The sequence below is a fragment of the Anolis carolinensis genome, chromosome 6 (genome assembly GCF_035594765.1).
Source record: "Anolis carolinensis isolate JA03-04 chromosome 6, rAnoCar3.1.pri, whole genome shotgun sequence".
NCBI lineage: Eukaryota > Metazoa > Chordata > Lepidosauria > Squamata > Dactyloidae > Anolis > Anolis carolinensis.
Genome location: NC_085846.1, coordinates 14,011,922 through 14,128,984, shown reverse-complemented (window position 1 = coordinate 14,128,984; position 117,063 = coordinate 14,011,922). Strand labels below are relative to the sequence as shown.

Genomic DNA, 117,063 nt, shown 5'->3' with positions numbered 1-117,063 from the left:
TCAGAGGCTGTGTGGCATGGATAAACTAGGCAAGGAAAGGAAAAAATATATATCTGTGGAGAGTCCAGGGTGTGGCAAGAGTCCTTTGTCACTGGGAAGCCAGCATTAATGTTTCAGTTAATCATTCTAATTAGCATTGGAAAGGTTTTGTCTCTTGCCTGGGGGGCATCCTTTGTTCAGTCATTAGCGTCCTTGGGTCTCCTCTGCCCTCAGAGGAATCACTGGCTTGCTGTGAGTTTTCCTGGGTGTATGGCAATGTTCTAGAAGCATTATTTACCTGACGTTTCACCTGCATCTGTGGCAGGCATCGTCAGAGGTTGTGAGGTCTGTTGGAAACTAGACAAGTGGGTTTTATATATCTGTGGAAGGTCCAGGGTGGGAGAAAGAAAGAACTCTTGTCTGTTTGAGGCAGATGTGAAGCTGAAAGGCTATTCAATGCTAACCAAGGTGGCCAATTGAAACACTCACTCTTGCCTCAAACAGACAAGAGTTCTTTCTCCCACCCTGGACATTCCACATATATATAAACCCCACTTGCCTAGTTTCCAACAGACCTCACAACCTCTGAGGATGAACATCCTGGACTCAGCGTTGACGCTTGATGCTCAGGCATTGGCAGTGGCCGGGAGGGCTTTTGCACAGTTCAAACTTGTGTGCCAGCTGCGACTGTACCTTGTGAAGTTTGACTTGGCCATGGTGGTCCACACCTTAGTTACGTCCAGACTGGATTACTGCAATGCGCTCTATGTGGGGCTGCCTTTGAAGACGGTTTGGAAACTACAAATGGTACAAGATCAGCGGCCAGATTAATAACTGGAGCTAGTTACAGAAAGCGGTCCGATTTCAAACCCTTCTGCTTAAACAGCTCCATTGGCTACCGATAAGTTTCCGGACCCAATTCAAGGCGCAGGTTATCATCTACAAAGCCCTAAACAGCTTGGGACCAGCTTACCTCCATGATCGCCTCCTCCCCTATGAACCCACACGGACTCTAAGATCTTCCAGGGAGGCCCTTCTCTCGCTCCCACCTCCGTCTCAGGTATGGTTGGTGGGGACGAGAGAGAGGGCCTTCTCGGTGGTGGCTCCTCAACTCTGGAACTCGCTCTCCAGGGAGATTAGACTGGCTCCCTCCTTGTCTATCTTCCACAGAGAGCTAAAAACATGGTTGTGCTGGTGCACTTTTGTTTGAAGAGGCCCACCTGCCATGTATCTTGTTTACAAATTCAGACGGCACTTTATCATCGCTCCCCATTTGATAGGTTTGCTGTTTTAATACGACTTTTCTTGCCCTTCCTTGCCTGTCCCTATCTTACCTATGACCTTATCTGAGCATTGCACTAGTCACCCTCTGTATATGTAGTAACTAGGGCTAGATTTTGAGTATTTGTCATACTATGTTGTTTTATATTATGTTTTTTTTGTTTTGAAGTTATGAATTATATGTTAATTTATGCTGTGATTGGATTGTTTTTATGTAAGCCGTCCCAAGTCCCTCCGGGGAGATGTAGGCAGGGTACAAGAATAAAGTTTTTGTTGTTGTTGTTGTTGTTATTATTATTATTATAAGAATACTTGTGTAACATGGCCATACAGCCTGGAAAACTCACAGCAACCCACTGTTAGGAACTGTGAAAATTGAAGTCCAAAACACCCGGAGTGCCGAAGTTTGCCCAGGCCTGCTGTAGAATGAATACAGTTTGGCACTATGTTAAACTGCTATTGAATCCACTTTATGACACACCAATCAACTTTAGCAAAGAAGACTAAAGACCTGGTCCATGATTCCATAACATTGAGCCATATGAGTTAAAAATGGTGCAATAATTCTACAATGTGGATGCCTCCTGCCATTTTCTAGCAGCATTTCTCTCCATTTAATACAGGTATTTAGGTTCTTAACCTCTGATCCTATAATCCTCAAACTAGCATTCCAGGCATTTTGTACTTCAAGTCCCAACAGCCTCAGCTGCCTTGGCCCATAATCAGGCATTCTGGAAGATTAAGTCTTGGGCTCCTTCTACACTGCCATATAGAATCCAGATTATCTGCTCTGACTGGATTATATGGCAGTGTAGACTGATCTAATCCAGTTCAAAGCAGATAATGTGGATTCTTTGCTTTGATCATTCGGATTATATCACAGTGTAGAAAGAGGACCCAAGACACCTGGAAGACCAGAATTTGGAAAACTTTTCCGGCCTCCGAACCACCACCTCCCCTGGAATCAATAGATGGGCATAAACAGGTCCTTGTGAACTGGGTGCACAAATGACCCTTCTTTTTATTTTAAGTATATATATCTGGGGAAGAGTCTATAGCTTTCATCCAATTGCCACAGAATCATAGAGTTAGAAGAGAACACAAGCGCCAGTCCAACTTCATTCTGCTACGCAGGAATACATAAAGCACTCCTGACAGATGGCCATCCAGCCTCTGTTTAAAAAATGCCAGAGAAGAAGACACTCCAAGGAGCATTGTCCAGTGTCTACTGTCTAAAAGTTCTTACCACTAGGTTTTTCTTCATATTTAGGTGGAATTTCTTTTTTTGCCATTTAAATCCATTGCTCCTTAGTCTCTAGAGCAGGAGAAAAATAAGCTTGTGCCCTCCTGAATATGACAAATATTTCAGATATTTAAACATGGCCATTATCTCCCCACTCAACCTTCTCTTTTCCAAGCGAAATATAATCCTCTCCCCGAACCACTCCTTATAGGTTTTGGCTTCTTGAATCAGGGTGCCCAGATCTGTGAATTGGAAAGGGAGGAGAAATCGAAAGCTGTGGGACTTCTAGAATAGGAGTGTATCGAAACTAAATGTGGATGTATGTTTGTACGTGCATGTGTCTGCCAAATAGTGCTACAGTATCTAAAATTGCTGTTAGATGTTACAGAAGTTCATAATTACATGACAAACTAATGTGTACTAGATAAAATTCAATAAAGATGCAAGGTGTCACAGTAGATACAACCATGTATACAAACAATGCAAAACTGATTTATTTCTAAAAAGGTATATTCTATCCAAAAATAAACTCTACCTCTTTCATATGAATATTGGTTATCCAAGTACTTTGTCTTGATGCCCAGCTTGCAGGAACAGTGTTAAACTGCACGGACTGGTAGTTACAGTCCAAACACTACCAGAAATATCATGGAACAATTTGTAAATCTTTAAATGTCAGCGATCACCTTGCTGGAGTTGTCAGATTAAATATTGAAGTGGGCTCCTGTACCTTTAGCAGTTGTGTAGAAGAGAACATTTTATCAGGAGTTGTCGTGCAATCAGGTAATAAGTGACAGCCATCAAAATGTCAACTTCTGCACAACTGTTAAAAGGTACAGAGCCACTTTCTCATTTTTACTCTGGAAATCTTCGCTCCAACAAATGCAAAATAATCCAAACCAGAAACAATAACTCGAAGTGCTGATCCCACTGTTTTGGACCATCTTCCGTTATGGGGCATAAATAGCTGGCAAAGGCTTGGCATATACATATATAGTTTATGTAATTTAGTGATTAATTGGATTTTTGTGTTCATTGTTTTGTTTTGTTTTGGTACCCTGCCTGGAACCATCATTTTTTTGGGTAAATATAAAGAGAAAGGCTTCTCAGAGGAAGATGGGGTCTGGAATAAGATAATAAGGAAGATAATAACCAAAATATACAGGAAATTATTGGACTGGGCCACAGAGACAGAAAGAGAGAAGGAATACATGATCAGATGGAAAGAAAACATCGGGAGAACTATTAGGAAAGGAATGGGAGGAAATATGGCCAAAAAACCTAAAATATACATACGCAATTGACTTAAAAGAATATTGGATAAAAAATGTCACACGGATGGGACACTACCAGGGCCGGTTTGACCTATGAGGCCCGTTAAGCCGTGGCCTCGGGCGCACGCCGCTAGGGGGCGCTGTTGATGCCTCAACAGTGCCCCGTAGCGCCGCCGCTGCAGCCGCCACGCCGCACCAAACGGCAAAGCGCGGAAGTTGCTGGATGCAGGTGCAGATCGGCTGGGCGATCTGCGCCTGCGTCCAGCAACTTGGGCCAGCTAGACCAGGGCGTGCTGGGCGGGAGGTGGGGCACCGTCAGGGCGGTGCCCTGCCTCCCGCCCAGCGTGCCCTGGCCTCGCCTCCCGCGCTACTTGCCCTGCCTCCCGCCCAGCGTGCCCTGGTCCCGCTGGGCGGGAGGTCCACTGCAGTCTGGCCAGCTGGAAAAGGCCAGACGGGCGAGGGTGAGTAGCGCGGGAAGTGGGGCCAACCCTGGCCCCGCCTCCCACGCTACTCGCCCTGACCCCGCCTCCCACGCAGCGTGCCCTGGCCCTGCCTCCCACGCAGCGTGGGAGGCGGGGCCAGGGGATGCTGGGCGGGAGGCGGGGGCAGGGCGCGGGAGGCGGAGCCTGCCGGCGCCGCGGGAGGCACATGGCCACGCCTCCCATGGCGCCGGCGGGGGGAGGGGCGCTTTTCCCCACCCCCGCTTACTATTGTAAATTTTCTCCGGCCGGCCCTGGACACTACACAAATTGGGAAAATGTTACAAAAATATGAACACAAAATGCTGAAAATGTGGCAAGAAAGAAGGGACATACTTCCACGTGTAGTGGTCATTTAAGGAAGCAAAGACCTTTTGGAAAAAAATACAGGAAAAGACCCAAAAGATACTAGAAGTAAAAATACCAATGAAACCGGAAATATTTCTATTAGGAATATACAAACAAAAATAAGAGAAAAATAAAGACAAACTTTTATTCTTGCTAACTACAGCAGCAAGAATCTGTTATGCAAGATTATGGAAAAAGAAAGAAATACCAGAGGAGGGTGATTGGCTGACAAAAATTCTGGATATAACAAATATGGACAGACTTACTTTCTTGATCTCAAAAAGCAAGGGGAACCATATGAAAGTGACAGATTGGAACCAAATTATGGAATATTTAAAACAAAACAAAAAGAAGATATTGGTATGAAGAGAAACAAAACATCCATCCCAACAGAATATGAAATAAGAGGAGGAGGAGAATTTAAGAGGAGGGAAGAAAGAATGAAAGTAAAGAAACCTCAAGGAAGATACCCGGGAGCCAAGAATACCCTATTATTTTTTCTTTATATTTTTTCTTTTTTCTCTTTTTTATTATATATATATTCTCTCTTTTCTCTCTCTTTCTCACTTATCTCTTTTTTTCTTTTTTCTTTATTTTTCTTCTTTTTCTCTTTTTCTATTTTTTCTCCATCAATTTTAATGTACGACTTTTAATGAAAAACACTCAATAAATATTATTTTTTTAAAAGAGAAGTGGATAATAAATAAAATGGGCACTGTTCCATTATCTGGGCAGAGGCCATAAGGGGTCGCTAGAGAGAGAAGGATGGTCCATTTTCTGGGGTAGAAAGTGAGTTGAAGGAGTAAAATCATTTCCACCTGTTTTTCTGTTATTCCCCCCACACATGTCCCACTTGTGGAAACAATGTTGGTTCATGATATGAGAAGGGGAGAGGAGGAAAAACCAGCAAAAATTGGGAGAAATGGTTTTCCTCCTTCAACTCACCCTCTACCCCAGGCATGGGCAAAGCGGCTGATGGGGGAAAGGAAAAGGCCTGAGGCTGTTAGGAATTGTGGGAGTTGGAATCCAAAACACCTGGAGGGCCCAAGTTTGCCCATGCCTGCTCTACCCCATAAAATGGACCACCCTTCTCTCTCTAGCACCCCCTTGTGGCCTCCAACTCGATAATGCAACAGTACCATAAAATATATCATCACCATCATCATCATCATCATCATCATCGGAGCACAGGTTGAGAATCCCTTATTTGAAATATCTTAGACAAAAAGTGTTTGGGATTTTGGATCTTTTCAGATTCTGATACATATATCTATATTTGTATAGATCTACAGTAGGCTTTCAGTTAACTGGAACACAAGCAATCAGAACTCTCAAGCAACTAGCAAAAAATAGATTATAAAAATTAAAATTAAATCAACTTTTAGTGGAACTGTTGCATTAAGTTATGTTTGTCTTTATTTGCTTTTAATTACGGCATTTGAATATTAAGATCAAGTCAATACAGAGGTCATGGTATGGCATAGTATAGTATTAGTTACGTCTATTTTAAATAGTAACTCTCAAGCAACCAGAAACAACACTTATCTGGCATCTATGAATCCCCATATGGGCCGGTTAACTGAGAGTCTACTGTACATAGAGATATCTTGGAGATGGGTCCCAAGTCTAAATAATAAATTCATGTGTTTCATAAATGACTTATTATATACATAGCCTGAAGGCATGTTTATAAAAAGTAAAGATTTTTCCCTGACATTAAGTCTAGTCGAGTCCGACTCTGCATGGAGCGCTGTTACCTTCCCGCCAAAGCAGTACCTATTGATCTACTCACATTTGAAAAATTTAGAACTGTATGGTTGGTAGAAGCTGGGGCTACCAACGGGAGCTCACCCAGTTCTGCAAATTAGCAGCAAGTTCTGCAGTTTAGCGGTTTAATCCACTGTGTCACCACGACCCTTTGTTTACACAATATTGTAAAATACCCAGTGGCGCAGTGGGTTAGACCCCTGAGCTGCTGAACTTGCTGACCGAAAGATTGGTGGTTCAAATTCGGGGAGCAGGGGGAGCTCCTACTGTCAGCCCCATCTTCTGCCAACCTAGCAATTTCAAAACATACAAATATGAGTAGATTAATAGGTACCGCTCCGGCGGGAAGGTAACAGCACTCCATGCAGTCGTGCCGGCCACATGACGTTGGAGGTGTCTACGGACAACGCCAGCTCTTCGGCTTAGAAATGGAGATGGGCACCAACTCCCAGAGTCAGACACGACTGGACTTAATGTCAGGGGAAAACCTTTACCTTTACTAAAATAGCTTTGTGCGTGCGTAAAACAAAGTTTGTCTACAACGAACCATCAAAAACCAAAGGTGTCACGCTCTCGGTGTGGGAAATTTCCAGAGTATTTTGAATTTTGCAATTCTGGATAAGGGATGCTCAACCTGATTGAACTACTAATTTAGCCATCTGAAAACATGGTGTCCACAACTGGTTTGATTTATTTTTTAACTGTTCACATCCCTGTGGCTTAGAAAAAAGAAAGAAAAAAAGAAAGGACAGAGAGAGATGTGATAGTGCAGGCTTTCATTTAATCCTGCCGCAGCCTTTCGCAGCAGCCGCAGCCAAGGCCTTGAGGCCCTTCTTAACAAAGATTCGGCTTGTAACAACCCAACTGTGCGCTCAAGGTGGTCTCCATGGCAACAAAGATAACTTGGAGGCCTGGGCAGACAAGAGAGCCCTGGAGGTAGTTCAAGGCAAAAGCCTGGCTCCATCCCTCCCACTCAGATGATGTTTGCTGAGGGAAGGAAGGAGGGAGGAAGCTCTCTGGTAGAAAAAAGGGCCATTCTTGAGGGGTGGGGACCTGCTAGGGTGGACAACAAGGCTTCAGTGAAGCAGGGCAACATATTTTACCGCGATAGCCAGGCCTCAGTCTTGAGGAAATTGACTATTCTCCATTCTATCACCAAGGGGAAGAAAAGCAGTGGGGGAAAGGACATATTAACTACCAGAGAGAAAGCCATCTTACCTATCTTCCAATCCTGGCAATATAAGACTGTATCAGGGTGCCATATTTTTACTAGGATTTGCACAGTCTCTTACACTGCTGTCTGCAATGGAGACGAGAAATGGCCTTCATAACAACAGTTGGTAGGAACAGCTGACAAAAGTAGAACTCCAAACCTTGGCCTTCCTTTTGAGACTCAAAAAAGGCAGGATTTAAGCCAGGCATGGGCAAATGTGGGCCCTCCAGGTGTTTTGGACTTCAACTCCCACAATTCCTAACAGCCGGTAGGCTGTTAGGAATTGTGGGAGTTGAAGTCCAAAACACCTGGAGGGCCCACATTTGCCCATGCCTGATTTAAGCCCTCATGATTAACAAAGTGAGGGGGAAAGACTTTGTATGTGCATTTTGATGTCATATATCCCTATTTGCCAGGGTCCTGAGTACACTAATTCAAACAGATATATATTTAACTCCAACAAAACATCTCTGCCAAAGCTGGGTTGTTGTGTGTTTTCCAGGCTGTATGGCCATGTTCCAGAAGCATTCTCTCCTGACGATTTGCCCACTTCTATGGCAGGCATCCTCAGAGGTTGTGAGGTATATATATGACCATGCTTATAGCCATACAGCCCTGAAAACACACAACAACCCTGTGAGTCCGGCCATGAAAGCCTTCGACAACACATCTTCCAAAGCTTTTTGGGTTTGGCATCTTAAGCTTTTGATGCAAGAAGTGGATACATTTTTGGATAGGCTTCAGGGGCATTTAAAAAGATGAATAAGGCTACAAGGAAGATGGTTACAAGAATGGTCACGTAGGTCCTTTTTCCAGATAGCCACACATATTCTGCAGTTTGGGAAGGTGATTATTGGTTTCTACCTACATTCTTCTGATTCTATGATCTGCTGCCACGAACATGGACAGAGAACAATTGCAACCAACCCTCTTTCTTTGCAATGCTATGAAGACATCTATATTTTTCTCCATCACGTTCAGTTGGGACTTGTATCTAAATCCACATGGCAGCTGCTCCAGGTCCAAAACCAACTTTGAGTAATGCCTCACTTTATATACCAGATTGCCACCCCATTTGCTCTAAACCGCTTCAAGTCATCAGCTGGAATTTTCTGCAATGCCATGGGTGAAACCACTTGGTTGTGGTACATCCATGTGGGGAGCCCCAGTGCAATGAATTGCAATACTTTGCTTTCGAACTGCTAACACTTTGCTTCTTAATCCTGTTAAAAGAGCCATGGTTCAGGAAAGAACTGCAAGAAATTAGCCTTTTTCACACTGCATTCATGCCTGAAATTAAGCAGCTCCGATTGTGAAGAAGCAAAGGAACACTAACCAAGAGTACAAGAATTTGACCTTGAATATAGGTCACTGAATGTTTGCTGGGCAACTGTGCATCAGGGCAGAGCTGAGCACATATCAAACCCAAGAGAAGAAAAGGAGAAGATGCCATTCAACGGATTAGATGCAGATCATATTCATTATTTATCAAATATGTACAAACTGATTTATGCAACAAATCTATTTTAGTGTTTCTCCTCAATTTTGCAGCAATTGCCCTTATCCTCCTCTAGCCATTTCTTTTTTCAAAAGTCTAAAGCATATTTCTAACAGAGACGACGCAGAATCCAATAACACATTCCTTTGCCACTCATCTTAGCAAAGCCCAGCTTCCATGTTTCCTTCTATCTGGACCTCTTATGCGCCCTTTTACTGTGAATGATGCTTTTTTTATGTGCAGGGAGACAACCTACAGATTAGCCTCTGAAAGCAGGCATTGGCAAGGCTTGTTCCTTTTTCATTTCTCTCCCAATAAATTGCTCCAGGAATGAGAATGAGAATGACAACTCTCATACACCAGCAATGGCTGTTGAAAACAGAGCAGCACTTTTCCCTATAGCCTTGGGTTCTTAATCTTAGAGAATGTCAAAGGCCCGTGAAAATAAAAAATAAAAAGTCATGGTATAGTTAGAAAAAGAGTGTAGATTGGAAACCAATTTCTCTGTTGCCATGAAATAAAGAGGAGAAAAGCACAATTATTTGCTCAGCAGACAGTTGAGATTTTGAGAATGTTTTGGCTACCACAGTACATCTTTACTACAAAAGTAAGCCAAATTAACCAACATGGCACTTATCTTCCACTGCAAAGAACCCTGGGAAACATCATTCTGTGAAAAGGTAAGGGGTACTATTCTAAAACAATGCACAGTATGTCCAGATATCCTTAAGGGAAGTTTAGACAGTTAATGCTTGTGATGCAGCTACAATGTTGGCAGATCTACCCTGTTCATCCTTTGTCACAATCTTGTCTTGCAATACAGATGGCATTCTGGATCACGCAATCGCCTCGTATCTTAGCACATTTAATTGGAAGTAATTCTGACTGATCAAGTTACTTTTCAATCTGTGTACTTAAGACTATGAGGCCAACCTCATCTCGTCTCTTGCTGCTAGTATATGCACAGTCAAGAAGGGAAAACCAGATTGATGTTCTCCTTCACCTTGCATTTCCTTCAATTTTTCACAGATGAAAATCACAAAGATGGTACATAATCCCATACATAGAGCTAGTGTGAGTACAGTGTTGGCCTAGCACTTCCAGAGACTAGGATTTGCAGCCTCACTTAGTCAATCAAATCTACTGGCTAACCTTAGCCAAGTCTGATTCTCTTAGCCTTAAACCTCCTGAAACCCTCTTGCTCTAAAACTCTTGCACCATTACTGAAGTCTGCAAAGAGCAAGAGAATAATATCTCGCAGTTTTTGATAACATTTCCTGGATGTGGTGGCATGGGAAGAGGGACAAAACACAGAAAAACAGAACATCCCAAGACTATTGTTCTTTTGCATATGTTATTTCATTGAAATGTATGAGAACTGAACATGCCCTATTCCAAAAAGGCTGATCTTAAAAGGCAAACTTAAAAAAAAAACAACTTGGAAATGGACAATTCATCTTGCAGAAATTACCAAATATCAACGTTTTGTTTGGTACAATTATGAGAGGAGCATAATTATCTCAGCACTCATTTGTCTTGAAAATCACAAGATACTTAACAGAACAAAATTCCCTGTTCCATTTCCTCCACCCTGTAGAGAGGATAATATAGGAGGCTTTTCCTCCAATCCAACAATAGCTCTGGATATCATGATATATTCATTCACAAGAGTGGGCAGCCATGATGCTCTGTCCACCAACAGAAATCTCCAGTCTTTGGCAATGCTATTGCATTGATATTCCAAGCCCTGCAATGTTCTAGAGCACTCCTGGAAGTTAGAGTCTCATCCTTATGTTCATGTCCATCTTGAGGGGGAAAAAGTCTCAGTGCGCTTGCAAAGGTCTAGGTCCTTTTAGATAAACTGCAAGGCAAAATTGCAGCTCCCCGTTTGCCTTTATTCCTGGTGCCCCAAGGCTTTGTGCATTTATGAGGGTTGTATCCCAGGTTTGTCTTTGTCCTTGATATGTTCAGTCTCAGGCAGGTGTGAAATGATTATGGGACTGTTTCCTCTCCCGCCTTCTACAGCTTCCCCCCACTGGTTCCCCTCCCCAACAAAGTCCTCTGATGCTTCATTGTTCCAGCTATTGCCAAGGTCCTCTGTCCCCCAGTCACCACTTCCAGACACCATTTCTGATTCCCAGTCTCCTGCGGTAGACCAGCTGCCGCCTCCTTCCTCGACTGAGCGCTGGTAGTAGGTCTCCCGGGCGTGTTTCCGTTTGGCATGCCGGCGGAGGGTGTTGCGTTCTGTGAAGCGCAGCCGGCAAATCTGGCACTGGTAGGGCTTCTCCCCCGTATGGACTCGCTGGTGGCGCAAGAGCTCACCTGATTCCCGGAAACCCTTGCGGCAAACTGGGCAGCTGAAGGGTCTTTCACCAGTATGGATGTGCTTGTGCCGCTGAAGATGTGAGGAGCGCTTGAAGGCCTTGCCACACTCACGACACACATACGGTTTGCTCTCTGAGTGGGTGATGCTGTGGCGCTCCAAGTCCGACTGGTATAGGAACGTCCGTAGGCAAATTGGACAAAAGTACAACTGTCGTGGTGGCGGGGCTGATGCCAGCAGCTCCGGCTCTGAAGATTGCATCTGCCCAGCCAGTTCTGCCTCCTGTCGGGAGACTGTGTGGGGCACTCCTTCAGCATCAATTAAAACCAGGGATCCCTCGTCATTGGCATCTTCTTCTCCCTGCCTACCCAGATGCTTGGAGTTAGGAGCAGAAGCCTGTGCATTGGATCTTCCCCCTCTGTTTCTGGTCAGTGCTGAATGCAGCTTTGGCCCCCATAGGGCAATGCTGTAGATCTCTGGGTGGGCAGGCCTGTCCTCTATAGCTATATGGTTCATGGGGATGTCATTGGTCAATGGGTTCTGCATATAGTGGGACCAAGGAAGTGTGGGGCAGGTTTCTATCACCTGGTCCTCAAACCCGACGCTGCCATGGTTGTCCGGTCTTGGCCAATCACTCCCGCCAGGCACCAGCACCCGGGCCTTTGCCTGCACCTCTGTTGAATGCCCATCACCTCTGTCGACATGCCACCTGTGAGATGGCTCCATTGGGCACCAGGAACAAGAGCACGTTCAGCTACAGAGACATCGCTGCAGAGATGGAGAACAGTGACAAGCTCAGAGCAGTCTACTAGGAAGTCTTCCCCACCCCAGAAATTCATCCTGTCACCTTAAACTTATAATCACTATGATCACTGACTTTGAAGCCATAAGCATGCATGACAAGTATCCCTTCTGGAAAAGTTGCTGCTTTGAATTTTAGTAGCAAAAACGCAGAAAAGCACCTTAGAGACTGAGGGAGCAAGATTTACTTGGAAGTAGATACTGCTGAATGCAAAGGGGCTGACTTTCAAATAAACATGTACAGGTCTGGGTTGTAAAGAGTGAAATAATGAAGTTCAATTCCTCAGCATTTTGTGTTTGTTAATATTTGCTTTAAAGCAAGTTCAGACCTAAAACCGAGGTGCATGTGTGTGTTTATACAGAGAGATACTGAGATGTTTGAATCTCTCTGGGTGTACAATTAGTTTGAAAATATACACTGACTTGTGGGTGTGCCTAGGCATTCATGCATAAATGGAACTCTGCTCAGTTATTCTGCAATCTTGATTAATCTTAGCAATTCAAGATTATATCTTCTGATGTTATAATCTTCTGATGTGCATGCAGGTACTCACGTATATATCTTTTTACAATACATTTAGGAGCAGAACAATGTACATAATAGTTGTACATGGGAGCACTGTAACAAATATGTGGCATGGACTACACCACAAGACAGTTTGTATCTACTTATGACAAGAGATGAAGGATTGCACTACATCAGATGCATTCAGTATTCATTCTCTGCCTTTCAGTGTGTTTTTCAACGAAGAGAGGATTATGAACAGCATTAGCAAATGTCAGTAAGAAAGCAGAGTTGATTTTTAATCCAGATTAGATAAGAGGAACTACAAGATGGATCATACATTGGGAGTGGGAGGGCACAACACTGACTCAAATAGGATTGAAGAAAAAAAATTAAGTAATTAGATTAATTACCCTAACTTGCATTCTTTACATTGAAAACAAGTCTACAATTATTTATCACATCTTTGGAATTAGCATTTTGCCATTAATAAATATTAAGGAAAATGACTAGGACATTTCAATATGTGCTCTCAACTCAATTCTCAAAAACTCTTATTTCCCAAGGTTCCTTGGAGAATGCCATCAATTCCTAGGTACATAGGATACCACCTGCAAAAATGAATTTGTTTATCAGTTGGGAATTACCTCTTGCCATTACTTAGGAGTAACTCATAACACTGGACTCTTTTGAGGTTTGGATTGCAATTTGCAGAAGTCTCAGCAAATAGTAATGGTTTATATGAATGGTAGTTTTAAACATCTGGAGGTTCCCAACCACTGGCTTAGAAATTGAGTTGCATCTCCAACACAGCAGATATTTCTAGATACCACAGCCAAGGAGAAGACTGGAGGGCTTAAAATGTGAATAGGTTCTCCTCTGGAACCATTTCCAAATAGTTCTTTGAAAATGCCAAGCTCAATATTAATATGTTTTTACTGGCTTCCCTTGATAAAGAATGGTTGTCTATATTCTGGAAGTATTTTATCCAAACTCTGACATTCCATTTCTACCATAATATGCTGAAATGCTGAACAGAACCGATCACAGATACAATAATAGTATGTATATATATTTACAATTTGGACATATTCTAGTGGATTCACATTTAAATTGTGAACGTTTTCAAAAGTCACTTTGGAAATTTCACTGTGAGAAATACTTAATGATGACAACAAGATTATCCTTCACTCTAAATCAGTGGTTCTCTACCTGTGGGTCCCCAGGTGTTTTGGCCTACAACTCCCAGAAATCCCAGCCAGTTTACCAGCTGTTAGGATTTCTGGGAGATGAAGGCCAAAACATCTGAGGACCCACAGGTCGAGAACCACTGCTCTAAATCAAGTCGATGGAAAGCAATCACATTATGCATCAAGTTGACAAATCCAGCTCTTTAGCACTTTTCTAAACAAACAAAAACTAATGAGCACAACAGCATCCACTACTGGAAATGTGTGGTGACTGTAGAAATGAATGAAAAGAGCACATATTAAAATATTGCAAACAGTTGGAATTAGGAAAAGATACCACAAAACCTCAGTTCCGGCACCATCCCATTCATTTTTCCATCTCATGATCTAATAATCCTATGTGTTTTTAAGACTGAAAAAAAGAGAGAAATAGGGGTCATCTGTGCAGGGCTTGGGGTCCAGCTAACATTAATTGGGGCAGTTCTGGCAGAACCACCAGTTCCAGGGCTTGATCCGAGCAGTGCTGAGCCAAGTCAATACATTTCCAAGAATAAAGTGGCATATTCCAGAATGATCTCGAGGGTTTTCAAGGGCTTGGTTTGGGACAGAAGAAAGAGGACAATTCTGGGCATGTGCAGAGTGCCCTCCTCTCATCTCTAGCCACTGGTCCACTGGGGTGCATCTACACTGTAGTTTGACACCACTTGAACTGCCATGGATTAGAGCTATGGAATCCTGGGCGTTGAAGTTTCACAAGGGCTTCTCTGCCAAAGAGTGCTGGTGCTCTCGTGATTCCATGGCATGAATCATGACATTTAAAGTGGTGTGAAACTGCATTCACTCCCTAGTGTAGATGCACCCCTGGCGAGACAAACAGGTTTGGTTTGTAAGAAGCAGAGATCTTAGTTTAGATTCCAAGCCTCTTTGGAAAAGGTGGAAACGCACTATTGGCGTGCCTGCATTCAAAATCTCCCTGCTGTATCAATTCTGCTTTCCAGGCAGCTTGCAGCGCTGGAGGCTGGGCATCCAGATGAGCCATGCCATTGCATCTGTCTTCCTCTCATCCATCTCAAATAGCCAACCGAAGGTCCAAAGCAGAAGCCTCCCCCTCCGCATCCCATTCCTGCTCCAGGCTGCACTGCCAGTGGAGAGAGGCGGCTGGGCTACCCACCCAATCCAGCAGAAAGGGGCAGCAGTGGCTATTACCTGTTTTGCATTGTGATCTGCGGCAGCCGAGGGGTTTTCAATGGGGCCGGCAGTAGGTTGGGTGGGTAGGTGGGGAGAGGAGAGAGGAGCCGTCCGGTGGGAAACCTCTTTCGCCGCCCGGCCGCTGCAGAACAAAAGAGCTTGGCCGGTCTCAGCTGGGAATCCCGAAGGCGCTAGGACCCAGCAGAGAGGGCCATTCCGCCAGGCAGGAGCGGCTCTCGGGTCCTAGAGCCGAGCTGCAAAAAAGGCAAACCCACCTGGGGTACCTCTTGTAGAATTAATCCAGTTTGGCACCACTTTAACTGCCATGGCTCAATACTATGAAATCATGGGGGTCATATTTAGGTGAGGTACCAGCACTATTCTATATAATACTAGTACAGTACTATACAATATAATAATATTGTGCTATATGGTAATAATGTAAGACATTGTATACATATAATATTGATACTAATATTATAATGAAATGCAATATAATACTACTAATAACACAATATAATAATATTAATTATATATTATATATTAAATGTAATATTACTAATAATATTACAGCATATTGGTATAGTACAATATAGTAATATATAATGTTAATATTGTGCTATACTAATAACATAATATATTGTTGTAAGCCGCTCTGAGTCTCCTTTGGGGTGAGAGAGGGCGGGGTATAAATGAAGTAAATAATAAATAAATATTTGGCAGAGAAAGCTAAATCTCCCATAAAACTATAACTCCCCTGATTACATTGCACTGAGCCATGAAAGTGAAAGTGGTGGCAATTTTTTACAATTTAGATGCACCCTCAAATTCAGCAGCCAAGTCAGCTGGTATGGGATAGAAGGCCCACTATTCTTTCCTTTGCCTTTGCCAACAATATTTCTTGGATTGTCCATAGAGTTGGTTCATTATAAACTTCCTTTTTGGAAACCACAAACCTCTACCTCAGTGTTTCCCAACCCGTGGGCCGCATCCCAGCAATGGGCCATGAGAGTGAAAATCCGGTCCACGAACCTCCTTCCTCTTTATTTTATTTTATTGTAATTCTGCTACTTTCCAAAGAGGTGACCATTGCATTGGATAGACCACATCAGCTCTAGATGATTAAATATGGTTTTCTGTGGACGACTATTGGATGGCATATATTCTGTATCAGAAATTAGAGCTGATGTAGTCAAGCCAATGCAATTTTCTGAATCAGCACTCTAAATAACCAAACCGAATCTAAAGTTGACCAAAAACTGACTCATAACCCTTTTGGTACTAATGTTGGAGAGTTGTCTCTGGTCAAAGTGGTCCCCGGTCAAAGTGGGTCCTAGTCAAATGGCCCTGGTCAAAAAAAGGTTGGGAACCACTGCTCTACCTGGTCGCTGCTTTTAAACTTGTAATTGTTTTTGCTTTATTCCGTTATTTTATTGTTTCTTTTACTCGCCTGAGTTTTTGAGGTGTAAACCTCCTCTTGATATGCAAAACTCTAAGGTCAGCAACATCCAAAAGTAAATGATTTCTGGCAGAGAAGGCTAAACTACAAGTCCCTTGATTCCATAACATTGGGACGTGGCAGTTAAAGTGGTGTCAAACTGAATTAATTCTGCAGTGCAGATGCACCCCTGAAGGGGCAAGGTGAAGGTGATGGACAGATTGCCCTTGGGCCTGAGTGGCACTGTTAATCTGTCTTCTTGTTGTGGAAAATCCATGCCCCTACCCTCAAAATAAAAGGTCCCAGGGATGGGATCTGTGTTTTCCAAACGTCATGTGCATACAGCTAGGTGGTAGCGCCTGCTGTCCTCCTAATAGTCACACACCAGCAGGAGCACCTAAATCCCATCATCCCCATCTTACCACACACATATCAGGGCTCAGTCATCAGATTTGATAAGGGATGCAATGTAGAAGTCCCCAGTGGCACAGTGGGTTAAACCGCTGAGCTGCTGAACTTGCTGACTGAAAGCAGTGGGTGAGCTCCCACTGTTAGCCTCAGCATCTGTCAACCTAACAGTTCAAAAACATGCAAATGTGGGTAGATCAATAGGTACCACTCCAGTGGGAAGATAATGATGCTCCATGCAGTCATGCCAGCCACATGACCTTGGAGGTGTCTACAGATAACACCAGCTCTTCAGCTTAGAAATGGAAATGAGCACCAACCCCCAGAGTCGGACATGACTAAATTTAATGTCAGGGGAAAACCTTTACTACAATATATCCCACCATTATGGCTCCTGCTTCCTTGTAGCAGTCACATTTCCTGTCTGTCTCTTTGTTTCCATTTTTTCCTGGGCACACAGACATGAATCTGCCAGAAATCAATGAACAAACTCCATAACTTTCCACCTCTATAAAAGCAAGCTTCCCCCTCCTTTCCAACTCCTCACTGCTCCCCACTCTCATGATTATATTTATAATATTTTATCTTTATTTTAACAAATCTTTCTGAAGGTAAGCCAGACGGACTCCAGTGTGACCCCCCCCCCCCAGGATTGGAACAACATTCCAAGAACTCCCTCCAACAACCTAATCTATGGGAGAATTGCCATCCCTACACATATAAATACCAACAATGGTGATTTCCCACAGACATCAGGGGTGCCCTGTCTCACAGAAGGGACATGATCGCTGAACCAACATCCAGAGACTCAAATCTTTGTTTGCTGTCTGGGAACAGGGAATGGAGAATCAAAACTCATTGTGACTGGGACTTGGGCAACCTTACTTAATTCCTTGTCGCATCCATTGTTTTAGGAATTCCATTTCAAGCACCCAAAAGAGAGCAGTCAGCAAGGATCCTCTCTGCCCCCAGAGATGCCTCCACCTGCTGATTGGCCACTTCAGGTCACTGGCAACCAACTGGGAAGGAATCCCTTGTCCTGCCAATCCACAAGTCCTGCCAATCAGCGTGGATCCTGCCAATTAATCCATCTTGCCCTTAGTCAGCCCCTATTCCTTTTTCCTTCCATTTTCTCTAGCATCATTATTTTTTTCAAGCTTTCCTGTCTTATTATGTAGCCAAAGTACTTCATCTTTACCTCTAATATCCTTCTCTCCAGTGAGCAGTAGGACTTATTTCCTGGAGTATGGACTGATTTGATTTTATTACGGTCCAAGGCACTAACCGCATTTTCCTCCAACACCACCATTCAAAAGTGTCTGTCTTCTATCTTTAGCATCTTATTGCTGTAGATAGCATCCATTCTGCAGAGTGAATAAAATCTCTGTCTGCTTGCCTTCAACTTGGTGGGAATCTTCTTCATTTGGCCGAAAATCACTTTAATTAGTGTTTCCCACCAGACTCTAGTGAGCTCAGGAAAGTCTCAGCCCTTTGGGAGACAATAGATTTTGGCTCCAGATTTAACGGTGGCATCAAATGGCATATTCATTTTTTCAGCTGATTTGACATGTGCATCGAAGATGGGTGAAGCCACAGGAGGGCAGCATTTTCTTATTCAGTTTTGGAAATTATGACTGTATGCAAAATGCTGGCTACAAATCATATGGGGATGTGTTGGGAACTTCCTTCATTTAAAAAAAATACATAATCATTCACTCATCTGTTAAGATGATAGCTTGTGTTTTAAAACATTTGATGGAATTCAGGATACCACAAGACTTGGGTTTTCTTCACATCAGTAGTTGGTGGGGTACCACATACACTGTAAAACCAACTGAATGGGTCCTAAAGCAAACCTAAACGTAGAAGGTCAAATGACTATATCGGGCACCTGTAGTTTCTGCCAGGGTTTGGTTCCAGGACCCCTTTAGATACCAAAATGTGTGGATGCTCAAATGTGTGGGTTCAAATTACAGGAAAGGAGATTCCACCTGAACATTAGGAAGAACTTCCGACCATAGGAGCTGTTCAAAAATTGAACTCTCTGCCCCCGAGTATGGTGGAAGCTCCTTCCTTGGAAACTTTTAAACAGAGGCTGGATAGCCATCTGTCAGGGATACTTTATTGTGCTTTTCCTGCATGGCAAAGGGTTGGACTAGATGGTCCATGTGGCCTCTTCCAACTCTATTATTCTATGATTATCCTTCATCCATCTTTCTGGAACTTTTTCAAGGTCTCTGGGAAGCACATCCTCTGAAATGCCAGATAATTTTAAGTTTATCCTCCTTTGCCGGTCGCTATGTTGTGCTATTTGCTTTTCAAGCTGCTTAATTTTTTTCCTCATTTAAATCAGTTTTCTTTTGAGCTTGCTCAGCAATTTTCTTTACAGTGAATTTCTTCATGAACTTGTTTCAGTTTTCTGTGGAGAGTTTTGATTTCTCCTCTTACATTTTGCTCTACCGAGGATAACAGCTCCAAAAATTCTTTTATTTTTTTTTTTGCCATTTTTCGCCTTTTGCCATTCACCTAACCTGCAAGGAATTCTTTAAGAGTTATTTAGCAAAGCACTCACACTTCATTGGAGTTGAACTTTCTTTATAACCCTAAGCAAGTGGAGCAAGCTATTTGGGGTTTTTTTTGGTCTTCTTTATAGGCTATAAATCCAAGTTTTTGCAGAGGGGTCTGTTGATATGTCTACTGTACACCCTTTGATGCATGTGCAGACCTCAAATTAGTGCTTCTTACATTTTGTTGTTTTTATGATGTCTCCAAATGTCCCAATTTAGCAGGGACTGTTCTGATCAATCCTCTCTCATCCTACTTTATCAACTGCTTTTAAAATGCCTGTGTTTCTCTCTCTACTTTCCACTTTCCCTTTTTGTCCCAGGCTTACTTCAATTGCAGAAAAGTTGATTGAGCTCAGTCAACTCTACAGGGTGAAAAGAAGACAGTGAAAACTTGGCCTTCCTTGTCAGCTCAGGCAAAAGCAAACTGCTGCAGCCTTTCCTAGAGTGTGTGTTCTTCCATTTGGGTAATGATTGCCATCTTGACCATGCTTTGAAGTTACTTAGCCATATATGTTCTGGTGAAATGTTGAAGAATATGTACTCTTATGGTTTGATTATGTATTGCAACCTAGTCAGAGGGTTTTATTCTGAAAATAGGTTTAAAATCTATTAAATACCACCAGAAATCTTACTCACTGATGATTAGATCTGAAGAAAAGCAAATGCCTAATTCTAAATAGCTCATAATTCCTCTTGAACTGTTTTCTTGCTTTCTGGCCCCACAATGTCTCCATCAGACCCTTTCCACTGTGAGGTTAACAGTGATATCAGTTTCTATTCTTTTGAAGTCTAGCTGAGAAAAGGAAACTGCTAAAAACTTAAAAATAGTTTCTTTTCCTGCAAACAAAGCAAAGCGATCACATGAGGAATTACATGAACCAATTGGCTGTCATGGCTTGATGGCCCCTAATAAACAATCAAATTACTCTATTTATGCCATAGGAAAGCAACCCAAAGGTATCTCATTTCCCTCTCTTTTTGGGCCAGAGAAAAGGCAATAGAGAGAATATGGATGGGTCAAAGCAGGGGTGTCAAACTCTTTTCTGTCAAGGGCCGCATCAGCCTTATGGCTGCCTTCAAAGGGCCAGTGAATCTGTAGATGGAGAATCCGTGGATACAGAGGTCTAATGATAATTTTTTTACATAGTGGTTGGTGCTCTTTAGTTTTTACCCAATGGGTGTCCCCAGATGTTGTGGAATGACAACTGCCATCACTTTTGATTATTCATCGTGCAAAGTGGGGAAAATTGGAATTGTAATTCAGCAGCACTTGTGGCTCTGAGGTTGAGGAAAGATTAAAGGATATTTTAAAGTCAGACATTATATTCGCACGCCTTGTATCTAAATTCAAACCCCACTGTCCTGACTAAAACTGCAGCTTTCCAGACATTACTGTATCACAACTCCCATCAGGTCTAGTTATGCCTAATAATGAGGAACACAGGAGTTGTAGTCCCTCATCTGGAGGGCCACATAACATGACATGGCGGGCAGATTTGGCCTGTGTGTCTTGAGTTTGACACAAGGGGTAAAAAGGAATTTGGGAGAGGACAGTTAAGTGCCACTATGGATGCACTTTATTCACCCCAGTCAAACAGATTTTATGCAGCATATGTTTTCAAGGACAGCAGGCTATTTGCATCAGTATCTGAAAAATGATGTCCAAATGAAACATGTTTGATTTTAGTGTGCCACTGGACTCTTTGTCAGTTAGACCATACACAGAACTGTTATGATAGAAAAAGTCCTATATGTCATCTAGTAAAGATAAAGGTTTCCCCCTGACATTAAGTCCAGTTGTGTCCGACTCTGGGGATTGGTGCTCATCTCAATTTCTAAGCTGAAGAGCCAGCGTTGTCCGTAGACACCTCCAAGGTCATGTGGCTGGCATGACTGCATGGAGCGCTGTTCCCTTCCTGCCAGAGTGGTACCTATTGATCTATTCACATTTGCATGTTTTCGAACTGCTAGGTTGGGGGAAACTGGGGTAAAAACGGGTGTTCACTCCGCTCCCTGGATTCGAACCTGTGACCTTTCGGTCCGCAAGTTCAGCAGCTCAGCATTTTAACACGCTGCACCACTGGGTGCCCCCCATATGCCATCTAGTCCAACCTATACTCAGTGCAAGATCTCTGTGTTTGGGAAGACAGCCAGAGAAGAAGACTTCATCACCTCTTTAAGCAATTGGTTCCACTGCCAAACATATGCATAAGTGGGGTAAATTTGCATTCATTCTACAGTGTATAGATGTATCCTTTGATAGGCTTGGGGATGCCACTTTGACTGCCATAGTTCATAGCTAAGGAATCGTGGGAGCTGTAGTTTTACAAAGTATTTATCTTTTTTTTTTGGCCAAAGTTTGTTCATGCCTCACCAAATTACACCTTCCAGGAATCCTTAACCATGGTAGCTAAAGTGGACTCAAACTGCATGGATTCTACAAGGTAGAGAAGCACCATAATTGCATAGCCATGGCAGCGAAAGTGGGCTCAGTTTCCCACAAAACCACGAACTCCAGATTTCTACATTGAGCTGTGGCAGTTTAAAGTGGTGTGAAACTGCATTGATTCCACACCCCTGGTCAGGATTGTAATTTTCAAGTTTTCTGATGTTCCACGTGGAAAAAAAAAACCCCGGGTCAGAAACTGCACCTCCAGTTTTCCCGCAGAAGCCACGAGAAAGGGACCCCATCCTCCCTTTCATTTCCTCCGCAGCTTTCGTTTTTTTTCGCTCCGGCCCACTTGGGATGAAATAGCTTTCGGTTTCCATTCCTCAATCTCCAGATGACGAATCGATTCTGCGGGAGGCTTTAAAAACCGAGCATATCTGTTAATCCCCGGCAGTCTTGGCAGGGCGCTCGGAGGGATTGGCGGGGAAACCACCGGATCGTCTCACCTCTTGCCGGGATTAAGATCGTGTAAGTAACGGGACGGAGATGGGAATCCTGACCGGGCAGAGTCCTCTGAGATCTAGAAGTGAGGCTTCATTATTCCTAAAATGCCTTGGGAGGGGAAACGGTGGCTTTCCGGCATCTGAAATAGAACCCAAAGTTTGAGAAAAGTTGGTTTGAAAGTAATTATAAACAGAAGGGAATGTCGTTACAATTAGTAAGCCAGGGAGTTCTGAGTTACAAGGGAATTGACAAGGGAATGAGCTCGAAGGTTGATAACTTTTGCACAAAGTGCTCTTGAAATGGTTTTAAATAATGGTTTTAAAGTGAAGATAACTGATTTTAATGTTTATGTATATTTATGGTTTATTTTATGTTCCGTCCTGAGTCCCCTTCGGGGTGAGAAGGGCGGAATATAAATGTTTTAAGTATATAAATAATAAATAAATGTTTTTAAAAGGGTGCATTTTCTACACTGTAGAAGTAATGCAGCATGACATCACTTTAAATGCTATGGAATCCTGGGAGTTGTAGTTTTAAAAGCTCTTTGGCCTCACCAAACTCCGACTCCCAGGATTCCATAGCTGTGAATCACAGCAGTTAAAGTGGTGTCAAACTGCATTAATTCTACAGTGTAGATCACTGTGTGAAGGTCATTTTCATCCAGGGCCACATCAGTCAAATGGTTGCCTTCAAAGGACCAACTATAATTTTTTTAACTTCGTGGTGGATGTTCTGTAGATTCCCCCCAGTTTGGGTTCCCTCCCATCACTTTGGATTAACTGCCATGAGGACTGGGGATAATGGGAATAGCAATCCAACAGCACCTGTGACTCAAAGGTCAGGGAAAGATTAAAAAATATTTGAAAGTCAGACAAAAGCCTTGTACCTAAATTCAAACCCCAATTTTCCAGACTAAATGGAACAAACTGCAGCCTACCAGATGCTATGGTATCACAACTCCTAGTCACAATGTATAATAATGAGGAATACAGGAGTTGTAGTCCAGCATCTGGAGGGCCACATAAAAGGACATGCCTTGCGTTTGACATATATGGTGTAGATCAGTGGTTCTCAACTTGAGGTCCCCAGATGTTTTTGGCCTACGATTCCCAGAAATCCCAGCCAGTTTAGCAGCTGTTAGGATTTCTGGGAGTTGAAGGCCAAAAACATCTGGGGACCTCAGGTTGAGAACCACGGGTGTAGATGCAGCCAAAGCTTTGTTTGATATACATGATGTAGAACTGTAGATGCATCCAAAGCGTGTTTTAAAAATGTAGCTGCAAAGTTATCTGTTGCCAAAATCCTGGGCCAAAAATTTATCTGTTGTGAAAATCCTTTGCCGATTGCACCACTGACACCTGTGTTTGGTACATTTTCTTTACAAAATATGATGTTACGTGTGATTTGTCATGTTCATACTGTGTTAAGATTAGATTCATCCATGATTGGGGATGATGAACGTTGCAGTTCAGCAGAATCAGAGCAGTGGTTCCTGTTTCCTTTTAAAACTAATGATGATGCTGAAATTGTTTTTTCTCTCTGATATTTTGCATGATTTTCAAGCATACCTGGGTTGGTATGGTGAAGGGTCTGAAGTCTGTGTGCTCTTGACCTGTAAATTGGAGGTTGTTATTTCATATAATTTGCCTTTGGTTTCTGGAGAGTGTCTCCTTTAAAACAAATGAACGACAAACCTGGAATTTGGGCACAAAACATATTAATACATGAGTACAGGAAATAAAAAAAGGAAGTGGGAGTATTAACCCTGCTTGGACTATCTCATTATGCATCCATGTAGCTTGGAGGGTAGGTTTTTATCTATACTGTAGAGTTAATGCGGGTTTGACATCACTTTAACCACCATGATTGAATGGTATGGAATCACAGGAGCTGTAGTTTCAAAGGGTCTTTTCTGTCAAAGAGTACTAGTGTCTTACCAAACTACACCTCGCAGGATTCCATACCTTTGAGCCGTGGCAGTTAAGATTGTGTGAAACTGCATCAGTTCTACAAGGAAGATGCACCTTGTGTCAGAAAGGGGCGTTGTGTTATCTTCCAGATGTTGTGTTGGACAACAACTCCTATATTCCCAACCCAACATAGCCAAATGTTGGACACTGCTGTCCAGATGTTGGACTTCAACTTCCATGACCTTCAGCTCCAATAAGTAGGAAAGAATACTGGGCATTATACTCCAGCAACATTTGGAGTGGCACTCACTTCCCACCCCTGTCGTATGTGATGAATTTGCACACGCCCCCCCCCAAGCTATTCTGTACCTGTTGGACACTGTCACGTGTGGCAGACCTCCACAACACTAGGGAAAGAATAAAGTGAAGACCACTCTCAAATCATAAACATCCCAGAGAGGACCCTCCATAGAATTGGCATACCCAGAGCAAGCCAGGCAACTCATGCTGACTCACTGTAGCTGAAAGATAAACAAACAGCTGGGAATTGGGAATTAATTTGAACACTGTCTGATGGATGCAGACCAGAGTTCTTGGGGTTGAAATGATCAGCTCATCTCTTACTCTTATTCCTGGTGTAGATTAAATGTCAGTTATGTGGATTGTCTCATTCTCTATGCCTTTAAGAAGAACCCGGCTCTCCTGAGAGCAGATCTAACTTGGGAAGCATCCACACTGTAGAAATAATGAAGTTTGACACCACTTTATAACTGCCATAGCTCAATGTTATGCAATTCTAGAAGTGATAGTTTTGCAAGGTCATTAGCCTTCTCTGCCAAAGTGTGCTGGTGCCTCACCAAAGTATATCTCCCAATATTCCATTGCATTGAGTAATGGCTATTAAAGAGATGTCAAACTGCTTTAATTTTACTTTCCGTCCCCCTCCCTTACAATTTGCAGGCTTTTTTTTTAAAAAAAAGTAAAAAGCACACACATATACACACTCCCCAAACTCCACTATTTAGCTGATGGAAATACCAAGACTGATAGAAAGCCGTTATATAGCAGAGAAGCATCAGGCAGCTGGAGGCAGATAACAGTTTTCTCTTGAGTTTTGGTATGAAAGATGACTCATTCCTTGTGGTTTATGTGTTTTGCTGACAATAAGTAGATAAGCCAGGGTTTTGTGGCTTTCCCACAAAACCTCTTTGACTAGAGGCATGGGTGAAAGAAAGAAAATGAGATGTACCTACACATGTCACTGGAAGCATTACCTGCTTTCAAACCACTTCCACTTTTCTTAAGTCTCCAGACAAAGATCTCAGTGATCTTTAAGTGGCCTAGTATACAACAAGTACATAATATATGCAAATTATATTAGTGTGCTTACATGTTGAGTCTCTTTCCCAACACTTTTTTTCCATTTTATGTAATTTTCTCTCCACTTTTGCAGGATTGAGAATGTCTCAGAGCAAGAAAAAGAGGTAAGAATGGGCATGCATGGATTTATGGTGCCATCCATATATAGGCAGTTCCTAAGTTACGAACAAGATTGGTTCTGTAGGCCTGTTCTTATGTTGAATTTGTATGTAAATCGGAACAGGTACATTTTTTAAGTAACTCCAGCCAACTTTTCCCTATGAAAACACTTTCAGGAGTGAATTTCCCTTCCGATGGGCAGATTTATCTCACTTCCTGTTGTGTCACCCTGTTCGTAAGTCGGGGACTGCCTTTATATTAATTTGTTGATGTTTCTCCTTCCAATGTTCATGCATAGAATGATAAAATGCAGCCTTGCTTGACCCCCTTTTCCAATTGGAAATCACTCTATTTCTCAACTCCTTCTTCACCATCTTCTCATTGCTGATGTTGCTTAAAACATTCAGCTGTGCTCTTGGATAGAGTTGGGAGCAGCAAGGTACAGCTACACTGTAGCATTAGTGCAATTTAATCCCACTTTAACCACTATAGCTCAATGCTATGGAATCCTATAAATTGTAGATGTACAAGGTTTTTATCTTTCTGTGCCAAAGAGTGCTGGTGCATCACCAATCTATGACTTCAGGATTTTGTAGCATTGAACCATGGTAATTAAAGTGGTGTCAAACTGCATTAATATAGTAGGTACATCCTGAGTATTCCTTGCCGCATAAAACCCTATGAAATTCGTGGAGTCATAATAAGATGGCAGGTGATTTAAAGTCATGCACACATACATACATACATACATAGGGGACAAAGTAGAGAAGAGAAGAATTGAGCTAGTATAAAATTAATTTATATTTAAAAAAAGGCTTTGTTAACAGAGGCTTTGTTAAGAGAGGGATGCCTTTAGGGCAGGAAGATGCTGCTGTGTGCAGTTCCCTGGCTCACCACATGGGGCAGCACATATAAGCCAGAAGTCTGATGGTTTCTGAATGGGAATTTAGAAGTCTCTCCTCTTTCATAGGAATAACTCTGTAACCATTAGGCTTTCTGCCTGTCTTTTCTGCAGGAAGGGCTTCCGACAGAGATCACCTCCTGTCCTTGAATACTTGCAGGGTATCCTTCGCAAATACCCAGATGGGGGTCAAATTTTAAAGGTGAGTTTTGGTTTTATAAGAGTTGGGTTCAGAGTGTTTTTATATCTGGATTTCTGAGATGGACGTAGACAATAGTTATTTGGATGAAGACAAATTTGAATGAAGATAGACTTGGGAAACCCTCTCTTTCCATGATGAACCAAATCAAGAAAACTGTATTGTCGAAGGCCTTCATGGCCGGAATCACTGGCTTGTTGTGCATTTTCCAGGCAGTACGGCCATGTTCCAGAAGCATTCACTCCTGATGTTTCGCCCACATATATGGAAGCCTGGAAAATGCACAACAACTCCGAGAAAATTGTGTCTGAAAAAGATTCTGTGGATTCTTCCCTCCCAGTGCTGCTTTTGATTCTTATTTATTCACACCATTTCTTCCCAAAGGAGCTGATCCAAAACGCTGATGATGCAGGTGCCGAAGAAGTGATCTTATTCTATGATGACCGGAGTTTTGGAACACAAAGCCTTTTTTCTGAGGGGCTGGAGAGCACCCAAGGTACGGAGCCGACTCATAGTTACAAACTGAGATGAGATTATGGAAAGTTAGAAAAATTATTGCAGTTAAACTGGATTATATGAGTCTACTTTGACCATATAATGCAGTTTCAAATTGGATTATATGATAGTGTAGATGGGGCCCAAAAGTACTTGCCATTGGTAGCTTTAGGAAGTTTGTGTGCAAAAAGTTTCTTTCCTAAGCTCTAGTTCATTAGCTGAAATGCATCTGTTTGCTTTTATGAGAAATGCAAACAAGCATGAAAAAGAGTAATATATAAACATCATGACATGCTTAAATTTTTTTCTCTTTCAGGCCCTGCACTTCTGGCTTATAACAATGGTATATTTTCGGAGGCTGACTGGAAGGGGATTGAAAGTCCAGGCATTAGTCACAAGAAGAAAGACCCCACAACGGTTGGACGCTTTGGTTTGGGCTTCAATTCAGTCTACCACATGACAGGTGAGAATCTATCTATACCTTCATTTAGGAGACAACTTTTCTTCAAAGTCAGAGGGCACACTGTGAGAAAAGGGGAGCAATATATGGGTTCACATACAAGGTAGAATAAATGCAGTTTGAAACCACTTTAACTGCAGTGGCTCAATACTATGGAATCATGGAAGTTGTGGTTTGATGAGACTCCAGCTTTTTAGTTTGAGAAGGCTAAAGACCTTATGAGATAACATCTTCCATAATTCTATAGTATTGAGCCATAGCAGTTAAAGTGGTATCAAACTGCATTAATTCTACAGTATAGATGCATCCTAAGTAAGGCTCCATCTACACTGACATATAATCCAGTTTCAGAATGCAGATTAACTGAATTTAGAAATTGGATTGCATGACAGTATAGATGGGGTATTTAAGGAATTTGGTAGGTCGTACGGGAGAGCGAGACAAAATTAATAGAATTAAGCTAGCTATACATACAATCATAGGAGCAAAAGCACAAATGGGGTACAAAATTTCCAACAGTAAGGTGAGTTCAAACAAAATGTGGGGCAAATAAGGAAAGGGCTAAAGTTCCCCTTTTGTCCATAATCTGTAGAACCATTTTGGATACAGCTAAATAGTCACAGAGCCTAATACCCAGAATATTCTAGCACTCTTTGAGCATACAGTTTCTGATGAGAATATGATGGAAAGAACTTCTAGACCTGGCTATGAGCAAACCATTGCAAGGCATACAAGAATTAATGAGGCCTGAATGCTCAGGAATTGGAAACTGCCAGAAAACTGAGAGGAAGACATATTGAGAAGGAGATAGGTGCTCTCACAGAACAGTTTTTTTTCCTGAAAAATTTCCTCTTTTTAAAAGTGGTATAGCTTTCTGTGTATCTCATATATTACCCCATATATAGAACAGCACTCACAAGCCACCAGCAAAGAAATTAAAGAAATAATACTTTAATTAAAATGGCATACTGCAATTAGAAGGCTGTTTTTATAATAAAACTGCATTACATTACATTTGTGTTATCTTAATTTGCTATTAATTAGCGTATTTCAATGCTGATATCAAGTCAATACAGAATTTATAGTATGGTATATGGGGTAGCCCGCAGTGGCGCAGCAGATTAAACTGCTCAGCTGCTGAACTTGCTGATTGAAAGGTTGGCGGTTTGATTCTGGAGAGCGGGGTGAGCTCCTGCTGTGAGCCCCAGCTTCTGCCAACCTAGCAGTTCTAAAACATGCAAATGTGAGTAGATCAATAGGTACTACTCTGACAGGAAGGTAACCACTCCATGCAGTTATGCCAGCCACATGACCTTGGAGGTGTCTATGGACAATACTGGCTCTTTGGCTTACAAATAGAAATGAGCACTACTAACCCCTGGAGTCAGACACGATTAGACGTAATCTTTGAGGAAAACCTTTACCTATATGGGGTATAGTATTATGACTATTTTAATAGTTACTCTCTGGTAGTAATAGTTTTTTTATTATTATACATTAAAATAAATAATAAAACGTAATAGTATTCACACGCGCACACAAAAAGAAAAGTAAAAGGGGGTAGAAGTTGTGTGGAGCTCTGGTTAATAAATTAGAGTTATATCATTATCTGTTATATCACCAAGGAAGAGAAAGGGAATTTGGAGGGGGGAGAGGACAACAAAAATAAGTTTGTTATTGTTATTACATCCATATATTTCACACAAGTACTATTATACACATTATCTAATTTTTTTAAAATTCCAAATGTCCTCTATAGCAAAGCAGATACAGTCTCTTGTCATCTGCTGTCAAGACTGGTTGTCATATCTTTTCATATCCAGTATTTCAATATTCTTTTCTAGTTCTTTGGATGTCGTTATTCCAATTTTAATTATTGCCATATAAGTCCATGGAATTCAATTCCCTTTTTTAACACTTCAGAAAAATTCTCTCTTTTTAACACTTCTCTTTTTTAACACTTCAGAAAAATTATATATATGTCCTTCTAAAATCTCTAAATAACAAGGCTTACAATAATCTGTTCAAATTAAAAAGTACTACTGGCTCAATTATCTAAGACCTCTAGAGTCTCTTAAATATAGAATGTGTTAACAATACATAATGCATCTATATACCATTTGTATTATTTTAATCCACAAATCCTATTGTGGTCCTCTTCCTTTGTTTTTTTTATGAATTCAATAAAGGGTTTTCATTCTTCATTTTAATAGTAACCCTCAAACAACGAGAAACTAAATCCCCATGGGTGCCGGATATTTGAGAGTCTACTCAGTACATGTGTGTGTGTGTGTGTATAAACTTCTAAAGTGAATTTCTTCTCCCTCAGATTTTCCATCTATATTGTCTGGTCAGTTTCTGCTTGTGCTGGACACGCAAACCACAGCATTGGAAGATGGAGGTGAACGTTGGGAAGTGGACGAATGGGAAGATGCACCTGACCAGTTCCAGCCATTCTGGGCATCACTGGCCTCACTTGGCAAGCCTTGCCCAACTGCTAAGGGCTACTTCCCAGGCACCCTGTTCCGCTTTCCATTACGACAGAGTCCCTCAAAGATCTCAGAAAATTTGTACAGTGCAAAACGAGTGCGGGAACTGCTTCTCGCTTTCTTGAGCGATGCTCCCATCAGCCTGCTTTTCCTCAGGAATGTCCGTAAAGTGACATTGGGTCTCATCGGGTCTGATGGCGCCATCACTGAGCTCCTAAAAGCAGAGACCACCACGAATCCACTCAATGGACCAGGCCATGTTGAGGACTTCTCCAATGCAAAATTGGACACAGCTGCCCACATCAGAAAGCTTACTTTAGGTGGCACTGTTGTTGACAAACAAGCCACCAGCGGTGAGTGGCTAGTGCTGACAGCTGGAGCTAAAAGGGATGCCTACCCAGAGCTGTGGGTTCTCGCTGACAACGTGAGTTCTAGTCCATCATTGTCATTGGCTTACTGTTTGCAAGGCAAATGCACTGGGCGCCTCAGTTGCGTTCTACCACTTCCTGCCACAGAGGAAAACCTAACAGGATTGCCGGCGCACATCAGTGGTCCTTTCCAATTGACAGACGACCGCAGGCATGTGCAGTGGTCTGAAGAAGGTTCCCAAGCACGGGGAGCCGATGGCCGTTGGAACCACTTGCTTATGGAGGAGATGTTGCCTGTCTCTTACTGCCAAATGGTGTTGCTGGCCTTGGGTCATTCCAGTGACCCCTATGGAGCATGGCCAGACCCAGACCAAAGCCAACAACTCCGCTACAAGCCTTTGATAGCTCAGATCTGCCAGAGGTTGATGGACATGAAACTGTTGGTGCGAGTTGGTGGTGGAATCCCTCACCTCCTCCATCCCCGGGAGGCCGTCCTCTTGCCAGAGAAGCTGAGAGAGACACCAGTGGGTTTGGCAGTGGAGAAGGCCCTCACTTTGGCAGGGACATTGCTGGCTGAGGCCCCTCGCCATGTCCGCCGAGCCTTGGCCTTGGGTGCTGGAAATGGGCCGGCGGCGCAGGAGGCTACCACCAAGTTTGTGAGAGAGACCCTGCTGAGGGCAAGCAACATCTGGCGTCAACTCTCCCTGTTGGAGAAGCAGCTGCTGTTGGAATATGTGGTTGGAGATGGGTGCTACCAAGAACTGAATGGTCTACCACTGCTACCAATGGCTAATGGACACTTCACTTGCTTTGGAGCGTCTGGAGAGACTGTATTTGTTGAGAACCAGAATTTCCCCAGGTGAGCAACTTTTCCATACTTGAACCTCAAGGTGATGATGGCTGGGTCTATGCTGCCAAATGATTCAGTTTTAACTGTATTATATGGTCAGTGTACTGTAGACCCATATAATGTGGTTCAAGCCACCTTATATGGGTCTACGCTGTCTCTTATTTCCAAATGCCTGTCTCTTATTGCCAGATGGTGTTGCTGCCCCAGTCTTTTCACTGATCCAGACTAGAACCAGCAACTCTGCTACAAATTGCATTATGTGGGTCTATACTGACCATAAAATGCAGTTCAAACTACATTGTTTGGCAGTGTGGATCCAGCCCCATTTAGGATTTGGAAAAATTACCTTTTTGGACTGTAGATCATAGAACTAATGGCCAGCTTACTTTTCCAAGTATTGTTTTTTTTATTCCCTCGTGTCTGGAGTGATACAACTGATTTAACTTACATTGGGACTTTATTTTATATCATGCTTATTCTTTGTTTTATTCATTTATATCCTGCCTTTCCTCCAATATTGGGACAAAATAATAATGACAATACAGATCAAAAACTTACTGAAATGTTTGTAATGTGTGCATTAAATATTTTTTAAATAATTGAACAATCTGGAAAATCAAATAATGTAAAACATATTAAAAGTCTAATAATAAAGCAACCCGTCATTAAACACCCTAGTTGCAGTCACTTCCTAAAAGGCTGTAAGTGCAGGACAATTTTTCCTTGCTAGAGGGAGGGCTGTAAGGAGGGAGCCAATCTAACCTCCCAAGGGAAGGAGTTCCAAAATCTAGGAATCTTACAGTAATGATTCTTCTACACAGTCAAATTAATGCAGCTTGACACTGACTTAACAGTCATGGCTTAACAGTATGGAATCATAGGAGTTGTAGTTTTTACAATGTCTTTAGCCGAAAGTACTGGTCCCTCACCAAACTACAACACTCATGATTCCATAGCATTGAGCCATGGCAAGTAAACTGGTGTCAAACTGCATTAATTCTACAGTGTAGAGGAACATTGGGATGCATCCTAAGATTAATACACCTTACTGAGATATGAGACTAAACACTGAACTACTATGAACTAATTAACACACCATGTGACTGTGTCCCTTCAATCTAAGCTATAATAACTTATTTAGAGAAAAATGCAAAAAAGGAAGAATACATTTAGTTTGACCATTACAGAACTAAGCTGTGTCTTAATGTGTGTTTTCAGATGTACTGTATATGCTCATGCAGGCTTTGAGGCCAAAATAATGGCTTTTGATATGACATATGAATACATTGAGGGTCGTTTTGAGAAACACTCTGGGAGCCATTTCCTACCCTGGTTTTCAAAAAGGTCAAAAGCCGTGCCATTACAGAGAGACTAGAGGAGGTTGGTGCTTCTTTTAGGTTCTCTCAGGACAGGCTAAGGCCTTCCTCTTCACCACTCTACTTAGAGAAGGAGAAACCTTCCTCCTTTTTAATAAGAATTAAAAGTAAGTATACTATTCACATTGACCTGTAGATAAGCTGATAAGCAGTAAGATAAGCAGTTTTTTAGTCTGATTTTTCAAAACTTTCTAGACTTATACAAGAACATATAGGGTAACTTGCTGCAGAATCTGTGATGTTTGGACCATTAAGAACTTCAGCAGCAGGTGCTCTCTGGGAAGCCAAATAATGAGTCATGAGAGAAATGCCTGACTAGATACTCCACATTTTAAAAATTTCCAAGTAGCAGCCATGGGGTTTGTTCAGAAAAAGTGCATGGAGGATGGAAACTTAGTCCTCTTCCGCTACAGTGTGATTCTGATGCATTGTCTTACTCTTTGAGCATAGACACTATGCAAAAGAGAAGAAACAGATGAATACAAAAATTTGTCAAACAATAATCTGGCTTGTCCTCTTAAAGAACAGCGCTTGACTACGCTGTTATTGAGAAATATTGGAAGACAACAGGTGTCAAGGACAGAACGCCACAAGATCAAAGATAACAGAGTTTATTGGATTTACAGAACTCAAAATGCCCGTAAAAGACAAGGGCTAGGCAACGCTGGCCTTAAAAAGCAAAAAGGGGCAAGAAAAACGTTCAAAAGATAAACCGGATTAAACCGGAGTTTAATCCGGACAAAATCAAAACAGCTTGCTTCAGCCTGAGAATAAACAAAACAGAAACTGGTGAACAAAGAGTTCAAAAGAATGTAACTAATTGGCAGCAGATGCTTCTCTGCTGCCAGCACTATGTTTTGAGTAACCTAGAAGTTACTCCTCCACACAGCAGGCAAGGTTCCAATACAAACACAACAGCCGAGGATTGAAGCAGTAGCGTAGTCCCAGTTCTTTCCGAAGGTCGTAAGGCAGAAGCAGACGTTTGTAGTTCACCAAGTCCAGGTAGGAGAATCCGAGCCCGTAGTCAGTTCAGTCCGTAAATCCAGAGTAGCAGATGGCGTCCGTCAAGAAGACGACGGAAGGTCAAAGCTATTGAGATTAAGCAGAGGTTGCACAAACAAAAGCCCACACAATTCCTCCCGCCGTCTGAACCCAAATTCCAAAACAACTTACGTAGTCAGCACACGAAACACACCCGTCTTCAGGAAAACGTCCCACACAGATCCCAAGCGTTCGTCCAGATTACCTTGCCCAACGCAATTTGCAATTGCTCCCAAGCCCCATTTTATGCCAGTTACAAGTCCTCATCACTATCAGCTGCCCTCCTTAACCCGGGCGTTTCCTCATCACTTTCCTCATCAGAGCTGGAACACCTCTGACTACGCCCCACAGCATCCCCAGCTGTGGATCCCGTTCCATCCCTCCAGCTTGTCCATGGGTCTAGTCCTGAAGGTCCCCAATCATCTTCCATCCCATCATTGCCAGTGGCACCCAATTCCTCCCTTACCCGAGTCCAATCCATCTCATCCTCTTCCGAGCTCACCACCTCTTCCTCCATTCTCTCTGTAAACCCCTCAAAAGAATCCTCATCAGATGGTTCTGCAAAGATATCTCGCAGCCTCTTTCTTTCTCGCTCCTCGAGAGTATCTGACTCTCGAGGAGTCTTACGCCCACGCTTCCCAGTAGCAGAGCCATGAGGCTCAATCATAACAACAGGTTTCCCCACACTTCCTGTTATGTATGAACATAATTCGTGGGTGATTGGAGTGAGAGGCAGTACATCTGAATATATACTGCATTGACAAAGGCTAGTATGTAGCATTGTTTTGTCTCCATAATATGTTTAGCCTCATTGGTGAAGCTGTTACCTTAAAGACAAATCTGTCCTATTGTATGCCTGGCATTTTGTTATCTTGCTTTGTCTTTCCTTGCTTATTTGTGGTTTCTTTTTCCTGGATTTGTAGTGTCCTGTTGCCTGGCTTGGCTCATCAGTTTATCCCACAGGATCTAAATCCAGGATTGCTGGAACACTTAAAGGCAATTGCAAAAAATGGTGAGTCAGGATTATTTTCCAATATGTGTTTTGAATGTTGGGTCAAGACCACCCTAGAACTCAGCAACTCGGGCTTTGTATTGGGGCATCAGGAATGGAAGAAGGAAAATCCTGGAGAGGAAAAACAGATAGAAACCTAGTCCACTTTTATGCTATTCAGAGTTTTTCCCATCCACATCTTATCTTCCTAACGACCTTGTGAATTTAGTTAGGTTGAAAGATAGATCCTGTGAATCAAAAGAAAGCCTTGCCTAGAATCAACAGGTGACATTCAAAATAAAGTGGCAATTTAAACTTTGGTCAAACTCTTCCAACCTGGTGCTTTCCCTTTTTGGAATTGGAACTCCTATCATTTCCATACAGCATGGCCATTGGGAGGGCACCAGATTGAGAAAGACTGCTCTAACTACTACACTGACTCTTCAGTCAGTTTGAGCAATGGCTCACTTTTGTAAAAAATTACTTTTTAAAAAAGCAATTCTTCCAAGCTTTGTTATACACATAGAGGCTACTATAGGATTACACATTTGAGGAGCAGCCTTCATTGCCATGCAAATAATTATTTGTATAAGCAAACAGTTTATTCCCACCAATATTTTTTATGAGCTCAAAGTTTAGTTGCTGATCTAAGCAAATGTTTTTGCTTTTGGTGCAGCCTTGTGAGGACAGAACAATATATTTACAGAAGTACACTATTTTCAGGATTTAACTTTTGTTGCCCTTAGAAAACCCTTCCCTGCACTCCATTTTCAAACAGGGCTATCCATTCACTGGAGGAAAGGAATGCAAGGATCTCCCATACAGTGTAGATAAGTATTTGAGATTTTGACGAAGTGGAAGATTTCACTCCCTACTTATTACACTGATCATTATACACTGACTCCAGGATGCATTTTTGGGGAAATTTCTTTGGAGCACAGGCATGTTGAATGCAGCCTGATATAATTTATGGTAGATTTTTATTATTTGTTTGTTTGTTTGTTTGTTTAATTTATATACCAGTCTTCTCCCCCAAGGGGACCCAGAGCGGTCTTACATAATGGCATGATTACTGCCACATATAATACAAAATATAGTAAAAACCAACAATTGTAAAACACACTTAAAAACCAATATCATATTCAATTAAAACAGTAAAACACTGTATGACCGTTATTAAATCCATTCTAATCCATTACACTCACATTCTCCATCTTTTGCAATAGTAACTTGAAGGATCTGCCACAAAGTCTTAAAAGACATCTGCAATACATTGTAGTAGGGATCCATTGTGGTTGCCATAATTATTGTTGAAGTTACACTTTATTCACTAACTTCTGATTTTGTGCTTTTTTTAATGACCTTCTTTGTGATTCCTTTGTCTCATGTGAATAGGTATGTTAGTAGTATTTGATTTGGTACACCAGTACAGATAGAGAGTTTGGCAGTAGGCACAATGCCTGGATAAAATTTCCTAATTTTAACCATATATCCTTCATTTTCTCTTTCTGTCTTGCATCACCAGGATTTTTCCAGAACCTGCTGTCCTTGAATCAAAACATCATTGAGCAGAAGCTCCGTGAATCTCTTCCTAAACATTGGTTCAGCAGCACATCAGCTCCTGTATCTTGGTGCCCAAAGGAGTACTCACAACCCCCTCTTGAGTGGCTTACTGCTTTCTGGAGCTTCCTGAGTCGCCACACATCCTCCCTGGCACCCTTCAGGGGATGCCCATTGATACCATTGACTCCTCTGCATGTTTCCAACAATGTCATCAAACTGGCACAACTTTTGCCTCAGTCCACCCTTCTGTTCCAGAGCCACAATGGGCATAGTTTGCCAAATGAAGTGTCTGGGATTTTGGAGACATTGGGATGTACTGTGATCAAGACCTGGGAACCGGACTGGTGCCACCACCAGTTGAGAGAATATATCCTTGAACCCACACCAAATAGTGTCCTGCAGGCTTTTGCCCATCTGGGGGTGACATATGTGACTAGCCACTTGGCATCCCTTCCTGAATGGCAGATTCAGAGCCTGAGCTCTTTTCTTTCAACAGCTGCATCACTCTCCCAAAAAGAAATTGAAGTCCTAAAGGAATTGCCCCTATTCTTCAAGATGCCCTCCCTCCTTCCACCTTCCTCACCTGGCTTGGTGCCAGCCCGGGGCTACTTGGCATTAGAAAAACACCTGGTTCCACCAGTGCCCACAGATCTGTTGACATCAGAGCCTGTGCTATTATGTCGTAGTGAAGCCGAACGCCGGCTGATCATCCAAATCCGGGGAAACCTCCTTGGTACTCCAGAGCTATGTCTGTTATGTGTCAAAGCCATGGGGAAGGGGGCATATGCCAGCCGGGCACAGGATGCCAAGAGATTCATGCTGTGGGTGCTGCACAATGGGGACTCCCTCTTCAGCCAGAGTCGAGAGCTACAGGCTTTGTGCCGTGACCTTCCTTTTCTGGATTGCGAGTCAAGAGGATTGGGTCGGCCCACTGATCTCTATGATCCCCAGAACCACACTCTGCAGGCCTTATTAAGACCTTGCAAATTCCCCGCCGGGCCTTTTCAGCAGCCAGCAGTATTACAAATACTTCGCAAGCTGGGACTGAAATCTGACCTGAGCTCTATCTCTCCAGCTGATGCATTATTGGCTGCAAAGGAGGTGAGTCAGCTCCGGGAGGAAGTAGTTGCTGATGCCAAATCACAGGCACTCATCCAGGTCTGCAATGAGACCCCTCTACTGTCGCGATTGTCTTGCCAGGAACTGAAAGAGCTGCGGTCTTTGCCTTGGGTCCCTGCCACCAACTCCTCCAAGCTTGTGGCAGCTGGACGCTTTTGGGCACCTGAATCGCTCTGCTCAGAGCAATACGTAGATCTTGTGGGGCTGGTCATGGGACTGACAAATGTCTTTTGCCCACAAGCCGCATCAAAATTGGGTCTGGATCACCCACCTGAATCAGAGAAGGTGATGGAGAATCTACTTAGCCTTACTCAAGCCTACTGCCTCACTGATACCCGAGATTTAACAGCAAAGTTGCATAGCATTTATCGGCACATGCAGCAACACCTGAGTGATTTCAAAACTCCACCTACAGTCCCTTCAGTGTGGAATGGCAGGGGCTTTTCATTGCCTGAGAAAGTAGTACTGTCCTATCCAAATGGCTTGGACCTCAAGGACTTGATACCACAAGTGCCCCCAGAATTCCAGCAGAACAGCCGGCTCTTTGTGGCATGGGGTGTCCATCAGTCTCCCACATCGGAAGATGTATGCCAGGCTCTTCACAACTTGGCAGATCAGATAAATGCCCGGCCACAAGGTGGCACGCAAGCAGAACTGCTCCTTGTGACAGCTGCATTAGATTGGCTCTGTGCTCAGGATTATCACGGAGAGGGGGAAATGCCTGTTCCTGTACGGATTCCAGGATTGGCTGGTTTTGCTCTTCGCCCTACAAGTTCAGTGCTGTACTGTGACATGGATCGGTCCAGGCTTGTCGAACTGGATGGAGACCAACCTCTTTTGGTGCATGAGCTGGTTTCTTCTGCCACAGCTGTTTTCCTGGGCATAGAGATGATGAGTAAACGGTTGTCAGGCTTAGAACTTTTTGAAGCCTGGGGTCCTTCAGAGCCAGTCACCCTCCGGATCCGTAACATCCTTCGCGAGTATAGTCAGGACGCTGATGTTTTCCAGGAGCTCCTGCAGAATGCAGAGGATGCTGGTGCCCAGACCTGCCGCTTCTTAGTGGATCTCCGTCAGCATGATGACACCACGGAGGGACTCCTGGACCCTGGTATGGCTGCCTGCCAGGGCCCAGCACTTTGGGCCCAGAATGATGCGCTGTTCAGCAAAGCAGATTTTACCAACATCATCCGACTAGGTGCTGCCACCAAGGAACGCCAGGATGATAAGATCGGCCGCTTTGGGCTGGGGTTCTGCACAGTCTACCACATCACAGACGTGCCCTCTCTACTCAGTGGCCATACCATGCTCATCTTTGACCCTAATGTCACCCACCTCCAGAAGCATATTCACAGCCCTGCTAATCCAGGCATCCGGTTGCCTTTGACCCCACATGTTGCTACAATGTTCCCTGAACAATTTCGACCCTTTGGAGGCGTCTTTGGCTGCCGACCTGGGGAGGATTACTCGGGCACACTCCTCCGCCTGCCCTTCCGCACTGAGCAGGAGGCAAAAGATTCTCAGATCTGTTCTGAGCCTTTTGGACCCAGTCGAATCAGAGCACTGCAGACTGGCTTCCAGGAAATGTACCAGTACCTACTGATCTTCCTGAAGAAAGTGCAGGAGGTGTCGCTGACCCACCTCCCCGGTGGTTCCAGTTCTCCAGAAAATGCTCAGCCTTTAGCCACAGTGAAGAGGGAAAAGCTTGATGGGATGGGAAACCTCAATATTGTGCGACTGACAGCAACATGGGGATCAGAGGGCGTTGCCAACTATTACCTGCTACACTCCTGCTCAGCTAAGGCCGAAGCCCAAGAGCTTTTTGAACAGGGAGGAAAAGAGGGACTCCATTTTTCCCCTCCCGTTGCTGCTGTGGCCTTGCCTCTCTGCCCTGCCACTGCTGCTGGACGATGGGTCCCAGGTGTGCATGGGTTTCAGGGCCGCGCCTTCTGCTTTCTCCCTCTTCCCATTGAAAGTGGCCTCCCACTGCACCTCACAGCAGCCTTTGCTGTACTTAGCAATCGCAAAGGACTCTGGGATGCCACAGAGAAGGGCAAGTGGAACAGGGCACTCTTGAGGGATTCCGTGTTGGGGGCCTGGCTTGGAGCATTGTCTCAACTTCGGGAGTTGTACAAAGAAGGATTACTGGAGGACTACAAGTACTACACTTTCTGGCCTGATGTCCACAATGCCAAGCATCCTTTCAGTGAAGCAGCCAAGGCCTTCTACCAAGCATTAATTAATGGTGTTGATGGGGAGCAGCCAGTTCTGTTTTCTGATGGAAAGAAGTGGTGCTCAGCCCGGCATGCCTGTATTCTGGCTGCAGACATCATTTGTGTGCAGCAATTGAATCCTATAGCTGCCAGGATCTTCCCTTTACTCTTGCCAGAACCTCAGATTGCAGTGTCTCTTCCAAGCTGGGTGGAGACAAATTTCAAAGCATGTACCCAAGCAGATGTCCTCTTGCCAAACACCTACAATCTGGCACGATTCCTCCGGGAGCTTGTTTTGCCCAACCTTGCTCAGCTAAAGGCACATGATCGTGATGCCCTGATTCTTCGTGCTCTGGATATGAGTGATCCCACTGTGGATAAGATTCTGACCTCCCTGCCTTGCATTCCCACCACTCCCAAGGCATTGCTGAAAAACATTAAGGGACTTGTACATCCAAGGGGGGCTGTGGCACCTCTTTACACCCCTGAAGACGGCCGTTTCCCCATGGGTGAACAGTTTGTGCAGCCACAGAGACTGTTGCGCTTGGAGCATCTTGGTATGATCAAAGATAGGATGGCTATTGAAGAACTAATAGACCGAGCCAAAACTGTGGCAGCTTTGTGGCATCATGATCAAGACGAGGCCTGCAGGCGAGTCCGTTGTATCCTGAACCTCCTTAATGAACATGTCCAGGAAAGCTGCAACAATACAATCCAGGTCATTTTTAGAGAAATCCCTTTCTTGCCAGCAGTATGTCCTGGCAACTGCAAGAAACTCTGCTGTCCCAGAGAGATTTACCACCACAAGCTGCATGCAGTGGTGGGCTTGACTGAACCTGTCCTGGACAAGGAGGCTCTTGGTAAAGGATTTAAGCTGTCAAATGAACTGAAGGAATTCTTAGGATTGAATCACCAGCCTCCAGTGGCTACAGTATTGAGGCAATTGGAGACGGTTTCACATTGCTCGAATGCCTTGCCCAGGACCATGCTAAGCACGATAGCAATGAAATGCTATGCATTTCTGGATGAAATCATCCAAGAAAACCCTTCATGCAGAATGGAGGTATCCCAGAAGGCACTAACTTTCCCCTTTGTTCTGGTGGGTGCTCGTTTTGTGTCTGTGTGTAAGGTGGCCTGCAGCATACCTTTTGATGGTGCTCCACACCTCTTCCGTCTGCCTGAGGAGTATCAACAGCAAAAGCAGCTGTGGAAGTGTGTAGGGCTGCAAGATACTTTTCAAATAGAAGATTATGCCACTGTTCTGCAAACCTTGGCCAAGAATGCAGATGGACAGCCCCTTCCCAAAGTGCATCTGGATCTTGTGAACAGGCTGATCACCATAGGGTTAATGGAAGCCTTGCCAGAGGGTCAAGAGCTGGACTCCTATCGGGCCCAGGGCATCTTTTTCCCAGATCAAGACAAAGTTCTACATCCACTGACCAAGCTGCTCTTTGATGACACACCATGGCTGCCACGTGAGAATGGGATGCTTCTCTGTCATACCATGATTCCACGAGAGATTGCTACACGGTGTGGCATCCGCACCACAAAGCGTCGCATTTTATCACGCCGGCGGATCCAGGGTCTCTCTCTCTGGGCCACAGATTTTGGAGCCAAGGAAGATCTCTGCACCCGGTTGTCCAACATCCTCCGGGACTACTCCTCCTCCCAGGATGTGCTGAAGGAGTTGCTGCAGAATGCAGATGATGCTGGCGCAAGTGTTGTCCACTTCGTTTGGGACCAGCGTCAACACCCGACTGAGCGCTCTTTTAGTGATGAATGGCATGTTCTTCAAGGCCCAGCACTTTGCATCTATAATGACAGCACCTTTGAGATGAGCGACTTGGAAGGGATCCAACGCTTAGGCTCTGGAGGCAAAGGCAGAAGGCGGGATGCTACGGGCAAATACGGGCTGGGCTTCAACACAGTTTTTCACTTGACAGATTGTCCTGCTTTTATAACGGGTGATAGTGCTCTGTGTGTTTTCGACCCTACTTTGCGCTACCTCCCTGATTCTGATGACATCTCTCCTGGTGGAAAGTACAGCCTCACTAAAGATTTCAAAGATGCCTTTTCACATATTTATAATACCTTTTTGCCTGATGTGTTTGACCTGCAACATGGCACGGTTTTCCGATTACCCCTTCGTACTCTTGCAAATGCAGTCACTTCCCCTATCTGGAAGACCCCTGTGTTTGAAGAAGACATGGAAAACATGTTGGAGGTGCTTAGAAAAGAAGCAGATTGCCTTGTGATGTTCCTGAATCATGTTCGCTCTGTGGTTTTCTCTGTGATAAGCCAGACAGGAGGAACACCAAAGGAAGTGCTGCGGGTAAAGACAGAAGGTGGTGAGCCTGAAAGGCTGGAATACCAAAAACACCTCAAGCAGGCAGCTGCAGCAGGAGGCATGGATGAAGGCAGACCCAAAAGAGTCTTCTACAAAATGAAGGTGGAAAGTAGTTTCTCCAGTGCTCCCAGCAACTGGCTGGTTGGTAGACAGATTGGTATAGAGACCACAGACATTGTAGAGGGCACATTGCTGCCACATGGTGGTGTGGCTGCTTGTCTTAATGGACAACCACCTGGCAGGGCCTTCTGCACACTTCCTCTGCCAGTGACTACAGGCCTCCCCATCCACATCAATGGGAACTTTGCAGTGGACTCATCTCGACGTGACTTGAGGAAAGATGACGGCCAAGGCAACACCTATGCAACATGGAATCGCTTGTTGCTGCGATGTCTAGTGGCTCCTTTGTATTGCCAGCTGCTTGAGGAGCTGCGCCAGGCACTGGGGAACACGCCTTTAAAGTTTCACTCTCTAACTTCATGTAGGGCATTGCTGGATTCCAAATATTTGTGGTATTTTCCATGTGTGACAGAGGATGTTTCCCCACCTTGGCAGGAGTTGGTGACTTGTGTTTATGAACTGGCACATGAGGAGCATCTTCCATTGATACCAGTGTACCAGAAGCAGATTAATTATGTGCATAAGGTAAGAACAGAAGTAGTGAATGTAGACTGGAGCACACCAGTCAGAGATCCCTATTTCTTGCAGTATGAGATAACTGATTTGCTTGAAAAGACTCTCCAGAATCTAGGCATGCAGTTAGTCCCTGCCTTCGTGTATCTGCAGAGGATCCATGATGAATTTCTCAAGGCAAAAGCTGATGTCCTAACTCTTGATCCTCCTTCCCTCTGCCACTTCCTTAAGAATCTACCTGACCTCTCTCTGCCATGCCCCCTTAAAGAAACACCCATAAAGACTACTTCCAATTGCTTGGCTCTTCTGGAATTCTGCCTCAGCAAACTTCTTCCTGAGGATATTAGCTGTGTAGAAGGCCTCCCTTTACTGGTGACAAAGGATGGTATGCTGAGGTGCTTTAGTCGGGAGGCGCCTGTGTACCAGAGTAGAATTTCTTATCTTTTCCCACATCACCAGGATCGTTTCTCTGCTCAGTTCATGACAAAGGCAAAGCAGTTAGTAAAAATGAAGTTCCTGAAGTATTTTACTCTCTCTGAATCGGTGGACTACATCCAAGAGATGCTGGCACTGGACAACTGGGCCGATGACACTCAGTGCAGTCAGTGGCTACGTAAGATGTGGAATTTCTTTGAGACAGAGATTTGTAAGTTTGGGAATGAGGACAAGCTGAACCAGGCATTTGCAGAGCTAGTTTCTCTCTTCAAAGGCTGTGCTGTGCTCCCAGTGTGTGGCTGTAGTAGACGCCTCATTCCCCTTGATGGCCTCGACACCATTGTGAATGATGACTCAAGTGAAGTTTCTAAAATCCTTTGCAAGCTGGGTTTTGCTATGCTAGACTCCTCCTTGCTGCCCCCAAAACTTACCATAAATTGCATCTGCCCACGTCTGTTGGAGATGAAGAGTCCTGCTGTTGTGCTGACTCAACTGTCTGCCCACAATAGCCTCTTTTGGGATAAGCTCAAAACATGGGAAATTGAAACACTTGTATATTTTCTGATTAGTCTGAAGAAGATAAAAGGAGACCGTACGTTGCTTGGCAAGTTGAAAGCCTTGCCTGTGTTTAAGACTCATCAAGGAAAGTATGTTTCACTGGCTTTATATGAAAATGTGTATTGCCTGGAGTCTAAGATTTTGAAGGAGTCTAAAACCTTCAAGGAGCTTTATGAAGTAGATAGAAAGACTATTTTGCTGAGTGACAATTCTCTCAACCGCTCTCTCAGTGAGTGCTTGGATATTGGTGTCATGAATGACTTGCAGCAATTTGTGCAGCAACTTCTGCCTCAGTTGCCCTATCTTCCTGAGGCCCGTGTACTACAGGCTGTGAAGTTACTCCTCCTAATCAAGAGGCTTTGTTATCAAGAGTATGAGGATAAGAAAGAAGTCATTGTATCAAAGTTTCAGTCTTTTGCCTTCATCCGGGACATGGAGAATGAACTGCGTCCTGCATCCTACTTCTATGATGAAGATGTGATACTTTTTGAGGAGCTGGGGTTGAGCTCTCGGTTTGTACCAAGTTCATTCTATGACTCTGTGGGTCTAGGCAAATATGAGATGAAACAATTCTTACGTGATGTGGGCTTGCAGAAGGTGATCTCTGAAGAGGACTTTCTTGAGTGTGCTGCCAAAGTTGAAAGAGAAGCACTGAGGAATGGTGCCACATCCAATAACCTTCCCAAAATAAGAAAAGCACTTTGGGAACACCTGCTTTCCAGGTCAAATGGAACTCTGTCAGATGCCTTCCTGGAAAAAGTATCCAAGATCCGTTTCCTGGTGTCTCGGCCCATCCCTGATGATCTGTGTTGCCTGCACCCACCATGTGTTCCTTGCAATGTCCCAGTGGCGCCCCAAAGTTCTCTCTACCCTTCACGCAGGGTAGAATTGTTTTGGACTTCAGTGGTTGCTCTGCCTTCTGCTAATTCTATTATAAAAGATAAAGATGATACTCTGAAACAACTTGGGGTGTTGTGTACCTTGCCTGTCCAATTGGTCTTAGAAAATCTGAGAAATGTATGCCAGGCATCGTGTATCACTTCTGAAACCAGAGCAACCCGTGCAAAGGTCCTAAAGAAGATGTATGAATTCTTGTCTAAAGAGGAAGAAATAGATGCTGACTTCCTAAAAGGAGTCCCTGTAGTGCTGGTGGATAATGAAGAAACAGCTGAGGCCCAAAACGTAGTGGTCTCATTAAATTGTCCCAATGACTTCAGGCCTTACCTCTACAAACTGCCTGCAAAGCTAGGTACCTATCTTGATCTACTTGAGAAATTTGGTGTTCAAAATGAGCCAAGCATCTATCATTATGCCAATGTTTTGGCTAAAATTCACGAGGAGACGACAGAACGAATCCAGCTACATCCCAATCTCACTAAAACCATGCTGAAAGCCACTCAGTTCCTCTTCCAGCTCTTAGATGAAACAAACGAGACAGCGGATTTCACAGAGCTGAAAAAACTGTATCTGCCTTGTATTGATGGGAAGCTGTACCCATCAGATACCCTTGTCTTCAGTTTCTGCACGTCTGACCAAGAACTTGAAGCACTGCAGAAGAATTTTCACTTTCTGGAGGATCTTTCCCGCTTTTTATCTTATGACAAGTATAAGCAATGGAGACTCCTGGGCCTGTTGCCTAAGGCGTTGCGCCCCGAGAACTTATCTAACATCACTCAAGAGCAGCTGGAAGAGTCCTCTTTGAAACTGTGCCACTATGGGGAACACTGTGAGTCCCGCAATTCCCTGAAAGAACTTCTCATTTCTCATGAGTTCCAGTGGGCCTTTGTTGCACTGCTGAAATGGCAGGACCCAGCAAACCCAGTAGAAATAGAGGACATACAGTATATATGGGATAAACACTTCTCACAAGAGCAACTAGAAGTGGTTTGTTATGAAAAGGTGTGCACCATCAAGGTGCACAACTCCCAGCCTCTTGAGGGAACCCAGTGTGCCAAACTGGCACATGCTATGATGCTACCAGATGACAGGTGTCAATTTTATCTTGAGCACCAGGAGAGACTGGAACGATCTAAGGTCGTACATTTTGCTGACATCCTAGCCAAAGAAGTGAATAGGCTGCTGGGAGAAAGACTCCAAAGTGAAGCTGTCACAGTCCTCATGAAGATTTTGGTTTGCCAGGAGCCACAGGAGATTGCAGAAGTGCTGAAGGACAACAAAGTGCCTCTGCATCAGCCTGCTCACCGATCTGCTTGGAACCTGCCGCCTGCCGGAGAAGAAATCCCTGAGGAATGGTATGACAGCCTGGAAATGAACATCATCCATACCTTTGTGCCAGGAGATTACGTGGGTTATCTGGACTCTTCCCAGCTGAAAGAACATTACCTTTATGCTGTGGTCCTTGAAGCCCTTGGGCTGCAGCAGAGCGGTGGTGGCCACATCCCCATGTACCATGTTGACTTGGGAGGAGGGAGAAAAGCGAACGTCAGTACCTATGACCTTTATCATTTCCGAAGGAATAAGCAAGTCAGTGATCTGAATAAATCTTTGGTCCTTGTAGAAAATTGCCCCAGTGGTGGCAGCACTGCAAGCCCAGCTGCAGATAGTATTTGGTACCAACATCCGCTGAGTGAGGTGAAGAAAGAAGTGGATGCCTGTCTAGCTGAAATTTGGTGTCTGTCGGTGGAAGAGAGGAAGAAGGCTGTCAGAAGGCTCTATCTTTGCTATCACCCAGACAAAAATGTAGGTCAGGAGGAGTTGGCCAATGAAATCTTCAAATACCTTAAGGAAAGGATCCAGGAGATGGAGAACAAGGATAAGCCCAGTGGTAGTAATTCCAATACAAGAAACTTCTGGAACTTCTCACAATGTTGGTCTGAATGGAATGAGCAAGCTCATAGGCATCATCACAGCCGCCAGGAGTTCACCAAGCAGAGATGGGGCAAAGGAGGAGGAGGAGGAGGAGGAAGAAGAGGAGGAGGAGGAGGAGGAGGAGGAGGTGGTGGTGGTGGAGGAGGAGGAGGAGGAGGAGGAGGATATTACAACTATGACTTCTGGTCATTCCATCAGAGTCGGCCAAATTGTTCAAGAAATCAATCAAGACGCCTCTGTGGGGAAGAAGCCAAGCGCTGGCTACGGCAAGCAGAGTGTGATCTGAAGGCAGCGGCTGGAGTTGCTGGGGATGGCAGCACTGAATGGCTGCTATACATGACATACCAGGCAGTGGAGAAAGCCCTGACAGCAGTTGTGTACAGCGAGGGAGGACACTTTGACAAGAGCCAGTCTCTTGCCATGTTGGCTAGTACGGTGGCATCCTGGGGTGATGAGCTGAAACTGCTCCCTGAGCAGATTGATGAGCTCCGGGATCATGGCGTGGATGACAAGACAACCCAGTATCCTAGCTATCATGATTTGCCCACCATTCCCAATGAGGCCTTCCAGGCGTGCAAAGAGAAGGATGTATTGCTCTCAGCTCGCAAAATCCTCAACACTGTGAAGAAGTGGCTTGGCCAGTAATGAGATATGAGGATCCTTGCTTTAAAAGACTCAGGCTTAGAGTGGCAGAAACTGCAGCAGTATTTCTCACAAAAACCGAGGGACCAAATCTTTTGAAACAGGTCACAATAAATAAAGGGTGGAGGGAACAAAACTTTTCTAACCTGGAATTATATTTAACTCCTTGGCCTCTCTGGGCTATTGAGGATTTGACATTTCCCCTTAAAGCTTTTCTTTTTAAATAATCTGGGAATGCCTAAATATTCAGGGTCTCACTAAGAGCCTGCTTTCCCTAAGATAGGAAAGCATATGCAGTCACTGAATCCCTTAAACTCTTGATTTTGTGTTAATTTTTTCGCATTTTGAGGAAATATTATTTCTTAGAACAAGATGCTGGCAATGGGGGGAGCAACTTTACATCAGTTAAGGTTGGACTAGATTATCATTCCTGAGTACAGACATGGAGACTAGTTACAGGTTTCTGAAGATGAAGCTACAGGCTACAAAGGGAAATGAACACTTTACTAAACGGAGGCAGTGACTCCCTGAAGACAATTATACTTCTGTCTTATTTTGTATTCATTTTGTACATAAATTTTTCAGGTTGTTGGTCCTCAGCCCCACATTTCTCAGCTGATATATTTAACCAGATCATAATGTTGCCTCTTAAGTCTGATCCAAAATCCCTCATCTTCAGGGTGATGAGAAGCAGTTAAGAGATCACAACTCTTGTGGAAGATGAAATTTCAGAAAGTGTACTTTGTGTTATCACCTGGTACAGCTGTTGGAAAGTACATATATTCGACATGTTTATTGTCATTACTAAATCCTGAAGTTCTCAATATTTTCATGAAGTCCTGCATGTTAGTCCAAACTCTTCTGATTCTGTTCCCTGTGCCTGAACTGTAGTTGTTCACTCTCCTTACTCTGTACAAGATTTTTTATGTGTAATAAAAATAAAAATACCTATCTTTCTACAAGGCTTTGAAAAATTCTGTTTGAGTATGTGCAGAGATTACAGCTGGGGTTTACTTTCAATATAGAGCTGTCACCTTTAAAGTTAATTGATATGAATAAAAAATATTTTAACTAGGAAAACCAGCAGCAAGCACTATTTTAAAGTGCACATATCCAGAGCTAGATGACCCATGATGCAATTGCTCCAAGTCCCTAATGTCTTTGGGGGTGGGCTTGCTTCTTTTCCCCCAGTCATTTCTTGACTCTGAGCAAATTGTAGATAATAAGCAGAATATGATCCAGCAGTGATGCTTCAGCAAAGAAGGCACATACGTTTTGGCTTGCATTAGCAGACACATAGTTTCCCAAAAAAGAGTAATCGTCACAGTATACTCTGTGTCAATGCATTTGGAGTACTGCATTCAGGGTCTCATTTTAAGAAGTATATCTAGAACTTGGAGTGGTTTCAAAGAAGAGCAGCAAGGCTGTTAAGAGTCATAGAACTGGAAGAGACCCCAAGGGTCATCCTGGCAGATGGCCATTCAGCCTCTGCTTAAAAACTAGGAAGGAGTTTTTAAAAAACCAAGTTTTTAAGTTTTCAAAAACTAAGAAGGAGACCACCCCAATCCGAGGTAGCATTTTCCACTGCTATGGAGTCATGTTTTATAGGATTTTTAGCGTTCCCGGCCAAAGTGTTGGCGCTTCACCAAACTACAAATCCCACAATCCCTTTGCATTGAACCATGCAGTTAAAGTCGTGTCAAGCTGCATTATTTCTACAGGGTTAATGGAGTTTGACGTCACTTTATCTGCCATGGCTTAAGGCTATGGAATCAAGGAAGCTGACATTTTACAAGGTATTTAGCCTTCTCTGACAAACTACAAATCCCAGCATTTCACAGCATTGAGTCATGGCAGTTAAAGTAGTGTCAAACTGCAATCGTTCTGCGATGTAGACACACCCATATTCCAACAGTTGGAATTAGAAACTTTCAGGAGCCCCAGGTCTGAGCAATTCTGTTGTTGGACCAAAAAGGCTTTGTGTGTAGTATAATGGGAATTGGTTTTGCTTTAAGGATGATGGCTTTGAAAAGGGTTGAAATACAGCAATATAGAACAAAGACACCTGTCATTCCAAAACCCAACTTTTAGCTATAACCATTCTTTCCCATCACAGTCATTGCCTGCTGATGGAGAGTAAGGCTGTCAAGTTTATATGAGAAGTTGGAAAGCTTGTCCCATACAGGGCTATTTGATTGTAAAAGATGCTCCTTATTTATGAGCATTAAGCAGGATATCAAAAGTCTTGTATTTAGGGGTATAGAACAAAACACACAGGTCTTGAATAATACAAAAGGTTGCAGGTCCCATGCAGTTCACACACGCACATATATATATACACACACGAATATCTTACGTATTGTTGATATCTCTGTCATCTCATACAACTACCGTATTATCCGTCTATAAAAAGATATAAGATACAGTCCCTGTCACTATATTGTTCTAGCATGGGCATGGGCAAACTTCAGCTGCCCAGGTGTTTTGGACTTTAACTCCCACAATTCCTAACAGCCTACTGGCTGTTAGGAATTGTGGGAGTTAAAGTCCAAAACACTTGGAGGGCCAAAGTCTGCACAATGTGCCATTGCAACATCTGGTGGAATTCTGTGGATAGAGCTCCATGGATGAGAGCTGTGAACACCCTTCCCTCATCCCAGCATCCTTGTGATGTTGCCACAGCAATTAGAATGGAACACAGCTGTAAAGATGTAGATAGGACTAAGAGTATCTCATGCTGAGTTCAGCACTTAATTTTCCTTTGCCTTTCTTCTCTTTTGTCTTTCCTTCCTCCATTTCTTTTCCTTTTCCACGTTCCTCTCCTTTCACCTTTCCCTTCCTCCTTCCCTCTTACCTTTGTATGCCTTTCTTTTTCCCTTTCCTTTCCCCTTCCTTCTCCTTTTCCCCTTCCTTTAGTCTCCTTTCCCATTTCCTTTATTCTTTCCTTTCCTATTCCTTTTGCTTATCCTTTCCCTCCTCCTTTCCTTTCCTTTTTCTTTTCCCTTCTCCATTTTTCCTTCCCATTTGATTCACCTTAATTTTCTTTCCTTTTCCCTTCACCTTCCATTATCTGGGTGGAGGCCACTAGGGGGAGCTAGAGAGAGAAGGAGAGTCCATTTCTTGGAGGGTGGGTTGAAGGAGGAAAACCATTTCCCCGTTTTCCTGTTATTCCCTCCACCCATGTCCCAGTTGTGGAAACAGCCCTCCTTTATGATATGGGAAAGGGAAGAGGGAGCAAAAATGGGGTAAATGTTTTCCTCCTTCAACTCCCCCCAATAAATGGGACAACCCTTCTCTCTCTCTCTCTAGCGCCCCTGGTGGCGTCCACCCAGATTTTTCAACTTTATCGTGTCAGAAGTGAATTGAGAATAGTTATAATGTATTGAAAAACCACAAAGTTAAAAACTTGACATTATACTAAATTTTCTTTGACTAGAAGTGCCTCTGGTGTCACTGGAAGAAGGTCCTCCATTGTGCATATGGCAGGGCTCAGACTACATTGTAGTAAGTGGTCTGTGGTTTGCACTTCCCCACACTCACATGTCGTGGAGTCCACTTTGTAGCTCCATTTCTTAAGGGTGGCTTTGCAACTCGTGGTGCCAAAGCGCATCTGTTCCCTGCCTTCCAAGTCGCCCAGTCTTCTGTGTGCCCAGGAGAGAGTTTTTCCTCTGGTCTCGGCCACTGATTGAGGATCCAGGTTTTAGTAAAGGTAAAAGTTTCCCCTGACGTTAAGTCCAGTCGTGACCGACTCTGGGTGTTGGTTCTCATCTCCATTTCTAAGCCGAAGAGCTGGCGTTGTCCATAGACACCTCCAAGGTCATGTGGCCGGCATGACTGCATGCAGCTCCGTTACCTTCCCGCCGGAGCGGTACCTATTGATCTACTCACATTTGCCATGTTTTCGAACTGCTCGGTTGGCAGGAGCTGGGGCTAACAGCGGGCACTCATTCTGCTCCCGGTATTTGAACCTGGGACCTTTTGGTCCGCAAGTTCAGCAGCTCAGCGCTTTAACACACTGTGCCACCAGGTTTTTAGTCTGCTGTTTTTGGACCCTTGCTAGCTGAGGGGTTCCTTGCGAGTACTGTATGTAGATCTTAGGAAGCAATTTTTTTGTATTTAAGACGTTGATACCCGAACAGAGGGTGGGCCGGAGATGTCAATGCCTTGGTCCTTTCGTTACAGGCTGCTACTTCCCTTTTCCTTTCTGCTTTCCCGGCTCCCTTTTGCCCACACCAAAAATGGCGTTCCTCCCCTTCCCTTACGTGCCCAGAGTAAAGATGGCGACATCACGGCTCCTGCCGCTCGTCTCCCCTTGCCCAGAGTAAAGATGGCGGGAGCGGAGGCTGCTTGGCGCACCTCCCCACTCTTTGCCCGTAGAAAAGATGGAGGCGGGCTGGGGGTGGCTCTGAGGTGACCTGTTGTTAACTTCCTCGGGGGCCGGAGCGGAGGGCGGAGGGCGCTTCCAGCCGCCAGAGGGGCCTGCATTCGGGCCTCCCGAGGTGGTGGCAGAGGCTCGGCTCCCCCTCTTCTGCCTCCAATGGCGAGACCCAGGACAAGTTGTGAGTATCAGGGAGGGGGCGGCGAGAGCGGGTTGGTGGTTCCACCCACACAAGCCAAGCATTTAGATCAGGTATGGGCCAACTTGGGCCCTCCGGGTGTTTTGGACTTCAACTCCCACCATTCCGCTTAAGCGGCTGAGGGGGGAAAGAAAAGGGCCCGAGGCTGTTAGGAATGGTGGGAGTTGAAGTCCAAAACACCCGGAGGGCCCAAGTTGGCCCATACCTGGCCCACACTGTAGAGTTAACGCAGTTTGACACCGCTTTTAACTGCCATAGCTCAGTGTTATGGAATCATGGAGGCTGTAGTTTTAGAAGGCCTTGAGTCTACCCCTCCTGGTGCTTCAACCAACTACAACTCCCAGGTTTCTATAGTATTGAGCCATAGCCGTCAAAGCGGTGTCAAACTGCAATAACTCCACAGTGTGAATGCACCCTGAGTATGTTGAATCGATGGGGTGAAGGACAACTAACTAACCATGTCACTTAAACCCTGGTACCGCCCTACGATGAGACCAAACAGTGTAGATGACACCTTTAGGCTCAACTTAAGTAAAACTTTCCTTATATCCTGTCCTATCTCCCCATGGAGACTCAGGGCAGTTCACAGCATAAGGCAAACATTCAGTGCCGTAAAATACAACAATAGACTAAAACAATTCAGAATAAACAAAACAGAGCATTTGACAGTAAATGGGTGGGTTTGTCCCATGATTGTGAATGACATGTGGCCATATATGTGTGTATGTGTATTTGTGTGTACACACACACACACACATATATATACACACACACACACATGGTTGAGTATCCCTTACCTGGTATTCCGATACCCCGAACACTCCAAAACGGTCTTTGTGAATGGCCGAGATCCTATCCATGCTGCCATGTAATGCAGTTTGAAACTGCATTATGTGGTCAGTGTAGACTCATGTAATGCAGTGCAACACAGCTAAACGTAAACCTTAAGAAATGGGGCTACAAAGTGGAGTCTACAATATGTGAGTGCGGAGAAGAGCAAACCACAGACCACTTATTACAGTATGGTCTGAGCCCCGCCACATGCACAATGGAGGGCCTTTTTACAGCAACACCAGAGGCACTTGAAGTGGACAGCTTCTGGTCAAAGGACATTGAGTATAATGCCAAGTTTTAAACTTTGTTTGTGGTTTTTCTATACGTTGTAACTGTATTCTCAATTTGCTTCTGACACGATAAATAAAAAAATGCACCTAAGCTGTGTTATATGAGTCTACACTGGGGTTTCCTTGACGTCAGTCATGCCCATAGTGACTGGGTGCTGATTTTGACATCCAGTCCTAATATCTGTTGCATGTCATTTAACGGAACTGAGAAGGTTTAAGAATTCCTCAAGTCCTCTGGCTTGGTTGACATACATGTTAATGTGGGATTTGTGTATTGATAGTGTTTAAATGCAATTTGTGCCATGCTTGTATTGCAACTGATTGCATCATCCAGAATGTACCATAATGTGGAAAGAGTTAATTGCCAAGAAGCTATGATGACCTTGATGTGTGGCTGGAACTAGGGAGTATCCAGCCACAAGTGTTTGTGTATAATGATTGCGTCAGTTCAGTTGAGTTCTGTCTGCCTAGAGTTCGTGTCAAGTTCTGTTGGAGAACAGAACAGTCCTGTGTTCGTCTGTCGTCTGCAAGTCTGTTTGTGTTGATTACTGCTGCATACAGTAAAACTTTGTAAATAGTTTTACCGTCTCTGAATGTCTCTTCGTTCTGCGCTCCACTGCTTCCATCTAACTATTGCTGCGCTGCAAATACTCTGGCAATACATTCCATGAGCTCAGTTTTACTTGCCTAAATCAGGTTTCAGAAGCACAGCTTTATTAGTTGAAATCTGGATCACGTGTGTATAATTTCCATAATTCCTGTTCTTTAGTTTTTCACATTGGAGAAAACTTCCAAAGTAGATTGTGATAATCTGGAATATATTATTTTTCCTAGAAAAGAGTGTATGTTTATGTAGACATATATTAAGAAGAGCTTCCTGACCATAAGAGCTGTTTAGTAGTGTAATCTGCTGCCTCAGATTATGATGGGGTCTTTCTGGGGGTTTTTAAGCAGAGGTTGAATGACTATCTGTCAGGAGGGCTTGGATTGGGTTTCCCTGCATGGCAGAAGGGGTTTGGACTGGGTGGCTTTTGTGGTCTCTTCCTACTCTATGATTCTACAATTCTGTTATTCTATGTGTGCATGTGTGCAGTGGTGTCTATGTGTATGGGAGGGGAGGAGTCATACGGGGGAGTTGGGCCTCTATGTTGCTCTCTGACTTGATGCACTTTTTCCTTTTTGCTCCCTAGAAGCAGTCTTGCATAGATGGAGAATTGTGGTGAAGTGTGGCCAGAAGGCCAGTGCTCCCTTGATGCTTCAGCTGCTGTTCGCACTACCACAATAACGATGGAAAGGTGTGCAGTTCTCTACTCAGATGTAGAAGATGACCCGTCCCTCCTGACAGACAATGGGATGGGCACCCGGGCCCCTTTCCACTGCTCTGAGTGTGACAAAAGTTTCCGCTATCGCTCAGACTTGCGCCGACATTTTGCCCGGCACACAGAGCTGAAACCTTTCCAGTGCCCGCACTGTGTCAAGAGCTTTAAGCATTCCTTTAACCTGGTGAACCATATACGGAGCCACACCGGGGAGCGCCCCTACCGCTGCACCATGTGTCCCAAAGGTTTCCGCGACTCAACAGGGCTCCTCCACCATCAGGTGGTGCACACTGGGGAGAAGCCGTACTCCTGCCCCATCTGTGAGCTCCGCTTCTCCTCCCGTGGCAGTTTAGGCCGCCATCTCAAGAGGCAACACCGCACTTCTGCCGCGGCTGCAATCCCTCAAGCTCCCGTGCCCCGCTGCCTGGCCTGTGGCAAAGAGCAGAGCCCTCTTGGCCACCTCTGCAGTGCTGGGCGAGGACGGGCCACTCCCTTTGGATGCGGGGCCTGCGGGCGGCACTTTCAGTTGGCGTCAGAGCTGCGTCGCCATTGGCTGGCCCATACTGACATTAAGCCCTTCAAATGCCCAGAGTGTGAGAAGGACTTCAATGCTGCCTCTCTGTTAGAGCGCCACAAACTCACCCATGTAAAGGGCAGGCTGCCGCCATGCCCAGTTTGCTCCGAGAAAGTCCAGCAGAGCGACACGGTGCCAGAACCACCAAGCCTGGAAGCAGAGCCAAAAGGAGAGCAGGAGGAGGTGAAAGCCCTGCAGCATAGCAGTGGCTGCCCAACTTGCCGGCCTCCAGATGCCAGCCCCCCAGAGACACTGTTCCAGTGCGACTGTGGGACCTTTTTTGCTAATGGCAACACTCTGGCCGCTCACTTGACTGCCCATGGAGGGGAGCCCTCCTTCACATGCGGCATTTGCGGTCAACCCTTTGTGAACTTGCAGATCTTGGAGGAGCACCCTTGTCTTCAGTTTCTGCACGTCTGACCAAGAACTTGAAGCACTGCAGAAGAATGTTCACTTTCTGGAGGATCTTTCCCGCTTTTTACCTTATGACAAGTATAAGCAATGGAGACTCCTGGGCCTGTTGCCCAAGGCGATGCACCCCGAGAACTTATCTAACATCACTCAAGAGCAGCTGGAAGCGTCCTTTTTGAAAATGTGCCACTATGGGGAACACTGTGAATCCTGCAATTCCCTGAAAGAACTTCTCATTTCTTTTTTTTAATGTTTTTTTTAAGTGTTTCTGTACATAGAAAGAGTGAGAACAATAGTGGGTATAGGAAAGATAGAAGAAAGGGAAAAAAGAAGAAGAAAAAATGAAAAAAAATTAGGAGAGGCGTAAGAAAAAAAGAAAAAGAAAAAAAAAGAAGAAAATATATTTTTAAAAAGTATTTGCCTTCTAATTCATTCCTTTCAGGCATGTTTCATATCCATCTTAAATAGTTCCCGCCTTCTGTCTTTTATGTTTATAAGTATCATTATCTTACTGACTTCTCATATTGATTCTATAATTAATAGTGTTCGTTGCTTCTCTAGGAAGTCCTTGACTCTTGACCAATCTGTTGTAGTAGTAGTAGCAATTTATTACGGTCTATGACCAGAATATATAGAAATGGGCACAGGTGCCCGAAAGGGGAATCGCAGTTCCCATAAAAGTCAGATAAAAGAGCAAGTTAAAAACATGCTATAATAAAAACAAATTAAAAGCAGACTATTAGCAGGGTCAGCTAATAGTAAATATCGATCCTCTGGAGGGGGATAGAGGGAGCATTTGCAGTCTTTCAGTTATAACAGATTGCTCTGGCTACAGGCCCTGTGGGGTCAGTCATCGTCCGTCTGATGGAAATTGCTGCCGCACAGAACCTGGCGACACTATAGGTTATTGCAGAACAGGAGTCTGAGAGCAGCAGAGAGGTGTAGTATCTTTCAGTGCGGCCTGGATGTTTTAAAAGCCAAGGAGTGATGAAATTGATTCTAATATCTCTATAAAACATACACTGGAGGAGCACGTGCTCGATAGTTTCGATATGGCCAGACTCACAAGGGCATAGTCTTTCCAGAGCAGGGGTCTTCCGGTACCTCCCCTCCAGTACTGCTGATGGGAGGGTGTGACATCTTGCAAGAGTGAAGGCTTTACGATGATTAGGCACCTCCAGGTTTGTTAAATAAGCCATGGGAGTGATGGTATATCTGTTGTTTGCACTAATGTTAAAGACTGGAGAGCAAGCTAAATCAGATTGTCGCTCTGTATCCAGGATCCGTTGTCTGATGTGGACCTTAGCTTGGTCCCATCCCATGCTTAGTAGATGTTTTTGAGAGAAGCCTAGAGTTGCGATTTTAGTTGCTACTACCTTGTTCCATGTGGATTGAAACTCATCTCTCAGAGTTAGCGGGGCAAGGCCACATGGCGAGTGAGACAGATGCAGCCAGTAATTGAGAGTGGCTATCCATGCTCTCACCTCCACTCTCACGAGGCCTGTTTCTAAACGCAGGATGGCGTTTGAGACGCATCTGGGGACTTGCATCGTTGATCTTAAAAAATTTGATTGTACCTGCTCCAGAGGGGCAAAGTTTGGGTAGGGGCCGAGCTGGGCTCCATACATCATTTGTGCTATTGGTTTTGCCTCAAAGAGCTTAAGAGCTGCTGGAATATAGTGGCCTCCTCCTGTCTTGAGAAACTTTAGGATAGCGTGTGAGCTCTTTTGCGCCGTCTCCGCTACGTAATCAGCATGTACTTTTCTATTTCCAGTGCAGTGAAAGAATACCCCCAGATATTTAAATCTTGAGACCTGTTCGATGTTGTGTCCATCTAGTCTCCATGTATGGTTCTTGGGTCGTTTCGCAAACTCCATAATTTTGGTTTTTTGAAAGTTAAGGTGAAGCTGTTCTGCACTGCAATATTTTGCTAGGGCTCTCAGGGCTCTTTTCAGGCCAACTTGGGTTCTGGATAGTAGCACTGCGTCATCAGCGTAAAGCAGGATAGATAGGTGCCTTTCTGCCAATTTTGGAGGGTGGTAGTCCAAGTTGTAAAGGTGCTCCACCATGGAGTTGATATAAAAGTTAAATAATAGTGGGGCCAGAGTACATCCCTGTTTAACGCCTTTCTCTGTTTCAACTGCCCTAGTAAGGTGGCCTTGAGAGCTACATCTTATTTTCAGTGTGGTCCCTTCATGTAGGGAACGTATTAGTTGCAGGAGTCGTTTATCTATTGAAGTGGACCCAAGTTTTTCCCATAGCTTGATACGGGAGATAGAATCAAAGGCTGCTCTAAAGTCTATAAATGCAGCATAGAGGGACGATGTTCTCTGGGAGGTATATTTTTCTATAAGGTGCTGTAATACTATGCACTGGTCGATGGTGGACCGTCCTTCCCTGAAGCCAGCTTGTTCCTCCGCAAGTATGTTTTCTTGCTCCATCCAGTCCAGCAATTTCCAGTACAGATGTCTTGTATATATTTTGCTAATAGTATTAAGGAGGCTAATGGGTCTATAATTAGCCGGATCGTCCTGCCTCCCTTTTCTTTTATATATGGGTACAATGACTGCCATCCCCCAGTCCTTGGGTATTTGGCCGTATTTCTCGATACAGGTAAATAGAGATGCAAGGATAGGCGACCAAAAGTCCAAATTATTTTTGATGACCTCGGGCGGGATCGCATCCTCTCCTGGTGCCTTTCCTGGTTTAAGTTGGGCTACTAGTCTCTCTATTTCTGCAGTTGTCACCGGTGGCCAAGAGGGAAGGCTTTCCATTGATATGTTTGGGCATACATATCTGCCTGCATTTTCCGAATAGGTGTCCCTGTATAGTTCTTGAAAGTATACTTCCCAACTTGCTGGCGAGATTTGTGAGTCAACTGCAGTTTGATCCCTGCTTTGTATGTTAGATGTAATACGCCAGAAAGTGGTTGTATCCTTAGCCTTGACGGCTTCGATGAGCCGCTCCCAGTTGTTTTTTATGGCTTCTCTCTCTTCTTGCGCGTTAGTAGTTGTTTATATTGTCTCTTTTGCAGCAGAAGGTCTTGTGCAGTAGTTGAAGTGGGGTTGAATTTAAAACTCTGATAAACAGTGGAAAGTGCTTTCTTAGCAGAAAGACATTCCTTATCAAACCATGTTTGGGATTGTTGGTGTGGTTGTCGCTGTAGCTGAGTCCTCTCTGTGTTGTTGCCCTGACTTAGCTGACTTTGGAGCTCTTGGACAATATTTCTGTAAGTTTCCATAAGAGCATTGGCGTTTTCGGCTGAGATCAAAGAGGTACGAAGGCTCGTAAGTCGCTCTGTTTTTAGCAGATCTGTTATTCTTTGATTCACTTGTAGGGTCCACTTGACTCGTTTATAGAATCCTTCTGTAAGCTGCAATGGTAGTCTATAGGATTCTGTCAAATGGATTTCCTGGGAAAAACCATGTAGATGGAGTAACACTGGGAAGTGATCGCTCTCAGGTTTGGGCATCTGTTATTTTATGTCCTAATTTAATTCTTTCTGTCAGAATGTCCATTTGCATAATCTCAAGTACTTTAGTAGTCCATTCATGTATGTCTGGTATTTCTTTTTGTCTCCATTTTTTGGCTATGATAATTTGCGCGGCTGTGGTTAGATAAAAGAACAATTTCTCTTGGTTTTTGTCTAATTTGATGTCAGTGATACTCAGGAGGAAGTATTCTGGTTTCATTTTAATATTGACCTGGAGGATTTCTTCCATACTTTTCCTCACTTCTTCCCAGAACTTCTGAATTTTCTTACATAGCCACCACTGATGGAGAAACGTACCTTTCGTTGTTTCACATCTCCAGCATTTATTTGTTTGATACGTTCCTATAGAATTTTGCCAGCTTCTCAGGGGTGAGATACCACCTGTGAAACATTTTGAGCCAGTTTTCTCTTAAGTTTATTGAAGCAGTGTATTTTAGCTTTTTGTTCCACATGTTTTCCCATTCCTCAAGTTTAATTGTCCTGTTGAGGTCTTTGGCCCATTGTATCATGCAGGATTTAATCAGTTCTGTTTCTGTATCCCACTCTAATGATTGATTATATAATATTTTTATAGTTTTTTGTTTCTTTTTCATTATTTTATCTCAAATATTCTCTTTGACCATGAAGCCCTTTACTTTATCTTCTTTATAACATTCTTTAATTTGGTAATATTGGAACCAGGTTATCTTCAGGTTCGATTGCTTGATTTCATCATAAGTTTTTATTGTCAGGTCTTTATCTTGGGCCTGCAAGATTTGTTTATATGTGAGCCATTTATCTTCTCCCAATTCTTTCTTATGTTTAGCCTCTACCGGAGATATCCATAATGGAGTTTTATTATAAAATCTCATCTTGTGTTTCTCACAAACTCTAATTAGCGCTGCCCTTATGAAATGATTATTAAAGTTTCTTTCCACTTTCTTTTTTTGGTACCAAACCTCAGGTCATGTCCCTCCAAGTCTAGTAGTTTTTTCCTTTCTAATGTTGCCCAATCTTTGATCCACGTAAGGGCGCATGCCTCATAGTACAGTCTCATATTTGGCAGCCCTAGTCCTCCTCTTTTGTTGGGTTATCTAAGCAATCATGCATGCATTTTCAATGTGGGATGGTTTATGTAGTTAGTTATATTTGTTGCTTAGTAACCTGAGCCAAGATGCATTCCAGAGTTGAAGCCACCATTTAGGGGTTTTTGCATATGAAATGGGAAATGGGAGTATCCTTTCTGGGGGGACACAGGAAGTGATGTACAGATGCCTCTTCCTGTCTCTTCCTCTTTGCTCCTGCCATGCCATGCTGATATTCCTGTTTTGTTAAGAGATATGTAGTATCCTGAACTGTTTTTCTTTGGAACTAAGACGTTTTTTGCCTGTATGACCATCATCATACAAGATTGTGAGTAAACATATTTCTGCTATTTTATTTGATGTCTCTGATGCTTATTTTATGCGCATGACTTTTTTAAAGGGAAAGGGAGGCTGGATATTTTGTCTTATTGTTTATTTTCTTTTTACCTCTGCTCACATAAACCCCTAGTCTTCTGCGTTTTACTGCTCTGCACCAATATTTAACCATATTGGGATCATAATCTTAACAGGTTATGAATATATATATTTCTATTAGGTTATGAAAATATATTCCTATTAGGTTATGGGCTCAGACACAAAAAGGGGATATATTTTTAAAAGAGCAATTTTAAGAGGTAATATTTTGTTTTGACTCTTAGTTTGGTGAGAAGTTTCAGAGCTTCTACAGTGAAGAGAGCTCACACATTGAGAAGGCATTTCCTGCTTTTTTTGTTCTGGCTGAGGCTTGGAGATTGCCTGAAGGCAAAGCCTCTTGTGTTGTAAATTGCCTGGCTGCATGGTCGCCATTTGAATGTTTGCAGGCCTTGCCAGCCACAAGGCTTGACTTTTAAAAGGACACATTTTTTTCCTCCTCCTTTCTCTTGTGCATGTGCTTTTCAGAGAACCATTTTGATTTTTCTTTTTGGCTCATTTTTCATTCTAAGCCAATATTTTGAGATTTTGATTTTGATCTTTCTTTTTGGAATTCCTATATTTTTGATTGAAGATTTTTGATTTTTGGAATTCTGTTTGAAAGATGGATGATAGAGAGAGAATGCATTTGTTGAGAGACGATTTGAACAGCCATAATTTTCATTATTGGCATGATAAAGTATTGATACTCCTTGAGTATGAGAGAGTGTTGGATTGTATTGAGAGAACATGTCCAGAGTCTAATGAGGAAGCTATTTCAGATTGGAAAGTGAAGGATGCAAAAGCCAGATATTTGATCACTTCTTCTCTGAAAACTAAGCAAATGATGTATGTAAGAGATTGTGTAACAGCCAAGGATATGCTGGATGCACTAAAACGCACATTTGGCCATATTTCAAAGCTAGCTGCTATTGGGTTGTTGAAGAGACTTATGAAAACAGAGCTTAATGATAAGAAAGAGTGTGATAAACATTTAGAGAATTTTACAGAAATGCTTGATAAGTTAAAGATGTCTGGTTTTAACATTGAAGATTTTCATAAAGTTGGATTATTGATTGGCTCTTTGGGAAATATTTTTGACCCATTTATGTCTGCAATTGAGTCAAATCCAGATATAACTTTTAATTTGGCCGTTGCAAGGTTCAGAGACTTCTTTAATGATCAGCATAGAAGTTCACATGTGGATAGCCCCAAAGCAAATGAATCAAGTTACATGGCATCAAGTCGCCACCCTCATAGGGGCGGAGCTTCAAGGGACAGCCCAAAGGGGAGTACATGCTTTAATTGTGGAAAATTTGGTGACATTGCTAGATTTTGTCGCCTACCAAAGAAAGATGGTATGCCATCTGGTGGCAATAAGCAAGTAAAGCAAGAAAGGAAAGTTTTTACAAACAAGCCTGCTGGAAACAGACAATCACATAGAGGCTTGATGGCTGCTCATTCTATTTTAACAATTAATGAGAACAAAGACAAAGAAGATGATTAGATTGTTGATTCAGGTTGTACACAGCATAGCTCAAATAACTGAGAATTTTGTTGAACTGAATCAAGAAGTTAAAGGTGATTTGAGAATAGCTAATGGAGATTTATTGAAAATAAAAGGATCTGGAAAGTGTATTGTGAAATGTAGTTTGCCTGATGAGGTTGCTGTAACTGGATTTCAGATGTTCTTTACATTGATTCACTTCAATGCAATATGCTAAGTGTTAGTTCCATGGACAAGAAGGGATTTGCAATTCATTTTGAGAATGGTCAATGTGATATTACAAAAGAAGGTGTTTTATATGCCAAAGCTTTTGAAAAGAATGGAATGTATGAATTGTGTGTTTCATCTGAGCAAGCCAACATGGTTAAGACACATGTTGATGGAAAGAATCTTGAAATTTGGCATAGACGTTTTGGTCATAGAGATGCAAATGCAATTCTGCAGTTGCAGAAGGACAATTTGGCTACAAACCTTGAGATAAGCAATACAGTTTTTGATAAATGTGTAGTCTGTGTTCAACAGAAAGCAGTGAGTCCCTCTTTTCCAGTCAACACAGAAAAGAGATCTACTAAGATTCTAGATTTAATTCACAGCGATATTTGTGGTCCCTTTAAGACTTCATTTGGAGGAAATAATTATGCAGTTATTTTCTTAGATGATTTTTCAAAGTTTTGTGTTTCTTATATTCTGAAAGACAAATCTGAAGCTCAAGACATGTTGCAGAGATATGTTGTTATGGTGAAGACTAAGTTTGGATGCACACCGAAAACTATTCAAACTGACTGTGGTAGTGAGTACACTTCACATCGCACACAGAGATTCCTGGAAGAGAATGGAATTCAGCATTTTAAGAGTGTTCCTTATACTCCTCAGCAAAATGGAGTGGCTAAAAGGAAGCTTAGGTCTCTAGTTGAGATGACAAGGTGTATGTTAAAAGATGTAAATCTTCCAGATTGCCTCTGGGGCGAAGCTTTTGCCACTGCTACTTTTCTTCAGAATCGTCTACCAACTAAAGGTGCTACTAAAACTCCTTTTGAGTTGTGGACTGGTAATGTGCCAAGTATGAAACGCATCAAAAAGTTTGGAAGTATAGCTTATGCTTATATTCCCAAGCAGAAAAGGCACAAGTTGGACTGTAGATCTGAACAAACTATTTTAGTTGGTTATGCACCTGCAAATAAAGGCTATAGAGTCATGAACTTAATGACTGGTGAAGTATCTACACGACATGTAGTGCATTTTGATGAACAGAGCAAAGTCAATCTAAAAGGGACTGTGCTAGATTTTTCAGATGAAGAAGAGAATACTACTTTACAGCTTACAGAGTCCATTGATGATGTACCAACAATTTCTTCAATTGACACACTAGAAATGTCACTGGAGTTCATCCAGAGAGGCAAGGAACGCACCACAGACGCTAGAGGCAGTACACAAACAGGAGGGCCAGAAGATGATGCTGGTGAGTTAAGTCCTGGAGTAGATGGATCTGCGGAGGTAGGTTGTCTTCCAGAACAAACTCACAGGTATTCATTGCGTCCTAACAGAGGTGTACCACCCTCGAGATTGTCTTACCTTGCAGAGTCAACATTATCCAGTGAACCGTCTACTATAGAAGAAATTGAGGTGCTACCTGCCACAGAAGCTGAACAGTGGAGGAAAGCAGCACAAGAAGAGATTGATGCTCTACACAAGAATGGAACTTGGACACTAACTGAACTTCCACCTGGTAAGAAGCCAATTGGATGCAGATGGGTATTCACATTAAAGAGAGATGCAGAAGGAAGAATTGAGCGCTACAAAGCGAGACTAGTTGCTCAAGGATTTTCTCAGAAGTATGGAGTGGATTATGATTAAACTTTTGCACCTGTTGTGAAACACAGCAATATAAGACTACTTCTAAGTATTGCAGCTTCAAAGAAGATGACTGTACGACATCTAGATGTTAAGACTGCATTCCTGCATGGAAAGATTACGGAAAGTTTATTTATGAGACAACCACCTGGTTTCGAGGACAAGAGAAGACCTCACCTTCTTTGTAAACTTCACAAGGGTCTATATGAACTTCGTCAATCAGCAAAAGCCTGGAATGACAAATTAGATGAAATGCTGAAGCAATTGGGATTCAAGCAAGGAGAAGCAGATCAGTGTTTGTACACTAGAACCAAAAATGGACATTGTACTTTTATTCTGACCTATGTAGATGATCTTATTGTATCAACTGAATCAGATGAAGATTACACCGAGGTTGTACAACATTTGAGCAAACAAGTTGAATTGAAAGAACTTAGAGATGCTACGTACTATTTTGGAATACAAATCAAGAGAGAGAAAGATGGATCTTTTCTCTTGAGTCAGAAGCAAAAGATTATAGATTTGCTGGAAGTTACTGGACTTCAAGATGCAAAAACAGTAGCTACACCAATGACTACAGATTTCTTGAGAAACAATGAAGAAAGTGTACTTTTGCCAAACAACAACCAGTATAGAACTGCTATAGGAAAGCTCCTATATTTAGCTACCAGTACCAGACCGGATATATCGTCTGCTGTTGGAATTCTAAGCAGAAAGGTCAGTGCACCTACTCAGAAAGATTGGATAGCTGTCAAGAGAGTTGTAAGATACCTGAAAGGAACAATGGACTTACAATTGAAGTTACCGGCAAGTGACAAATCAAGATTGATTTGTTATTCAGATGCTGACTGGGCTAGTGATTCTTCAGATTGTCAGTCAACTAGCGGATATCTGTTTATGTACGGAAATGGTCCTATCGCTTGGGTAAGCAAGAATTAGTGGCTAAATCCACTACTGAAGCAGAATACATAGCCATTTCCCTAGCATCAGATGAACTTTTGTGGCTTCATCAACTTCTGACTGACTTTGGAATTGATGAGCAGAAGCCTATTCAAGTGTTTGAGGACAACCAAAGTTGTATCTAGTTTGCCAAGTCTGAGAAGATGATGATGCGTACAAAGCATACTGGAATAAGGTACCATACTGTACGTAAATTTTCTCAAGATGGAATGATTGAACTGACATACTGTCCAACAAAGGAGATGGTGGCGGACATTTTGACGAAACCGTTACCTAGAGATGGTTTCCAAGACCTCCGTGTCAAGATGGGACTAATTGTCCCATCAGATTGAGGAGGGCTGTTGGGTTATCTAAGCAATCATGCATGCATTTTCAATGTGGGATGGTTTATGTAGTTAGTTATGTTTGTTGCTTAGTAACCAGAGCCAAGATGCATTCCAGAGTTGAAGCCACCATTTAGGGGTTTTTGCATATGAAATGGGAAATGGGAGTATCCTTTCTGGGGACACACAGGGAGTGATGTACAGATGCCTCTTCCTGTCTCTTCCACTTTGCTCCTGCCATGCCATGCTGATGTTCCTGTTTTGTTAATAGATATGTAGTATCCTGAACTGTTTTTCTTTGGAACAAAGACGTTTTTTGCCTGTATGACCATCATCATACAAGATTGTGAGTAAACATATTTCTGCTATTTTATTTGATGTCTCTGATGCTTATTTTATGCGCATGACTTTTTTAAAGGGAAAGGGAGGCTGGATATTTTGTCTTATTGTTTATTTTCTTTTTACCTCTGCTCACATAAACCCCTAGTCTTCTGCGTTTTACTGCTCTGAACCAATATTTAACCATATTGGGATCATAATCTTAACAGGTTATGAATATATATATTTCTATTAGGTTATGAAAATATATTCCTATTATCTTTTGTTTTCATCTTTGAGTATTTTTGTTTTGATTCTGGGCTCCTTTCCATTCCATATAAATTCTGAGATTTCTTTGTGCCATTTATTGAACAAGTGGTTATTTCTTATGATGGGAAGGTTCTGAAAGAGGAACAGTAATTTCAGAAAAATATTCATTTTTATAATTGCAATTCTCCCTAGAAATGAGACATTTAGGTATTTCCAATTTTTCAAATCTTTTTGGATATTTTTCCTTTTATCCTCGTAGTTGTTTTTAAGAAGATTAGTATTGCTTGTAGTAATAATGATCCCTAAGTATTTAATCTTCTTCTCTGTTCTCAATTTTGATTCTTCCTCTAATTCTTTGACCCTATCCTTGGTCATATTCTTTGTTAGTATTTTGGTTTTCTCTGTATTTAGTTTGAAACCTGCTAATTTTCCGAAATCCTCAACTTTCTTAATCCATTTCTGAATTTACTGGCTTGGCCAGTAATGAGATATGAGGATCCTTGCTTTAAAAGACTCAGGCTGAGAGTGGCAGAAACTGCAGCAGTATTTCTCACAAAAACCGAGGGACCAAATCTTTTGAAACAGGACACAATAAATAAAGGGTGGAGGGAACAAAACTTTTCTAACCTGGAATTATATTTAACTCTTTAGTGCCTCTGGGCTATTGAGGATTTGACATTTCCCCTTAAAGCTTTTCTTTTTAAATAGTCTGGGAATGCCTAAATATTCAGGGTCTCACTAAGAGCCTGCTTTCCCTAAGATAGGAAAGCATATGCAGTCACTGAATCCCTTAAACTCTTGATTTTGTGTTAATTTTCGCATTTTGAGGAAATATTATTTCTTAGAACAAGATGCTGGCAATGGGGGGAGCAACTTTACATCAGTTAAGGTTGGGCTAGATTATCATTCCTGAGTACAGACATGGAGACTAGTTACAGGTTTCTGAAGATGAAGCTCCAGGCTACAAAGGGAAATGAACACTTTACTAAACGGAGACAGTGACTCCCTGAAGACAATTATACTTCTGTCTTATTTTGTATTCATTTTGTACATAAATTTTTCAGGTTGTTGGTCCTCAGCCCCACATTTCTCAGCTGATATATTTAACCAGATCATAATGTTGCCTCTTAAGTCTTTGATCCAAAATCCCTCATCTGCAGGGTGATGAGAAGCAGTTAAGAGATCACAACTCTTGTGGAAGATGAAATTTCAGAAAGTGTACTTTGTGTTATCACCTGTTACAGCTGTCGGAAAGTACATATATTCGACATGTTTATTGTCATTACTAAATCCTGAAGTTCTCAATATTTTCATGAAGTCCTGCATGTTAGTCCAAACTCTTCTGATTCTGTTCCCTGTGTCTGAACTGTAGTTGTTCACTCTCCTTACTCTGTACAAGATTTTTTATGTGTAATAAAAATAAAAATACCTATCTTTCTACAAGGCTTTGAAAAATTCTGTTTGAGTATGTGCAGAGATTACAGCTGGGGTTTACTTTCAATATAGAGCTGTCACCTTTAAAGTTAATTGATATGAATAAAAATATTTTAACTAGGAACACCAGCAGCAAGCGCCATTTCAAAGTGCACATATCCAGAGCCAGATTACCCATGATGCAATTGCTCCAAGTCCCTAATGTCTTTGGGGGTGGGCTTGCTTCTTTTTCCCCAGTCATTTCTTGACTCAGAATGAGCAAATTGTAGATAATAAGCAGAATATGATCCAGCAGTGATGCTTCAGCAAAGAAGGCACATACGTTTTGGCTTGCATTAGCAGACACATAGTTTCCCAAAAAAGAGTAATCGTCACAGTATACTCTGTGTCAATGCATTTGGAGTACTGCATTCAGGTGTCTCATTTTAAGAAGTATATCTAGAACTTGGAGTGGGTTCAAAGAAGAGTAGCAAGGCTGTTAAGAGTCATAGAACTGGAAGAGACCCCAAGGGTCATCCTGACAGATGGCCATTCAGCCTCTGCGTAAAAACGAAAGAAGGAGACCACCACAATCCGAGGTACCATTTTCTACTGTCAAACTGCTCTTCCTTGTCAGAAAGCTTTTCGTAATGTTGAGCCAAACGTGTGAGGAAAGGTTGAGAAAGCTGGGTATGTTCAGCCTGGTAAAGAGAAGACATGAGTAACCTGAATGCACTCTTTAAATATTTACAGGGCTGTTGTTTATTTTGCCTTAAGAGCAGGTATAGGAATGCATTTACATTGCAGAATGAATGCAATTTGGCACCACTTTAACACCCATGACTGAATGCTATGAAGTCATGTTTCATAGGGTTCCCTGCCAAAGAGTGTTGGTGTTTCACCAAAGTACAAATCCCACAATACCTTTGCATTGAGCTATGCAGTTAAACTCGTGTCAAGCTGCATTATTTCTACAGGGTTAATAGAGTTTGACGCCACTTTATGTGCCATGGCTCAAGGCTATGGAATCAAGGAAGCTGACATTTTACAAGGTATTTAGCCTTCTCTGACAAACTACAAATCCCAGCATTTCACAGCATTGAGTCATGGCAGTTAAAATAGTGTCAAACTGCAATCGTTCTGCGATGTAGACACACCCATAGTTATAATCTATTAAAAAACTACAAAGTTAAAAACTTGACATTATACTACAATATCTTTGACTAGAAGCTGGTCGTTTGAGTGCCTCTGGTGTCACTGGAAGAAGGTCCTCCATTTTGCATACGGCAGGGCTCAGACCACATTGTAGTAAGTGGTCTGTGGTTTGCGCTTCCCCACACTCGCATGTCGTGGACTCCACTTTGTAGCTCCATTTCTTAAGGGTGGCTTTGCATCTCGTGGTGCCAAAGTGCATCTGTTCCGTGCCTTCCAAGTCGCCCAGTTTTCTGTGTGCCCAGGAGAGAGTTTCTCCTCCGGTCTCGGCCACTGATTGAGGGTCCAGGTTTTAGCCTGCCGCTTTTGGACTCTTGCTAGCTGAGGGGTTCCTTGCGAGTACTGTATGTAGCTGAGGGGCTCCTTGCGGGTATGTAGATCTTAAGATAAAGGTAAAGGTTTCCCCTGACGTTAAGTCCAGTCGTGACCGACTCTGGGGGTTGGTGCTCATCTCAATTTCTAAGCCGAAGAACCGACGTCCATAGACACCTCCAAGGTCATGTGGCCAGCATGACCACATGGAGCTCCGTTACCTTCCTGCCAGAGCGGTACCTATTGATCTACAAATCACTCTGACCAAGAGGTCATGAGTTCGAGGCCAGCTCGGAGCCTCCGTTTGTCTTTGTTCTATGTTGAGGCATTGAATGTTTGCCTTATATGTGTAATGTGATCCGCCCTGAGTCCCCTTCGGGGTGAGAAGGGCAGAATATAAATACTGTAAGTAATAATAATAATAATACTCACATTTGCCATGTTTTCGAACTGCTAGGTTGGCAGGAGCTGGGGTTAACAGCGGGCACTCATTCTGCTCCCGGTATTTGAACCTGGGACCTTTTGGTCCGCAAGTTCAGCAGCTCAGCGCTTTAACACATTGTGCCACCAGGTTTTAGCCTGCCGCTTTTGGACTCTTGCTAGCTGAGGGGTTCCTTGCGAGTACTGTATGTAGATCTTAGGAAGCTATTTTTTTGTATTTAAGACGTTGACGTTGATACCCGAACAGAGGATGGGCCGGAGATGTCAATTTCATTGTCCTTTCATTACAGGATGCTACTTCCCTTTTCCTTTCTCCTTTCCCGGCTCCCTTTTGCCCACACCAAAAATGGCGCCCGGAGGTGGCTCCTCCCCCTTCCCTTACGTGCCCACAGTAAAGATGGCGGCACCACGGCTCCTGCCGCTCGTTTCCCCTTTCCCAGAGTAAAGATGGCGGGAGCGGAGGCTGCTGGCGCACCTCCCCACTCTTTGCCCGTAGAAAAGATGGAGGCGGGCTGGGGGTGGCTCTGGGGTGACCTGTTGTTAACTTCCTCGGGGGCCGGAGCGGAGGGCGGAGGGCGCCTCCAGGCGCCAGAGGGGCCTGCATCCGGGTCTCCCGAGGGGGTGGCAGAGGCTCGGCTCCCCCTCCTCTGCCTCCAATGGCGAGACCCAGGACAAGTTGTGAGTATCAGGGAGGGGGCGGGGAGGGCGGGTTGGTGGTTCCACCCACACAAGCCAAGCATTTAGATCAGGTATGGGCCAATTTGGGCCCCCCGGGTGTTTTGGACTTCAACTCCCACCATTCCTAACAGCCTCAGGCCCTTAACCGGCTGAGGGGGGAAAGGAAGGGGCCTGAGGCTGTTAGGAATGGTGGGAGTTGGTCCAAAACACCCGGAGGGCCCAAGTTGGCCCATACCCGGTCCACACTGTAGAGTTAACGCAGTTTGACACCGCTTTTAACTGCCATAGCTCAGTGTTATGGAATCATGGAGGCTGTAGTTTTAGAAGGCCTTGAGTCTACCCCTACTGGTGCTTCAACCAACTACAACTCCCAGGTTTCTAAAGTATTGAGCCATAGCCGTCAAAGCGGTGTCAAACTGCAATAACTCCACAGTGTGGATGCATCCTGAGTGTGTTGAATCGATGGGGCGAAGGACAACTAACTAACCATGTCACTTAAACCCTGGTGACGCCCTACAATGAGACCAAACAGATGACACCTTTAGGCTCAACTTGAGTAAGTAAAACTTTCCTTATATCCTGTCCTATCTCCCCATGGAGACTCAGGGCAGTTCACAGCATAAGGCAAACATTCAGTGCCGTAAAATACAACAATAGACTAAAACAATTCAAAATAAACAAAACAGAGCATTTGACAGTAAATGGGTGGGTTTGTCCCATGATTGCGAATGACATGTGGCCGTATATGTGTGTATGTGTATTTGTGTGTATATATACATATTCTCACACACGGTTGAGTATCCCTTACCTGGTATTCCAATACCCCAAACACTCCAAAACGGTCTTTGTGAATGGCCGAGATCCTATCCACGCTGCCATGTTTGAAACTGCATTATGTGGTCAGTGTAGACTCATGTAATGCGGTGCAACACAGCTAAACTTAAACCTTAAGAAATGGGGCTACAAAGTGGAGACCACAATATGTGAGTGCGGAGAAGAGCAAACCACAGACCACTTACTACAATGTGGTCTGAGCCCCGCCACATGCACAATGGAGGACCTTCTTAGAGCGACACCAGAGGCACTTGAAGTGGACAGCTTCTGGTCAAAGGACATTGAGTATAATGCCAAGTTTTTAACTTTGTTTGTGGTTTTTCTATACATTGTAGCTGTATTCTCAATTCGCTTCTGACACGATAAATAAAAAAAAATGCACCTAAGTTGTGTTATATGAGTCTACGCTGGGGTTTTCTTGACGTCAGTCGTGCTCATAGTCACTGGGTGCTGATTTTGACATCCCTTCCTATATCTGTTGCATGTCATTTAATGGAACTGAGAAGGTTTGAGAATTCCTCAAGTCCTCTGGCTTAGTTGACATACATGTTAATGTGGGATTTGTGTATTGATAGTGTTTAAATGCAATTTGTGCCATGCTTGTATTGCAACTGATTGCATCATCCAGAATGTACAATAATTTCCACAATAATATGGAAAGAGTTAATTGCTAAGAAGCTATGATGACCTTGATGTGTGGCTGGAACTAGGGAGTATCCAGACACAAGTGTTTGTGTATAATGATTCAGTTGAGTTCTGTCTGCCTAGAGTTCGTGTCAAGTTCTGTTGGAGAACAGAACAGTCCTGTGTTCGTCTGCCGTCTGCAAGTCTGTTTGTGTTGATTACTGCTGCATACAGTAAAACTTTGTAAATAGTTTTACCAACATCTCTAAGTGTCTCTTCGTTCTGCGTTCCACTGCTTCCATCCAACTACTGCTGCGCTGCAAATACTCTGACATTCCTGACCATAAGAGCTGTTCAGTAGTGTAATATGCTGTCTCAGATTATGATGGGGTCTTTCTGGGGGTTTTTAAGCAGAGGTTGAATGACTATGTGTCAGGAGGGCTTGGATTGGGTTTCCCTGCACGGCAGAAGGGGTTTGGACTGGGTGGCTTTTGTGGTCTCTTCCTACTCTATGATTCTACAATTCTGTTATTCTATGTGTGCATGTGTGCAGTGGTGTCTATGTGTATGGGAGAGGAGGAGTCATACGGGGGAGTTGGGCCTCTTATGTTGCTCTCTGACTTGATGCACTTTTTCCTTTTTGCTCCCTAGAAGCAGTCTTGCATAGATGGAGAATTGTGGTGAAGTGTGGCCAGAAGGCCAGTGCTCCCTTGATGCTTCAGCTGCTGTTCGCACTACCACAATAACGATGGAAAGGTGTGCAGTTCTCTACTCAGATGTAGAAGATGACCCGTCCCTCCTGACAGACAATGGGATGGGTGCCCGGGCCCCTTTCCACTGCTCTGAGTGTGACAAAAGTTTCCGCTATCGCTCAGACTTGCGCCGGCATTTTGCCCGGCACACAGAGCTGAAGCCTTTCCAGTGCCCGCACTGTGTCAAGAGCTTTAAGCATTCCTTTAACCTGGTGAACCATATACGGAGCCACACCGGGGAGCGCCCCTACCGCTGCACCATGTGTCCCAAAGGTTTCCGCGACTCAACAGGGCTCCTCCACCATCAGGTGGTGCACACTGGGGAGAAGCCGTACTGCTGCCCCGTCTGTGAGCTCCGCTTCTCCTCCCGCAGCAGTTTAGGCCGCCATCTCAAGAGGCAACACCGCACTTCTGCTGCGGCCGCAATCCCTCAAGCTCCCGTGCCCCGCTGCCTGGCCTGTGGCAAAGAGCAGAGCCCTCTTGGCCACCTCTGCAGTGCTGGGCGAGGACGGGCCACTCCCTTTGGATGCGGGGCCTGCGGGCGGCACTTTCAGTTGGCGTCAGAGCTGCGTCGCCATTGGCTGGCCCATACTGACATTAAGCCCTTCAAATGCCCAGAGTGTGAGAAGGACTTCAATGCTGCCTCTCTGTTAGAACGCCACAAACTCACCCATGTAAAGGGCAGGCCGCCGCCATGCCCAGTTTGCTCCGAGAAAGTCCAGCAGAGTGACACGGTGTCAGAACCACCGAGCCTGGAAGCAGAGCCAAAAGGAGAGCAGGAGGAGGTGAAAGTCCTACAGCATAGCAGTGGTTGCCCGACTTGCCGGCCTCCAGACGCCAGCCCCCCAGAGACACTGTACCAGTGCGACTGCGGGACCTTTTTTGCCAATGGCAACACTCTGGCCGCTCACTTGACTGCCCATGGAGGGGAGCCCTCCTTCACATGCGGCATTTGCGGGCAACCCTTTGTGAACTTGCAAATCTTGGAGGAGCACCAGCTCAGCCACGCCGTCTCTCCTTCGTCAATGCCAGGGCCGGGCAGCGAGTTGGAACGCCATCTTTTGCCCCAACTGGACCTTCGGACATTCCCCTCTCGGCCCGGAAAGAAGCTTTACAAATGCAGTGAGTGTGAAAAATACTTCCGAAGTCCCCGGGATCTGGACCGCCACGTTTTGGTGCACACTGGGGAGAAGCCCTACCAGTGCACCGAATGCGGCAAATTTTTCCGGCACGAGTGCTACTTAAAGCGTCACCGCCTGCTCCACAGTGGCGACCGTCCTTTCAAATGTTCCGTCTGCCACAAAGGCTTCATCACCTTGAGCAACCTCTCCCGCCACGTCAAGCTTCACCGTGGCATTGATTAACGGAAGGAACCCCCATCTCTGCCTAATTATAGTCCCTATCAGCACAGTTTTCCTCTACCTCCAACCTGCAATGGCAGCGGAAGTGATCGGTTACATTGGAAATGTCACTCTGGCAAGCGTGATTGAACTTTGCTTGTCCTTACCCTTTTCCCTGGTCTGTTACTATAGGGCAAGGACTTGCCATCTTAAAATGAATTGAGAAAACAAGTATTATTGATGTTATTTACTATTGCTCCACTACTGTTAAATAGAGTATGTTGCACATGCTTGGCAGTTATAACCTCTTGGGGGCAGCAATGAAGGCTTGCTTAGATCAGAAATTGAGATTTTTTAGATTCGTAATATCCAAAGGCACAGTGAACCTATTCCCATAACATTTACCCCTTGGTCAAAGCTGCTGCTTCCATAGTTACTTGGGAATGGTGCTAAAATTATTTTGCCCCAGATAGTTGTCAGTGCTCAGTAGTTCCCAGAATGGGAGGTGGCTCTTCCAGTTCTCAGACAGGATATAAGGTTCTCTGGTGACATTGTCAAGTGAAGTGCTGAGCTGGGACGCAGGTTACTCTCTCCTTCAGCACTTCCCAGTCTCTGTAATAACAAAAATCTCTAATGGGAAAATGTTGGTCTTCTGAAGGTCTTGGCCTGCAAACTCTAATTGCCCCCACCTAGTATGACCAGTAGATAGGAATTGTGGGAATTATAGTCTAAAGCATTGAGGACCTCCATTAAGCAATACATTTTTTCCTAATAGCAGGATATTGTTTTGCTTCTGTTTCTGACCCCATTTTCCTTGGTTTTAACTTGCCAAGGAAATAGAAATTTGTTTTGAATCATTTCTCTGTGTCTAAAAACTGTTGAAAGGCTGAAGGGGTGAATTTCCTTGGATGTTCAGCTTCAGTCCTTGAAAATGTTTTATAATTAATGCTAACAACATAGAACAACATATTTTGTTGAGTACCTAGCTCTTAATGTCTATTCACCATAAGACAAATCCCATAATATGTGGAAGTACGATTGCTTCCACAGTTAAAACCAATCAAAGAAATACAAAAAATATCTGCAAGATTCTGAGACCACAAGTCAGGTGATAATATTTCAGTAAAGAGCAGATATGTTTGAAACGATATTGGATATCTGGATACATTTCTCCTTTTTATTAAGCTACATGAGGGCTAGGGGCAGACAATGTTTTTTGGCTGACCTTGGTTTATATGTCCATGTTTCAAAGCAGTCTTTCACATTTCAGAGGTCATGCAGGAGATAGCAGCATGTCAGGAAGAAATTTAGATCCTTTGAATCCAAAAACTACATTAAATTAAACTACAGAGCAAACAGGAAAAAACTGAAAAATTAAGATGCTGGTTGGGTGCCAGTTTTCCAATTTTCAAAAAAAAGGCCAGCCCCTTGGCTGTATTTTTTGGCCAGAGAGGAAGAAGAAAAGGAGAAGGGAATACAGGAATTACGTGAATTCAGCCTTGGCCTGACTGTGGTTTGTTGCCTTTGATAGATTGGTTCCTACATGATCTGTGAATGAATTCAGATTCCAGTACAGTGATCTACGATCTCTCACCCCTTTTGAATTATTTACTGACAAATAGTTGAGTGTTACTCCTCTTCCCCTACCTTTGTTTTGTTCCTTTAAGGTAGGTCCTTGAAAGTAATCTAATAAAATATGTTCCCGATCAAATTCCAGTGTCTTATCTTTCGTGGAATGCAAGCCTTCTGGATGGGTATTTTTCTAAGAGTTTGTGCATGTATGCACATCTGTGCCAGAGAGAGCAAGGCAGTTTTAACACTGATAAGAGCTCCATGTGTAAGATAGTGAGATGGCCTCCTCGGGAAGCAGTCCTTTATTTCAAGGCGACTTCTACTTCAGAGCTGGTCAAGCTGCAGCAGCCCAGGACCAGCTTCCTTTGGCCCCACGGCAGGTCATAACATCCTGAAAATGAAACCAGTGTCAGGCAATCCTCTTTGGGTTTTGTTAAAAAAATTTATTATTATTATTTTATTTTGTCAGATGGCTTCTGGTGTGAGAGAATGGGATTACAGAGACGTTGCCCAGGGGATGCCTGGATGTGTTGCTGGGAGGTTTCTCTTTTGTTCCCGCAAGCTAGAGCTGACTGACAGGTGGTCACCCCATCTTGCACATTTGAACTGGCAACCTTCAGGTCAGCAGTTCAGCTGGCACATGGTTTTAACCCCTTATCATTTTGGATCAAAGCAGGTATATGTTGGCTCTATGTGTTGTTTAAAGGGGAATTACTACTCATTTGCTGTATTTTGTTTGGTTGGAGATCAAGGCAAAAAAAGAAGGGAGGGCATAGGCAATACAATAATTAAATGAATTCAGTATGCAGGCGAAGTGCAGCCTATTCCAAGTGTGGTCCAATTCAAATCTGATTCAAAAATACAAAACATTCCTATGGAGGTTCTTGTTACGTTCCTTCAAATCAATGCTGACTTATGGGAACTGCGTTGTAGGGTTTTCTTAGTGAGATTTATACAGTCCCCACCTACACTCCCATATAATCCAGTTTCTGAATCCAGATTATCTACTTCAAATTGGATTATATGGCAATTTCAATTTACATAATCCAATTCAAAGCCAGTAATCTGAATTTAGAAACTGGATTGTATGGCAGTGTAGATCCAGCCCCAGAGGTATGCATTGCTTTTCTCTTAGGCAGAGTGTGATTTGCCTTTACTAGTGGGTTTTGGATGTGACTGAAGTTATGTATTGGATTTCCATGGCTGAGCAGAAGTTTGAACTCTGGTCTCTCAAAGCCCTATCTTAGCTTTACCACGTTAGCTCAATAAGAGAGCATAGGAATTGTTGAAGCTTGCTTATTATATGGACAGTAGGCAAACAAGTTGCATGGCATGGCAAGCCTCATCCTCAGTATAGTAGGATGTTATATATCTACTGAAAGTCCAGTGATTATGTCTAAGTTTGCATGTTTACTTATATTACTAACAAATGCAACCTTTATACAAATCTTTATCCTTTTTGTGACGTCTCCTTAAGTTACAAATCTTCAGGATCCCAGGACTTCAGGATCAGGGTTGGAAAACAAATGGGCCTGAGGACAATCTTTTTGCTTTTGATTCATCTCTCAAACCTTTGGGTAAAATCTATTGGTGGGAAAGAACACTTCAGTTAACAAGGATTTTCTTAGTTTGTGTATTGAGATGGAAACTTTTTCTTGGACTAGAATCCTTTAGCCAGCATTAGAGTAACTTTTACCACACAAATGGATATTAGCCACCTTAATGTCCCTGAATAATTTTGAGTCACACCCTGATTGTTAAAAATAATACTTTTGCAGGGGCCAAAATACATTAGAATTATAATAAAATTAGCTTCATACTTTCAGCAAAAAAAATGGGGAGAAAACAAATCTGGAGGGATTTTCACTTTTTCCTACCTGCTTTCTCAGTTGTTTTTATATGGATCTAGCTCATCTGGACTAGTGTGATATGTGAATGGCAAATTCCAGAAGGCTTGCAAAGGTCGCCAAAGGTGAAGAATGCTGGGAGCGGCAGTTCACCAACTTGAAAAGGCCTGCATTATTCTCTGGCTCTACTTTTTTTTTTTTAATTTCCAAAGTGGACTAGAGTACTTGGTTAGAGAGCTTCAGGATTTCCTTCATCTCCAGATAACATGTCCATTGCCTGAGCCTACTTGTGGATTATGGGTAAGTCAGAGAAGTCACGTTTTGAAATACAGGTCCCATAATCCTTCTGTCAGTGATCCCTGGGATTTCTGGTTTGTGCTGTGCCAACCTCCTTTTGTTTTGTTTTACACCAATGAGACAACTGGAAGTGAGCGATATCTGCCCCTAGAAAGGGAAATTCACTCCTTTATTATGGAGAAAAGGTGTCTCCACTGAAACTTTCCCACCAATCCTTGTTTCCACAACAAGCCAAATTTTCCAAAATCCAGTTACCACAGAGAAGGAAAGTGAAGTGAAACCTGAATAGGGGCACAGACAGCAAAACAAACTCTATTTTGTTCCTAACTTGGGAACGGCGTGTTACTCGTTTGGCGCAATTACAATTTTCAACCTGAAAACCATACATAGCTTTTTCACAAATCGAAGGCACCATAGAAATAGCCTGGCCTTTTTTTAGCCCACCTGGCCTCCGATTGTACAGCTGTCTGCGAGTTCTAATTGGTTTGCCTTTTACAATCTCCTTCCCGCTGATTGGTGAAAACGCGCTGGCGTTTTTCTGCCCGCGGGGAGGCGGAGCTCTGGCATTCCCTGTCCTGTTTCCACTCTGGTCCGACATCAGAGTATATAAACCCCGGCTGCGGCGGCTTCACATTCATTCTCCGGAGCTCTCCTTTTGAACTGTTTTGTTCTGTGAGGTTGAAGCAATGTCTGGGCGCGGAAAGGGAGGCAAAGGTTTGGGGAAAGGAGGCGCCAAGAGGCACCGGAAGGTCCTTCGCGACAACATCCAGGGCATCACCAAGCCGGCCATCCGCCGCCTGGCTCGCCGTGGGGGAGTGAAGCGCATTTCGGGCTTGATCTATGAAGAAACCCGCGGCGTGTTGAAGGTCTTTCTGGAGAATGTGATCCGCGATGCGGTCACTTACACGGAGCACGCCAAGAGGAAGACTGTCACCGCCATGGACGTCGTTTACGCCCTGAAGCGCCAGGGCCGCACTCTGTATGGTTTTGGAGGCTAAAATACTTTCCTCTATTGTAAACAACTCAAAAGGCCCTTTTCAGGGCCACCCACCTTTTCCTTAGAAAGAGCTGTTGTCCGTGCCGTTTGTATCAATGCAGTTTTATTACTCGTGTTCCTTTTAAAAATTTGAGTTCATTTAATTAATGCTACATCTGTAAATTTTCTTGGGTGAATCTACACTGGAAATAATGTAGTGTGTCACCACCTTAATGGTATGGAATCACGAGTTGTTGCTTGGGGATTCACCAGTTTGCTTTATTATTACCCAAAAACACACCCAAAGCAGCTAAGGCTAAAGACCTAAAATTACAAATATTCTGAACACAAAGCCTAGAGCAATGGAAGTTAAAAGTACTGTCAAATCACTAATTCTACAGTGTAGGTGCTGAATCCACCCTTACAGAGGTAAAGTAAAAACTGCCGCCATTTTTAGATCCATTCAAAAAGGTATCTGGTTCTGGTTGCTGCATAAAGAATAGCAGGACTTTCTTAGCCTTTCTAAAGTTATTTCCTCCTCAGTATTTATATTCTATTTTGTTCAGAAAATAGATAAATGCTTTCATGGCCGGAATCACTGATCACTGGGTTGCTGTGAGTTTTCCAGGCTGTATGGCCAGAAGCATTCTCTCCTGACGTTTCGCCCACATCTATGGCAGGCATTCTCAGAGGTTGTGAGGTCTGTTGGAAACTAGGCAAGTGTTTATATATCTGTGGAATAATGTCCAGGGTGAGAGAAAGAACTCTTGTCTGTTGGAGGCAAATGTTTCAATTGGCCACCTTGATTAGAACTGAATAGTTTTTCAGCTTCAAGGTCTAGTTGCTTACTGCCTGGAGGAAACTATACATAAAGGGAATCACTGACCGCATAGGGAAACTGATGAAGAAACACAACCTACAAACTATCTACAGACCCACTAAGAAATTCCAACAAATGATCCTCTCACCTCTGCAGGAGTCTACCGTATCCCATGCAGCTGTGGACAAGTCTAAATAGGGACCACCAAACACAACATTGCCTCCCCTCTAAAAATATCAAGGAACATGAAAGGCACTCACACAGCCCTATATCCCAGAATATCAAGGCAAAAAATCTCACATTATCTGAGTGTGGACTCAGATAACCCTCACAAATTGTGGGATTTTCTGCCTTGATATTCTGGGATATAGGGCTGTGTGGCACTGCAGACTAATTCAGCCTTAGCAGAGCACTTGATGAACCAACCTAGACACAACATATTATTTGAGAACACGGAAATGTTGGACTCTCACAACTACGTCAGACGACACAGAGAAGCAATTAAAATCCACAAGCGTGAGGACAATTTCAACAGAAAGGAGGAAGCCATGAAAATGAATAAATTCTGGATGCTAGTATTTAAAAAACTGCAGAATCAGGGCAGTAAATTCAAAACAACACTCTGAAAACGGGAATTCTAGACATGAAACAATCACCTAACACCTCCCAACAAAGGATTCCCCCTAGCAGGAAGTAGTCAGGCTTTGAAGCTGTAAGGCTAATAAATGCTAATCAAGGAGGCCAATTGCAACATTCAGACTTGCCTCAAACAGACAAGACTTCTTTCTCCCGCCCTAGACATTCCAGATGTATAAACCCCACTTGCCTGGTTTCCAACAGACCTCACAAACCTCTGAGGATGCCTGCCATAGATGTGGGCGAAACGTCTGGAGAGAATGTTTCTGGAACATAGCTAGACATCCCAGAAAACACAGCAACCCCAGATGGAGTAATGTTCAGTTCTTTTCTCGCCATTGCCAGCAGAGAACAAAGAAAGCCAAAGAAAGGGGCGTGGCTTCTATTTACCCGCCAAAAGACTGCAAAGCGCGGCAAATTCAAAAAACGGAAAGGGAAGAGAAAAAAATGTGGCGGCGCCTTTAAGACAAACAACAACTTTACATTTGGGGATATCAATCCATTCGAGTACTTATTAAGACCTCAGGCGATGTCGAGCGCAACCAAACATATTTATATAGTTTTGAAAATGTAAGGCCAAGAAAGATGCCAACCATCACCCTTGTCCTCAACTTCTTAAAAGGCTGCAGGTGATATTAGTCATTTAGATCTCCACAGTGGTCAGTATCAATGTGTGAGCACAATACATCTTCTTATCAGAGGATCAAAACTCTCAAGAAGGTGCCTTTTATTAAAAGGGCGAATTAATATACGCAGTGCGGTATGGAGACATTTACTGTCTTTGTTAGTATAGCTGTAAAACAGGTTGCTGCATCGAACATAACGTGCCGCAAGGTGGCAGCAGAGAACAAAGGATGAAAAAAAAAAGAACCCCGTCCATCCACGTTCCTCTTTAAAGTCTTTAGGTGCATCAGGCATAGGAAAACTTGAGCCCTGCGGGTGTTTTGGACTTTAGTTTAAGAAGAAAGAATGTACGAATGTCAAGGAACGTGAAAGGGGCGGAGCCATGACTGGCACGCACTGAAACCAGCTCAAATTGACCAATCAGGGCGCCGCATCGCGCTGTATATAATAGTAGAGGCTGAGAAGGGGGCGGAGCTACTCTTGGCGCGCGCGGAAAAATACTTTGGATAGACCAATCAGGGCGCTACTCCGTCGGTATAAATACCAGGCGGCGCAGCGCTGAGCCCTCAAAATAAACTTGACACCGTGATTCATTCTCTTTGCAGGAGAAACTCATCTATTGTGACCGCCATGTCCGAGACTGCTCCCGAGGCTCCGGCGGAGGCGGCTCCTGCGGCCCCCGCAGCGAAGAAGGCCAAGAAGGCGGCGCCGAAGGCCAAGAAGCCGCGCAAGGCCTCCTCGGGCCCGAGCGTGACGGAGCTGCTGACCGAGGCGGTGGCGGCGTCCAAGGAGCGCAGCGGGGTCTCGCTGGCCGCGCTCAAGAAGGCGCTCTCGGCCGCGGGCTACGACGTGGAGCGGAACAACAGCCGCCTCAAGCTGGGCCTCAAGAGTCTCGTGGCCAAGGGCACGCTGGTCCAGACCAAGGGCACCGGCGCCTCGGGCTCCTTCAAGCTCAACAAGAAGCCTCCCGGGGACAGCAAGGCGGCGGCCAAGAGGAAGGCGCCCGCCAAGAGGCCCAGCGCGGCCGCCAAGAGGCCGGCAGGGGGCGCCCGCAAGAGCCCCAAGAAGCCCAAGGCCGCCGCCGCCGCGCCCAGGAAGAAGAGCCCCAAGAAGACCAAGGCCGCGCCGCCCAGGAAGCCCAAGGCCGCCGCCAAGAAGCCCGCCAAGAGCCCCAAGAAGACCAAGGCCCCCAGCAAGCCCAAGCCGAAGGCCAAGAGCCCCAAAGCCAAGCCCAGGCCGGCCAAGAGCCCCAAGGCCAAGAAGACCAAGGCGGCGCCCAAGAGAAAGTGAGCACACACACACCCCGCCGCCACCCCAACGGCTCTTTTCAGAGCCACCCACACGCTCCACCCGAAAGAGCTGAGACACCCTCCAAGGGCCATGCAGGGAGGCACCATCAAAGCTCTCCCAGCAGATGCCCATACAGCCTCTTTGAAAAACCCCCAAAGCAGGGAGTTTCCACGCCCCTTTTCAGTGCAGCTCTTCTCCACTCAAAAGGCTGCCATGGTTGAGATATAAACCGCCTCGAGTCCCCCCCCCCCCGCAAGGGTGCGAAAGGCAGTATATAAATACAGTAGTCTCACTTATCCAACCCTCGCTTATCCAAACGTTCTGGATTATCCAAGACATTTTTGTAGTCAATGTTTTCAATATATCGTGATATTTTGGTGCTATATTCATAAATACAGTAATTCCTACATATGTGTTGTCGAAGGCTTTCATGGCCAGAATCACAGGGTTGTTGTATGTCTTTCGGGCTGTGTGGCCATGTTCCAGAAGCATTCTCTCCTGACGTTTCGCCCACATCTATGGCAGGCATCCTCAGAGGTTGTGAGGTATACCTCACAACCTCTGAGGATGCCTGCCATAGATGTGGGCGAAACGTCAGGAGAGAATGCTTCTGGAACATGGCCACACAGCCCGAAAGACATACAACAACCCTGTAATTCCTACATAGCATTACTGCACATTGAACTACTTTTTCTGTCAAATGTGTTGTATAACATGTTTTGGTGTTTAATTTGTAAAATCATAGCCTAATTTGATGTTTAATAGGCTTTTCCTTAATGCCTCCTTATTATACAACATATTCGCTTATCCCAACATTCTGCTGGCCCGTTTATGTTGGATAAGTGAGACTACTGTAAGTGAAAACCATAGGAACCTTAAGGATTACTGTGAGTTTTCTAGGCTGTCTGGCCATGTTCCAGAAGCATCCTCTCCTGACGTTTTGCCCATCTATGGCAGGCATCCCCAGAGGTTGTGTGGTCTGTTGGAAAACTATGCAAGTGTGGGTTTATATATCTGTGGAAGGTCCAGGAAAACTCACAGCACAGTAAATCAGTGATGCTGCCCATGAAAGCCTTCAAGTCTTAAGATTTTTTTTTTTAAAAAACACACACACTTGTACATGTAGATATTTAGATACCTCTGGGAAACCTAAATTCCAGTCTGAGGCCCCTTCCACACAGCTGAATAAAATTCCACATTATCTGCTTTGAACTGGGATATATGGCAGTGTGGACTCAAGATTACCCAGTCCAAAAAACAGATATTGTGGGATTTTCTGCCTTTATTTTGTGGGTTATATGGCTGTGTGGAAGGGCCGAGTCACACTCAGCCTCAGAAAGGCACAAAGGCAAGCCAGTTCTGAACCAAAATCAGATATATATATATATATATATATATATATATATATATATATATATATATATATATATATATACATACACACACACACATACATACCATGGTTATTTGTTAGAGTATATATTTTTAGATAATTGTTACTTTTCTGACGAGGGCACTCAAGAGTGCCTTACAAAACCTTAACTGGCCTGCAGGCTCATAAGCAAAGTTGGGCCCTTTGGGTGTTTTGTACTTTAACCCCCATCATTCCTAACAGCCTCAAGACCTTTCCTTTCCCCCCTCAGCCCCTTAAACCTGAGGCTGTTAGGAATGGTGGGAGTTAAAAGTACAAAACACCCGAAGGGCCCAACTTTGATGTAGATAAAAATGGCAGCAAAAACGAGCTCCTTTCAAAATGAAAAGTTGGGTGGCTCTGAAAAGAGCCTTTGGGTCGTTGTGAAAGCGGGGGTGTCTTCACGCCCTCTCCCCGCGGATGCGCCGGGCGAGCTGGATGTCCTTGGGCATGATGGTGACGCGCTTGGCGTGGATGGCGCAGAGGTTGGTGTCCTCGAAGAGCCCCACCAGGTAGGCCTCGCTCGCCTCCTGCAGCGCCATCACGGCCGAGCTCTGGAAGCGCAGGTCCGTCTTGAAGTCCTGCGCGATCTCCCGCACCAGGCGCTGGAAGGGCAGCTTCCGGATCAGCAGCTCCGTCGACTTCTGGTAGCGCCGGATCTCCCGCAGGGCCACGGTGCCCGGGCGGTAGCGGTGAGGCTTCTTCACGCCCCCGGTGGCCGGCGCGCTCTTACGGGCTGCTTTCGTCGCCAGCTGCTTGCGGGGCGCCTTCCCGCCGGTGGACTTGCGAGCCGTCTGCTTGGTCCTGGCCATTTCTCCAAATGAACAGCAGCAAGAACTTCGACAACCTTCTCTTCCTCACTTCACTTCAACACTGACAGTATCTGCGGGCCGCGCTGGGTATTTATAGCCGCTTCTCTTCTTCCTGATTGGCTGAACTTCTCAAATCGACCGTTGGGGATTTTCGAACTTCCCGCGTTCTGTCATGATTGGCTCACTGACGCTAAACTCTTTCTCATTGGTTACTGGTGCTCCCCCCGCCCACGGTCTGCCTTTGTTCTCTGGTCTGAGGGATTATCTCTCCTAGCAACAGCCTTCCCTGACGACATCTGCTGCTTCCATTCTCTGGCAAAGATACTACCCAGGAAATTTGAATTTAGAAGTTTACGGTAAAGAACACAAGGGGCATACTGGAATCAGAAGTATTTAAAGGCATAGCCCTGTTTACAGGAACCTTGAGTGGAAAAAAAAATATTGAATTCATTGGTTTGCTGTGAGTTTTCTGAGCTGCATGGCCATGTCCCAGAAACATTCTCTCCTGACGTTTCGGACACATCTATGGGTGGCATCCAGAGGTGTGACCTCACAACCTCTGAGGATGCCTGCCATAGATGTGGGTGAAACGTCAGGAGAGAATGCTTCTGGAATATGGCCATACGGCCCGGAAAGCTCACAGCAACCTGAGGTAGCGATTGTGGCCATGAAAGCCTTCGACAACACATTGAATACATTTCTCACAAGTAGATTCTGAACCAAGCAAAGGTTCCTCTTCTGGAAGGAGTTTTATCTTTATGCCCCACTAAAACAATACAAGTGATACAGTTGCATGGGGACTTAATCGCCTTTTCCTGCTGCATCTGCCTCAAAGATAATGAAACCAGCCAGGGCAAGTCACAGAAATATCGCCTTCTGGGTGTAAGGTAAAGATAAAGGTTTTCCCCTGACATTAAGTCTAGTCGTGTCTGACTCTGGGGGCTGATGCTCATCTCCATTTCTAAGCCAAAGAGCCAGTGTTGTCCATAAATGCCTCCAAGGTCATGTGGCCAGCATGACTACATGGAGTGCCGTTACCTTCCCGCCAGAGCGGTACCTATTGATCTACTCACATTTGCATGTTTTCAAACTGCTAGGTTGGCAGAAGCTGGGGCTAACAGCAGGGGTTCACCCAACTCCCCGGATTGGAACCGCCGACCTTTCGGTCAGCAAGTTCAGCAGCTGAGCAGTTTAACTCTCTGTGCCACTGAGGGCTCTACTTGGCTATTGGGGTGGAAGGGATCACAACCTGTTAGAATCAGAAATCCTGTCGGGGTAGCTGAGTTTGAGAGGAGCGTTCCTTGAATTTATTTGCTGCTTTAAGCCGGCAAAGATACAAGTAACAATGTTTGCTTACTTATAATTTCATGCATTTGGCAAATTTGCATATAGGCAAATTTCTTTTGTCAGGATAAACATCAAAACATTTATAGAGAGTTTGTTTATTAAACTTATAAACTTTAACTGTTTCTTCATAAACTATGTTACTCTATGCAGTTCTCTTTAATAAGAGTTTACTTTCAAAGCAAACACAAGCCTCAACAGTTCCTAGCTTCTAACATTAGCTTCAGCACTCAAGCTGACTCAAGGCTCAAAAGACTGTCGTCCCTTTTGAAAACTGAACATTCTAAACGGTCACTGATCAAGTCACATGGTCCGCAGCCCCTCCCACTGCTTTATTACAAAGAGACAACACAACCACAAAACCAAATAAGACAAATACTTTGGGATACATAACAACATAATTTAAAACAGACAAACATCAAATTGAGGAGGCTTGAGAAGATTATCTCCAACACTGGCTGATGGCTATGGGATCTGGGGATTTGTAATCTGGTAATAAGACACCAGCACTTTTTGGCAGAGAACTGAGGGCCTTATAAAACTAAAACTCCAGGGAATCTGTAGCATTGGACATGGCAGTAAAAATGACACCAAACTGCATCAATTCTACAGTGTAGATGTACCTGGGTTTCGTTGCAAATACTCAAAGTCTAGTGGAATCTCTTTCTCTGGAAGTTTTTAAACAGAGGCTGGATGGCCATCTGTTGGGAGTGGCTTGATTGTATTTTTCTGCATGGCAGAATGGGGTTGGGCTACTCCAGGCATGGGCAAACTTGGGTCCTCCAGGTGTTTTGGACTTCAACAACCACAATTCCTCACAGCCTCAGGCCCCTTCCTTTTCCTTAAGCGGCTGAGGGGGAAAAGGAAAGGGCCTGAGGCTGTTCTTGTTTTCCTACTGAATTCAGTATTTCTCACTCGCTGGGCATTTATTTCCTAAGGACTAAAGGAATTGTAGTCACATGAAAAAAATAAATTTTGGCGGCTAAATCCTTTTGGTCTCTTCCAGCTCTAGGATTAATGTTCAAGCACTCACCAGAGCTTCTATGATCTGGTGCCAGCAGGATATTAAAGTGGTCTTAGAGATGGTGTAAGTCCAAAACAGCTTGAAGGTGTGCAATACAAATTTCAGTTGTACTTTACTTACTTAGGCGATCCCACGTAATTTGAGGATGATGGTTTTCCATCTCTGGTGTCTCGGGGGTGGGTTCTTAGGTGGTTGATCTGCATGTTCTCCCGCAATGAGGACATCAGTTTCCAGGTGGAAGGCGGTCTCGGTCAGGGTTGGCTTGATACTCCTTCCTCTTGGCACGTTTCTCCCTTAAGCCCTCCATTCGTGCCTCTTAAATCCGCAGCACTGCTGGTCACAGCTGACCACCAGTTAGAGCGCTCAAGGGCCAGGGCTTCCCAGTTCTCAGTGTCTACGCCACAGTTTTTAAGGTTGGCTTTAAGCCCATCTTTAAATCTCTTTTCCTGCCCACCAACATTACATTTCCAATTCTTGAGTTCGGAGTAGAGTAGCTGCTTTGGGAGACGGTGATCGGGCATTCGGACAATGTGGCCAGCCCAGCAGAGTTGATGGCATAGGAACATCGCTTCAGTGCTGGTGGTCTTTGCTTCCTCAAGCACACTGACATTTGTCCGCCTGTCTTCCCAAGAGATTTGCAGGATTTTTCTGAAGCAACGCTGATGGAAACGCTCCAGGAGTTGGGTGTGATGTCTGTAGACCGTCCACGTTTCGCAGGCGTAGAGCAGGGTTGGGAGGGGAATGGCTTTGTAAACAAACACCTTGGTATCTCTATGGATGTCTCGATCATCAAACACTCTGCTTCATATGGAAAAATGCTGCACTCGCAGAGCTCAGGTGGTGTTGTATTTCAATGTCAAGGTTGGCTTTTGTGGAGAGGTGGCTGCCAAGGTAGCGGAAATTGTCAACGTTTTCTAATGTGACGCCATTAAGCTGTATTCCTGGCATTGCAGAGGGATTAGCTGGTGCCTGTTGGAAGAGCACTTTGATTTTCTTGATGTTCAATGAGAGGCCAAACTTCTCATATGCTTCTGCAAATGTGTTTAGAGTGGCTTTTAGGTCTTCTGAGTGCGCAGACTACGTTGTCATCAGCATATTGGAGTTCTATAATAGATGTGGTGACCTTGGTTTTGGCTTTCAGTCTGCTGAGGTTAAAAAGCTTGCCATCTGTCTGATAGATGATTTCCACTCTGGTGGGAAGCTTCCCATCAACAAGGTGAAGTATCATAACGATGAAGATGGAAAATAAGGTAGGGGCAATAACACATCCCTGCTTGTATTTGAGAAAAAAACCCACAACACTATTATCTTGAATTAGTATTCAAAGACATTGCTGTATTGGTCTATCAGCATACTAAGGAATCTTGTAATTCCTTGAGGCAAACTGGGTAGACCATTTCTTTCTAAAAGCAATTTTGAAATAAGCAAACATAAAAAGACTTCCTACAAAAGATAAAACATCAGTTCCTGAATATACTATAGCTATCAACTATTAAAAGCAAAGGGAGAAAGCGGAGTCTTGCAGTACACAATGTATGGGCATTCCCATAGTACATTATAATTTCTAGTCTTAAATTAATCCTCCTGTACTCTTCAAAACAAGAAACAATCCACACAAAACGATTCTTTTTTAAGTGATGAGGAAAGAAACTCCCATGACAGCTCTTTTCTTGCAGAAGTTGGTGGCCCTGAAAAGGGCCTTTGAGTTTTGTTGAGAAGCACAGCACAAGCCTTTCAGCCTCCAAAGCCATACAGAGTGCGGCCCTGGCGCTTCAGGGCATAGACCACATCCATGGCGGTGACGGTCTTCCTCTTGGCATGTTCAGTGTAAGTCACAGCATCTCGGATCACGTTCTCCAAGAAGACCTTCAACACGCCCCGAGTTTCCTCATAGATCAAGCCCGAAATACGTTTGACGCCTCCGCGGCGAGCCAAGCGACGGATGGCCGGCTTTGTGATGCCTTGGATGTTATCCCGGAGGACTTTGCGGTGCCTCTTGGCTCCTCCTTTCCCCAGACCTTTCCCTCCCTTTCCGCGACCAGACATCTTTCCTCTCACAACACTTCCCTTCACGAAGAAGAAATACTCTGGAGTGCAGCACGGCAGCCTTTATATAGTCTGGGATCCGACCTGAGTGAAAGCATCCAGTGTTCTCGCCGCTTGGAAGCCTGTCCAATGAACGAGTTGAATGGAATTTTAAACTGACCAATCAAGAAGCGTCAGGCCTCTCTCGCATTTTGGCGCCCTTTCTGCTTCTCAATAAGCGTCGCCCTATAACTGTTTGGCTTTATTTATAGACTAGAAAATATTTTTTATATATTCATGGCAACCACTCTCCTTTCGACTTTTTTTTGTTTAAAGCAATATCACAGCGTGAGACCTAGTATGTTACATGCTCCCTACACCTTGTCTGGAGCTTGCAACAAGCTGGAGTCAGACTTAGTTTACATCTGCACTGAGGAATTAAGGCAGTTTAAAAACATTTTAACATGGATCAAGGCCATACAATCCTCGGAGTTCTAGTTTAGTGAAGTGCTAGCACTCTTTTGGCAGAGAAGACCTTGTAAAACTACAGTGGTCATAATTTCATAGCATAGCATTCAAGTGTTGTCAAACTACATTAATTTTCCAGATTTAATCTTAGAGGTAGGTAATAGCAAATCTCTGAATAAATCTTGCTAAGAAAGTCATATGTTAGATTGAATAAAACAATTAACTTGAAGGCACATTGCAACATGATACAAGTTGTTCTATATCCTATGCATAGGGAGAACTATCTGCTGGACTCCAAATGTTTCTGTATCCTTAAATAACATTACACTAACTGAGGCCTATTTGTACTATAGGTAGTGCTCAAAATTAATTTACTTTGCTAATACTTTGCAGTATTTCAATTGGCTTTCATTACTGCTGTTTAGGGAAAACTAGGTAACCGATGATGTTTTCTTTAATGGGGCTACAGACCTGCTTTAGTATATGATTCTTGCAGCAGAAATTTGTGATGGTGGTTAAAAAGTTTCCATTAACACACAACTGATATGTTTTAAAGAAATTTACTTTCTCATTTATTTGCTACTTGCACTTTGTTAGGAACACAAATTAAAAGATGGAAGCTGTGTTAGTCTGCTGCAGTAAAGAAGAAAAGAAAAGAAAGGTCCATGTAGTATCTTAAAACAAGTGCTAAAGACTAATAATTGCATCATGGTATCAAGGTATAGATTTTATACAATAAATAATAGTAATATATATTATAATAGATTTTACACAAGTGTGTTAGCTGACTAAAGGGCATCATGGTGTACCGGTCTGATTGCTGGATTAGGAACAGAGAGCGGGGTTCAAATCCCAACTTCCCATAGAAACCTATTGGGTGACTTTAAGCAAATCACACTCTCTCAGTCTCAGGGGAAGGCAAAGAAAAATCCTTTCTGAACAAACCTTGCCTGGAAAATCCTTTGATAGGTCATATTAGGATCGCCATATATTCGGAAATAACTTGAAGGCACACAGCAACAGATATGTCTTGGTTTCTAAGATGCTGAAGACTGTTGCTAGAATAAAAGTCGCATTTATCTTTGCAAGTTTCTTTACTTTCCAGGGAATAGGTGCATTTAAACAAAAATGAGTGGATTGCTGTGAGCTTTCTAGGCTGTATGGCCATGTTCCAGCAGCATTCTCTGCTGATGTTTCACCCACATCTATGGCAGGCATCCTCAGAGGTTGTGAGGTCTGTTTGAAACTAGGCAATTGGGGTTGATATATCTGTGGAATATATCTGGAAAGTGAAGGTTGGGGGAAAGAACTCTTTGTTTGAGGCAAGTGCGAATGTTGCAGTTTGGCCGGCTTGATTAACATTGAATGGCATCGCAGCTTCAAAACCTGGCTGCTTCCTGCCTGGGGGGCCATGTAGTAACTTAAAACTTTTTTGGAAGGTGTTAGCTGGCCCTGATTGTTTCCTATTTGGAATTCCCATTTTTGGATGTTGTTCTTTATTTGCTGTCCTGATTTTAGAGTTTTTTTAAAAAATACTGGCAGCCAAATTTTGTTCATTTTTCAGTTTCCTCTTAAAAGCAGTCTTGAAGAGATTGAGGAATAGTTTGTGAGGAATGAGGAAGAAAAAAACCAGGCTGAACTTAGAAAATAGCATTAAAAAAGCCAAAAACCGGTTCCAAGCAAGAGCCTGGAAGGTAAGACAATGGAGGCTGGTTGAGAGGATTAAATGAAGCATACTAGACTCCAACTATATAAATATACCCTTATAAATAAACTCTGGGGGTGTGCCTACACTGTAGAATTAATGCAGTTTGACACTTTAAACTGCCATTGCTTAATGCAATTGAATGTGCAACTTGTAGTTTTAAGGTCTTAAGCCTTCTCTGCTAGTGCTGGTGCCTCCCCAAACTACAGCTGCTATGATTACAAAGCACTGAAGTACGTCAATCAAACCAGGAAACAATCAGAGCCAGTTAACATCTCCCAACAAAGGATTCCCCCAGGCAGGAAGCTGCAGGGCCATTCAATGCTAATCAAGCTGGCCAACTGCAACATCCACACTTGCCTCCAACAGACAAGAGTTCTTTCACCCACCCTGTACCTTTGATACTTATATAAACCTCACTTTCCTAGTTTCCAACAGACCTCACAACTCGAGGATGCCTGCCATAGATGTGGTCAAAACGTCAGGAGAGAATGCTTCTAGAACATGGCCATACAGCCCAGAAAACTCACAGCAACCCAAGATGTAGACTTCTTGCAATCTTCCCTAAATTCTATAAAAGCTTCAGTTGTATTAATTCAGAAATCTTTTCTGGCACCTCCTTAAGTAACCTCAGTTCTTTTGGTGAAAGTGTGGGCGGCCCTGATAAGGGCCTTTGAGTTGATTTAGATGTCTTTCCTAAACTTAGCCGCCAAATCCGTACAGAGTGCGGCCCTGGCGCTTCAGGGCATAGACCACATCCATGGCGGTGACGGTCTTCCTCTTGGCGTGTTCGGTGTAAGTCACAGCATCGCGGATCACATTCTCCAGGAAGACCTTCAGGACGCCCCGGGTTTCCTCGTAGATCAAGCCCGAAATACGCTTGACACCTCCGCGGCGAGCCAAGCGGCGAATGGCTGGCTTGGTGATGCCTTGGATGTTATCCCGGAGGACTTTGCGGTGCCTCTTGGCTCCTCCTTTCCCGAGACCCTTTCCGCCTTTCCCGCGACCAGACATGACAGCAAGTAAACTACCTCTCTCCTCCAGAAACAAAGAACTAGTGAAAGCAGCGGCGGATACGCGGGCTTATATAGGAATGTACCCGACCTGAGTGAAAACTTCACAGTCAGAGTTGCGCTCTCTTCTGCCCCGCCCCGCTTCTGCTTTGTTCGCCGCACCAGTTTCTCCACCAATCAGCGGCTTGGAGTTTGGTAACTGACTAATCAGGTGCATCTATGCTTGGGAAAATTCCGTCTAGGGGAAAAAACAACTCAAGCTGAAATAGACGTTTTACCTTTACCTTTATTTCTTGGCTAAGAAAGTCCTATGATATTAATGGATCGCCTTATATCGACAAGTAACATTAAGGCACACACATTGACCAATCACTGCTTAGCAGTGGAAAATTCTTTTTGAATAATCCTTGCTCTCCCAGCCAATCAGAAGAGGAGGAGGTAGCTATAAATAATATTGTCCAATCCCTGTTTAGCCCGGGAAATTCTATTTTAAAATCCTGCAGCTCTCAGCCAACCAGAAGAGGGATAGAGGCTATAAATTCCCATCAGCGTCTTGCGAGAGTTCATTTACTTTTAAACTCGTGGCTTTGGATCTTTAGTTGTCTGTCTCCAAAGAGAGGATGGCAAGAACCAAGCAGACGGCTCGCAAGTCCACCGGCGGGAAGGCGCCTCGCAAGCAGCTGGCGACGAAAGCAGCCCGTAAGAGCGCGCCGGCCACTGGGGGCGTGAAGAAGCCTCACCGCTACCGCCCGGGCACCGTGGCCCTGCGGGAGATCCGGCGCTACCAGAAGTCGACGGAGCTGCTGATCCGGAAGCTGCCCTTCCAGCGCCTGGTGCGGGAGATCGCGCAGGACTTCAAGACGGACCTGCGCTTCCAGAGCTCGGCCGTGATGGCGCTGCAGGAGGCGAGCGAGGCCTACCTGGTGGGGCTCTTCGAGGACACCAACCTCTGCGCCATCCACGCCAAGCGCGTCACCATCATGCCCAAGGACATCCAGCTCGCCCGGCGCATCCGCGGGGAGAGGGCTTGAGACCGCAAGGTTATGCCGCTCCACCCCCCCCCCTTTCACAACGACCCAAAGGCTCTTTTCAGGGCCAGCACAACGTCCAAAAGAGCTGGGACACCCAATCCGTGTCTGAAGGTGCGTCTGGGTTTTACTACATTGAAATCAGTTAATAGATCCTTGTTGTGTGCCTTCAAGTACACCTATACTATGTTGCCCAGTGTTTCCCATTGTCCTATGAACGTTTGAACCGTGATCTCAGGTCCTAGGGTGCATCTACAGTGCACTTCTATAGTTAATTTCTTGACTCGGCTAACGTGACATAGCACTTGAGTATCAGATTAGGGATGCATGTCCCTGTAGAATTAATGCAGCTGGACATCTTGTCACCTATGCCATCAGTTGGAGGCCCCCTCCCTCCATCACCAGCTGATGCTATGGGGCCAATATATAATAATATAATGTATACGTATACATATAATATTAATAACACGATGTAATACAATATAATACTAATAATACAATATAATTATTATATATTACATGTAATATTAGTAATAATAATAGTAATAATAATACAGTATAGCAGTAGTAGTAGTAGGCGAAGTGTGTTAAAGCACTGAGCTGCCGAACTTGCAGACCAAAAGGTAACAGGTTCAAACCCTGGGAGTGGCGTGAGTGGCTGCTGTTAGCTCCAGCTTCTGCCAACCTAGCAGTTCAAAAACATGCCAATGTGAGTAGATCAATAGGTACCGCTCCGGCGGGAAGGTAACGGCGCTCTATGCAGTCGTGCCGGCTACATGACCTTGGAGATGTCTACAGACAACATCGGCTCTTCGGCTTAGAAATGGAGATGAGCACCAACCCCGAGTCAGACACGACTGGACTTAACACCAGGGGAAACCTTTACCTTTATAGCAGTATAGTTCAATACAGTAATATATAATGCTAATATTGTGCTGTGCTAATAATATATTGTATGTACATACAATTTGTAAGCCACTCTTGAGTCCCCTTCAGGGTGTGAAAGGCGGGATATAAATGTAGTAAATAAATAAATCGTAGGACTACGATGTACAGGATTCCCAGGACAGCTCAAGCAATGTCACTAAATCCCTCTTAACGTCAGTTAAGAAAATTAAGTACCGAGTTCAGGCTCGTGATTATCGATCACTTGATTTCAATAGGTTTTGTTTACTTTCCACCTTCTCACGCCAAGGTTCAGCAAACATTTGGAAATAAATTGATATAAGAGGAATTATGAATCTAAAGGCCCATCTACACTGCCGTATCATCCAGTTTCTGAATCCCAATGATCTGCTTTGAACTTGGTATGACAGTGTGGAGACAACATATAACCCAGTTCAAAGCAGATAAAACCAGACAATCTGGATTTAGAAACTGGATTATATGGCAGTGTCGATCCAGCCTATATTGAACAAGGGATGCAGGCACTGGGTTACTGTGACTTCCAGTAGCATTCTTTCCTGGCGTTTCGCCTGCATCTGTAGCAAGAATCTTGAGGTTTGTTCAGAGGTCTGATAGACACTACTTCTCTAGGAAATGGGCTATTGCCAAAAATCCTTCCGGTGTCCAAAACATGACAAAAGCTCTTTGTGCTCAGTAGCCAAACACAAAGGTCTTGTTTTGGACACCAGATGAGCCATCTTCCGTCACCATTTGCACCTGGGACTTGGGAGTGTCTCAGCTCTTTCGGGTGGAGCGTGTGGGTGGCTCTGAAAAGAGCCGTTGGGGTGGCGGCGGGGTGTGTGTGTGCTCACTTTCTCTTGGGCGCCGCCTTGGTCTTCTTGGCCTTGGGGCTCTTGGCCGGCCTGGGCTTGGCTTTGGGGCTCTTGGCCTTCGGCTTGGGCTTGCTGGGGGCCTTGGTCTTCTTGGGGCTCTTGGCGGGCTTCTTGGCGGCGGCCTTGGACTTCCTGGCCGGCGCGGCCTTGGTCTTCTTGGGGCTCTTCTTCCTGGGCGCGGCGGCGGCGGCCTTGGGCTTCTTGGGGCTCTTGCGGGCGCCCCCTGCCGGCCTCTTGGCGGCCGCGCTGGGCCTCTTGGCGGGCGCCTTCCTCTTGGCCGCCGCCTTGCTGTCCCCGGGAGGCTTCTTGTTGAGCTTGAAGGAGCCCGAGGCGCCGGTGCCCTTGGTCTGGACCAGCGTGCCCTTGGCCACGAGGCTCTTGAGGCCCAGCTTGAGGCGGCTGTTGTTCCGCTCCACGTCGTAGCCCGCGGCCGAGAGCGCCTTCTTGAGCGCGGCCAGCGAGACCCCGCTGCGCTCCTTGGACGCCGCCACCGCCTCGGTCAGCAGCTCCGTCACGCTCGGGCCCGAGGAGGCCTTGCGCGGCTTCTTGGCCTTCGGCGCCGCCTTCTTGGCCTTCTTCGCTGCGGGGGCCGCAGGAGCCGCCTCCGCCGGAGCCTCGGGAGCCGTCTCGGACATGGCGGTCACAATAGATGAGTTTCTCCTGCAAAGAGAATGAATCACGGTGTCAAGTTTATTTTGAGGGCTCAGCGCTGCGCCGCCTGGTATTTATAAGAACACATCGGCTCCCTGATTGGCCCATTCAAAGCTCGTTCCGCGCGCGCCAATCTTAGCCCCGCCCCCTTCTCTAGCCTCTCTTATTATTTATTGCGCGGAGCAACGCCCTGATTGGTCCATTTGAGCAGGTTTCGGCGCGCGCCAGCCGTGGCTCCGCCCTCTTCCCCTAGTCCTCGACATTCTTACAATGTCTTGTGAAAGGCTTTCATGACCAGAATCACTGGGTTGCTGTGAATTTTCCAGGCTGTACGGCCATGTTCCAGAAGCATTCTCTTCTGACGTTTTGTCCACATCTATGGCAGGTGGTCAGAGGTTGTGAGGTCTAGGCAAGTGGAAGATCTCTGTGGAATGCCCAGGGTGGGAGAAAGAATTATTGTCTGCTTGAGGCAAGTGTGAATGTTGCCATTGGCCAGCTCGTTTAGCATTGAATAGCCCTGCAGCTTCAGAACCTAGCTGCTTCCTACCTGGGGGAATCCTTTGTTGGGAGGTGTTAGCTGGCCCTTATTGTGTCCTGTCTTGCATTACCCTGTTTTCAGATTGTTGTTCTTTATTTACTGTCCAGATTTTTGACTTTTTAAAAATACTGTTAGCCTGATTTTGTTCAATTTCGTGGCTTCCTCTTTTCTATTGAAACTGTCCACATGGTTGTGGATTTCAATGGCTTCTCTGTGTAATCTGATACAGATAAAAATATTTTTAAAGGGTACATTTGTTGTCGACTGCGCTTTAGGGGATCGGGCCCTTAAGGAGGGTCCCAATCCGGTCCTGAGAGAACGGACCTTGGCGGAGCCAATAGGAAAATATGAGCCGCTATACAACCTGAAGCCGAAATGAAGAAGGTCCGCCAAAGTTGAAGGAAAATCCGCCAAGGAGTCTTTATTGAGCGATTCAGCTGAAAAGGACTCTAGTAGTGATCATTCAGTCTACTAGGGTACCATATAACCAAAATAAAGCCATATTTATACAATGTTTCAGTCTGACAGCCCCTTGAATTTCCCGCCCCACTCCCCTGCCCATCTGATCGCGGATAGGCTAGAGTGTTGAACGAGGCGGGCTTTCGTTTCCCGCCTTGCTCTGCTGGCCCAATAGGGAGCTGCTTTTTGTCCCCACTCGGGCCAATCAGAGAGGAGAAGGCGGGAGTTATTGAAACAATGAAGTGACTGAGCAGGAAGGATCTGATTAATTCCTGCCCGGCCGAATTCTAAAGGGATTAATGACAGCAATCAAGGGTTCCTGTCACGTACACAGATTTCAGATATGCCTTGGGGTGTCAGAGGTGGAAGTAGGGATGGGTGGTGATGGGCTCAGCAGGGCGCCTTCCTGAGGTGTCCTGGATTTCCTTTTGAAGGAGATATGACAATGTTTGCCTTGAGGGCGAATCACCTTTAGGTCAAATACTCCGAATTCAGCGACTCAAGCCCTATATTGTCCATGCAATCTGAATTTGATTGGGTTAAGCGGCAGCGGATTAACCTTTTGTTTTTGGGAAGGTAAGCCTGGGTCATAGAAAATGGGGCAGGTTCTGGGGTTCAAGTTGAGTTCGAAATATTCCCTATTTGATTTCATGACTTGGCAATTATATGAAATAAAATGAAAAATAAAATAAAGTTGGAATATAAACCCAGCTGGGAAAAGTACATATTTTCCGGGGATCCCAAAGAGTACAAATACATATAGGCAGATAGATAGATTTCAAGGAAGTAAGGGAGAATCCATAGAGGTGGGTTACATTGCATAAAGGGGAATCATGAATGATATAAACAATTTGAAAACATTTGATAAGAACGAAGTTCACAACATCTGGGGAACCCAATATGGAAATTCATAAAAGTGGAGTTTTAGCAGCATGATTTCACAATTCATGAAGTTAGCCCAACGATTAGAAATTCATACAACAGTGATTCATGAGGGTGTCCAGGTACATAGAATATGAAAATTCACGGATACATTGGGAAAAGAGTTCATCTGTGGTGGAAGGAATTCATAGAAATAGCATGGGGAAGAGGTACATGTGGGTTGCAGTCTTTGGAAGTATAGGATTTCATAAGTTCAGGGGTAGGTCCGGGGAAGGGTGTTCTTCTCATTCATAAAATTATGAAGGTGTAAATGAAACGTGGAGGGCGCCCGACCAGGCGCCCTCCTGGCAGCTGTAGAGAGGGTGAAGGTCCTTGGAGAACTATGTCTCCCCAGCGGGAGAGCGATCCCCCATCCCCAGTTCACAGAAAGGGACCAGGGATCTCCTAAAACCATCCCGCGGGTCGCGGGGAGAGGAAAGTCCGGGATAAGGCTGGAAGAGAGCAGTCTGGCTTGAAAGGAGCAGTCGGTTCCGTTTGACAGTCAGCTGATGAGGTGCCGAGAACTGGACCGATTTTGGTTCCGTTGGTGGTCCTTGAGTCAGGAGCCTTAGAAAGGCTTAGGAATCTTTATCAAAGATATGAGCCAATTTGTATCGCCCACCGTATTAACCTATGGCGGGCGAAGCCTCCGCCAGGGTTTAAAGATCGGACGGGTTAGTGAGAGAGAGAGAGAGAGAAATTGCATGCAAAGGAAGGAGTCAGAGAAAGACACAAAATAACCAGATAGAAAGTGTTACTGTTAAAATAAATGCTACTTTTATTGGGGGGTTTGTTACATAGTTCAGGGAAGGGGAAGGTGAAGAAAAAAGATCTTTTAATAATAGTCTGCTGCGGTCCCGCTCCGTTCCTTTTGGTGATGGATCTGTGGAACTCTCCGCTGCGGGTTCAAATCAATTTGAAAGCCGGGGTCACGGTCATCACATTGATGACTGTTAGAGCTCAAACTATTGTGGACCTGAAGGAAGAAATTCCATATATGTTTCTTGGAAACCAGACTCAGTTCAAATTTCTATTTTTTTGTTTTGGCTAATTTGTCTCCCAACCTAATGGATCCAGGGCTGCTTTAAAGTAAGTAAGTAAGTAAAAGTTTATTTGTATACCGCCCTCTCTCCCGAAAGGGACTCAGAGCGGTTTCCAATATAAAATCAGCATAAAACATTGTACAATAAAACACTGAAAACACTTTAAAACTCTATAAGAATTAGAAACAAAAACAAAACATAACAATTGACTAAAACAATCACATAAGCAGAAGGAATATAATCACTCAAATAACATGAATCTGCAAAGAAAGAGGGGGAAAAAAGACCACTGGGATGGAGGAGAGGATGGCCTGGAGGGACCACTAGAACTAAAACGCAATGTGATATTCTAATATGCTTTGGGGCAGAGGAATAAAGTGCAGTGTTTCAAGTCAAAGAGGTGGCCTGTGCAACTACTATAGCTATGGGCTCGGTTATCCAAAGGCGCAGCGGAAGAGCCAGGTTTTAAGCAGCTTTTTGAAGGAAGCCAGGGTGGGTGCTTGCCGGATCTCCTCCGGAAGGGAATTCCAGATCCGGGGAGCAACAATAGAAAATGCCTGCTCCCTCGTCCCCGCCAACCGAGCCTGGGATGGTGGTGGGAGCGAAAGAAGTGCCCTACCGGATGAACGAAGAGGACGAGTGGGTTCATAGCGGGAGATGCGGTCACAAAGGTAGGCGGGTCCCAAACCATTTAGGGTTTTATAGGTAAGAACCTGCACCTTGAATTGGGACCGGAAAATAATCGGTAGCCAGTGGAGCTCCTTAAACAGGGGAGTAGATCTCTCCCTTTAAACCATTGAAACCAACTCTATCTTTTGGTTGGTTGCCTCAGGTGATGCAGAGAATCCATCATCACTAGTTCATCTGGCAGTTGAACCCAACCCAACCCTTTCCCTTTTCTGGAAGGCAGGTTTATTCTGGTCCTACAGTATGTTTTGTACTGGGATATATCTGCTAAATAAAGCCCACACTGCCCTATAGCCCAGGATCTCACCCCAAAATATCTGCTTATCCCAGATTATCTGGCAGTGTAGACTCATACAATCCAGTTCAAAGTACATAATCTTAGATCGGATCCTGGGATATAGGGCAGTGTAGATCCAACCTTAGGATCATAAAATACTATGATAGGTTCACTTTAAGATCTCCATCAATGGGAAATGACTTGAATGCACACAACAATAGCAACAATATAATCTGACTTTATATTGCTGTAGTTGTTGTGTTGCTCTAGACAGGAACATGGAGCAATGGATTCAAATAGCACCTAAATGTCAGGAAGAACTTCCTGATATTCAGTGGAATATGCTGCCGCCTCAGAACATGGTGTAATTGTTTTCTGGAGGTTTTTAAGCAGAGGCTGGATGGCCATCTATTGAGAGTGCTTTGATTGAGTGCTTCTACATGGCAGGATGGGTTTGGATTGAGTGGCCCTTGGGGTCTCTTCCATCTGATGCTATCATTCTATGATCTGCTGTTCTTAGTAGCAGTGAATCAGTGGTAGCAGGTTGCTTCTATATCACTGGCGTAGTCCATTGGCTTCAGATTTTAGTCTGAATATCAAAAAGAACCATCGAAGGTGCCAAAAGCATATAATCACAATTGGCTCAGCAGCTTGGACAGATCCTTCAAAGAGTGAATTCAGCATTCTTTTACCAACCCTTCTTGAAGATCCCTGTCTTTTCACTGATGAAGTAGAGCTGCTTCAATTCCACTTCTGTGTGTAAATTGGGAGAAGAGAGCATTGTCTTGGGACTACTGTTATTTTTCAGTGCTTCAGACAACAAAATGTCGTGGGTCATCCCTAGTAAAAAGACTTAGGTCAGGAGATCTTATTCCATCTTTCTCAAGTTACTGAGTCATCCCTGGTAAAAACAATTCCTTACAGACTTAGGTCAGGAGATTTTATTCTGTCTTTCTCAAGTTAGTGAATGTGATGTTCGCTAGTTTGAGAACATTAATTGTATACATTAAAATCAGGTGAAACCTGACCTTTATCCTTGATGTCACCTGGCCTGGTCCTCATTTAATGGATTATAGATAGCTACCTCCATCAAGAGCCTTTTAATATACACTACTGGTGGTGCAGTGGGCTAAACTGCTGAGCTACTGAACATAGAGGTTTGAATCCGGGGAGCAGGATGAGTTTCTGCTGTTAGCCCCAGCTTCTGCCAACCTAGCAGTTCGAAAATGTGAGTAGATCAAAAAGTACTGCTCTGGTGGAAAGATAATGGCACTCCATGCAGTCATGCTGGCCACATGACCTTGGAGGTGTCTATGGACAACGGTGGCTCTTCAGCTTAGAAATGGAGATGAGCACCAATCCCCAGTCGACACTACTAGATTTAATGTCAGTGGAAAACCTTTACCTACCTTACCTACAAGGCATTTATTTCTCTACACAAGAATCAGGGAATATTGTTAATACCGTAGCTGGATAATAATGGCACAGTTCACTAGGTGGCAGCAAGAAACAACCATTTAATAGTCACATCAAGAGTACACATTCTCAGATAAAGTGGGGGGCAAGAATATATTACTGCTCTTCTCTGACAATAATATAATTTACATTTAAATAATATTGTCAATAAAAATCAATCACTTGAACAGCAACATATATATATATCGGAGACAAGGAAGGAATTCATTCTACAGTTAAATCAAAGCCATTGATAGCGGTATGTGTGTTTAATTCTTGTAGAAACCACTGAACACATCACAAGGAAGGAAGAAATGGAAAAAGAATAGGGAAGCTAAACCAGGGATAGGGGAAAGGGAGTTAAATGTGGAAGAATGCATAAGAAACAGCACTAGAAAGCAGTATAGTGGTAAATTTTGAAATGCAAGCATTCACCATGAAATTCCCCATAACTATTACTTGAAAGGAGAGTCCAAAAACACAGTCAGTGATATCCATCCCAATAAGCCAATTCTTGCTAGGTTTGTGTCTACCAGGTGCAGGTCTTTTGTAAAGTTAATAGATTTCAATTGCACTTTCAATTTCACATGTCACATCCAAATTGTATTGCAGCATGGATAGCTGACAATACTGTAATTTCACTGGGAAAATTAACTCCCTTTCCCTTCAGCTGCTGTAAGAAATACAGCTAAAATAACAAGGAACAAGGAAGTCTGGGAAACAACGGTTGCAGGAGCACTCTAATGTTGTGAACCTTGCTTTCCACTACTTCACCAAAGTTAGTTCTGCATTTCCCCCTAGGAACCAATAAATAAAGATAATACAACAGGAAAGGGAAAAATTCAATTTCGTAGGGATTTGGCTGGAGTGCAAGGCAAAAAGTAGGCCAAAATAAGCATCCTTTTTTATTTAAAGCACTTATTGCCAGTAATTAAACCAGGAGTAGAAATATGACACCCTCCAGAATTACAGCTTCTAGTACAGGCATGGGCAAACTTCGGTCCTCCAGGTGTTTTGGACTTCAACTCCCACAATTCCTAACAGCCTTCCGGCTGTTAGGAATTGTGGGAGTTGAAGTCCAAAACACCTGGAGGACCGAAGTTTGCCCATGCCTGTCCCAGAAGCTGAATGGAAGCTGTCATTCAACAACATCATAAGGTCCCTATGACCCTCATTCCATCTTCTGGAGAGATCATCACCATGGTCCAAAGCCTTCTAAGGTTCATTTGGTGGGAAAATAAGAAGTAGGGCCTCTTTTGTGGCTGCTTCCAGGCTAGAACTCCTTCCCATGGTGGCCCCATCCTTACTCTCCTGGTCCAAACATTTTGTGCCATCAAGTTTTTGCCAACTGACTAAAGTTGAGCTTTTAATGTTGTGTAGGTGTTTGCACATTTGTTCTCTCCCTTTCTTTCTCTGCATGTTTGAATGACAAGGTCTCATCAGCGATGTTTGTTGGTACTTAATGGACAATGTTTAATAATATCACTAGGGGCTTGTCTTTAGGTCTCAGGTTTTGGCCTAGGAACCCAAGGGCCTTCAAAATCCCAAGCTGGCAACTCTTTTGGGAAGTCACCAACTTTCCAGGTCCCACAAAGGAAAGTAGCTGTCATGGCCCGAAGTCACAAAAGCTTCTGAATCCAAGGCAGGGATGAGGCATTCAACTGCAGTTGAAGGACCAGCATTTGGCTCCATACAAGAGGCAGGTTCTGCATGGGGTTGTGATGTCCATCCCACTAAACTGGATCCTCCTGAAGGATAGAGATTGAGAGGCTCCCAGCTGTTGACCCCTGCAAGGCTGGACTCTCTGGTGATGGGTTCGAAAAGTTCATCTGGCTCAGAGGTCAAAGCATCGAGAGACAAGGCCCAGCTGGGACTCGGGTCGGGAGCCACGAATGCCTCCGCGATGCCTGAGAAGGAACTGACAGCGGAGGGCAGTCGGACCATCGGGGGCCGAGAGGGGCTTCTTTGCTGGATTGCGGCAGGAGGGACACACGCTTCCTGGGAAAGGATGGAGGAGGCTAAGCGGTGAGTAGCTGCTTCAATATCTGAAAAGCTCCTGAGGAAGAAAGGAAGGAGGACAGAGAAGATCTGGGGAGGTTCTCTGAACGTGGATCAGAGTGTATGACTTTTCAAACTACAGTAGAGTCTCGCTTATCCAACATAAACCAACTGGCAGAACATTGGAAAAGCAAAAATGTTGAATAATAAGGAGGGATTAAGTAAAAGCCTATTAAACGTCAAATTACATTATGATTTTACAAATTAAGCACCAAAACATCATGTTTTTTCTAGGCAGCAATGTGCTGTTTGTTTCTCTAGGCAGCAACGTGCACCGGGCCTCTCCATGCACCGGGCGCTCACTGGGAGGGGCGAAATGCAACAGCTGTGGATCCGGGTGGGAGGCAGACTACATTGGATAATCCAGAACGTTGGATAAGCGAAGGTTGGAGAAGCAAGACTCTACTGTATACCAGTAAAGGGTGGCTAAAAGGCTGCATGTAACTATTGGTACACCAAAGTGTGACCCTGAAAGCTTCTAGGCTTGGGGGTAGTACTGGTTTTTATGCAACTTTTTTATTTTTCACTTTCAAATCACCCAAAAGTAGATTCAAATGCAGCTTTTCCCACGGGGGAAACTCAGAAAAGACTGAAAATTGCCCAAAATAGCAATAGATGTGATTTTTTTTTTCGTGTCAGGAGCAACCAGAGTTGCTTCTGGAGTGAGAGAATTGGCCGTCTGCAAGGACGTTGCCTAGGGGATGCCCAGATGTTTTGATGTTTTACCATCCTTATGGGAGGCTTCTCTCATGTCCCCGCATGGAGCTGGAGCTGATAGAGGGAGCTCATCCACGCTCTCCCCGGGTGGGATTCGAACCTGGCAGCCTTCAGGTCAGCAACCCAACCTTCAAGTCACAAGGCTTTTATCCCCTAGGCCACCGGGGGCTCCATAATAGATGTGATATTACTTCTGAGATGTTGAAATCTGACAGTGTGCTCCTTTCGGCGATGGGTGGGCACAGAAGGGCTGGCTTACACAGCCAGCCCTCTGTATTCATGGATTCTGAATCCACAGATTCAGCCATTCAGAACTGTGTTTTGGACTAAAATCCCCAGAATCTCTACCTCAGTCTAACTACCTCTCATGCCATAAACAGCAACATTTACTCTCACTATAAAGATACAATGTAACATGTTGCAGTTAGAAAGTTATTTAGAAAATAACAAAGAAAGTAACTAGTACAAATACCTATTAACAATCCATAGCTAATTAATAATTACATAGTAGCCTATATAAACAACTAGTTCTAAGATGAGGTGTGAGCCTGCATGCTTGCCCAGCAGTGGCTCCTAAGGCTGGAGTATTCTTAAGCAGGGAGCTCTGGATCTACTTGTAGACACTGCTGGGCACTTCAGAGGAAGGAGATCTAGAGGGAGAGAGATCTAGAGTATGGAGAATTGGTGGTCTTGGTCATCCTACCTGCATATCTGGTTCTGTAGGAACCGTCGGTGATTCACTTTCCTCTTGCTCGGCTTGCTCCGGCAAGGTCTCTGGAGGGTGCGCATGACGTGGGATGCTGCCGCGGACACAAAGGTGCAGAGATCGCGCCCGCGGTCATAGGAAGCCAGGGTTCGGGGAGGTGCCAGGAAAGACCTGTTTGGGGGGCTGCTGCTGTGGGGCATTCCCTGTTTTAGTCAAGGGGCACAGAGGGTTCAATTCAGGTTGCCGTACAGAGTGGTTGTCACTTGGTTTTACTCAGGTTGTCTCTCTGTTTTTTAAAAAAATAGATTGGGGGAAGAAATTAATTTTTTGGAGTGAAAAAAATCAGGATTTTTTTTTGTATGGTGCTACTTGGAGCAGTTGCTCCTGGACTGGTGTTGTCCTGATGGATTTCTAGGAAAGTAACAACTGTAGTTCAAATAGGAACAAGGACAACGCCAGTCCCTGGTACATTTAAAAAGATAGTTGCCAGTCCTCCACATCAAATAGTCTCAGAAGCACACATGGTGTCTGAGGAATTCTGGGAGTGGCAATTCAGAAAGCATAGCCACACTTCCAGATAAAAACAAATGTTTGTCTCAGGCATGGGCAAACTTCGCCCCTCCAGGTGTTTTGGACTTCAACTTCCACAATTCCTAACAGCCGGTAGGCTGTTAGGAATTGTGGGAGTTGAAGTCCAAAACACCTGGAGGGGCAGAGTTTGCCCATGCCTGGTCTATCTAATCCTCCTCATTCCTTATTCTTGACAGATTGAATTTTCCCATAACGCTATGCACGATTTTTGTTCCTGGGTTACGAATTTCAGTTGGTTCTATCATAAAAACATGGAAAAGGTGTATTAAACTGCCAAAACTCTGTTTCTGCATATAGGACATCTTGCAGCACATTTTGCTTTAGTTTTCCAATGAATATCTCATACAGTCTCAACAAATTCAACATAATTTGTGGCAGGCAGAAAAACAAAGTTTCTGGACTGTAACAACTACAGTAGAGTCTCACTTATCCAACATAAATGGGCCGGCAGAACGTTGGATAAGCGAATATGTTGGATAATAAGGAGGCATTAAGGAAAAGCCTATTAAACATCAAATTAATTTATGATTTTACAAATTAAGCACCAAAACATCATGTTATACAACAAATTTGACAGAAAAAGTAGTTTAATATGCAGTAATGCAATGTAGTAATTACTGTATTTACGAATTTAGCACCAAAATATCACGATATATTGAAAACATTGACTACAAAAATGCGTTGGATAATCCAGAACGTTGGATAAGCGAGACTCTACTGTACTTTCAAAGTAAGTACTGCACAATTAAACAGGAAATAACACTCTTAAACCAGGGACAGGAAAAAAATCAATTTTTTTACATAGTGTAATCTTTATTTTACATGGGATCGCATCACAAAAATAGCCCTTAAGATAAAAAAAAGGACAGCATTGCAACAAGTTAAAGATATATCATTCCCAAAGCTGCTCCCAATCCCACATACCTGTTCTTAGAAGAAGAAGGTTTAAGAAGGTGGTTTCCAAGTTAAGCTGTCAATACTTGGTAATGTTATTGCCTCCAACAAACTCTTTCATCTGCCTCTTCCAGCTCTTTCCCCAAGGCAGGCTGTTCAGAGATTGGTACCCAGCACAGGATAAAGGATGCTGAAGATGCTTAGAAGCCCCTCCCTCCCCTTGCTTTCTCTTGTTCTCTCCCCACTCCCACCCCTGCTAAGGAAAATCACATCCGCTGCAGTCAAACTTGTCCAAGACTGATGTTAAATCCTGTCTGGAATTTATTGGTATCTTTAGTTGCTGGCTCTTGTAAAGATGAGGCTGAATCAGATAAAGGGAATCTGCCACGTTGGCATCCATATTCCACTTCTCCAACTTGTTGCCCTCCAGATGTGTTGGACTGCAACTCCCATCAGATTCAGCATATATTTATATCTATGTGCCCCTGGTGGCACAGTGCGTTAAAGCGCTGAGCTGCTGAACTTGCGGACCAAAAGGTGCCAGGTTCAAATCCCGGGAGCGGAATGAAAGCACGCTGTTAGCCCCTGCTCCTGCCAACCTAGCAGTTCGAAAACATGCCAATGTGAGTAGATCAATAGGTACCGCTCCGGCAGGAAGGTAACGGCACTCCATGCAGTCATGCCGGCCACATGACCTTGGAGGTGTCTACGGACAACGCCGGCTCTTCGGCTTAGAAATGGAGATGAGCACCAGCCCCCAGAGTCGGTCACGACTGGACTTAACGTCAGGGGAAAACCTTTACCTTACCTATGTCTATATCAATCAATGACCAACAACAAAACAAATAGGCAGCAAAATGTAACAAAATGAAACACAATTTGAGGCATGAAAACACAACCTTTAAAAACAGAGCCGAGCTAGCATTGTCTTTGAGTTGTGTGACCTTGGACATTTGTGACTACAACTCTCAGAATCCTCCAGCCTCCTAGTCTATCTGGCTTTTCTTATGTTGAACAGTTATAATGCACAGACAGATAAACATATGCAAAGTACATAAGAAGGACATTATCGACAAATTTGAGAAAATGAGATAATCAGAACTACATAGAGTCTCACTGATCCAACTTTCATTTATCCAACGTTCTGTATTATCCAACGCAGTCTGCCTTTTAGTAGCCAGTGTTTTTGTTGTCAATGTTTTCAATACATTGTGATGTTTTGGTGCTAAATTCGTAAATACAGTAATTACTACATGACGATACCGTGTATTGAACTGCTTTTTCTCTTGATTTGTTGTAAAACATGATGTTTGGGTGTTTAATTTGTAAAAACATAATGTAATCTGATGTTTAATAGGGTTTTCCTTAATCTCTCCTTATTATCCAACATTTTCGCTTATCCAACGTTCTGCCGGCCCGTTTCATGTTGGATAAGTGAGACTCTACTGTACCACCACAGAACCCCAGTTTATCCAACAAATGCTAGATGCCATGGCAAGGCTATTGTATCCCTCCAGGGTCTTTGCCATAGAGAGAACTATAGATGTGTTCTTGAACTGCAACTCCCAGCAGCCATAGCCAGCACAGAGAATAATGAGGAAAGCTGAAAGCTGAATCTGAGGCCCTGTCTAAACTGCCATATAATCATTTCTGAATCCAGATTATATTATTTGAATTCTATTATGTGGCAGTGTACATCTAGCCTGAGAGTTGAAGACTCATGCGACCTCCATCACTCCATTAGGGGCAAAACATTGTAAGCTTTTACCAGTCAGTAAGTCCCATTGAGCTAAGTGTTGCTTATTTCTGAGAAGAAATGAGCTGTATATATTTCTAACAATTTGCGCTCCATTGCTGCCTTACTCCTCCCTGTCCTGGTCTTTCTGCCCAGTTGCCAGTCTGCCCAATTCCCTCTCCAATTGGATCAAAGTTTTCCTGTGTATTTATTATAAACCATTTTTCATCCCTTATAGAACTCAAGGCAGCATGCACAGTTTCCTAGCAGATTTCCCATCCTGACACGAACTACACTCAGATCTCAGGTTTCTGCACCATGTTTGTTCAGACTGTGGCCTCGGAATGGAAATAAGGGTGGAGGAAGCTTCCCTTGAATGCATTTCTCTATGCCAATTCAGTCATTGACAGCAAATGAACAAACCAAGAACAAAATGTTGGCAATTCTAACCAGGGTTTGGAAAGTTACTTATTGGACTCCAAAAAAGTGTGATTTTCCAAAAGAGTAACTTCAGTGCCAAAGGTCAACTGGGGATTATGGCAGATATGATCCAAAAAAGTGATTGAAGGATCAAATAAATCACTCCGGTCACTGAACATGTTTTAAATTGTTGTTATTGTATGTTTTATTCGGATGTATTTATTGTTGTGTTTGGATTTGTTTTTACTGTTATATTTTATTACACTGTTGGGCTTGGTCTCCTTGTAAGCCGCCCCAAGTCCCCTCGGGGAGATGGGGTGGGATATAAGAATAAAGTATTATTATTGTTGTTGTTGTTGTTATTATTATTCCAGATTCTGCCCTAAAGCTATCTTTACACAATTCCTATCACAGTGCTTTCAGAACCGCTTTTTCTTGGGCTTCCACACACTCAATACAAAGCCTCCCTCTCAAGATGATGGATCAAATCTACCCTCAATTACATTATCAAAAACATAATTTTTGTTCCTGGGTTATAAATGTGATTTCCTAATTGGTTCTAACATAAAAACATAAAAAAGTTTATTAAACTTCAAAAACTTTTTGCAGGACATCTTGCAGCACATTTTGTTATAGTTTTTCACTTGATATTTCATTTAGTCTCAACCAATTCAACAGAGTCTGTAGCAGCCACAAAACGAAGTTTCTGGAGTATAGAAACTACTTTCAAAGTAAGTACTGCACAATTAAACAAGAAATAACACTTTCAAACCAGGAACAGAATTTTTTCCAAATTTTGTTACATAGTATTATGGTTTCTGGTCACATTCCCTGCCACTGTCACAAATGACAGTAGTTTTTGCCTTCACGCTTTCTTCCATGCCCTTCTTTGTAACCCTTTGCTCTTGAGTGCATCACTAGTCACTTCCCAATTAGCACATATTTCTCACTGGGATGTGGCTGCTATTGCCACCTGCCCCAATTACAGCTTCCTGAGGCCTTCTGGGTTCTTTAGGTACTTGAGGTGCCATCAGGCTCCCTGGAGACACCATCCATGGCATGGAATTTGCTACCACAAAAGAAACCAACCCCTTCCCCCTTTCCCTTCCTCTTTAGCCCTTGGTCTGAGTCTCTGTGATAAAACAAGCAATTATAAAGTAATTGGTCATCATCGTCACCCATGTAATGATTAAATGCAGACCTTGTATTTGCAGGGTGAAAAGTGGGTAGAGGAGGGTAAGAGAGAGACTGGTAATAAAGAACCAATTGTGGGATCAAAACAAAGATTTAACAAACACTTATATTTTCCTTTCCTTCGATGCATTGTATCTAGTCAGTTAGTCCATTCGGTTTGCTGTTTTCCTGGAGATATGCTAAAGGTCAAAGTCAAGGGCTTCCAATTCTATATTAAGCCACTATAAATGCAGGAAAGGTGTATATTTATTTTAATGATTGTTTTTGCAACGTGAGTTGACAAAGTCCAGAGACCCAACCCCTTGAAATATAATAATGGAAATAAAGAATATAGGTATGTACCGTATATACTCAAGTATAAACAGACCCAAATATAAGCTGAAGCATCTAATTTTACCACAAAAAAAATTGACTCAAGTATAAGCCGAGAGTGATAAATTTCAGAAATAAAAATAGATACCAATAAACTTACATTAATTGAGGCATCAGTAGGTTAAATGTTTCTGAATATTTACATAAAACTGTAATTTAAGATAAGGCTGTCCAACTCTGACTAAATCATTATTCTCATCTTCTTCAATGTAAATGTACTTATGTATCCTTTTAATAATACAGTAGAGTCTCACTTATCCAAGACTCGCTTATCCATGGTTCTGGATTATCCAAGCCATTTTTGTAGTCAATGTTTTCAATATATCATGATATTTTGGTGCTAAATTTGTAAATACAGTAATTATAACATAACATTACTGCGTATTGAACTACTTTTTCTGTCAAATTTGTTGTATAACATGATGTTTTGGTGCTTAATTTGTAAAATCATAACCTAATTTGATGTTTAATAGGCTTCTCCTTAATTCCTCCTTATTATCCAAAATAGTCGCTTATCCAAGGTTCTGCCAGCCCATTTAGCTTGTATATGTGAGACTCTACTGTAATAGAGTAAAATAATAAATGTAATAATAATAATAAATACAGGAAAATAATACATGGAATAATAAATAGAGTAAAATAATAAACGCAGTAACAATAATATCAGAGTGAAATAATAAATGTATTAATCATAATACAAAAATAAAGTAAAATAAATATAAAAGTAACAATAATAATAGAGTAAAATAATAAATGTAATCTATATATATAAATGAGTGATGGCATCACGGCAACCCACAAAACAACAAAACTACAGGCCCCCCCAACCTCGAAATTTGACAACACGACCCATCATCCACGCCTCTAGGTTGATACAACAAAAAGAAAAGAAAAATAAAGTCCTAATTAGAGGGAGAGCAATAATTGTTTTTATCCAATTGTTGCCAGTTTAGAGGGCTAATCTCTGCCCACTTGGTCTCCTAGCAACCAACTCAGCCAAGGGACAGCCAGGGTTCAGCTAGGGGACAGGCAGATTTAGGCCTCACTTAGGCCTCTTCCACAGATTATCTAATTTGCACTGGATTATATGGCAGTGTAGACTCAAGGCCCTTCCACACAGCTATATAACCCATTTATAATCTTATATTATCTGCTTTGCACTGGATTATCTTGACTCCACACTACCATATAATCCACTTCAGTGTGCATTTTATACAGCTGTGAAGAAGGGGCCTCATATAATCCATTTCTAAGCAGATAATATAAGATTATCAATATACAGTACAGTCTCACTTATCCAACATAAACAGGCCAGCAGGATAAGTGAATATGTTGGATAATAAGAAGGGATTCAGGAAAAGCCGATTAAACATCAAATTAGGTAATTGTTATACAAATGAAGCACCAAAACATCATATTATACAACAAATTTGACAGAAAAAGTAGTTCCATGCGCAGTAATGCTATGTAGTAATTACAGTAGAGTCTCACATGTCCAACACTAACTTATCCAACATTCTGGATTATCCAACACATTTTTGGAGTCAATGTTTTCAATATATCGTGATATTTTGGTGCTAAATTCATAAATACAGTAATTACTACATAGCATTACTGCGTATTGAACTATTTTTTCTGCCAAATTTGTTGTCTAACATGATGTTTTGGTGTTTCATTTGTAAAATCATAACCTAATTTGATGTTTAATAGGCTTTTCCTTAATGCCTCCTTATTATCCAACATATTCGCTTATCCAACATTCTGCCAGCCCCTTTATGTTGGATAAGTGAGACTCTACTGTACTGTATTTACAAATTTAACACTAAAATATCACAATGAATTTAAAACACTGACTACAAAAACCTTGATTATGAAAAGGCAGACTGCGTTGGATAATCCAGAACATTGTATAAGCGAATGTTGGATAAGTGAGATTCTACTTTAATATGAAATAATTACTGGGATAGAATAATGCAGAACAATATAATCTCTAAAACTAGGACAGTAAATAAAGACCAATAGTCTGAAAGCAGGGAGATTGGAAATTCCACAAAGGAAACAATCAGGGCCAGCTAACACCTCCCAAGAAAGGATTCTTCCAGAAAGGAAGCTGAGAAGGGAGTGAAGCACTGTGTATTACCAAAGTCATTATTATTATTATTATTATTATTATTATTATTATTATTATTATTGTTGTTGTGTTGCTGTAAACCGTATTCAAACCAAGTATTCAAAAACACTAAAATCAGAATATATAAAAATTAATGTAGCATAATAAAACAGAACAATACAATCTCTACAATCAGAACACTAAATAAAGAGCAACACTCTGAAAACAGGGGAATTCCACACAGGAAACAATCAGGGCCAGCTAACACCTCCCAACAAAGTATTCCCATCATCAGAGTCTGGCAAATCCTCTTGTTTTCTCAGGGCCACAGACAGTAGAAGCACATAAAATATCGCAAACAACACCACTCTGAAAACAAGAGAATTCCAGACAGGAAACAATCAGGGCCAGCTAATACCTCCCAACAAAAAAATTCACTCAGGGAGGAAACAGCCAGGCTTTAAAGCTGCAAGGCCATTACATGCTAATCACTTTTCCTAATTGCAGCATTCATACTTGCCTCCAACAGACAAAAAAAAACAATCAGAAATATTGTATATTCACAACCTTTAGGAAATAATATTCCCTGATGGCGCAGTGTGTTAAAGTGCTGAGCTGCTGAACTTCTGGACCGAAAGGCCACAGGTTTGAATTGGGGGAGCGGAGAGAGCCCGCACTGTTAGCCCCAGCTTCTGCCAACCCAGAAGTTCAAAAACATGCAAATGTGAGTCAGAGTGATTTGTAGATCAATAGGTACTTCTCTGGCGGGAAGGTAACGCCGCTCCATGCAGTCATCCCACATGACCTTGGAGGAGTCTACGGACAATGCCAGCTCTTCGGCTTAGAAATGGAGATGAGCTCCAACCCCCAGAGTCAGACATGACTGGACTTAATGTCAGGGGAAAACCTTTACCCTTTACCTTCACTACCACCAATTCCTCAATACTTTATTTCCCATACCACCATAGTTCGCCACAGCAATGCGTGGCCGGGCACAGCTAGTAATAATATATAGAGTAAAATAATAAATGTAATAATACCAATAATAATAGAGAAAAATAATAAATGTACCATATATACTCGAATATAAGCCGACCTGAATCTAAGCCAACCAGGACCCTCACCCCAGTATAAGCCAAAGGGGCCTTTTTCAGTCCTAAAAAAGGGCTGAAAAACTCAGCTTATACTTGAGTATATACGGTAGATCAAATTGCATTTAGCAGTGATACTTTGCTTGGGAAATTACAGGAAAGGATACATCCAGAGCTCTAATTACATATGACAAAAAAGCAGACCCAAGACGCATCTACATTGTAGAATTAGTGCAGTTTGGCACTACTTTAACTGCTATGAAATCTTGGCAGTTGTAGTTTTACAAGGTCTTTCTGTTTCTCGCCAAGCTACAAATCCCAAGATTTTCCTGCCCAGGGATTTTTAAAAAGGCCAGAAATTTTATTGACAATCACTCCCATCCAGGGAGTTGTAGTCCAACACATCTAGAAAGCATCAGTTTAGGTTGCTCTAACTCAGGCATGGGCAAGCTTGGTCTCTCCAGGTGTTTTGGACTCCAACTCCCACCATTCCTAACAGCCTCAGGCCCCTTCCTTTTCCCCCTCAGCCGCTTAAGCGGGGCCTGAGGCTGTTAGGAATGGTGGGAGTTGGAGTCCAAAACACCTGGAGGGACCAAGCTTGCCTATGCCTGCTCTAACCTCTAGACTTTTATAGGCCTATTATAGAGTAAGCCCCATTGTCTTCAGTGAGCCTTAGTTCCCTGTAAAGATGTACAGCACTTCTCCCTCCACCCTTTCCATACTCACTCACACCATTCCTCTGAGTACACAACACAAGGAGGTGCCTGGCCCTATCTGGCAGCGGGACTTGGCGTCCCCTCATTCCCACTTCTGCATGTCAGCAAATATCTCCCCTTTCCCACCCCGAAAGATGGACTCGAAGCCTCCTTCCAGGCTCCCCCTGCTTCACCTCAAAGCGCTTGTCACACACAGGTGGCAAAACAAACTCTGCCCATGAACAAAGATCCCTCTTATGTTCACAGACTGGCGAGAGAGGCCAAGGCCTTGCACCGCAGGGGAGGGCGGCCAAGAGACATTTTTGTCCGAAACCAGGTTTTCTCCCGGGCCTCTGACTACTGTCTCTGATTCCTGCTGGTTGGTTTTTGTTTGCTTTTTTTTGAGATAGCTTCTTCTGGAAGGGCACACAAGGAGTGGAAACAGGGGGAAGGAAGACCTACCCGTATTTTATTTGCATGCCTTAATGCAAAGTATCTCACATGTGCAGCCACATTTAAATGGATTGTTTTCCAAACTGGAAGCCAGCCGGGGACTCTGTGGAGAAGCTTGGGTTTAAATCCTTGTTGATCAGGTTTGCCAGATAGATCAGCCTCAGCTGACTCCTTTCTTTGTCCATGACATCGGTAACATGAGAAAAATGTATGTAAAGGTAAAAATTTTCCCCATGTCCGAGTCTGGGGGTTGGTGCTCATCTCCATTTCTAAGCCAAAGAGCCAGCATTGTCCATAGAAACCTCCAAGGTCATGTGGCCGGCATGACTGCATAGAGCACTGTTACCTTCCCACTAGAACGGTACCTATCAATCTACTCACATTTGCATGTTTTCGAACTGCTGGGTTGGGAGAAGCTGGGGCTAACAGCAGGAGCTCACCCCGCTCCCCAGATTCGAACCTGGCAACCTTTCGGTCAGCAAGTTCAGCAGCTCAGCTGTTTAACTCACTGCACCACCGGGGGCTACATGAGAAAAATGTAACTTGCGCTTATCTGTCAGTCACCTGCTAGAGCACTTCACTACAATATAGGAATAGTGAGAATAGAAAGGGGAAATGTCTGCCTGGTGACTTTCATATCATGCATGATTTTATAAACTCGTGTCTAAGAATGGGAATCATAGAATCAAAGAGTTGGAAGAGACCTCGTGGGCCATCCAGTCCAACCCCTGCCAAGAAGCAGGAAATCGCATTCAAAGCACCCTGGACAGATGGCCACCCAGCTCCTGCTTAAAAGCCTCCAAAAATGAGCCTCCACCACACCCCAGGGCAGAGAGTTCAACTTCTGAACAGCTCTTATAGTTAGGAAGTTCTTCCTAATGTTTAAGTGAATTCATGAACTCATTCAGATTTCTCACCACTGGCTAAGTCGGAGCTTTCTAAACATTTCATATTACTGGCACACTTTTTACACATTAGTGTGTCATTTCGCGACACAGTAATTCAGTTTTATTAGCAAACCGGTGGTTAAACCAAACCCTTATAAGAGATACAGATACATACATAAATCATAATAATGAATTTTATGGGGATACAACATATTCCATTAAACCTTTTCATTTATATTTAAAATTATATTTAAAATGTATGATTTGTAAGACAATAGCACATTTCTAAGATTTTTGTCATTTCCCATTACGTTTCCGCGACACAACAACACAATAACGTGTTGCAACACAGAGTTTGGAAAGCTAAGGGATATGCCATAATTCCTCTTGACCAGAATGCAGATAATAATGTGATATTGGGTTGAAATACTTCAGTTTCATCTCCTGGGGAGGAGCCCCCGATAGCGCAGTGGGTTAAACCCTTGTGCCGACTGAACTGCTGACAGAAAGGTTGGTGGTTCAAATCCGGGGAGTGGGGTGAGGTCCCATCTGTCAGCTCTAGCTTTCCATGCAGGTACTTGAAAGAAAGCTCCCACAAGGATGTTAAAACATCAAAACATCTGGGCATCCCCTGGGCAACGTCCTTGCAGACAGCCAATTCTCTCACACCAGAAGAGACTTGCAGTTTCTCAAGTCGTTCCTGATATGAAAAGAAATCTCCTGGGGAGTCGTTATTGCTAGTTACTACCACTCCTTGTGAATTCTTTTCATCCAGTGACATCAAAACTACAGTGGCACTTGGGTCTTCACTATCTGTCTCCACAGAAGGTGCGAATGGCACATAGAAAAGAGGAAGAGGAATAGCTTTCCTGCTTTCTTTCCCCCTTGCATGCTCTCCTAATCCCTTTCCCTACCCCATAATTTTGTCCAGTCTTTCCCCACCTGGTAGCCAGACGCCTTTTGGAAGCATAAAACTGGGAGAGCAGAGAGCATGACTCCTTGCGTCCTCCCTTGGCCGTCGCGTCCCAAATCGGAGCCCGAGGACAGCAGGGAGTTTCTGGCCACTGATGCCTAGTTTGTACACCAGCGCCAGCATCTCGCAGAAAAATAAACCGAGAGGGATCAGGAGCAGATGTGGGGCAGCGCAAAAGGGCCCGCACCTCAGCTAACAAATACTCAGATTCATTCTTTCTCAAAAAAAAAAAAAAAAAAAAAAAGGGGGGGGGGGCAAATGATCTAGCTTAGCCTTCTCTCCTTGTGACCTCCTATACTACATTATTGAGTGATCAAATGGATTGTTGGAAAGTGTGAGAAAATTTCACATGCACAATGGAGGACCTTCTTATAGCAACACCAGAGGCACTCCAAGTGACCAGCTACTGGTCAAAGGACATTTAGTATAATGCCAAGATTTTTTAAAACTTTGTTTGTGTTCTCAAATACATTACAACTTGTACCCTCGATTTGCTTCTGACACGATAAATAAATAACACTTTCAGACCAGGAACAGAAACTTTTCCAATTTTTTTACATAGTGTAAATTGACATCTTAATAAATGTGATGAATAACATATCCCCCACTGTCCTAATTTGTCAGGCACAATACCATTTAATCCTTTGCCATCCCACTTTTTCAGGTGCTTAAAAATATCCCCATTTCTTTGTCCTCATCTTCCTTTCCCCCTTATTCCTCAGCTTACTTGTTTGCACTCAATTAACTCATTGAAGAGAAAAGTTAGGAGGGGATAGGACCTTGTCTTTCCCAGAAAACTCAAGGAAAAACAAACTGCTGCAGCCTCACCCAGCTTGTGTTGTTCCTCATTCATAATCCTGCCACATTGACCATACTCATGATGTTGCCATTGCAGTTAAAGTGGAATCATAGTGGTATAAATTGTGCAATCTGAAAGACCTCAATGAAATATGTGGAAGGTGCCTGAGATCAACTACAAAGCGATGGGTTCTGCATCAGTTGTTCATTCCTTGCAAATACAAGGGAGGTTGCATTGATGTCGTAAGCAGGGAGATAGATGTTGTTCCTGTTCAGACACATTATTCTGTATCTTCACAAGTTTGAACGTTGTGACTTTGTCTCTTTTTGGCTGAGTCTTACGTGAGGCCCAAGCGTTCCTTCACAAGGTCTTTCTGGCTCCTTGCCAGTGTGAGATGTTCCCGTCCCTCCCTCCTTACACCAGAGAGTCACAAGGTTAGACAAACCCAGCAGCGCCAACCAAGTTTGCTTTGGCCAAGGGTCTAGTTAGCTGGCGAGGATTCCCCGCTCCACATTCTCCCCTTTGCTCAGCACAATCCACAGCGATTCAAGCCAGGAATAACCTCTTTTCGGATCAAGCCAGTGACTGGCCAAAAATGCTTGTGGGGGAATATGAAGGCAGATATTGTCCAGGGGGATTTCTAAGGGCAGGGAGACAATAGAGACAGATCGTGGTATCAATGTGTATGAAGAGCAAGATAAGAGTATCTGAAAGAGGCACCAAATCCTGTCTGATCTTGGAAGCTAAGAAGGGGCAGCCCCGGCTCATACTGGGATGAGAGACTGCCAGTGAATATCAGGTGTTGTAAGCTACATTTCAGAGGAAGGCATGGCAAAACCACCTTGCTAAAATATGGAATTCAGAGTCAATGGGCAACATAAAGACACAAAACACAGAAAACAGATTAGAGAGGGATGCTATACCTTTATTGGTTGTGTAGCAAGGGGAATTTCAGAGGCTGTTGCTTGTCATGCAAGCAGGTTAGAAGCAATGCCTATGAAATTTTATTTTCTATGCAACCGGCGAAGATATAGGAACCCTTCCTAGTGTTCACTCTAGCAACCCAAGTTACTACTCATCCCAATTTCTCTTTCTCTCTCAATCCTTCTCCCTCTACTTTCAATATCTCAACATATACGGCAAGTTAAGAGAATTAAAGCCATGCCAATATATCGCAAATCCTTTCCTGCTTGCCCCTGTTTCTGGCATATTTGTGAATACACAACCTAGCACAGGATGCCTTGGAAAAGACCTTTGGTCTACAACTACAACTAGTGGTCAACCTGGTTGTGGGATTCTGAGAGATGCAATTCAGAAAGGTCACTTTTTCCGACTTTGTGTTACAATCCATGTGCATTCAAGGCAAATGCAGACAGTTGAATGATATACTGTTTCAGTACAACTTATACAAGCACGCTAACCAAAGACAGATGGTGCTCCTCCCCAGTTTGCACAAGAATTGCACACGTCTCCATCATACAACCAAGTGACGTGTGCATTGCTAACTGTCATTTCTAGTCTAATAATGCATAATGTCTTTGCCAGAGACATGAGATCACAATGCTTTGG

At 43.7% G+C, this 117,063-nt stretch overlaps 10 protein-coding genes and 1 pseudogene across 12 annotated transcripts; 6 read left to right on the top strand and 5 right to left on the bottom strand.

Annotated features, from left to right (window-relative positions):
* Positions 1 to 10,417: 10,417 nt before the first annotated feature.
* On the bottom strand, positions 10,418 to 22,284 carry LOC100568261 (zinc finger protein 524). Of its 2 annotated transcripts, none has more exons than XM_062958098.1 (2): positions 22,154 to 22,284; positions 10,418 to 12,173 (listed from the first exon to the last, which is right to left on the bottom strand). In XM_062958098.1, exon 2 carries the CDS (start codon positions 12,129 to 12,131, stop codon positions 11,007 to 11,009), a length of 1,125 nt encoding a protein of 374 aa, XP_062814168.1. In that variant the 5' UTR covers positions 12,132 to 12,173; positions 22,154 to 22,284; the 3' UTR covers positions 10,418 to 11,006. The 2 variants fall into 2 exon arrangements, with proteins under 2 accessions (XP_062814168.1, XP_003225057.1); XM_003225009.4 differs by lacking the exon at positions 22,154 to 22,284 and adding an exon at positions 15,108 to 15,298.
* An 8-nt stretch (positions 22,285 to 22,292) lies between these two features.
* Positions 22,293 to 48,252, top strand: LOC103279913 (sacsin). The gene is made up of 8 exons (XM_008117162.3): positions 22,293 to 22,419; positions 25,759 to 25,789; positions 26,800 to 26,887; positions 27,269 to 27,380; positions 27,696 to 27,842; positions 30,169 to 31,555; positions 34,887 to 34,975; positions 36,480 to 48,252. Exons 2-8 carry the CDS (start codon positions 25,767 to 25,769, stop codon positions 47,291 to 47,293), a joined length of 12,660 nt encoding a protein of 4,219 aa, XP_008115369.3. The 5' UTR covers positions 22,293 to 22,419; positions 25,759 to 25,766; the 3' UTR covers positions 47,294 to 48,252.
* Positions 48,253 to 54,197: 5,945 nt separating this feature from the next.
* Positions 54,198 to 66,935, top strand: LOC134292610 (flt3-interacting zinc finger protein 1-like). The gene has a single exon (XM_062958099.1). It carries the CDS (start codon positions 54,198 to 54,200, stop codon positions 55,302 to 55,304), a length of 1,107 nt encoding a protein of 368 aa, XP_062814169.1. The 3' UTR covers positions 55,305 to 66,935.
* A 2,334-nt stretch (positions 66,936 to 69,269) lies between these two features.
* Positions 69,270 to 74,809, top strand: fiz1 (FLT3 interacting zinc finger 1). 2 transcript variants are annotated; one of them, XM_008117161.3, is made up of 2 exons: positions 69,270 to 69,548; positions 71,658 to 74,809. In XM_008117161.3, the coding sequence occupies exon 2, from the start codon at positions 71,674 to 71,676 to the stop codon at positions 73,120 to 73,122; it is 1,449 nt and encodes a 482-aa protein (XP_008115368.1). In that variant the 5' UTR covers positions 69,270 to 69,548; positions 71,658 to 71,673; the 3' UTR covers positions 73,123 to 74,809. The 2 variants fall into 2 exon arrangements, with proteins under 2 accessions (XP_008115368.1, XP_062814166.1); XM_062958096.1 differs by lacking the exon at positions 69,270 to 69,548 and adding an exon at positions 69,798 to 70,104.
* A 2,667-nt stretch (positions 74,810 to 77,476) lies between these two features.
* On the top strand, positions 77,477 to 78,316 carry LOC100559083 (histone H4). Its single transcript, XM_003225046.4, has one exon. The coding sequence runs from the start codon at positions 77,501 to 77,503 to the stop codon at positions 77,810 to 77,812; it is 312 nt and encodes a 103-aa protein (XP_003225094.1). The 5' UTR covers positions 77,477 to 77,500; the 3' UTR covers positions 77,813 to 78,316.
* Positions 78,317 to 80,453: 2,137 nt separating this feature from the next.
* Positions 80,454 to 81,561, top strand: LOC134292611 (histone H1-like). Its single transcript, XM_062958102.1, has one exon. The coding sequence runs from the start codon at positions 80,501 to 80,503 to the stop codon at positions 81,158 to 81,160; it is 660 nt and encodes a 219-aa protein (XP_062814172.1). The 5' UTR covers positions 80,454 to 80,500; the 3' UTR covers positions 81,161 to 81,561.
* Positions 81,562 to 82,623: 1,062 nt separating this feature from the next.
* LOC100558690 (histone H3-like) lies at positions 82,624 to 87,875 on the bottom strand (annotated as a pseudogene).
* A 1,444-nt stretch (positions 87,876 to 89,319) lies between these two features.
* Positions 89,320 to 91,022, bottom strand: LOC100558489 (histone H4). The gene has a single exon (XM_003225043.4). It carries the CDS (start codon positions 90,961 to 90,963, stop codon positions 90,652 to 90,654), a length of 312 nt encoding a protein of 103 aa, XP_003225091.1. The 5' UTR covers positions 90,964 to 91,022; the 3' UTR covers positions 89,320 to 90,651.
* A 178-nt stretch (positions 91,023 to 91,200) lies between these two features.
* LOC100567871 (histone H3) lies at positions 91,201 to 92,088 on the top strand. Its single transcript, XM_008117159.3, has one exon. It carries the CDS (start codon positions 91,583 to 91,585, stop codon positions 91,991 to 91,993), a length of 411 nt encoding a protein of 136 aa, XP_008115366.1. The 5' UTR covers positions 91,201 to 91,582; the 3' UTR covers positions 91,994 to 92,088.
* Positions 92,089 to 92,656: 568 nt separating this feature from the next.
* Positions 92,657 to 94,511, bottom strand: LOC100558292 (histone H1-like). The gene has a single exon (XM_003225042.4). It carries the CDS (start codon positions 94,401 to 94,403, stop codon positions 93,744 to 93,746), a length of 660 nt encoding a protein of 219 aa, XP_003225090.2. The 5' UTR covers positions 94,404 to 94,511; the 3' UTR covers positions 92,657 to 93,743.
* A 5,330-nt stretch (positions 94,512 to 99,841) lies between these two features.
* c6h19orf85 (chromosome 6 C19orf85 homolog) lies at positions 99,842 to 104,970 on the bottom strand. Its single transcript, XM_062984337.1, has 3 exons — positions 104,796 to 104,970; positions 103,278 to 103,566; positions 99,842 to 101,855 (listed from the first exon to the last, which is right to left on the bottom strand). Exons 2-3 carry the CDS (start codon positions 103,478 to 103,480, stop codon positions 101,369 to 101,371), a joined length of 690 nt encoding a protein of 229 aa, XP_062840407.1. The 5' UTR covers positions 103,481 to 103,566; positions 104,796 to 104,970; the 3' UTR covers positions 99,842 to 101,368.
* Positions 104,971 to 117,063: the final 12,093 nt, after the last annotated feature.

Coding starts and splice junctions, on each gene's coding strand:
- LOC100568261 (XM_062958098.1), bottom strand. CDS start 12,131: ATGGAGCCATCTCACAGGTGGCATGTCGACAGAGGTGATGGGCATTCA.
- LOC103279913 (XM_008117162.3), top strand. CDS start 25,767: ATGTCTCAGAGCAAGAAAAAGAG. Junction 26,888..27,268: donor ATGGGGGTCAAATTTTAAAG/GTGAGTTTTGGT, acceptor TTCTTCCCAAAG/GAGCTGATCCAAAACGCTGA. Junction 27,381..27,695: donor GGGGCTGGAGAGCACCCAAG/GTACGGAGCCGA, acceptor TTTCTCTTTCAG/GCCCTGCACTTCTGGCTTAT.
- LOC134292610 (XM_062958099.1), top strand. CDS start 54,198: ATGGAGAATTGTGGTGAAGTGTGGCCAGAAGGCCAGTGCTCCCTTGAT.
- fiz1 (XM_008117161.3), top strand. CDS start 71,674: ATGGAGAATTGTGGTGAAGTGTGGCCAGAAGGCCAGTGCTCCCTTGAT.
- LOC100559083 (XM_003225046.4), top strand. CDS start 77,501: ATGTCTGGGCGCGGAAAGGGAGGCAAAGGTTTGGGGAAAGGAGGCGCC.
- LOC134292611 (XM_062958102.1), top strand. CDS start 80,501: ATGTCCGAGACTGCTCCCGAGGCTCCGGCGGAGGCGGCTCCTGCGGCC.
- LOC100558489 (XM_003225043.4), bottom strand. CDS start 90,963: ATGTCTGGTCGCGGGAAAGGCGGAAAGGGTCTCGGGAAAGGAGGAGCC.
- LOC100567871 (XM_008117159.3), top strand. CDS start 91,583: ATGGCAAGAACCAAGCAGACGGCTCGCAAGTCCACCGGCGGGAAGGCG.
- LOC100558292 (XM_003225042.4), bottom strand. CDS start 94,403: ATGTCCGAGACGGCTCCCGAGGCTCCGGCGGAGGCGGCTCCTGCGGCC.
- c6h19orf85 (XM_062984337.1), bottom strand. CDS start 103,480: ATGCCCCACAGCAGCAGCCCCCCAAACAGGTCTTTCCTGGCACCTCCC. Junction 101,856..103,277: donor CTACAGAACCAGATATGCAG/GTAGGATGACCA, acceptor TTTCTTCCTCAG/GAGCTTTTCAGATATTGAAG.